This window comes from Parambassis ranga, unplaced genomic scaffold, assembly GCF_900634625.1.
Source record: "Parambassis ranga unplaced genomic scaffold, fParRan2.1 scaffold_27_arrow_ctg1, whole genome shotgun sequence".
Taxonomy (NCBI): Eukaryota; Metazoa; Chordata; class Actinopteri; family Ambassidae; genus Parambassis; species Parambassis ranga.
Window position 1 is genome coordinate 1974543 of NW_021144800.1, and position 144179 is coordinate 2118721.

Below are 144179 nucleotides of genomic sequence, written 5' to 3' on the forward strand. Positions count from 1 at the left end.
TTTTTGTTTTTTTCTTGTAGGTGAATTGCTGGGGGTGGAGTATCTGTACAGCCAGACAGGCAAAACATTGACTCCAGTGCTCCAGAACCCTGAAGAGGAGGACAGGTTGGTGGAGCAAATAAATGACGAGGACCTGCAAGATGAGGGATTTCAGGAGGAGATCATGGAGGACATCACAGTATCAGTGCTCTGTGAGGATGACCCCTGCCATGATCTTCAAAAGAGCCCCCCATCTTTGACAACCAGTCCTCAGGCCTCTGCTCCACCCCACCCATCCACGTCCAGTGATGGAGAAGGACAGCATCCTGCCTCTGCCTCCTTAGTGCTGTCACAGCCGTCTGACATCTCTCAGGCTGCACTGGATCCTGGAAGCAGTCCATCCAACGAGCCTCAGGTAAGACATTTTAATGGCCTTTTAACTTTTGGTCAGCTTTTATTGCACATATATTAACATTAATCTGCATTTACTAGGGAGCAGTTATTGGCCCTGATGGTGTCACTGGGTGGGACAAGGTCCAGGAACTGGCTGGTTACCTTGTGGGTCTTCGTGAGGCTTCTTACCTCACTGAGCTGCAGGTGACAGAGGCCTTCCGGCTGTGGGCAGCGCTCCCTGATGGTGACAAACAACGGGTTAACTACCAGCCTCGACTGACACACGGCCGCTTTAAGGCACCAAAGCGATCTGGAGTCACCCCGGGTGTGGAGAGTGTAAAACGGTGTTTGATTGGCCATCCTGGGGGGCCAGCTCAGTGGCCTAGTACCAGCCGCTTAGTTGAGGCCATATGTGTAAAGCTGTGCGCTTTACACAGGTCAACAACCAAAAAGGCTGGAGTGAGCAACCCCAGGTGGTCTAAAATCCTCACCGATTACCACCACATCCGAGATTTGGTGCTTAACAGCACCAGGCTGATGGAGGAAACCACGATCCAGCTCTTTGAGCTAAACCAGCGGACACTCATTCAGTGGTAGGCAGGGTACACTATTTGCCTCAAATGAAGTAAATACTTCTAAACACATAAAATACAAATGATGTATTTTCAGGTTTCAACGGCGGCAGAAGAATCAGGAATTGAGTGTCCTTAATCAGGGACCGGCTCCATCTGCCTCAATTCCTGTGGCTCAAACCCGGCTTACTGCTCCGAGGGAACCACTGGATGAAGCACCAGTCACGTCAGGCCCAAGACACGCATTTGTACTTCCACCAAATCAGGAAGGACAGGCTCCTCCTCTGCGGCCTGGTCGCCGGCGCATCAGGGAGCGCCCCATCACACCTGTGCCCACAATACCTGGTCCCACAGCATCAGAAACTGCACAGCCTGTTTCAGCAGCTGGGTTAGGCACGTTAGTTCTGAACCCAAACATGACTGTGCCAGTGGTGATGGCAGCTTCTGGTACTGCAGCATCCGGTGCAGGCGCAGCTCCTCTTCTTCCTGCGTCTGCTGCTCCTCTTCCTACTGTGTCCCGTTTCACTCAGAGGAACAGGCAGCGGCGGGCTCTGGAGGAGAGTGGAGTCCAAAAAAGGAAGCATGTGAGAAGGGTTACCTTCAACACATGCAGCAAATGTGGGCATCCTAAAACAGCAGAGTTTGGCCACAGTAGATATGGTAATGCCACATTTTGCTCGCGTTCATCCAGTGGAATGTCTCTGGATGAGTGGCTGCGCCAGCAAAAACATCCACAGTAAACACTGTACAATGTTTGGCCTGTATATATTGTATATAAGCAATTTTCTTATGTTTAAATCAACAAGCCTGTCTGTCTTTATGCAGTGCTGTTGAATGTTATTGTATAATTGTACATTGTGTAATATTTGACCTAATATTTGACCTGTATATGTTGTATATATTTTCACATGGGTGAATGGGCTGAATAGTATTTTATAGTCCTGTATGCAGTGTGTGTGTGTGTGTGTGTATTCACTTGTATTTGTTTTATATTGGTTCTGATAAATCATATAAACATTTAAGATTCACTCTGATCTTCATCAAAGAAGCTCCCACACAAAAACACGTTTGAATGCTCATTGTTCATATTATTAAACCATAAACAGGTAAACATCACAAGTCATTGGACGGGGCATATAAACTAAAAAACATCTGTTGATATTGTAATATATTTAAACATATCTAAACTAAGCTAAATCAATCATTAATTATTTTACGCACGTTGTGGGTTTTAAACATTCCAACAACTCTATACATTGTCGCACAGACTACGGGTTCGAGTCCAGCCCATAGCAGATGATTTGTTTCATATTTCACTTAAACTCCTTTATAATGAACAGGATTATTGCCTCAATACCGCTACACGAGACGTTTGTCCGCGCACAGCGGGGCTCCACATTTTTCTCAACTTTTTCCCTTGCGTGCGACAGCGAGAAAATCGGACCCCTTCTTTGGGCAGCAAGCGCTCTACCATTTGAGCTAATCCCCCTTGTACAAAGGGTCAATTGCAAGTCAATCAGATCTCACTACACTACATGAAGTGTACTAGTGAAGTATTGGAAGCATCAGACTTTTGATCTGAGGGTCCAGGGTTCAAGTCCCTGTTTGGGCAGAACACTTTGTACTCCCTCTTGCTTGTACTCCCCTTCCCTCTCTGTTAATGTGCTTGGACAGAGCTCTGTGAACAGCCAGCCTCTTTGTGTCTTGCCCTCCTTGTGCAAGGTGTCAATGGTCGTCTTTTGGGCAACTGTCAAGTCAGCAGTCTTCCTGTGGTTGTGCAGCCTACAGAACTAGACTGAGACCAGATGTAACAAAATAATGTACTTCGCTATTTTTAACATCACAATTTGTTACTGAGTACACTTATTATTTTGAATAATGACCGGCCTTTTCTTAACCAATAAAGATACCAGTTACAAACTGACCAACATGGCTGACATTTGACTGACTGACTGACAGTCCGTCCTATGACAGCCAGGTGCACGGTCACTGAAGGGGACATCTGATTGGACCCTTGGACCTGATATAAAAACCGTGTGGCGCGAACGACGGTCAGACCCTCCTTCATCAGCTTACGAGAGGTAAGACCTGACAATTGATAACGGAGGAGATGAGGCTGGAGAGGGAGGGAGAGAGAGAGAGGGAGAGAGAGAGAGAGAGAGGGAGAGAGAGAGAGGGAGGGAGAGAGAGAGGGAGGGAGGGAGAGGAGAGAGCAAGAGGGAGGGAGAGAGAGGGAGAGAGAGAGAGAGGGAGAAAGAGAGAGGAGAGAGAGAGACGGGGGGGAGAGAGGGAGGGAGAGAGGAGAGAGCAAGAGGGAGAGAGAGAGGGAGAGGGAGAGAGAGGAGAGAGGAGAGAGAGAGAGAGGAGGGGAGAGGGAGAGGGAGAATAGAAAGGGAGGGAGAGAGGGGGGGGAGAGGGAGAGGGAGAGAGGGAGGAGAGGGAGGGGAGAGAGGAGAGAGCAAGAGGGAGAGAGGGAGAGACAGGAGAGAGGGAGAGGAGGAGAGAGGGAGAGAGAGAAAGGGAGGGAGAGAGGGGGGGGAAAGAGGGAGAGGAGGAGAGAGCAAGAGGGAGAGAGGAGAGAGGGTGGGAGAGACAGGAGAGAGAGGAGAGGGAGGGAGAGAGAGAGCGAGAGGTAGAGAGAGGGGGAGAGAGAGAAAGGGAGGGAGAGAGGGGGGGGGGAGAGGGAGAGAGAGAGAGGGAGGGAGAGATAGAGAGGGAGAGGAGAGAGGGAGAGAGAGGGGGGAGAGAGAGAAAGGGAGGGAGGGAGGGAGAGAGGGAGAGAGAGAGAGGGAGGGAGAGAGGAGAGAGAGAGACAGAAAGGGAGGGAGAGAGAGAGAGGGTGGGAGAGACAGGAGAGAGGAGAGAGAGAGAGGGAGAGAGCGAGGGGGAGAGAGAGAGGGAGGGAGAGACAGGAGAGAGGGAGAGGAGAGAGAGAAAGGGAGGGAGAGAGAGATAGAGAGGAGGAGGAGAGAGCAAGAGGGAGAGAGGAGGAGGGAGAACGGGAGAGTAGAGAGCTGAGTGAGAGAGGGGGGAGAGGAGGGGAGGAGAGGGAGGAGAGAGGAGAGAGCAAGAGGGAGAGAGAGAGAGGGAGGGAGAGAGAGAGAGAGAGGGGGAGAGGGAGAGATAGAAAGGGAGGGAGAGAGGGGGGGGAAAGAGAGGGAGAGAGGAGAGAGCAAGAGGGAGAGAGAGAGAGGGTGGGAGAGACAGGAGAGGAGAGAGGGAGGAGAGAGCGCGCGGAGAGGTTAGAGGCGAGGGGGAGAGAGAGAACGGGAGGGAGAGAGAGGGGGGGAGAGAGGGAGAGAGAGAGAGGGAGGGAGAGATAGAGAGGGAGAGGAGAGAGGGAGAGAGAAGGGGGGAGAGAAAGGGAGGGAGGGAGGGAGAGAGAGAGAGAGAGAGAGGGGGGGGGAGAGGGAGAGAGTGGGGGAGGGAGAGGAGAGAGAGAGAAAGGGAGGGAGAGAGGGGGGAGAGAGGGAGGGAGAGAGATAGAGAGAGAGAGAGACAGAAAGGGAGGGAGAGAGAGAGGGGGGGAGAGAGAGAGAAGTCTCTCATGTTACAAGTCATGAGAGAGTTGACATGTTAGAGACATGTTAGTCATGAGTCATGTTACAAGTTGGGAGGAGTTTAACGCTTTAAATGCCAGGTAGATTGCATGATGCAAATATTTCATGTAAACATGCACAAAACAAGTTATTGTACAAGTTGGGAGGCTCAGGCATTATTTTATATCTGTCATGTCAAAGTTTATCCAAAATATTGAGTTGGAGTTATTAGTGTTTGTATTGCAGCAGTTTTAAATGGTGTTTTCCACTTAGGTCCATTAACTCCTATTATAATACTACATTTTAATATCAGAGCCATAACAACATGGAATCATGCATTTCTTAATGTAAGGGTTTCATTTGTGAGGACATGTCAAAGTTCATGATCATAAATTCAGCTTCACATTCTTCATTTCACTGCTTCTAAGACAAAAACATGTTCTGACCTGAAATCACAGTCAGTGATTCAAATGAAAGTGAAACATCATCAACATTTAAAGCACAAAGTTGAAGCTGCTGTCACTTCCACACACTCTGCTTCTACACACAGCACAGACTCACTGAGGAACCAGGATCCAACCCAAACCCAGCATGTAGAGCAGGGGTGGGCAATTATTTTTTTGCGAGGGCCACATAGACTTCCATTAGAAAAGCAAAGGGCCACAAAAACATACAAAAACATCTGAAGCTGAAGGTTTTTTTCACTATATGAAGTCAACACTGACCTCATATATCAGCCTGTTCTTGTTTTGTAAAATGACATTTTCTGGTAAAATAAAGGTTAAAATAAATAATGTGATATAACCACATAAATACATTAATAGCATAAATACTATAATCAGATATATGGAACTACTAAAGGCAACTAACTGATTAATAAAACAGCTTTTGATGTTATTATTCATATGTGACTATGGGCATATGACGTAGTTTATCTCAACCGCAACCGCGTTTCCCCTTAAATCACCTATAATGTTTGCTGCGTTACCAGCTCTGTCTGTGCTGAGTTAGGGTGCGATGTTCCATTATCAAGAACGTTGGCCGTCTTCTCTGTGAACATATCCGCGCTTATGTGTGTACGTGTGTGTGAACGCGGACGGGAGGGAGAGAGAGTTGCGCGGAGTTGAATGAATGGAAAGATAGCGATATTATAAAGTCGCATTGGCGGAAAAAAGGCTCAGAATCAATGTGTGGCGGAGGGTGTTGATGATGTGAACTGGTCTGTGTGTTTACTGCTCTCTCTGTCCTCTGTGTGTGTCCAGGTCCACTGAGTGTTGCTGGTTGTATGTTGAAAAACACTCCCGCACAGTGCAGAGCAGCACAGATGATGTAAAGATATTTTTACAGAAGAAAACCATTAGAGTTAAAACTAATTTTAAAAACTGAAAGTTGGACAAGGTCTGTGCTTTTTAAGAGCAGATGACGATGTCGGCTGCAGCACCGCGGAAACATCTGAATGCGCTGTGGCGTTTCTTCTCGCTTTACCGTACATTTCAGCATAGTCGCGCAGCATTTTTAAAGTGTACACAGCGCGACCGTGTCTCTCCAAAGAGTAGATGGGATGAAGCAGTACAGCAGCGTGGAAGAGACAAGGAGGGTTGGAAAGACGTTACCGGTAATGCCGTGCTGACAGCTGACTTTTGATGCCTTCTTTTTTTTTTTTTATTGTGTGTACGAGTCCGCGGGCCGCATTGAAGACGCAAGCGGGCCGGATGTGGCCCGCGGGCCGTACTTTGCCCAGGTCTGATGTAGAGGCTGAGTGAATGTGGTGCTGAAGGTGTGGAGGTGGATCAGTGTGTCAGAGGAGACTCTGTAGAAGGACAGAGTGCCAGCAGGACAGTCCACATACACTGCTGCTCTGTGAGAGACAGAGGAGGAGGAGATGGATGTTTCTCTGTTATTGTGACAGACAGAGTAACCACGATCAGAGCAGATCAGACTCCAGGACTGATTGTTTTCTCCAAACACGCAGTCAGCACTGTCTCCTTTCCTTCTGATTCTTCTGTAACTCACTGATATATTAACATCTCCTCTCCACTCGACCTCCCAGTAACAGCGACCAGTCAGAACATTTCTACACAGCAGCTGAGGAAACCTGTCAAATCTGTCTGGATGATCAGGATATGGCTGCTCCTCCTCCACATGTGTCACCTTCCTGTTGTTGTCAGACAGTTTGAGGTTTGTGTTCACTGAGTTTGTGTCGACTTCAAGTTGACAGAAATCTGATGGAGAGAAAAAGACACAGCTGCAGTTTATCATCTGACACATCTGATGGCTTCATTCTGTCTTTACTGACTGATGTGTTGTTCATTCATACAAAGTTTATCATCAGACTTTTTGTCACTAATGTTTGAATGAACAAACACACAACTATCAGCTTTGTGTTCAAACACAAACTGGATATTTGCAGCAATGTGAGTAAAGACAGACGACACATTTAGAACATGAGAAGAACAGCAGCATCAACTGTATCATTGGATAAAGAGCATCATCCAAAAGCTCCTTCATCAGAGTCTGGAGGAGGATCTGGACTGAAAGACCAGACTCAGACCTCCTGATCTATCCTGATATTGTTCCACTGTTACTATTGTAAATACTTATTCCGCTTCTGTATTATTCTCCTTCTTCTGGACACATTTTCAGCAGAACTAGTCCCACAGCTTTAATGTGAGCGACCTGAAACTTTTACAGGACGTCCGGCTGTACCGGGACACCTGTGCTATGACTTTTCTTTCCGTTCCGACGTACGGTTTTCACGTAAATCGCCAAAAACCAGTGGGCGAACAACATAGACGGTGAATGGGGAGAGAGAGAGAAAAAGGCAAAAGTCACAAAACCAGGAAGCCGAAAACTGAGGGAGCCGTTTCCATGGTAACCGTAACAACAGCATCAACTATATCATTGGATAAAGAGCATCATCCAAAAACCAGGGAGGAAGCCGAAAACTGAGGGAGCCGTTTCCATGGTAACCTCCACAGGTGCTCTGACTGACTTCTCTGATGACATCATCAAAGATGGCCGCTCCCATTAACAATGCATTGGGTTCATTCAAACCAATGTAACTTCACTGTATTGATCCATACAGAGGCAGACACACACACACAAGTACACACACACACACACACTGATTTTCAAAATAAAAGCCTCCAAATCATTACACACCTTACTAGGCCTGGTAAACTACACACAAGCCACCCAGAAATATGCAGACACACACTATACACACCTGCCAACACACAGACACACAAACATGGATTTTCAAAATAAAAGACCCTGCACAATGACAGGATATTCTGACGTGTAGATTTTCAAAATAAAACACTTAAACATGTTTTAACATGCATTAGGGAGTGTCCCCCCCCCCCCCCCCCACACACACACACACTTACACAGACACACACTGATTTTCAAAATAAAAGCCTCTAATTCATTTCACAGCTAACTAGCGCTAGCCACCCCTACAAATTATACATCAAATCGACCGGCTCGGTCAGGACTACTACCCTCTGAGGTTTGGTAGCGATCGGATAAACGGTGTTTGAAAAAATCCAGAAAAACTGCGATCGACCCTCCCCACAGGCATCAAATCACTGTCAAACTTTGAAGGCATGGCGTTTGGGCATGCTTTCACACAGAACCTTCATTCAAAATGTAAAATGTAGATAAACATTAGACCTCTGACATATTGAGTCCCCATGTCTGTGCCACTTTTTGTTTTGACAGGCAAGCCACTTAAGCTGACCTAACCCCCCTCATAGGAAATAATGGGAAACTGGTGAGATCCCTGACAAAACCCAGCTAACTTTGGAAGCCTATCAGTCTGGCATGCCTCTACACAGAATATTCATTTCAACTGCAAACTGCTCATAAGGAGTTGGACTTTATCATACTGAGTCCTCATGTTCATGTCTTTTACCAAACTTCATAAAATAGCAGCCAAAGTCACATCCACATCTTTAGGATTCCTCCATTCAGAATGAATGGAGAAGCTTGGGGCCTATTAAACCTTATATAAAACCAATCAGAAACACTGTAAAAGCATGAAATGTCATCAGTGGCATCTTTCACATCTGCCGGTGATCAGGAATGAGGTTTGGTGGTATATAATGGGGCGGACCGGCAGCAGAGTGTGGGTGAGCGCGCATTGGCCCACTCAAAATTTCTTGTGAAATTTTCTAGGTTATATAAACAATAGTTATTTCTATTTTCTTTCCTGTTTGGTTCTTCTGTCCTTATGTTCCTTTCTTTGGTTGGGATTGTTGGTGCATTATCATTGAGGGTTTTTCCTGTAGAACAGACCAAAAGTCCAGTTCATATGTTCACTGGGCCGAAGCCTCTGTCATAAAATCAATAATGTCCTAATATGCCACCAGTACTGTTGTCCACAGGATGAAATCACACCTTTAAAAATGATTATTATTTATATATATTTAACATTTCACCACAAGATGGCAGCAAACATGGTCAAACTCTCACCACCCTGTTTGCCAGTGATCTGTGTTTTTTTATTGCCCATTTCTAAAATGGCAAGTGTGAGTAAGAAAAGGAAGGTTGACAGCGAAGGCCGAAGTTTCAGGACAAGTGGAAATGGAAGAAGAATGTGAGGGCAAGACATCTTGCACATTGAAACCTGTGTTGGAGCCAGACCTGCCCCCTTTACTGCAGCTGAGAGCCCAGTCTCTTCCTTCTCATCAGAGGTCCCTCGTTAATCGCAGGGTTACGTTCAAAAAATAACCCGCAAAAGGTGAAATCCGTGAAGTGATGGGCTTTATTTTTTACAGTTATTCTAGATGCTTTAAGGCTGTGAAGCCCTCACTACACACTTTATACTCCTTTCTCTCCTGTTCAAACACTGTCAGAGTTCAAACCTTCATAAAAATAAGTCCAGTGTTACAGAATGAAACCAAAGCACAAAGCAAAATAAAGGGAAATATAATAACTGAAGATTAAACAATGGTTTGTGAAATGGAAGTTGTGGCGGCTGCACTAAAATGAATGATAAGTTAATGTGGTCTGTTCAGAGCTGTCAGTAAAAGCTTGTTTAACTGGTTTCGGCTGTCCCGCCTAACAAATGAAGAGATTGCTTCCAAAACGCTATAAATCCAGAAAAAAGTGTTTTCTTTCCAAAAAGGGTTTATATGAAACTTCTAGTTTATGTTTCAAACTGTAATATATCATCATGAGTTTGTAATAACATCAAAAAATCTGATCTATATTTTGATTTTAAACATTTATTAAACACCCAAAAAGCTATAAATCCATTTCATCATAAAACTCATTTTATGTATTTATATATGTATTTCTAATAATATTATTTCGCCGGCTGTCAGTTGATCCACATTTTTTTTTTAGTTTTTCTCTTTAGTATGTGAACAGGAAGTGGCCGGTATTTTCCCTCCAGCTGAGTTTCGGGATTCTGTATGGAAGGCTTCCACTTTTTTCCCATGGAAGAAAAGAGGACTGCCTCATGGATACTGTCAAAGTTATTCATGTCACATAGCTAAAACACTCATTTAAAAGACGACTGGACATACTTTCTATCTACTGACAGGGCTCCGCCATGACAGTTGGAAAGCTGCCCCGTGATTGGTTGAATGGAAATGCTGCATTGTGCTGAAAATCAGGGCGTTTGTAGCAGATTGGGAAAAAAGGGAAGAAGCGGTGCAGGGAAACATGGCGGATAACGTGTTTTGTTACTAATTGATTACAAACTTTAAACAGACCCCGTGTGAAACTTATTTTGGTGGTAACTCGTTTTCTTAAACAGTGGCGTTTCTCGCCCTAACCCTAACCCTAATAATGCTGCTCACAGCTCAGTGTCTCAGTGTCTTCACTCTTCAGTCCATCAGTCCAGTCTGACCCTTTGGATGAGATTCTTTGTGTCTGAGTCCTGCCTGCTTTTGGACTGTGGAGCTGTTTCTTCCTGTGTTTGGACCTTTTCAACCCTTTGTGGTCTCTTATTGGATTTTGTCTTTTGTCTGCTTTGGTTGTCTCTGTTATGTCCCAGGCTGAGGGGAAACCCACACACAGCATGTCTGCACCTCCCCACTCGTCCCCACTCTCAGATCGGCAGCTACACAGGCTGGTTTCAGTGTTAGGCTGCAGTTCATGAACTCAGAGCTGAGCAGTGCCCAAACAAACACAGAGACACTACAACACACTAAAGCTCCCTAACAAGAGAAAAAAGGAAAACCAATGACAAAGCTGGAACCTAAAACTCCTGCTGGGGAGTAATAAACTCCAGTAAACACCAAAGAAATCCAACCGCCGAGGCTGCGCTACAACAGCTCTGATGGACTGATAGAACACTGACTCATGCACAATAACATGAGGAAAGACTGAGTCAAACTTACACTTCCTCAGCCCAGGTTTTAACCTCTGCTCTCCACCATGCTCCACCCTGCAGGAAGAAACACAGTCAGAATGATTTTCTAACCAACATGAGTCCAAACTGCTGATCAACATGAAGCAGAGTTCCTCAGTTTGTCAGAGACACACAAACAGACTGAAACTCATCTGTGTCGACTCCAGAAGAGTCTCTCCTGATCTGCTCTGTGTTTATTCATGTCCTCCATTCTGTGAAATATTGCTCTCTGTCAGTGCTTTACTGTAAAATCCTCTTCATGCAGCAACAGTGTAGGTTTGATCTCAGCATTGTGCATTTATCCAAAGCAGCAAACAAGCCACACTGTCTCTGACTGTTTGTTCCTTTCACTCTATATGCAAACACAAGCCTGGTTCACATGTGTCATGGATGGAAGAGTTTCTGACACACTTCAAATAAATACATTCACTCATGTCTGTGTGTAGTTTTTACAGTGATAATATTGTAGTGTCTCCCTGCTCTCTGTCTCTGACTGAAGGAACTCCTCCTTCTACCATTGTGTTGTTGTCTCCTCTGAAGCTTCACATATGGATTGTTTCAGGAACATTTGTTTGTGGAAATAATTCAGTGGTTCTTACAGCTGAGGACATTAATAAGTAGGGCATCATTTAGTATTTGATCTGCACTAAGTGTGACTGAAAATCAGTCTGTTTGTATTTTGACATGAAGAACGTGTATAAAGAAAAGTGAAGTTAACATGATGGACACTTAATGATGGAGGAAGATGAACATCAGGGATCAGTGATTATTTCTTCTCTGCAGTTTCAGTCCATCCATCAACAGCTGTGGATATATGAGCTAAACTGACAGACTGAGGAGGACTCATGCTCTGTGGTCTCTGTGTACCTGAGAGTCTTCAGACTACAATCTGGACTGTTGAGTAAAGCAGACAGCAGCTCCACTCCTGAGTCTCCTGGATGATTGTAGCTCAGGTCCAGCTCTCTCAGATAGGAGGGGTTGGAGGTCAGAGCCGAGGCCAGAGAAGCACAGCCCTCCTGTGTGATCAGACAACCTGACAGACTGGAGGTACAAAACATGTCATGAACTCAAGAAGAAAGAAGGAAAATCCAACAGATCTTCAACATGAACATGAAGCAGAATTTAACTGATGATCAAAAAGCTGGATCCTGACCTGAGAGTCTCCAGTCTGCAGTCTGGACCCCCTAATCCGTGAGACAGCTGCTTCACTCCTGAATCCTGCAGGTCGTTATTATCCAGGTCCAGCTCTCTCAGACTAGAGGACTGGGAGCTGAGGACTGAGGACAGAGCTTCACAGCTTCTCTCTGAGAGGTTACAGCTGCTCAGCCTGAAAGAAATGAAATGTGTACATTTAACAATACTGAATAATTGTAAGAAGTAGAGCAGTGCAATGAAAAAAACAATTCTACAACATGAAAGGACACTATTGTCTAAGCTTAGTAATGTCAGTGGTTATAATTTGTGAATTATGTTTGTACATTTTTTATTATTAATCATCTGTCATTTCTATGGCAGAGAACAGGAATCAGCCAATCAGAAAAAAATGTATTGTTGCCAGGTGAGGTCTGAGATTCAGCTGCAAGCACACCGTGCAGCAGACGTTATGGCATATAGGGCAGGCCAGGAGTGAGAGACAGGGAGCGGGTTTCCTTCTATATTGATCCTCCCTCTGTGTTTCAGTCACTTCATGTGAACTGATTGTGTGCTGATCAACACAAGCAGACACATCAGCACAGATTCATGTGAACTAAGTTACCTGTTGTGCAGCTTTTTTTGGAGGCTTTGGGTAATCTGTTTCTAATCTGTTTAATCTGATCTGTTCTGTGAAGTCTCTAAAACCTGACAGTGCAGCTGATGGCCTCATTGGGAATACAGTGAAACAGAAATGTGGTTTTTGTGGTTAAAGACATGGTGGCACAGAGGTAGACAGTAACAGATGTAAACATTTTGTTCTAATAACCTGTTAGTGTAGTGCCACCATGAGGCTGACAGAACTGTTTCATTTTCAGTTGGTTTTATATTTGTCATCATGGCTTAAAATAAATAAGGAGTTATTGAATCTCTCAGTAATAGTTGTTGAGTTAACCCTTTACTTCTGTCAGTATAATAGCTGTTGAAATCCACCAGAATGCAGGAAATGGCTTCTACTTCATCCAAAATGTTCTGGGGGAGGTAACTCTGATACTTTTCCACATTAAAACCATACAGCCTGTCCTTATTAGCTTTAGATATGATTCCAGCCTCAGACCTTTATGGTGCATTTCCAGGCTATTCTTTAAGGTCAGTGACTTCATATTGTTCATCTTCAGCAGTTTCTGTTTCATAACTTCCTAATGTTCAAAGGTTTTCTACTTTTCACAATAAAACAGCTTCATCTATTCAAAGTGTTTCAGCAACTTAAATTCAGACTGCAGATTCTCATTCTCAGATTCTCAGAGCTCATCTGCTGTTTTCCACCTGAGGACAGAGAAGAGACACGGACGGAGGTTGGAGCCACTAGGACTTGGGAGTTTCTTCCGGCAAGAAGAGAGGATAGAGACAGTAGACGGAGTCTGTGGTGAGATGCTGATGCTGAGCCTGCTCCTGTGACTGTTGGAGGACGGGACTGGAACACCTCAGGTGCTTGTTTTATTTTGCTCACAGAGTGAAGCGGCCATTAAGTTTTGGGCGTCCACGAACACAAGCACCGCATCAGGCCTGCTGCGGTATATGTCAGTCTGTAATCATTTAAGTTGCTGCTTTATAGAGTGTATTAAGGTGTGGGGGCCACAACTTTTGTTTAAGTGACCTTGAGGTTGGTAAACTGAGTTTCTGAATTCATTAGAGGGTTAAGAAAAAAGGTTATATTGTGTTTTTGCCTCCAAACAGCTGGAGTGTTTTTCTTTAAAAAAGTGACATTTGATGTTTAAGGCTCCAAAACAATATTCTAATTTTATTTTCATGTTCTTAGTTCACCAGCATTAACCTTTTCTTAAATAACTGAGAATTATTTTTCTAAAACCTTGTGTTGTGTTACTTATTACTCACCTGAGAAAGGGCAGGGATTCAATTGCAGAGACATATGCAGACGTAGTTAAGATCTTCATTAAAAATATAATTTAAAGATGGCCATTTGATTGATGGGTCAAACACTGCACTTGTGTGTATTAAAGGGACATCCAAGATAATAATTAAAACTGAGTTAATCAGGGTTAAGAAACATTGGATAAATACTTTAAAAGAACCTAAAAGCCTGCCCTCATCTGTAATGTGGTGAGAGTTGCTCCTCTGGCACTTCCTGTGTTTTTCATTTCTTGCTCGTTTCCTTGTTTTTGTTCTTTCCAGGCGCGATGGTCCAGCTGGGTGGAGTCGTGGCTTCTTCTCACCTGGGTTCCGTTTCCCGTCATTCCGCCGGCTACTTAAGCGCCGCCTCCCTTCTCCTCGGCGCCAGTTCTTCACTGCTATTTTCGTACTAAGCAACCAGCCACCTTTCTGTCCGTTCCAAGTGACCAGTGACTTACCTTGTTTCTTGCCTAGGCCTCCAGCCACGCCACCCGGTTGTTTCTCGCCCTGGACCTGAGTTGTGCTTCGCCCTCGTGGTTGTTTTTCGTTCCTCCTTCAAGTTACCTCGTAGTTCGCCCTTGTGGTTGTTTTTCGTTCCTCCTTCAAGTTACCTCGTAGTTCGCCCTTGTGGTTGTTTTTGGTTATATTTTGGACTCAGCTCAGTTTTCTCCTCAGTGGTAGTTTTTTGTTTTCGCTGTTAAAGTGAGTAAATGTACCTGCTTCTGGATCTCCGTCTGTGATCGCACATAACACTGAGGTCCAGATATCTCAGCTGGGAGGGGTTAGCCTTCAGAGCTGATCCCAGAGAGCTGATCTCTGACAAACCACAGCCACACAACCTAATAAAACAATACAAGACATTGATAGAGCCATTGATACCACTGATCATCTAATAATATGGGATAACATTAAAACATACAGATGACTGTTACTGGGAGGGAAGAAAATAATAATTATTCACTGAATTACTGAGCAACATTTGAACATATGAGTAGATCTGATTTGTCATCAGAGCAACAGTGACTGAAGATACACATGTCTGTGGTCCTTTTCTGTCTGTCAGTCCTGACAGATGATTTAAACACTGGACCTCAGCCTAATAATAACATTAACTGACCTAAGAACCTGCAGTATGCAGTGAGGACTGTCCAGTCCAGCACATAGCTGCTTCAGTCCTGAATCCTCCAGCCTGTTCCGGTTCATGTCGAGCTCTGTCAGATGGGAGGGGTCGGACTTCAGAGCTGAGGCCACAACTTCACAGTGAGTCTCTGAGAGTTTACAGTCAGGAAGTCTGTGATGACAGAAATATCAGAACATTATGAAAGGGACACGTTAAGTAGTAGCAGTGATCTCATTTGATCTGACTGTTTGACATGTAACAATAGTTCTGATCATTCTCATCGTCTCATTTTGACAGTGTATTTCACTTTATTCCTCTGTTGTAGGTTCTTCCAGCTGATATTGCTGAAAGATAAATTCTTCTCTTTCATGCAGAGACTTTAAAGAGTTATTCAGTTGTGTGACATCCTGATTGAACTGTTTGTGTAATGGTATGTGTCTGCATGTTTGCATACCATGATGTTGTGCTGCAGTTTTTGCAGTCTTTGTATCTATGTAGTTTGTGCAGCTCTTTGGCCACATGCAGCTGTTTTAACTACAAATAAAGACACATTTATTGTCCATTCATTTAACAGCTTCAAACAGAAACATACAAAACAATGTTTTCACAGTAGAAGAACATCTGAGACAAAAACACAGCTGATGTGATGTGTCAATGAACACAAGGAGCTCTGTTAGAGAGAAACATACAGTGTGAATGTGTCTAAGAACTAAACCAGTAATCTGCACTGATTGGTCACATCTGGACTCACCTGAACTTTCTGCAGTTCCTCACAGCTGGAAGCAGTCTCAATCGTCCTTCTGTTGTTGTGTTGTACTTCATCAGGTCTAGCTCATCAAGAACCTCCTCTGACATCTGCAGCATGTAGGCCAGAGCTGAGCAGTGGATCTCAGAGAGTTCCTTCTCTGATCTGTTCTCTGACTGCAGGAACTCTTGGATCTCCTGATGCACTGAGAGGTCGTTCATCTCCATCAGACAGTGGAAGATGTTGATGCTTCTGTCAGGGGACACTGTATCAGTGCTTCTCTGTTTCAGGTTGTTGATGGCTCTCTGGATGGCCTCTGAACTGATCTCTGTCTGACCCAGCAGGTCTCCTAAGAGTCTCTGGTTTGACTGCAGGGAGAGACCATGAAGGAAGCGAACCATCAGGTCCAGGTGGCCAGTTTTACTGTTCAGAGATTTCTCCATGACTCTGTCCAGGATGTCATCCAGAGATAACTGGTTCACGTCATTGTTGCCATCGTCATCATCATCGCTGTCGTCCTCGTCGCTGTCGTCCTCGTCACCCCTCAGGAAGTCCAGCAGTTCTTCAGTGTCCCCATCAATGAAACAGCGTATGAGGTGGAAAGCAGCCAGAAACTCCTGAACGCTCAGATGGATGAAGCAGAACACCTTGTCCTGGTACAGGCCTCTCTCCTCTTTAAAGACCTGTGTGAACACTCCTGAGTACACTGAGGCTGCTCTGATATCGATGCCACACTCTGTCAGGTCTGACTCATAGAAGATCAGGTTTCCTTTCTGCAGCTGATCAAAAGCCAGTTTTCCCAGAGACTGGATCATCTCCCTGTTGTTTTTGTTCCACTGTGGATCTGTTTCAGCTCCTCCATCATATTTGACCCCCTTCAATTTGGTCTGAACTACCAGGAAGTGGATGTACATCTCAGTCAGGGTCTTGGGCAGCTCTCCTCCCTCTCTGGTTTCCAACATGTCCTCCAGAACTGTAGCAGTGATCCAGCAGAAGACTGGGATGTGGCACATGATGTGGAGGCTTCGTGATGTCTTGATGTGGGAGATGATCCTGCTGGCCTGCTCCTCCTCTCTGAACCTCTTCCTGAAGTACTCCTCCTTCTGTGGGTCAGTGAACCCTCTGACCTCTGTCACCACGTCCACACAGTCAGGAGGGATCTGATTGGCTGCTGCAGGTCGTGTGGTGATCCAGAGGCGAGCAGAGGGAAGCAGCTTCCCCCTGATGAGGTTTGTCAGCAGCACATCCACTGAGGTGGACTCTGTGACATCAGTCAGGATCTCATTGTTGTGGAAGTCCAGAGGAAGTCGACACTCATCCAGACCGTCAAAGATGAAGACCACCTGGAGGCGCTGAAAGCTGCAGATTCCTGCTTCTTTGCTTTCAGTGAAGAAGTGATGAACAAGTTCCACCAAGCTGAACTTTCTCTCTCTCAGCACATTCAGCTCTCTGAAAGTGAATGGAAATGTGAACTGGATGTCCTGGTTGGCTTTGTCTTCAGCCCAGTCCAGAGTGAACTTCTGTGTTAGGACTGTTTTCCCGATGCCAGCCACTCCCTGTGTCATCACTGTTCTGATTGGTTCCTGTCTTCCAGGTGAGCCTTTAAAGATGCCTTCTGGTCTGATGCTTGTTTCTGGTCTGTGTGCTTTCCTGGATGCTGCTTCAATCTGTCTGACCTCATGTTCCTCATTGACCCCTGCAGTCCCTCCCTCTGTGATGTAGAGCTCTGTGTAGATCTGGTTCAGAAGGGTCGGCTCTCCTGCTTTAGCGATCCCCTCAAACACACACTGGAACTTCTTCCTCAGGTTAGACTTGAGTTTACGTCCACACTCTGCAGCAGGAGTTCCTAAACAAACAATAAATGTCATTAATAAGTGAACGCTACAATAAATGTGTCAAATAAATATTTTCTGTCTCCATGAAATCTGTTCATCAGTTGTAGACAAACAGTTTCTGTTTTCAGTCAGAAGAATTCACAGATGTCTGCATCACATTAACAGCAGAGTGTGTAAATGTAAACTTCATTTCCTCTTTCCATCATGTTAAAGCTCTTAAATCCTCTTACTGCTCTGCAGACGCTCAGCCAGCTCCTCCTGCTTCATCCTCCTCAGGAAGTGCACTGTGATCTGCACTAATGACTCTCTGCTGCTCCTCTGCTCTTCATCCTCCTCATCCTCCCTCTGACTCTCTGAGCATTCTGGGTAATCTGGACTCAGGAGCTTCTGGATCTTCTTCAGCTCGTCCTTCACAAACCTGACAATGTTCTCCTCCAGCAGCTGGAACAGAACAACAGAGTATAAACTCTCAGACTTTGAGGAGCAGAATAACAGTTTAGTGTTTCATGATATTACAGCTTATGTTCATACATGTATTACTTGAATCTACAACATTAGATATGAAGTGTTGTGTATGCACAGCTGCTGTAGTTATAAGTATTACTACCACAGTTCTGTCTCTGTGAATGCTTGCTCAGGGGTCAGGCTCTGGGTCTCTGTAGAGCACCAGGACTGTTGTGTTGTAGTTAGAAGCTGTTTGTACTCACCATAAATATGGCGTCCTGAGCAGGAGTCTGAACACTGGGTTGCTGCAGTCTGTGACAGAAACATCAGCATTTAACAACACAATCACTTCACTAAGTGTTTTGATGTGTTTTCACTTTAAACAGATACACAACAGTCAACAGACTGGTGACAAACAAGCATTGTTGTATTAAAAATGAAAACTATCCCAACTCCACACATCCAGCTCATGTTGAACCTGTTGCTGCTGCTTTAATGACTGAAGCACAGCTTTAAGAGTTCCATTCCACTTCCACTGTCATCATATGTTCACATTGATTTAGACCAGGGGGGTTCAATTAAAGTCCCTGAGGTCCAGCTGTTCACATTTCCTCCAAGTCAAAGGTCTGAGCTGATGTCTAGCTTGTGTCTTATTAGCTTCCCCTATGTCCACAATATGTTTCAGTAATATCTATTGTCAGTTTTCAATGCAGGAAATGTTTACCTGGGGCACAGCTAGCTCTGTTACCATGAATAAAAGTAGTCCCAGGCAAATACATTGAAGGCCTTTATTTCAGATTAAAGAAAACTGAAACCTCAGACTGAAATAAATACAAAGTGCAACAGTCAACAGACTGGTGAAGAAAATTAATTAATACACAAAATGTGTGTATTAAAAATGAAAACTATCCTGACTCCACACTGTTCAGCTGCATCCAGCAGGTTTGTATTTTGTTCTTCTTCACATATTCTGCTTTAATGGCTGCCAGCACAGCTGCAAGAGTTCAGTTAAATCTTCCACTCATCATGTTTCTCTTTCTTTAACATTAAACGATGTGCAGCAGGATGGGTTTGTAATGAATCGCAGTCAGACAATGTTGCAGTGTGATGATATAGAGTCTATATCATCACACTGCAGACCTTTGTTATTTCCTTTACTTAAAGCCTTCAGAAACCACCATGAGATGATAACATGACAACATAAATACATACTGATACTTTCTATTATACATCTACAAACACAGACCTGCTTATGGGTCTTTTACAGAGCCAAGCAGACCCACATGATCATTGAAGAACTCTGCTAAGTTACAGAAACAGGACTTAAAGTGGTATCAACATTTTTGAAATGTTCACTTTTCATGGACACAGAGCTGGATCAGTGTCCATGATGGCCACTACAAGAGACTGAAAAACTGTTATCACACAATTTATTTGATCACAATTTGACCAAATTCAACCAAAAACACCGAAGAACAGAAGCCACCTTAAAGTTCTGCACAGGCTGTGTTCAAGTCAGAATAATCAGCAGTGTGAGGTACGTGCAAAAATCCAAACCAGGACCCTGGGAATCTGAGGAGGAGGAGACTAGCTCCTAGCTACATATAGGCTGACAGCTACAGTCGTTTTGGGAAGTTGGTCAAACTTTCTATATTTCTGCATAAATATGACCCGAAACACGATCAATGCTGAATTCTGCAGGCCGACAAAACATAGCTGAGCTAGACAACAGAAAAATGCATAAACCGCTAGCGATTAGCACAATGCTAATTTGCATTGAAAAACACATAAGGTCGCTAGCGCCATTAGCGTCACACTTTTAACCCGTTTTCTTAAACTTAAATAACTTAAAGTGCCTCCTATGAGCGCATGACGTAAGGTAAGGGCTTATGAAACATAATACTTACAGACAGATATTCTCAGACGACTAAAAAACATGTAGCAGGATGAAAAAACACAACAGAAACTTTCCACTTGGCTCTGGAACCATTATGCTACTACGGAAGCCTCGTAGGACAATCTCAACTCAAACATAGGATTTTGGCTGACTATAGGGGGCAGCACAATAATATTTACATACAGTGTATGAATCTATCATTTATTTAAATGTTTTATTACTGAAATGTCTTTCCATACTTTGTTTCAGTGGGCTGCCTTTCTAGTACAGTGAGGCAGATGTTTAAGTCATGTTTATGCAGACATATAGAAGATTTTAAATGATTCATACACTTTGAAGCAGCACTGTAAATATGCATTACTCTGTGCTACAGATGCTCCAAACCATCAACCACCTGCAGAGCAAACAGACACATACAACCCCAAGAGTCCAGCAGAGCTCATCACAGCATGGAGACACTTCCAGAGTGATTCTTACCTTTGATCATCAGATGGCTGATCAGCTTTGAATTCAATGGGCTCATACATCGACCGATCACTTTTCATGGACACACAGCTGGGTCCAGGTCCAGCAGAGTCTGCTCTCACATCCTGGATCCTGATAGAATCACAAACACTGACTCTGAGCTTCTTCTGGAAAAATGATGCTGAACATCATGTTACACTTTAAATGTTTAATAATGATGGAAACAAACTGCAGCTGTGACATTAACTCTGACCTTTGACCCTCAGATGGATCAACATCTTTGAAATCAATGGGCTGATCCTTTGACCGATCACTCTTCATGGACACACAGCTCGCAGGTCCAGGTCCAGCAGAGTGTGCAGTGTGCTGCTGCTTTGGTCTTGAACACACAGATGTGTGAATAATGTGAGTGTGAGCTCTGACATGGAGAAGAGTCATGGACAGTCAGAGACGGTCCTCTTACCTCTGAGCTTTGGTCCGGCTCTCATGGTCCCCACACAGAGGGCTTTTAGAGGGAGGGACTCCCTCCTCTCTGTCCTCACACTGACTCATAGCAGAGCTCACACCTTCACACAAACACAGCAACATGACACAGAAACACACAGTCAGCATGTTGTTATTGATCCTTCATGTAGATGCTAACAGGCTAATCATGCTGTTAGCTTAGCATCAGAGCCTCAGACCAGGTTTGGTTCTCAGGCTTTTATTTTGGTGAGTCTGTAAACACACCAACATCTCTGATGCTGTTATTATTGATGTCACATGCTGTAAGTGGAACAGTGCACACACACATTCAGTGTTTGCTTCAGAATTCTGTCACTTCTCTCCATGTGTGAACATGTGAATAAATGAACATGTGTTCATGTGTGTTTCTGTCACAGTGTGAACAGACTGAGTGAAGCACTGAGACCTTCCTCTGTAACAGTCTGTGGACTGTTTTCTATAGAAAGGACAAACACATGAGCAGCTACTGTCTGAGCTCTGAGGACTGACACACTTCTCCTCATGGCAAATATTAGATTCACATATTTATGAACCCTTGAAGAGAAAATGTTTCTTCTGATGAGTTTCAATCATCGATATGAATTCATGAAAAATAAAACGCAGCACAGGCGTGTTAAACCTGAAACAGACTAATCTGATAAAGTCAGAATAAAGCGACCTTTTCTCCGCTTGAAGCTTTGAACGAGTCGATCTGAGTTTCAGAGCAAATGAAGCTGCTGAACTTTACAGAGAGAACGATCAACAGAGACGCTTGTTGTTTGTCTGTCTGACATGAATTGAATTACAGTAACTCCACACAGCTCAGTGAACACAAAAACTCAGAAAGCTGTCAGACCGGTTCTGACACTCCCTGCATTTCTCACTGATCATGTGACCTGAGAGCTGTGTTCTACAGTCTGCTGTGACTCGAACAGAAAAACACTACAAGTAACAACTTGTTCTGAAACAGCTGTTCATCTGCTATAAAAGTCATCAAAGAGCAAAGAGAAAGCAGCCAATCAGCAGCAGAAACATCTGTACTGTACCATCAGTCAGTGATGCAGCACAGTGTGATCAGACATGGAGAGATTTCTCTGGAAGGACTCTCACCTGCTGGATCAGTTCAGATGGACTTACTTTCCAGCTTCCTGTGTGGAGAAGAAGCTGCTCCTGGTCCTCCTCAGTCCTGCTGTCTGACACAATCTGATCTGAGGACGCCGTCACTTCCTCACAGCCTCACAGTCTGAACACGTCAGTGACGGTGAAACCGGTCCAACAAGTGTCTGAAAGACATTTCCTGATTCACTTCTACTGTCTGTCCACTAGATGGAGCTCAGCAATCAATGAACTGCAGATCAGCACAGGATGGAGCAGAGCAGAAGCAGCATGGATCACACACCTTACAGTCAGTAAGCCTCAGCACCATGGAACTCTCAGCTTAAGGCAAGACACAAAGACAACTGGTAAAGACTGGACTTTGTAAATAGACAAATGTACTACTTGTGTTCATGAACAATTTAAGTTGAAGTTAGCAAAACTAGCTACAATGTTATGCTTTAGTTAAGTTTATTGTGTTATCTTGAAAAGTGTTTAACACCAGGTTTAATTTGTCTTTAAGGTTATCAACCTAGGCGATTCTAGGCGGTTAAGTGATTCTAATCGAACCAAACCAAGCAATCACCATTGCCACTGCAACTTAATGTCATCATACCAACATGCAATAAAAGGAAAAGAAGAGCTTTGAGTTGTCAGTTGAAAAGTGCCTTCACCAAACAAGCAAACTACCTGAGCTGGGCTGCTGGGAACATGACAAAGACTGAGCTACAAGAGGAGTTCAAAACACTTACCCTTCATGCCAGGAAAGTCAGTGAGTAATGATGACTACTGGACCGGACTGTTGGCGGACATCACAGAGGCTGAAGGGGTGGATAAAGAAGCTAAGCTGAGCGCGCAGTTGCAGGCAGACCTGGGAAAGACAATGAAAGATTGTGAAACCAGACTGGAGGAAGTCAAAAGGACAGTCCAGCACAATCTCTGGTCCAAGTGTGGAGAGGATGAGATTGAGTCTGCTCTCTCTAACTAGGGATGTGCGATTTGACAATAAATGATCGTGAAGGATTTGAATGTGTCAACGATGTGCCAGAACAGAAACATGAACCTGACTGGAGCGGACAGTTTGTTTGATCTGTACCTATTCATGATCAATGTTTATAGATCAGAACAATTTAAGTGTGATGTAACTGTTTTGTACATTTGTTTCATTTATTGTGTTCATCACGTGTAAAGAACTGTGACATAAAAACAGCTTTTATGTCACTAACTGTGTCCCTGCTGTGAAGGCACTCTGCCAGCAGGTGGCGCTGCAGTACAGCCTCAGATGGCTCAGTCTTCTTTTATTTCACTGTATATATTACTTCTATATTGTGGATTTATGGTCTGTATTCTCCAATATTCTTTGCATGTTATTCTTAAGATAACACACATCTGTTCAGGAGGACTGTGGAGTTCATGGAGTTTATTCATGTCTGTGTGAGCTCATAAAATATAAGAAATAAAATAAACTGTATTTATATACCCTGAATCTCACTGCCTGCATTCCATCAATAAAATGTAATTAAAAACTGCTGAAGATGGTTGAAATGTTGGAGTTGATCAGAACATGTGACTCATACAACATGTGCGCACAGCTCTCTGTCACTGTGCAGACTTTGTTGAGTCCCCCGTTGTGTGACGCCGCAGGAAGGAACAACGATCACATGACGTCAGCAAGCGGCCGCAGGTTATCATGACTGCAAACAGTCACATGATGAAACAACAGAGTGCTGAGGCTGCAGCTCTGAAGTGTGGAGCTGAACTAGAGCTTCTGTTATTCAGCAGTGATCTGCACATTAACGGTCTGCTGCTCCATGTACAGCAGCCTCCCTGTTGTTGCTCTGTCTGTGTCTGTTTACATGATAACAGCTGTGACACAAACAGAACAGTGATGGACTTTATTCAACCTGCTCAGCGAGAGAAGCAGCGAGCAGCTCTGATAGAAGTCTGTCTGCACCATCATCAGGGTCTGATGCTGCTGCAACAGCCGGACTCTGGGACAAAGTGACGTCAGCAGATGTCGGGTTGTCCTCTGAGTCTCTGAAGCAACATGCGGCTCAGCTGGAAAACAGCTTCTGATGGAGCTCTGATAGTCTGACTTCATCTCTGAGAGGAAGAAGAGGGAGAAGCCGCTGCGCAGCGCGCGGACTCTCTCCAGCAGCAAAGTGCAGAGATCATCAGAGCTCCACATGAGCTGAACATGAAGAGACACAGTCCGCTAGCAGCTCCTTCACTGTCGGCCTGCAGCGCTGCTCCCACACTCATCTGGACTCTTTCATCCACACACAGAAAACACGAGCGGAACATTCAGCCTGCAGAGGAGCTGCCTTGGATTGAGTCTCCGCGGTTCTCATGGTGTGTTCAAGGACCGCCTCCCGCTCTCAGCTGATCATAACTACACTCTGACTGTGCTTGTGTTGCAGCTACGAACTGAACATGGCAGAAGAAGCTCCAGCTCCAGCCGCCGCTCCGGCCGAAGCGCAGAAGAAGAAGGTCTCCAAGCCGAACAAGTCCGGCCCCAGCGTCAGCGAGCTCATCGTGAAAGCTGCGGCCGCTTCCAAGGAGCGGAGCGGCGTGTCTGCAGCCGCCCTCCAGAAGGCTCTGGCTGCCGGAGGATACGATGTGGAGGCCATCGAGAGCCTGGTGGCTAAAGGGACCCTGGTCCAGACCATGTTCACTGTTGTTGGCAGAAAAGTCAGAGAGCAACAAACTGCTGTCTTACATTCATCCTTCTGTCTGTGTTCTAAGAGTCTTAAAATATGTGGTTTCCTTTTTATTTACAGTGTGCATGTCATGTGACTTATGAACGTACAGTTTGTGCATATATATAAACAGTTTGATTTCCAGGTTGATGCAGCAACAGCTGCTGCTCTGACACCATTGTTCATGTCTTCCTCTCTCTGCACTGTGTTAACACACCTGAATGCTGCAGAGCATCTTCTTCTTTCCTGCTAAATAAATTATGGCCCTGTGGTCTGGTGGTGTCGGTTCACCTTGGACAGCGATGGACAGGAGGACAGGAAGGTCCGGCTGCTCTCAGCTGGGACCTGTGTGTGTCTGGGTGCACACACACCTGCAGTCTGCCCACAGTTACTGACGTAGCCACTCCGTCACACCCCAGCTGACACATGACCGCACCAGGTGGCTGCTGCTATGACAGATGGTGGTTGTCAGCATTCCTCGTTAGTATAGTGGATAGTATCTCCGCCTGTCACGCGGAAGACCGGGGTTCGATTCCCCGACGGGGAGAAAGACTTTTACCAGCAGATAGGATGATACTGACCCTGTACATTGCTGCTGCAATAGAAAACATTTCCCAGTTTGGGATAAATAAAGTATTTGTTCTGTTCTGTTCTCTTCGTCTTGTGTCTTGTGAGCTTTAGATTATATTATTTCTTGGGCTCTGTGCTCTAAGAGTCTTAAAAATATGTGGTTTCCTTTATTTACAGTGGTGCATGTCATGTGACTTTACTTATGCAACATGTATGATAATGTTCTGTCTCCTCTCATTTCCAGACGTGCAGCCAAAAACATGTGCAGTGATGATATGTGACGGTATCATCATGGTCTCAGAGAGAAGAGCTGAGTGTGTCTGTTCTGATCTGTGGATGCTTGTGTCTCTTCTCCCCTGTAGTTTCTGCTTGTTGCTCCGTCACACGCCCTCTGCTGGTGAGCCGCGTCATTACACACAACCGCTCATGTAATGAAGTGAATTTATAACTTTTGACAACCAACATAGGTCATAGCAGCAGTCACCTGGTGCGGTCATGTATCAGCTGGGGTGTGACGCAGTGGCTCCGTCAGTAACTATGGGCAGTGTGTACGCACCCAGACACACATCATTGGAAACCAGCTTTAATGAGAGGTGAGGGTTGCAAAAGTCAGAACAAGAGCCTGTTGACAGAAAACTCTAAAGGAGAAGGTTGCCATGTTAGAAAACGAACGAGACTTTCTGCAGAAAACCATGACCATGACATCCACTGGTAGGTCATCTGTTCTTTGAACTCAAACGTTTGAACTAGTGCCGTCACATGATTACAAATTTAATCACATTAATCACTGCAATGCTGTATATTTATTGTGATTAAATATCACTCATTTGTTTAACCTATACTCATTGGATGAACTCAATTAAATTGAATTTTCCATCCAATAAATGCAGCAGAAATAGAAACAGTAAGGTGCATAACATTCCTCCAGGACATAAACCTTTGCATTTCAATATACCAAATTAAGTTGGATGAAACCCCCACATCGCTGGGCTCCTGTCTTCAGAACGTGTAAGCTGCCCTCCTATAGGGTTAAAAAACACAAACACATAACACTCATGTTGATCCTGAGCATCACATAAACATGTGAATCTTTCATTAATATTGAAGTTCCTCCTTTGTTCTGGGAAACTTACAGAAGCTTCTTTGAGAAGTGGTTCAGCTGGGCCATGAACTTCAATGCAGCGGCTTTATATTCCTAACCAGAAATCTTTGTTCATATCTTTACCAATGTCAAACTAAGAAGAACATTGTGTTGTTCTTCCACTGACTGAAACATGAAAAAAGAGATGTCACACATGGCTCGTTGGTCTAGGGCAGACCTGGGCAAAGTACGGCCCGCGGGCCACATCCGGCCCGCTTGCGTCTTCAATGCGGCCCGCGGACTCGTACACACAATAAAAAAAAAAAAAGAAGGCATCAAAAGTCAGCTGTCAGCACGGCATTACCGGTAACGTCTTTCCAACCCTCCTTGTCTCTTCCACGCTGCTGTACTGCTTCATCCCATCTACTCTTTGGAGAGACACGGTCGCGCTGTGTACACTTTAAAAATGCTGCGCGACTATGCTGAAATGTACGGTAAAGCGAGAAGAAACGCCACAGCGCATTCAGATGTTTCCGCGGTGCTGCAGCCGACATCGTCATCTGCTCTTAAAAAGCACAGACCTTGTCCAACTTTCAGTTTTTAAAATTAGTTTTAACTCTAATGGTTTTCTTCTGTAAAAATATCTTTACATCATCTGTGCTGCTCTGCACTGTGCGGGAGTGTTTTTCAACATACAACCAGCACACACTCAGTGGACCTGGACACACACAGAGGACAGAGAGAGCAGTAAACACACAGACCAGTTCACATCATCAACACCCTCCGCCACACATTGATTCTGAGCCTTTTTTCCGCCAATGCGACTTTATAATATCGCTATCTTTCCATTCATTCAACTCCGCGCAACTCTCTCTCTCCCTCCCGTCCGCGTTCACACACACGTACACACATAAGCGCGGATATGTTCACAGAGAAGACGGCCAACGTTCTTGATAATGGAACATCGCACCCTAACTCAGCACAGACAGAGCTGGTAACGCAGCAAACATTATAGGTGATTTAAGGGGAAACGCGGTTGCGGTTGAGATAAACTACGTCATATGCCCATAGTCACATATGAATAATAACATCAAAAGCTGTTTTATTAATCAGTTAGTTGCCTTTAGTAGTTCCATATATCTGATTATAGTATTTATGCTATTAATGTATTTATGTGGTTATATCACATTATTTATTTTAACCTTTATTTTACCAGAAAATGTCATTTTACAAAACAAGAACAGGCTGATATATGAGGTCAGTGTTGACTTCATATAGTGAAAAAAACCTTCAGCTTCAGATGTTTTTGTATGTTTTTGTGGCCCTTTGCTTTTCTAATGGAAGTCTATGTGGCCCTCGCAAAAAAATAATTGCCCACCCCTGGTCTAGGGGTATGATTCTCGCTTTGGGTGCGAGAGGTCCTGGGTTCAAATCCCGGACGAGCCCTCATCTTTGAACTTCAGTAGATAGGATGGCTGCTTCATGTTTACATTTACATAAGTTCATATTCCAACTTAGTCCCTGTAAACAGCTGTCTGCTCAAACTCTTAGCAATCATTCTAGAACTGAGGACCAATGTCCAGGGAGAGCTGAGGAAGAAGAACAGGGGCTGTAAGGCAGGAGTGAAAGTAGAGGCTGCACGTAGACATTTTAAGCCAGTGATCCCCTCGGCAATAATAAGGAATGTCAACTCAGCTGGGCCATGAACTTCAATGCAGCGGCTTTGTGGTGATCTGCAAGAAGTCATCATTCACCTTGAAAACAGTAGTAGTACAAAACAGTATTGTTAGTTGTAGTTACTCTCACACAGACTTGAATAGCTATAAAGAAATGTGAGTTTTCATTTTACATTCATTAATTAATTACCAATTAATTAATTACTGTTGACAAGTAAAAATGTGATTTAGTCAGTGGCGTAGGAAGCATTAAAAATGTGGCGGGGACACCTTCTGTGGGTGGGTGGTGAAAAAAAGTACATCAGTATATTATGAAATATAATAATATGAAGTAGTTGCGATTTCCTGCGGATTTTAACAGGTTGTTAAACTATTTTACCTACAGAAGTAAACACTTAATGACTATTTCAGAGACAGATTCAACAAAAACTCGGTGACAAACTAATTCCAAGTGAAACAACAGTTTTGTCAAACATACTGGTGCTACTACACTAACAGCCTCCATATCTGAGGCCTTCTCTCATTTACAGAGACAAAAAACTGGCAAATCCCATAGAAAAATGAACCAAACTGCTTAATGCAGATAATACTGAAAGACTAAAAATACTAACTTACAAAAAGATGCATGTCTTTATTTTTGTTTGCTTATAAAACTGCTGAATTCACAACAAACCTTGTGGATGTGTTTATAATGACGCCCTGCCTCATCTGCTACATCAGTGTGTCCCTGTTCATATAATGCTCCACTGTGTCCTGACGGTCCATCACATGTGTTTTATTCTTGCTGATAAGAGTAGGAGCAGGTGGCTATGTGCACTGGCTCGGCGAGGCTGAAGCTAGCAGGCTAACAGGAGCTAACCTGGCCTTATTACAATATGGGTTAATGCTGAAAACAACTCTAACTCTCCGTGTCTTTGTTAGAATCTCCTCATGTCCATTGTGTGTGGGGAGGGAGCAGAAAAGGCAACAACATGTCATCAGACAAATAATACCGTCTAACTGACAGTAAACAGCAGCTTCCTCCCAACTTTTCTAAGTTGATTTAACATCAACCTAACGTCACCTGGGGCCATGTGACAAACAGTCAGGCTTCAGCATGAGCTGGACTTTGTGGGATGACACTGACGTTACCTCCTCCAGCGTCGACCAGCACTGACGGTTCTCTTTACGGTGTTTTACGCTCGCTCGAAGAAACCACTGGCTTTGTTAGGTCCGTTACTATAGTAACGGTATTGCAGCGCTGTGGTAACCAGGAAAACATGGAGGATGGATTTCAGCGGTGAGGTTATTCTCTTACGAACTTTTTCACGAGCAATCGAAACAGCATTAGGTGGAGTTTCCTACTCACTAAATGTGGGGGGGGGGGGGGGGGGGGGGCTGTACCCCTGCATACAAGTGCTGCTTAGGCTAACACAGAGTGTTAGCTCTGGGCTAACGTTAGCCTGTCAGCTACACTACAAAAGTAAAGCAAAGCACTTTTGGATTGCGTTAGCTGGCGGCGAGCTGTGCTCTCAGTGTATTAAGGATGAATTCAACGTGCCTGTGTAGAAACCTCCAAGTACTAACCGTGTTTACCACTTACCTCTGACAGCTATATGACGTGACCATAGACGTTAGCTACAACGAATGCTAACTAATCTTAGCTGTTTGTAGCCTGTCTACCCCAATGTGAACAATGACTGACATTTCTTCTTAAGCTCAAGGTCCATTTATCTTAAGGCATGCACATTGTTTCACATAAAGATAATAAACTTATTGAATAGAAGACAGAAAACTTTCAAGCAGAGGCAGATGGCGGGTAGGACAGAGGCTGATCTCCTACGCATGCTCTTGCTCTGCTAGTTGAACTCATTCGGTTTGAGAGGGCCACGGGAGTCAAAGCAAATATATATTTATGTTACATCTGCTAAACATATTTGGGTATTGTTGGAATTAATAACATTTTCATAAGACAAACAAAATAATAATGTTTCACCTCTAAGAGGGGCTTGAATCAGTTTTTTGAGTGCAGTGAGTCTGCTCCCCTATGTCCTCAACATGTGTTTTTAGCATTACATCCCAGTCAGTGGTGTCAAAGCAGTCCCTCAGACCATCCTCTGCCTCAGGTGACCACTTCCTGATTGAACGTGTGGTTTTAGACATCCTTTTGACCAGTGGGGTGTACTGTGGCTGCAGGTGAACCAGAACCATAAACGGGGTGCTTTGTCTGCAGTCTTGCTGTTACTGTGTGTATCTTCTCATAGGCAGCTGATGCGTCCACGCTCGGTGGGGCGTAAACACAGAGCACGATCACATGACTTAGCTCCCTCGGCAAGTAATATGGCCGCAGGCTAACAGTTCCAAGTCCTGACAACACAGTACCTTTTTCACTGAGACATGTCCTGGGCGTTGATTCACATAAATGATGAACCTCTGCTCTTCCCACAAGCGTTCGTGTCTCTGTCGGCTCTCACAGCAGTAAAGCCTGGTAGATCCACGTTAGCATCCGGTCTCATATCAGTGAGCCACGTCTCTGTGAAGATGTATAAGCTGCACTCACGGTAACTCTGTTGATTGTTAAGCGCAAACAGCTCATCCATCTTATTCAGTAGTGAGTTGACATTCCTTATTATTGCCGAGGGGATCATTGGCTTAAAATGTCTACGTGCAGTCTTTACTTCCGACGTTAGTCCTCAGTGCAAAGACTTCTTCTCTTGAAGAAACAATATCAGTTCTAGAATGATTGCTTCTAGGAGTTTGAGCAGACTGCTGTTTACAGGGTCTAAATTGGAATATGAACCTATTTGGGTTGAAGATTATTCCTGTAAATGTAAACATGAGACAGACTATCTAATCTACTGAATTTCAAAGATAAGGGCTCGTCCAGGATTTGAACCCGGGGCCTCTCGCACCCAAAGCGAGAATCAAACCCCTAGACCAACGAGCCACATGTGACATCTTGCCTTTCATGTTTCAGTTGGTGGAAGAACAACACAAAGCACATGTTTTCCTTAGTTTGACATTGGTAAAGATATGTACAAAGATTTCTGGTTAGGAATATATAGTGTTGCTCCTGAAGAGGGACTTGAACCCTGGGCCCTCAGATTAAAAGTCTGATTTCCTGCAAGATCCACCCACAGAGATCCTGAACACATAAAACTCAGATTCCCAACCAGAATAGTAGCAGAACTGAAGACACCACTTGGAGGAGTGTCTTCAAAAACCAATCCAATCCAATTGAGTCCAATGTACCAACCAGCACACAGTAAGTGAAACAGGCATGTCCACGCTTCAACAATGAAAACACAGATTGGCCGTATGGGGATCGAGCTAATCGGTCGAGCCCTATTGATTAAATGATGTTATGATGTTATTCGGGAATTCTGCCTATCATTCCGGAATACTGATGTCTATACTGGAATGCTACTGTTTATTCTGGATTTCTGCATTTCATTCCAAAATTTTGTCTTTCATTATGGACTGCTTTTCATTCTGGAATGGTGTCTTTCATTCTGCAAATCTGCTTTTCATTCTGTTATGCTGACTTTTGTCCTGGAATGTTGCCTTCCATTTTGGAACGCACGCTTCCATGACATCACAGGCCGCTGTTGGGTTAGGGGTTTAATCCCAGAATTTTGTCTACCATTCCAGAATCCTGCCTATCATTCTGGAGTGGGTGGATGGATGTCTATTCCAGGATGCTCTCATTCTAGATTTCTGCCTTTCATTTGGGAATGCTTTCTTCCATTCTGGGATGCTTTTCATTCCAGAATGATGTCTTGCTGACTTCTGTTCCACTATACAGAGTGTTAATCGGGAATTCTGCCTATCATTCCAGAATACTGATGTCTATTCTGGAATGCTGCCACTTATTCTGGATTACTGCCTTTCATTCCGGAAATTTGAATTTCATTCTGGAATGCTTTTCATTCCGAAATGCTGCCTTTCATTCTGCAAGTCTGCTTTTCGTCCAAGGCGCTGTGTTAAGGTTGCAGTCTCCACTGGAGGACAATCCTGAGACAGAAACTGGTACACCCAAAGGATAAAACTCCCAGGGAGAAACACAGCAATATCATATATGCAGTCCAGTGCAGTGAGGAATGCTCTGATCTGTACATTGGAGAAACTAAACAACCACTCCACAGGAGAATGGCTCAGCACAGGAGAGCCACCTCCTCAGGACAAGACTCAGCTGTTCACCTCCACCTCAAAGACAAAGGACACTCCTTTTGACCTGGCAGATGTGGGGGCTGAAACACCACAGGCATATACAGCAGAGATGTGTTGGTGGCAGGATGCTGCAGCGAAGTGGATGCCACACTGGCCTCTGGACGCTGCAGCGAAGTGGATGCCACACTGGCCTCTGGACGCTGCAGCGAAGTGGATGCCACGCTGGCCTCTGGACGCTGCAGTGAAGTGGATGCCTGGTTGGCCACAGGATGCAGATAGGAGGATGGGGGGCCTGACTCACCAAAACACAGCCGCCTTTTAAGTTTGGCCATGCCTGCTGTATTGGCTGGCAAGGTAAAGATATGTGGGTTATCCCCCACAGCCATGGTTAGGAGAGCTTCTTTTTGAGGTGTGGATGGCTGCTGCACCGCTCCTGCAATTGGAGCTTTTGGAGACTGAATGCCTTGCTGAAGCACCTCGGTCTCCTGAGATCGGCTCCGCTTGTTGTACCTGGAACAACAAAACAACAACAAAAGGGCAGAGTTTTAAAGAAGGGTGTAGGCCAAACAAAACTGACATAGTACACATATTTCATGATTTACTCACCACTGTGCCAGTGTTGCTGTGTTCACCTCAGGCAGCTGGATGGTGGTCTCAGACATCACACAGGCGTTGATAACACACTGGCGTATGTTGCTGTATGCATGAATAATCTGAGTCCATCGGCTCTGGCTGCCTGTGGGACTCTTTTTTCGGCCAGTGATAGTCATGCAGAGGTGGATAAAGATGGCTTCCACCAGCCGGTTGCAGTTTGGCCACTGGGCCGGAGCATGTGACCCAACAAAAGACCTGGAAATTTAAGGCAGTGTAAAACTTAGCAATAATGGGTCACACCTACTTTAAACAAAACAAGTCAATAAAGAAACAAACACAAAAATTAATTGAACATACCGTTTGGTGGACTCCACCCCTGGTGCCACCAACTTTTTTGTGGCCCTAAACCGACCCTTGGTTAGGCTATCCTGATGCAGAGTAGGGTATTTAGTTCTAGCCTTGTCAAAGTCTGACAGCACATGCCAGAGGTCTATGATGTGTCGTGCCTCCTCCTGTGTTAGGGCAAGGCTGTGGTCCTTCAGAGACACAAGGCAGCGTGCCAACTCCTGGACTGCTGCATAGCCGGGGATGTTGTCTGGCCCAACAGAGTCCTAAATGAATGAAATGCATTGACAAACTTGAACAAAATATCTGATTGATTCTTGTAACAGCTTTCTAATATTTCATGTATTTTTTCCACTGATTGTGAATGTATATTGTTAAAATTAATCAAATTCTAAATTTAACTACATTTTTACATGTTATTTTGAAAAAGTAATGACCAAATGTTGCAGTACACAGATGTCTAATGTGCAATTATAAAGCCTGCAGTGGTGTGAGGTCTTACGTTAGTTGTAGGAGGTTCTGCTCTAGCCAAAATCATTTGCAAAAAGGTGAAAACTTACTGTAGATGCAGACAGCAGCAGATGCGTCTGTGGCAAGTGGAGAGGCCCCAGTAAGCAAATCTCCTGAGCTAGCAGGAGCAGGAGGAGCAGGAACAGGAGCTGGAGACACGTCTGTGGTGAGTGGAGAAGCTGTGGCAGTGGGACCTGTGAGTAGAGGATCTTCCGGCAAGGGTACAGTGAAGTCCTCAAACTCCTCTGGCGCCTGCTCAACATAGCCCTCATCATCAGCCACAGTCACAGTGTCTGTCTCCATGGCAGCCAATGTGTGCTTGTAGTCCTCTAGTGCAGTGCCTGTCTGGTCATACAAATATTCCACCCCAATAAGCTCTCCTGAAAATCACACAAACATACACAAACACATCAAATTATATGTCATGTACAAACAGATGCAATAAACTTAATAATACAGATGAGCTTTATCAGACATTAAGAAACTGTACCAGTATATTTTCTTGGTGGTGTGTAGTTCACCAGCTTCAGTCCCATGACGTTCTCTGCAAGCTGGTTGACTGCATGCCGGAGAAGGCCACTGTAAGAATGGGGCTCCACTCTTCCTTCAGCTGCCCTGCCTCTGTCCTCATTCCACCTGGCAAGTCCATCCACCAGATAGGCCTGGAAAAAGTTGGCACCGGCCAGAGTTCCTAAAGAGAAAATATATCTCTGTTATTAAATTGTGCTTAATTCTCTACACCAAACTACATTTTAGCTGTGCAAAAGTTGGGAAGAAGTTTCACCTGGGATGAATCTATTCATGTGGAGATGAAAGCTCTCCAGAGATGTTGATCCCCTGGCGCATCTGTATGTTGGCAGTGTGTGCCCCCCCTTCTGCAGGGTCCCCGTCTGCATGTACAGCTGCACGCCAGGGGGGTCCTGGAGGCAACGGAGGTGTTTTTTCTGCACCTTCCAGATCTCTACCATCCGCTCGCTGTTGATGAGGGGCACACCAAGGGTGTTGCACCCCCTGTCCCCATCATAGGCCACCAAGAGCTGGGTGATGAGTGCCTCTATCTCAGTGCTACTCCTGGTGGTCCGTCTGCAGTGCAGCGCCATCTCTGCTCTGGAGATGTGCCGCATGACAGCAGCAGTGGTGGAGGGGTGTAGGTGTCTTGCTGCCAGCTCAGCGCACTTGGCCTCCCTCAGGGCACGCACATCATCCTCATCCCAGATGAAAATACACTGGCTCAGCTGGTTCATGAAGCCAGCATAAAGGGAGTCTGTGGTGCATCCCACGGCAATCCTCCGCATGAAGTGCCACACATCGAGTCGTATCTGCATGCAGCCCCATGGTCTAAACATGCTGTGAAGATGTGTGGACCCACAGCAGTCCCGGTCCACATACAGCACCTCAGGAGGTGGTACTCCTGCATCCTGGAAGCGGCAGATTAGGCCACCAATCATTTTGCCGAGGCCATAGCCCTCACTGGCTGTCAGCACAGACATGATGACCTGGCCATGCTCATTGCCAATGTTGGTGGCCCATGATGCTGTGGAGCGACTTTCACCTGCCAGCTTCTTGACAATTTTCTTAGTGGAGTCCATCTTTAAGACTCTGCCAAAAAGCGAGGTGATGGATGCCTTGATCTCCTCTAACCTGCCAAGCACATCCTGACAGTATACCTGCATTAGCCATCGATGTTTTGGCACAGGTATCATTGCTGGCATGTTCCCAATGGCCACTGGAGCAACAAGCCCTGCAGATACGGCTCTAGCAACTCCACTGCAGTCTGTCAGTAACTGGAGCTGCTTCTGCAGCCAGACCTCAACATGCTGCTCTTCCAGCTGTCTCTGGACCTGGCTGCTGCTGTTCCCCAGGCCTCTCTGCCGCATAACGTGCATATCACATCCCAGCTTGGCTGTGAGCAAACAGGGGAACTGCATGCGATGGCCGATGTCCAACTGGTGGATGATGTTGCTCGCCCAGCTTATGACTTTCCGCTTGCACCCCTTACATGAAAGATACTCCGCCACCATGAAATATGTGCCACTGACACCAACAACCTGGCGTACCCTTTGATGCAGTCCAGCTGATGTTAGTTCCTCCTTCCCACAGTCTTTATGAGGGCAGAGTATCTTCATGCGCCACAGCTTCTTTGGCATCCACAAGAACAGTGGGTGGCCAAAGTACTGCTCCATTGGTGGAATGCCAGTGGGAGCAAGTGATGGCTGTGGTGGGTACCACCACATTCTGTCCACCCTGGTGAAGTCCAGCTCGGGTTGTCCAGTTCTGGACCACTTAAACAAAGTTTTTGAAATCCACTGCTGGTCTAGCACTGGCAAGGCTGGTATCCAGCCAGCAGGGAGACAAAGTCTGCTCTCTGTTAAACAGAATACAAGATGTGCAGTGTAAGAATTTTGCTTTGTTTATTTATTTGCTGAATGATTTCTATTTATTGTTGAATTGGAACTCACGTGTTGCTACTGACTCCACCACTTGCTCTGCTGCCATGACCAGGTCCCTGTCGTCCACGTCACATGGTGGCTCCGTGGCACATGGCACTGCTGGTGCAGGGACTGGGAGGATGAGCTCTGATGAGCCTCGCGTTGGAATGGCTGGAGAAAACATTAATGAATAAGTAAAAAAAATATATATATACTGTGTACTCTCTGTGTACTGATATTATTGAGATCACACAACTATAATTACATCATACTTACTAGGCTGAAACCTGGAGGTAGAAGAAGAGACTAGTCTTTTGACAGACATGTCAAGGCTCCTTTGGGTGAGGTTCTTTCCCGCCAGCAAAGCATGCAGTGATGTGACTGGCACACGCACTGTTGAAGGGGCTCGGCTGGTGGGTGGTGTAGCAGAGGCACTGCTGGTGGAGAGTGGGGACTGGCTTACAGTTGTTGCAGTAGAAGCAGGGGGCTGGCTGGTGGACGGCGTGGCAGAAGCACCACCAGGGGTTGGCACTGCAGAGGCTGAGGCAACACTGATGGTAGGTGTAGCCTTGGCAATGGTGGAGGAAGATGTGTGGGTGCTCGCCCGTTGGAGCTTAATGGAGATAGCCTCCCGGCCCTCAGGAAACAGCTCCATGTAGCGGCGGAAGGCTTCCTTATTGGCCCTGTTGTTAATGGAGTCCTTCACCTCACCCTTCTCACTCTCCCTGATCATTGAGGCCACCAGGTAACCACCATACCCCAGAGCATTTTCCAGCACCCTTTTGAATGTCTGCCCCCTAAACATTCCGACCTGCAGCTTATGTAGACCCAGCACACACACCTTGTTGTCTGGGTCGAGGCCTTGTGCAACTGCAGCCTGTCTGGCCGACTCCAGCACCTCCTCTGGTGAAAGAGGACGAGACCATGGCTGGGCCCTGCTCTTCACCCGGCCAGCATCATGGGAGTCATTTAGGATTATGGTCCCATCGGGTCTCTTCTTGAAGTCATAAAAGAACAACAATTAGAGAAGAACAAGAACAAGGAGGCCAAGCATAATGTTTAACTAAGCACCTATCAGACCATTAGCCTAATGTAACATAATAGCTTATTGTTTGTTGTTTAAACAACTGTAAATTATAAGTGTTTATAACAAATATATTATCATAGGCTATTGAAAACAGCGTGATGCTATGACATAGTAATACTATGCCATAGTAATAAAAGCCCATTAAATGTAACGGTTACTAAAGTTAAAAATAGCACTAGGCTTGAACCACGTGACACGACGTGAAGTTATTAGCCGAGCAACTTAGCCGGAGTTGGCTAAGTTGCTCGGCACCCTCGGCTAATAACTTTTAGATACAACTCAGGGATGTAAATGCTATCCAGGTATTTAGATATTTATTATATATTTGAATTTCATACTTTCACTTACTCAATTTATCTTTAATTTCTATTGTCTGTAACAAAAAAGAATTTCCCCTCTGGGATAAACAAAGGAATTCTGATTCTGAATCTGAACTTAACTGGCCGGTAAAGAGCAGCCGCTATGTAGGCTAGGTTATTTATGTTACTACACAAACATAACACTTTACAATCAAATACCAACATTAAAATACAATACAAACACTCAAACAATACAAACAGTCGTACTCGCCGGCAGAAATTAAAATTGCAGACAGTTAGCGGAGTAAATTATCCTGCGGATAGCCGTCCAACAGCGATGTAGCTCGGAAAATGGAATGACGTTGACCATAGCAACAGCGCAGTGACCGGGTCATTCTCCGCCTCCAGCAGCGGTCCGAGCTGAGATTGGCCAGCTCGTTGCCACGGATGTAGGCGGGAGCTGGCAAATTGTGGTAGAGGACAGCTCTGTCATTGGTCGATTCATGGTCAATTCGTGGTAGCACTCGGCCTCGTGATTGGCTGTCGGCGGAGGTGGGGCTAGCAAATCGTGGTAGAGGGCGGCTCTGTCATTGGTCAATTCGTGGTAAATTTGTGGTAAATTTGTGGTAGCACTCGGCCTCGCGATTGGCTGTAGGAGGAGGCGGCTTGCTCGACACACGGGCGGCCGGAGGCGCCATACGGGCTCTACATGTTGTTTCAGAGACTAATTCAGACAGGTTAACTGAAACAGAGAGCATTGATTAAGGGTGAACTTCCTGTGTGTGCAGACAGTGGAGGGGGGTTCAGGTGTTATAAATTGGCATCCCCATGGTCCAGATGAAGAAGCGGTTCCAGTTCCTCATATGCTCACTTCTGCTAGTCCATAGGGGACAGTGGTCCTATACACATAAAGCATACATACTTAATGAATTTATGTGTTTTTATAGAGGACTTCTTCATATTGTCTGATTCTGGTGTGAGCACATGTTGCTTTAATCTACAAAGTGAAATTGTTATTTGTTGCCAGTCATACACTCTCAGACTCTGGATTCCATTACAGGACAATGTGGACCTCATGACAGTGTTGTATGGAAAGCCAGTTCAGTTCATTTCTAGTTGGAAAGCTGCCCTGTGATGACACAAACAGAGCGATGACACCAACGCTAGCTAACGTGGGTGGGCGTCGACTTTTGTGGAGGTAGTAGTTGGTTGATGAAACTTGGTGAGTTTCAGTGATATTTAGCGAGTTCCTGTGAGTGCCTGTGAGTGTCAGTGAGTACCTTTGCGTGACAGTAAGTGGCACTGAGTGTCAGAGCAGAGTTTCCAGCTTGTTAGTTAGTTAGCTCTTCATAATGCTGAGGCCATTTTTGGTCTCTTCATCTTTCTGATGTCACAGAAGATGAAGAGAATGAAAGAGAGGAACACCCCAGTTTGACTGAGCTGTCCCTCAGTCTGCTGGTCCTGGCCTGGAGGCTGCGCAGTCTCTTTCATGATGGCAGCAGACTAAAGAAGCGGTGTGAAGGGTTGGTGGGGTCTCCTGTGATGCGGAGGGCCTTTCGGGTGAGACGGCTGTCGTAGAGGTCTTGGAGGGAGGGGAGAGGGACGCTGATGATCCTCTCAGCTGCTCTCACTATGCGATGAAGCGTCTTCCTGCAGGTGGCGGTGCAGGCTCCGTACCACACAGTGATCCAGCTGGACAGGATGCTCTCAACAGGCCCTCTGTAGAAGGTGCACAGGATGGAGGGAGGGGCTCTGGCTCTTTTAAGCTTGCGGAGGAAGTAGAGGCGCTGCTGTGCCTTCTTGGTCAGTGATGCACTGTTGTTAGTCCAGGAGAGGTCCTCAGTGATGTGCACACCCAGGAACTTGGTACTGCTCACCTGCTCCACAGCAGCACCGTCGATGGTCAGAGGGGTGTGCTGACTGTGTGCTCTCCTGTAGTCCACAACCTTTGTCTTCTCCACATTCAGGGAGAGGTTGTGGTCTCTGCACTACTCGACCAGAAGGTGCATCTCATTCCTGTAGTTTGTTTCATCTCCACTGGAGATGAGACCCACCACAGTTGTGTCGTCCACAAACTTCACAAAGATGTTGGAGTTGTGTGTTGGCGTGCAGTCATGGGTCAGCAGAGTGAAGAGGAGGGGGCTCAGCACACATCCTTGGGGAGCCCCGGTGTTCATTGTGATGGTGCTGGATGTGTTTCTGCCGACCCGCACTGTCTGAGGTCTCCCGGTGAGGAAGTCCAGCAGCCAGTTGCACAGCAAGTAGTTAGCCCCAGCTGGTTCAGTTTGTTGATGAGCTGCTGTGGGATTGTATTCAGACTTAAAATTACGCATAATTATGAGCGTTGGCACTTGAGCGACAGACGGTTGCCATATCACAGCACGAGTTTCTCCCCTAAACTCAGCTAGTGCTACCCCTCTTTGTCCGTATTTTGAGTTTTGGCGGACACAACATGGCAGCGATCAGAGTGTCACCGAACAAACGGGTGATGTCACGGAAGCTCTGTCCATAGTTTTTACTGTTGAACTTAAAACACAACACGACGAGGATGGGATTCGAACCCACGCGTGCAGAGCACAATGGATTAGCAGTCCATCGCCTTAACCACTCGGCCACCTCGTCTGTTAGATCACTATGTCTTCACAGCTTCGAGCGAAAACACGCTGCAAAACTTGAACAAGGTCATAGAAGCGCGATGAACTTTCCTCCTCAGTCTTTGAAGGAGAACTTGTTTCTGTCGCAACTTTTGCCTTAAACATAAGCATCTTGTTTGAAGACAAACTTTGACAAACATTGAATGTCTCTCAGAAAGGGCAGGCTGACATGCTCAAACTGGTTGAACACAGCCGAGCATTTGACAGAGATGGAAGGATCATAAGAAGGGAGAGTAATTAGGGCCCTAGTGTATGGAGCCAAATTGGGGTCATAAGTTTTGTTCACCTGAAAAAATAAATTTCATTCAAACACTAAAACTTGAAACTGAAAATTTATGTTTTGATGCTGATTTTTTTCTGTTCAAAATTTTTTTTTGAATCAACTTTGAAATTCTTTTGAATAAATAGTTTATTTTCAGGTTTCATTTCAATAATTATTTTCATATTTACCATTTTATTTTTTCCACTTTCGCCTCTCCTTTTTTCACCTTTGAGGTTTTGACCCCGATTTTGCTTGGGGTGGGGACATGGGTGTGGACTGCTGAGTGACAGCATGACAATGAAGGCTAAGGGCTTTGCTCAGCCACGGTGCATTCAGGGAACATTGGACATGTCTAAGAGTTACCTCAACACGCGCTATCTTTCATATTGATGTGACCTGCTGCAAAACAATGACACCAGTCAAAGTATAAGATGCTTCAAAGCAGACATGGTAACAATCACTATATTGAGTCAACACATTATGGAATAATCTACAGTTTACAGTTGACAAATCTGTCAGTGATCGCGTGCCCGCAGTACTCATGGCGCATCATGGCCTCCGCTCCACCAGGGCCACAGACATCAATGCAGGTAAGAATTGGTAACTATTTCTTTTCTATCTAATGAGTCTTTCTGAGTTCGACCTCAGCAATAAACAGACCTGTCATTTATGTAACATGAACAAAGGAAAGACGCTTTTATTCTGCACAGGATGATAATGACGCATGTTGCTAGCTTAAACTGTCTTGCGCTAACAGCTAATAACCTATTTTTTTGCCCGTTTTATCCATGTATTTAAGCTTCCCCTTCGATAACTGGTGATACAGCTAATTTTAGTTTTCTGAAATGTCTTTGTTAACATCTGTGTTTCAGTCATCGGTGATTGCAGCTGCACAGACCCTTATCAATGTACTGACACAGAATGTGTCTCAGGGGCAGCAAGAGCATGGAAGACGACTGGATCAAGCTTCTCCTTCTGTAGAACAAGAGATGGCCAGGTTTTAGATTTTAATGCAGTCTCATTTTCTATGTTAATTAAAAGTATTTTGAATGGTACATGTGATGCTGTGTAAGTATATGCAATATTCATATTTTATTTTTATTTTAAAATTATTCAGATCTTTCCCTGGATTTTTCATACAAAAAAGTTCATTCGGAAGAGGAAAGATTCCAAAGAGCTGTGGTACATCATCTACCAAAGCTTGGAAGCCATTTACTTTCTACACATACCTGCTAAACCAAAATGCAGAGACTACCCCAAACCCATCAGAAGAGTTTGAACTTACCCTGGCAGGACTTGGAAAAAGGCATCTCACCATGTCAAAGGATTTAAGCCATGAGGAGGTATTGCAGTAATCAAATATAATTGATTAATAATAATTTTAAATTATAATTGACAGATGATACCTTATGTAATTGTAATTGTCTTAGTTTGACAGACTACTCCAACATGAGTACCCAAAGATGCATGGGCTTAATGGAGGAGGATGGCTGCTCTATAAGGCTTCAGGTGGAGCAAACCAATAATATAACAACTATAATACACAGCAATGTGTGTGATAATGCCTTTCAAGTGCAAAGACACACAAATACAATAATTTTTGTGTTTACAGGTGGCCAGGGGAGGCGGCGACTCTTCATGATTCCACCTGATTCTCATGGATACACTGGCTCTCACATTCGCACTGTCACAGGGCCAGGGAAAAACAACTTTGACAGTTACCTTTTTTGGGGAGGCAGGAGTGGACACAGGTGCTCTCAGAAAAGAGTTTCTCACAGGTAAAAAACAATAGCTCTTACATTTGTTGACAGACCAACAAATAGACATTGATTGGGTTGTGGGTGTGTACTCTCTTCTGCTTATGTGTTTATGCTGACACAGACACTGAAACTGCTAGGACTATGACCATAAGTGTTTGTAATTGTGTATAGAAATGGTGGCAGGGATCGAGAGCCATTTCTTTGATGGACCGCCACATCAGAGGAGCCCCCGGTACTCTCTCAATGACTATGACAGTGGCCTCTACAGGTGTGCTTATGTTCTTAGCAGATAAAGAGAAACAAATCAACGTTTTTAGCATGACATTCACTTATGTTTGGTTTGTGTTAATAGGACTGTAGGCGAGATTATTGCTGTCAGCCTTGCACAAGGTGGACCAGCCCCTGCCTTTTTCAGCCCGTGGACCTACCAATACCTGTGTAGTGGGCGGATAAACCCAACTCTTCTCACCAGTGATGCTGTTGCAGATGTCCAATTGAAAAGTTTAATTGACCAGGTATAGGATCTATGTGATGGAAGTATTGGATTGATCCTTTCTTCACTTTTAGGTTGCGATGTCAACTGAAGATTCAATCAGGGACTTAACTGCTGAAATCTTAAACTGTGGATACACTGGTGTGATCTCCATTCAAAATAAGGATTCCATTGTTCGGTATGTTCTAATGTGCGTTTGTTTATGAACGCACTGGTGTAGTTAATAGGTACATGAGTAAGATTGTGTACTCTCTACTGTTTTAGTGCCATCGTACTTCACGCGGTGCTGAGGTTGCAGCCTATGATGGAACAACTACAAGAAGGCTTGAAGCTGTACAACCTTCTTTCACTGATGAGACAGTACCCAGATATCTGCCAGCCCCTGTTTGTTCCCATGGAAGACAGAAAAGTAAAGACAAACATGAGTTACTATAATTATGAACAAGAAAAACTTTCTAGAAATGTATAAAACTTAAAAGCTGATACCTGTATTTTCTCCCGTCCTAGGTCAGTGCTGAGTTTGTCTTGGCTTCCATTCAGCCACAACTGAGTGAGAAAGATTCTACTAAGCATCAGATGGAGCTGGAGATTATTAACTTTTTGCAAGACTTCCTGTATGAGGCTGAAGGTATTTCTTATAGTTCAATTTTGTTTATATAGCATCTTTTACAATCAAAATGCTTTACAGGAAGTAAGGACAGTGGTAAGGAAAAACTCCCTTTTAACAGGAAGAAACCTTGAGCACAACCTGGCTCACAAGGGAGATCTGCCCTCCTTTGTTTATATTAAACAACCACTTAGATGTAAATAAAAAACACATTGTAATGTAACACTTATTTTCATATTTACTCCATAGATGGAGGACTGGCTCATCAAGATGACATTGATGGCCAACCTGTCTTCACACCTGCTAAGTTTTTACAGTGGATCACAGGGCAAGGTCATGTTCCGCTTCCATCAGAGAAGAAGGATTTCGCACTTATTGTAAAGTTTAATCATGACTGTGAGGCAGATTATGGAAGGCACAACGTCTGCTACCCGGTTGTGTCTGCATGTTTGAAAAGTGTAGTGTTTCCTGTGAAACACATGAAGTGTTATTCCGACTTCAAAAAGCTTCTCATTGAGGCTTTTTATTTGGGCCAGGAATTTGCCAATGTATAATGTAAACTGAATTTGTCTTTCAAAGGATAAACTACAACCTTATGTTAATTTTTCCTCAGATGTTCATTTTCAATGTTGTGCAACAGTTCTGATTAAAATAGGCATGCATGTCTAATCCCGTTGCAATATGTCCAAATAGGGACACTAACACAAATTACAGGTTTGTTGAGTTTTATTCAGTAACAGAGTATCTTACATATAAATGATACATCATGGTGTAGTTTTAGTATCAACTGTAACATTACAAGTAATGTAATTGTAATTGTCACAACAAGTACAATAAAGTGGTTGTGATAACAAAAAGATTGATTGAGACATGGTGCATTCAGGGACACATCTCACTGACCACAGATCAGATGTTACTGTTGCTCATGAGAAGTTTAATTATGACTGCAGTGCAGCTTTTTAGCATTACAATGTCTGCTAACCTATTGTGTCAGTTTTATTGCATTCAGGAAGTGTTCTATTATTGTGAACACTTGAAATACACTATCATATATCTATATCACAATATCACATTTACTTGCCTAAGACACATGGTTAAGCACATAGTTCAGGACATCAAAATAAACGTCTCGGCTGTTAGAGTGTGATGGTCTTGTAACATCAATACTTGCCCTAAGGCCTGCCATATCCTGCTCACTGAGTGGACATTCAACAGGTGGAAGAATCACTCCAGTACTTTCAGCTTCCAGATCACGGCCAACATTGAAGTCGACAAATGCATCCTCCATTTCCTAGATGAAGTTACGTAAACAGATTTCAAAAATTGAAAACAAATATTATAATTGTTTAAAAAGAAAACTACCTCTGACAGGTCTGGAGAGTCGACAGGATTCTGGAGGAGTCCTAGAGTCCAGAGTTGTTGTGGGGATAGATTTTGTTCTGTTCTGAGAGGGTGATTGTCCCAACCCACCCTGAAGACATCAAGATCCCTCTGCAGACGTGGGAGAAATGTATGCTGGGCACAGAACAGGTGGATGCTGTCTGAAGGAGCTAGAATGCCTTCGTACTCGAGACTGTGAAGAATCTCATAGTACACATTTGTAACAGCCATCCAAACGTCTCTCCACAAACGCTCTATTCTGTCAAATGAAAACAACAAATTACCCTGAAATATTTTTTTTTTTAGATACTAATAAATATTTTGTATACTTCCACAAAGTATGACTGTGGTGAAAAGCAACTTCTGATGTTATCAATTACAATAAATTACATTTAAAAATATACAAATTTACAAAATATACCTTTGATTGTGAACACTCTTTCCTGACAGGAAGCTTCCTCTTCCGCAGCCCCTGACAGTGAACATGCATTGTGCAATGCCTACATTCTCTACTCCTTGGTCACCTCTTACTCTAAACAAAATGTATGCCACACAAATACATTAAGACACATTTTACATGAGTTGCTCATTTACATTATTAAATGTAAGAAACTAAAATTGAAGTGATTGAATATTTCTAAACATCAAACTGGCTTTAGAAAGAAAATGAAGTATAGGATTTGTTTTAGTTGGTGCTAGCTGTAAAAAGGTCAAGAACCATTTAAAAAGCTTTACTATATACCCGTACTAGAATTACAGAGTTAATGCAGTAGTTCTCCAGTCACTTGCAATTGTGGTCTTACCTTAATGGAAAGCCATACTTTTGCACTGCCTCCAAGAAGAAATCAAGGGCACTTGATGCTTTATTGTTGGTTGCTGCACCCAGGTACATAATCTGGAGACAGCATCAAATTCATAAAACAATTCACTGTCCTAATAATATGCAGAGGGCTAATAAATACACTTCCCTGGATATTAATCCTGGGTCCATACATTTTACATACAAGGGGGGGGGGGATTTCATTTTTTTTTTTTTACTTCCCACTCCTTTTTGAGCAGACGATATATATATATATATATATGTGTGTGTGTGTGTGTGTGTGTGAATTCTACAGTACAGTATATGTGTTTCTGTTTATATTTATGCACATATTAAATATTGTAAAAAAAAAAAATTATGTGCTTGTGTACAGTAGTGGTTAAAAAATACCTTTCGCGAGAAGCCATCAACTCCTCCAAAGATAACCAGACCATATCTAATGGGAAATTTAAAAAATCAAAACATGCATGTAAAAATCAGTTTTGAAGTATCTGGCTCCATTCATTTGGTGTTATCAAACAAAGGTATTACAAATATGAGGTAGAACTAATCATCCTTGCAAATGTACTGCATACATCTAAACATCATATAAACATAAACGTATTATAATAAATGTATTGCCCACCTGATGAGTTTATGGTTTGTGTCGACATGTATCAAGTGCAGAGGACCTTGAACAGAATATGCCCTTCTTGCAACACATCCCATCCCTGTCATTCTTGAAAAAACACCAACACTGTCCACACGATGCATGGATGATGACACTCTGTTCCACTGGACACGGTGGCCCATGCCATGCAGGATTCCTTTCATCAGTCTGTATCCTACGTGTGGTGTCCTGGCTTTCACTGATCTCAGCAAATTATCTAGTTGATCATCGGTTACATTACTGTACATCTGCATTATGGAAAGGCCATTCTCTTGTATCCGCCGTTTCACAGTACTCGCAGATATTCCCAGATGCGCAATGCGTGACACTGGTAGTGACATTTCTATCAAAGTTTCAAGTTGATGGGGGGACACATCATATTTTGGCCGGCCACTTTCTCCATGACACATTTCAACCTGACAAGAGGTCAGAATACAGTTGTGCTCCACATTGACATGTGTTGACAGCTCAGTCAAAGCTTGGATGACATCCTGTGGAATCTCAACCTGTTGAGATAATGCCCTTAAAAAGGCATCTCCTGGTTGATGATAAACTGCAAATAACCTACATCCAGGGGCAGTCTTTGCATGGCCTGGGTCACTCTGGTGAGTAATCTCTGAAGAAAGTCAATTTTTAGTTGCTCCTAAAGAAACACAACATCACTTTTATGGTAAGGCTAACATGAATTACACACAATTGTTTTTATTCCTCCATCCATTATCTAATAACCTGCTTCGTCCTGCAGTTATACGGGTGAGAGGCGGGGTACAACCTGGACAGGTCACCCGTCCATTGCAGGGCAACACACAGACAAACCAGTTATCGAAGGGGAAGCTTCAAAAATTAGCTATTAGCGCAAGACAGTTTAAGCTAGCAACATGCGTCATTATCATCCTGTGCAGAATAAAAGCGTCTTTCCTTTGTTCATGTTACATAAATGACAGGTCTGTTTATTGCTGAGGTCGAACTCAGAAAGACTCATTAGATAGAAAAGAAATAGTAACAATTCTTACCTGCATTGATGTCTGTGGCCCTGGTGGAGCGGAGGCCATGATTGCCGAGTCCCGCTTGCTGTCGCTGTGTTCACTGCGCCATGAGTACTTCGGGCACGCGATCACTGACAGATTTGTCAACTGTAAACTGTAGATTATTCCATAATGTGTTGACTCAATATAGTGATTGTTACCATGTCTGCTTTGAAGCATCTTATACTTTGACTGGTGTCAATGTTTTGCAGCAGGTCACATCAATATGAAAGATAGCGCGTGTTGAGGTAACTCTTTGAAATGTCCAATGTCCCCTGAAGGCACCGTGGCTGAGCAAAGCCCTTAAAGCCCTTCATTGTCCTGCTGTCACTCAGCAGGCCACACCCATGTCCCACCCCAAGCAAAATCGGGGTCAAAACCTCAAAGGTGAAAAAAGCAGAGGCGAAAGTGGAAAAAAGATTTGAACCTGAAGAAACAAGATGTGAAACTGTAAAAAATTAAGATTTGAATCTGAAAACAAAAAATCTGAAACTGAAAAAAATAAAATGGTAAATATGAAAATAATTATTGACATGAAACCTGAAAATAAACTATTTATTCAAAAGAATTTCAAAGTTGATTCAAAAAAAAATTTTGAACAGAAAAAAATCAACATCAAAACATAAATTTTCAGTTTCAAGTTTTAGTGTTTGAATGAAATTTATTTTTTCAGGTGAACAAAACTTATGACCCCAATTTGGCTCCATACACTAGGGCCCTAATTACTCTCCCTTCTTATGATCCTTCCATCTCTGTCAAATGCTCGGCTGTGTTCAACCAGTTTGAGAATGTCAGCCTGCCCTTTCTGAGAGACATTCAATGTTTGTCAAAGTTTGTCTTCAAACAAGATGCTTATGTTTAAGGCAAAAGTTGCGACAGAAACAAGTTCTCCTTCAAAGACTGAGGAGGAAAGTTCATGACAGTCAGCGCTTCTATGACCTTGTTCAAGTTTTGCAGCGTGTTTTCGCTCGAAGCTGTGAAGACATAGTGATCTAACAGACGAGGTGGCCGAGTGGTTAAGGCGATGGACTGCTAATCTATTGTGCTCTGCACGCGTGGGTTCGAATCCCATCCTCGTCGTGTTGTGTTTTAAGTTCAACAGTAAAAACTATGGACAGAGTCCGCCAAAACTCAAAATACGGACAAAGAGGGGTAGCACTAGCTGAGTTTAGGGGAGAAACTCGTGCTGTGATATGGCAACCGTCTGTCGCTCAAGTGCCAACTCTCATAATTATGCGTAATTTTAAGTCTGAATACAATCCCACAGCAGCTCATCAACAAACTGAACCAGCTGGGGCTAACTACTTGCTGTGCAACTGGCTGCTGGACTTCCTCACCGGGAGACCTCAGACAGTGCGGGTCGGCAGAAACACATCCAGCACCATCACAATGAACACCGGGGCTCCCCAAGGATGTGTGCTGAGCCCCCTCCTCTTCACTCTGCTGGCCCATGACTGCACGCCAACACACAACTCCAACATCTTTGTGAAGTTTGTGGACGACACAACTGTGGTGGGTCTCATCTCCAGTGGAGATGAAACAAACTACAGGAATGAGATGCACCTTCTGGTCGAGTGGTGCAGAGACCACAACCTCTCCCTGAATGTGGAGAAGACAAAGGTTGTGGACTACAGGAGAGCACACAGTCAGCACACCCCTCTGACCATCGACGGTGCTGCTGTGGAGCAGGTGAGCAGCACCAAGTTCCTGGGTGTGCACATCACTGAGGACCTCTCCTGGACTAACAACACTGCATCCCTGACCAAGAAGGAACAGCAGCGCCTCTACTTCCTCCGCAAGCTTAAAAGAGCCAGAGCCCCTCCCTCCATCCTGTGCACCTTCTACAGAGGGCCTGGTGAGAGCATCCTGTCCAGCTGCATCACTGTGTGGTACGGAGCCTGCACCGCCACCTGCAGGAAGACGCTTCATCGCATAGTGAGAGCAGCTGAGAGGATCATCAGCGTCCCTCTCCCCTCCCTCCAAGACCTCTACAACAGCCGTCTCACCCGAAAGGCCCTCCGCATCACAGGAGACCCCACCCACCCTTCACACCGCTTCTTTAGTCTGCTGCCATCAGGAAAGAGACTGCGCAGCCTCCGGCCAGGACCAGCAGACTGAGGGACAGCTCAGTCAAACTGGGGTGTTCCTCTCTTTCATTCTCTTCATCTTCTGTGACATCAGAAAGATGAAGAGACCAAAAATGGCCTCAGCATTATGAAGAGCTAACTAACTAACAAGCTGGAAACTCTGCTCTGACACTCAGTGCCACTTACTGTCACGCAAAGGTACTCACTGACACTCACAGGCACTCACAGGAACTCGCTAAATATCACTGAAACTCACCAAGTTTCATCAACCAACTACTACCTCCACAAAAGTCGACGCCCACCCACGTTAGCTAGCGTTGGCGTCATCGCTCTGTTTGTGTCATCACAGGGCAGCTTTCCAACTAGAAATGAACTGAACTGGCTTTCCATACAACACTGTCATGAGGTCCACATTGTCCTGTAATGGAATCCAGAGTCTGAGAGTGTATGACTGGCAACAAATAACAATTTCACTTTGTAGATTAAAGCAACATGTGCTGACACCAGAATCAGTCCTGTCAGCTGATATGAACAGGACTTCCTCCTCCTCCTCCTCAGGTTCAGACAATATGAAGAAGTCCTCTATAAAAACACATAAATTCATTAAGTATGTATTCTTTATGTGTATAGGACCACTGTCCCCTATGGACTAGCAGAAGTGAGCATATGAGGAACTGGAACCGCTTCTTCATCTGAACCATGGGGATGCCAATTTATAACACCTGAACCCCCCTCCACTGTCTGCACACACAGGAAGTTCACCCTTAATCAATGCTCTCTGTTTCAGTTAACCTGTCTGAATTAGTCTCTGAAACAACATGTAGAGCCCGTATGGCGCCTCCGGCCGCCCGTGTGTCGAGCAAGCCTCCTCCTCCTACAGCCAATCGCGAGGCCGAGTGCTACCACGAATTTACCACGAATTGACCAATGACAGAGTCGCCCTCTACCACGATTTGCTAGCCCCACCTCCGCCGACAGCCAATCACGAGGCCGAGTGCTACCACGAATTGACCATGAATCGACCAATGACAGAGCTGTCCTCTTTTTTTTTGCCAGCTCCCGCCTACATCCGTGGCAACGAGGTGGCCAATCTCAGCTCGGACCGCTGCTGGAGGCGGAGAATGACCCGGTCACTGCGCTGTTGCTATGGTCAACGTCATTCCATTTTCCGAGCTACATCGCTGTTGGACGGCTATCCACAGGATAATTTACTCCGCTAACTGTCTGCAATTTTAATTTCTGCCGGCGAGTACGACTGTTTGTATTGTTTGAGTGTTTGTATTGTATTTTAATGTTGGTATTTGATTGTAAAGTGTTATGTTTGTGTAGTAACATAAATAACCTAGCCTACATAGCGGCTGCTCTTTACCGGCCGGTTAAGTTCAGATTCAGAATCAGAATTCCTTTGTTTATCCCCGAGGGGAAATTCTTTTTTGTTACAGACAATAGAAATTAAAGATAAATTGAGTAAGTGAAAGTATGAAATTCAAATATATAATAAATATCTAAATACCTGGATAGCATTTACATCCCTGAGTTGTATCTAAAAGTTATTAGCCGAGGGTGCCGAGCAACTTAGCCAACTCCGGCTAAGTTGCTCGGCTAATAACTTCACGTCGTGTCACGTGGTTCAAGCCTAGTGCTATTTTTAACTTTAGTAACCGTTACATTTAATGGGCTTTTATTACTATGGCATAGTATTACTATGTCATAGCATCACGCTGTTTTCAATAGCCTATGATAATATATTTGTTATAAACACTTATAATTTACAGTTGTTTAAACAACAAACAATAAGCTATTATGTTACATTAGGCTAATGGTCTGATAGTTGCTTAGTTAAACATTATGCTTGGCCTCCTTGTTCTTGTTCTTCTCTAATTGTTGTTCTTTTATGACTTTTTACTGGCAGACATGGACCCTGTCTTCAGGAAGAGACCCGATGGGACCATAATCCTAAATGACTCCCATGATGCTGGCCGGGTGAAGAGCAGGGCCCAGCCATGGTCTCATCCTCTTTCACCAGAGGAGGTGCTGGAGTCGGCCAGACAGGCTGCAGTTGCACAAGGCCTCAACCCAGACAACAAGGTGTGTGTGCTGGGTCTACATAAGCTGCAGGTCGGAATGTTTAGGGGGCAGACATTCAAGTGGGTGCTGGAAAATGCTCTGGGGTATGGTGGTTACCTGGTGGCCTCAATGATCAGGGAGAGTGAGAAGGGTGAGGTGAAGGACTCCATTAACAACAGGGCCAATAAGGAAGCCTTCCGCCGCTACATGGAGCTGTTTCCTGAGCGCCGGGAGGCTATCTCCATTAAGCTCCAACGGGCGAGCACCCACACATCTTCCTCCACCATTGCCAAGGCTACACCTACCATCAGTGTTGCCTCAGCCTCTGCAGTGCCAACCCCTGGTGGTGCTTCTGCCACGCCGTCCACCAGCCAGCCCCCTGCTTCTACTGCAACAACTGTAAGCCAGTCCCCACTCTCCACCAGCAGTGCCTCTGCTACACCACCCACCAGCCGAGCCCCTTCAACAGTGCGTGTGCCAGTCACATCACTGCATGCTTTGCTGGCGGGAAAGAACCTCACCCAAAGGAGCCTTGACATGTCTGTCAAAAGACTAGTCTCTTCTTCTACCTCCAGGTTTTAGCCTAGTAAGTATGATGTAATTATAGTTGTGTGATCTCAATAATATCTGAGTACACAGTATATATATATTTTTTTTACTTATTCATTAATGTTTTCTCCAGCCATTCCAACGCGAGGCTCATCAGAGCTCATCCTCCCAGTCCCTGCACCAGCAGTGCCATGTGCCACGGAGCCACCATGTGACGTGGACGACAGGGACCTGGTCATGGCAGCAGAGCAAGTGGAGGAGTCAGTAGCAACACGTGAGTTCCAATTCAACAATAAATAGAAAGCATTCAGCAAATAAATAAACAAAGCAAAATTCTTACACTGCACATCTTGTATTCTGTTTAACAGAGAGCAGACTTTGTCTCCCTGCTGGCTGGATACCAGCCTTGCCAGTGCTAGGTTGTCCAGAACTGGACAACCCGAGCTGGACTTCACCAGGGTGGACAGAATGTGGTGGTACCCACCACAGCCATCACTTGCTCCCACTGGCATTCCACCAATGGAGCAGTACTTTGGCCACCCACTGTTCTTGTGGATGCCAAGGAAGCTGTGGCGCATGAAGATACTCTGCCCTCATAAAGACTGTGGGAAGGAGGAACTAACATCAGCTGGACTGCATCAAAGGGTACGCCAGGTTGTTGGTGTCAGTGGCACATATTTCATGGTGGCGGAGTATCTTTCATGTAAGGGGTGCAAGCGGAAAGTCATAAGCTGGGCGAGCAACATCATCCACCAGTTAGACATCGGCCATCGCATGCAGTTCCCCTGTTTGCTCACAGCCAAGCTGGGATGTGATATGCACGTTATGCGGCAGAGAGGCCTGGGGAACAGCAGCAGCCAGGTCCAGAGACAGCTGGAAGAGCAGCATGTTGAGGTCTGGCTGCAGAAGCAGCTCCAGTTACTGACAGACTGCAGTGGAGTTGCTAGAGCCGTATCTGCAGGGCTTGTTGCTCCAGTGGCCATTGGGAACATGCCAGCAATGATACCTGTGCCAAAACATCGATGGCTAATGCAGGTATAGTGTCAGGATGTGCTTGGCAGGTTAGAGGAGATCAAGGCATCCATCACCTCGCTTTTTGGCAGAGTCTTAAAGATGGACTCCACTAAGAAAATTGTCAAGAAGCTGGCAGGTGAAAGTCGCTCCACAGCATCATGGGCCACCAACATTGGCAATGAGCATGGCCAGGTCATCATGTCTGTGCTGACAGCCAGAGAGGGCTATGGCCTCGGCAAAATGATTGGTGGCCTAATCTGCCGCTTCCAGGATGCAGGAGTACCACCTCCTGAGGTGCTGTATGTGGACCGGGACTGCTGTGGGTCCACACATCTTCACAGCATGTTTAGACCATGGGGCTGCATGCAGATACGACTCGATGTGTGGCACTTCATGCGGAGGATTGCCGTGGGATGCACCACAGACTCACACTCCCTTTATGCTGGCTTCATGAACCAGCTGAGCCAGTGTATTTTCATCTGGGATGAGGATGATGTGCGTGCCCTGAGGGAGGCCAAGTGCGCTGAGCTGGCAGCAAGACACCTACACCCCTCCACCACTGCTGCTGTCATGCGGCACATCTCCAGAGCAGAGATGGCGCTGCACTGCAGACGGACCACCAGGAGTAGCACTGAGATAGAGGCACTCATCACCCAGCTCTTGGTGGCCTATGATGGGGACAGGGGGTGCAACACCCTTGATGTGCCCCTCCTCTACAGCGAGCGGATGGTGGAGATCTGGAAGGTGCAGAAAAAACACCTCCGTTGCCTCCAGGACCCCCCTGGCGTGCAGCTGTACATGCAGACAGGGACCCTGCAGAAGGGGGGGCACACACTGCCAACATACAGATGCACCAGGGGATCAACATCTCTGGAGAGCTTTCATCTCCACATGAATAGATTCATCCCAGGTGAAACTTCTTCCCAACTTTTGCACAGCTAAAATGTAGTTTGGTGTAGAGAATTAAGCACAATTTAATAACAGAGATATATTTTCTCTTTAGGAACTCTGGCCGGTGCCAACTTTTTCCAGGCCTATCTGGTGGATGGACTTGCCAGGTGGAATGAGGACAGAGGCAGGGCAGCTGAAGGAAGAGTGGAGCCCCATTCTTACAGTGGCCTTCTCCGGCATGCAGTCAACCAGCTTGCAGAGAACGTCATGGGACTGAAGCTGGTGAACTACACACCACCAAGAAAATATACTGGTACAGTTTCTTAATGTCTGAAAAAGCTCGTCTGTATTATTAAGTTTATTGCATCTGTTTATGACATATAATTTGATGTGTTTGTGTATGTTTGTGTGTTTCAGGAGAGCTTATTGGGGTGGAATATTTGTATGACCAGACAGGCACTGCACTAGAGGACTGCAAGCACACATTGGCTGCCATGGAGACAGACACTGTGACTGTGGCTGATGATGAGGGCTATGTTGAGCAGGCGCCAGAGGAGTTTGAGGACTTCACTGTACCCTTGCCGGAAGATCCTCTACTCACAGGTCCCACTGCCACAGCTTCTCCACTCACCACAGACGTGTCTCCAGCTCCTGTTCCTGCTCCTCCTGCTCCTGCTAGCTCGGGAGATTTGCTTACTGGGGCCTCTCCACTTGCCACAGACGTGTCTCCAGCTCCTGTTCCTGCTCCTCCTGCTCCTGCTAGCTCAGGAGATTCGCTTACTGGGGCCTCTCCACTTGCCACAGACGTGTCTCCAGCTCCTGTTCCTGCTGCTCCTGCTAGCTCAGGAGATTTGCTTACTGGGGCCTCTCCACTCACCACAGACGTGTCTCCAGCTCCTGTTCCTGCTCCTCCTGCTCCTGCTAGCTCAGGAGATTTGCTTACTGGGGCCTCTCCACTTGCCACAGACGCATCTGCTGCTGTGTCTGCATCTACAGTAAGTTTTCACCTTTTTGCAAACGATTTTGGCTAGAGCAGAACCTCCTACAACTAACGTAAGACCTCACACCACTGCAGGCTTTATAATTGCACATTAGACATCTGTGTACTGCAACATTTGGTCATTACTTTTTCAAAATAACATGTAAAAATGTAGTTAAATAACATAGGAATGTTATTAAGTTTAGAATTTGATTAATTTTAACAATATACATTCACAATCAGTGGAAAAAATACATGAAATATTAGAAAGCTGTTACAAGAATCAATCAGATATTTTGTTGAAGTTTGTCAATGCATTTCATTCATTTAGGACACTGTTGCGCCAGACAACATCCCCGGCTATGCAGCAGTCCAGGAGTTGGCACGCTGCCTTGTGTCTCTGAAGGACCACAGCCTTGCCCTAACACAGGAGGAGGCACGACACATCATAGACCTCTGGCATGTGCTGTCAGACTTTGACAAGGCTAGAACTAAATACCCTCCTCGGCATCAGGATAGCCTTACCAAGGGTCGGTTTAGGGCCACAAAAAATTTGGTGGCACCAGGGGTGGAGTCCACCAAATGGTATGTTCAATTAATTTTTGTGTTTGTTTCTTTATTGACTTGTTTTGTTTAAAGCAGGTGTGACCCATTATTGCTAAGTTTTACACTGCCTTAAATTTCCAGGTCTTTTGTCGGGTCACATGCTCCGGCCCAGTGGCCAAACTGCAACCGGCTGGTGGAAGCCATCTTTATCCACCTCTGCATGACTATCACTGGCCGAAAAAAGAGTCCCACAGGCAGCCAGAGCCGATGGACTCAGATTATTCATGCATACAGCAACATACGCCAGTGTGTTATCAACGCCTGTGTGATGTCTGAGACCACCATCCAGCTGCCTGAGGTGAACACAGCAACACTGGCACAGTGGTGAGTAAATATGTGAAAATATGTGTACCATGTCAGTTTTGTTTGGCCTACACCCTTCTTTAAAACTCTGCCCTTTTGTTGTTGTTTTGTTGTTCCAGGTACAACAAGCGGAGCCGATCTCAGGAGACCGAGGTGCTTCAGCAAGGCATTCAGTCTCCAAAATCTCCAATTGCAGGAGCGGTGCGGCAGCCATCCACACCTCAAAAAGAAGCTCTCCTAACCATGGCTGTGGGGGATAACCCACATATCTTTACCTTGCCAGCCAATACAGCAGGCATGGCCAAACTTAAAAGGCGGCTGTGTTTTGGTGAGTCAGGCCCCCCATCCTCCTATCTGCATCCTGTGGCCAACCAGGCATCCACTTCACTGCAGCGTCCAGAGGCCAGCGTGGCATCCACTTCGCTGCAGCGTCCAGAGGCCAGTGTGGCATCCACTTCGCTGCAGCGTCCAGAGGCCAGTGTGGCATCCACTTCGCTGCAGCATCCTGCCACCAACACATCTCTGCTGTATATGCCTGTGGTGTTTCAGCCCCCACATCTGCCAGGTCCCAGGTCCCATCAACAGCTGATCCTGCCAGCTGGCACATCTCAACCACTGGTGGAAGATGTGCCATATACAACACAGAGGAACAGGAAAAGGAGGCAGGAGAGGGAACAGGCAGGTGTACAACACAGGAAATACACAAAAAAAACTGATGTGGTGGTATGCAAAAGTTGCCAGAAAGACCGCCGGCTTCCAGGGCACCACCAATACTTTGGAAACTGGTACTGTGCAGAGACAGCAACAGAGCCATTGGCTGAATGGAGGGAGCACCTAGCAGCCAAAGGCTATGGAAAGAGAAACAAAGAGCAGGGTCTGCTCCTTGTTCCTCAGTGGAGAGCGAGGGAGGCGTCAGGGATGAGGAGCAGAGAGAAAGTGAGAAATAAAGAGAGAGAAAGTGCACTTTCATGTATGTGTATATTGTTATTTTGTAAATAAACATTTTTGGTATAAATTTCTCCCTCTGTGTAATTAATTTCTATCTTTTTGAGGATAAATAATGTGTTTTTTTTAGATTTCTGTAGCACAGTTTGAAAAATCTTAAATTGCTGCTCCTGTTTTCAGGGTTTTGCTTGCTTGCCTAAATGTCTGTCGAATGGGAGATGATAACGAGCCGATAATGTTGGGAGGTAGCCATGTAAGGGCTCATAGCATGACAATGGATTGAACAATAGGTCTCCCAGACAGTATTGTTAGACCTCTAGAATGTGTGGATTCTTGAAAATGTGTGACTGCCTTTAAGAGTATCACAATTGAATGAGGCAAGCTTTCATTCAGAATTCAAGATTTACCATTTAATTCCATGAAATACTTTTTGTAGAAAGGTTCAAATGAAATGATAAAAACAACACAAACCTAATTTGCATTTTGGGGGTTAATCAAGAGTCTAGCCATTGATGAGCCTTTTATTGTAGACAAGGTAGGTATACAAAAAAGGATGTTAAGAAAAATGCAGATTAACATATTACACCTTGTTATTAAGGATAAAATTATTTTATACAATCCATATTAGCTAAATAGCGAGCAGATTGCATTTATTCCACTCAATGCATGCATGTGCAATTGGACTATTACAGCAAATGACACGTGAAATTTGTCACATACAAACGGTGTGCATCACTCTCCTTTCGCTTTGTTTTTAATTATAACGTCACCTCGGTAAAATGTCATACAACGACCGATATGTTTCGCGTAATTTCAGTGCAAAATATTAACGCGCCTTGCGGGATTCGAACCAGGGCTCTCGGCACGATTTGTGGCATCAACGTCAACACATGGGCGCAAGCCTTGGCGCAGTAGGCAGCGCGTCAGTCTCATAATCTGAAGGTTGTGAGTTCAACCCTCACACGGGGCACAACTTTTAGAGACAGCATTGAATAAAGAGTACACACACTCACCATTTACAGGTACATAATATTAACCCTTTTGCACCACCCTCAATAGTTGACAAACGCCTGTCAAAGGCATACCCAAATTAAACTACAAGCTGTTTGTGAGCCCTTAGGAGTATGTGCAAAAGCTTGGTCTCATTGTGAAGGTAATACTCTGAAATTTTTATTTTAGCTGTGTGATTTACTGCAATTGCAAATGGTTAACAGTGAGAGAAGTCTAAACACAGAGAAATAAAAAGATTTTGTAGCTCGCCTAAATTTTTTTTGTAAAAAAAGGCTGCTTGACAACTGGAGCATGGTGATGTTGATTAGATGACAATATAGTGACACAGGCTGAAGTCTTACCTATTCCCAGTTAAAAGTAGATAGTAATTGGACAAGAAATGACCATTTGGGACAGGTTTTTCTGTAGGTATTCCCAGGCGCTCTCCAAAAAGTGCCATTTGGAGTCTCCAAATGGACACTTTGGCACCAAAGTGCATAACTCTGGAATGCTTCAACATACAGACATCAATGAGAGCTCTAATGAAAGGTGCCACTTAGAGGAACCTCATTCCATATTCAGATTCACTATTAGCATGATTGAAATAATGTTAGTGAAGCAAAAACCCATTGAATGCTCATTATTCTACTGAAACTGAAATTGTGCATCAAAAGAAAAGACTCAGAACAAGAGATATGGTCAAAAACAACACCTTTATCTAAACAAATACCCAAACTACTTACAGCAAACTGTTTACATGTTTACAATTCCACAGGTTTCACAGCCACATGTTGTTCTCAGTATGCCACTGTTACAGTCACGGGCTGCTACAAAGCACAGCTAGAAAGCTTGATGGGTGTCTTACTGTCACCAGAGATGTAGACTGGCTTGTGATGTTGTACACTGGGAGTAGGAGGCTGCTCTGGCTCTGGTGCTTGGCTCCCACTCTGTATCTGAATCAGTTTGCCTAAAATGCAAAAAATAAGGTTTTCATTCACAGAACAACTGTATCTGCATTCATTGTTCACCTCACAAATCAATAGTAAAAGTGCACACCACACAGGTAAACAAAATAGAACAGTGTTTGCCTAAAATGCAAAAAATATATATAAAACAAAATAACTATAGACATATGTATGTCTGTATGTATATATCAGATATTCATTCACAGAACAACTGTATCTGTATTCATTGTTCACCTCACAAATCAGTCCTCCACAACTACTTGTAGAGGAATATTAAAAGCGCACACCTCCCCCATACACGTGTAAACAAAACAAAGGACACAACACTGTATTCACTAATTCTTCGAAATGTCTACATTCTGTTTATAAAACTGCAACATGTATAAAAGTTACACTTACTTGTCAAGGACTATATCTCCTCCTTCAATGAACATATCTTCTTCCACCGAGTCAACACATAACACATAACTTTCTGCGTCCGACACGTCCTCGTCAGAAAAGTTGCTTTTCCTTATTGTAAACTCATCGATAACTTCTTCAATGGTGTAATTCTTCTTTTCTGTGTGTTTCGTCATCTCTCTGGTCGCTAGAAACACCAAAATATGCAGCTATACGCTCACTCTCACTGTTACGCACGTACGCACGGACAGCCGGCATCCATTGTTCATGTTTACGCTTAGGTGTGTAGCCCACCCTCCTTCCACAACCCCTTCATGTGGGACATCCCCGTGACGGAAATCTTATTGGCTATATGTCCATTGCATCAGATTCAGCGTCAAATATAATGGGCTGAAAATACAAGCGTACGGGTGGGGGGAGGTGCTTTACTCGATATAGTCGCTCATTGGATTCTTTTGGCTAGGGACAGGCCCTCGATCCTTTTGTATGGTCAAACGAGCTGTCAATCAATAGAGTAGGGAAGTGGCTTTCCAACGAGGTGTAGGTTGTCAACAAAGAGCACAAAATGGCTGCGCGCAGAGGGAGATATTGCAGTGAAACATGAACAGTCCCGTCCTCGGGCCACGTGTATACAAAAGGTTAAATAGTAGCATCGACAAGTTAATGTACAGAGGAAATGACCAAAAAAGCAGGTGTCTGTCAGTGCTTACTATACAATCCGGTGGTTGCCTACCCATTGTGCATGTGTAGAACACAGACCTTAAGGGGCCCCACACTGAACAGACTGTGTGACAGAGGCTGGGGATCAATGCCACCATTGTGAACACAATACCAGGAAGTTTAAGGCCTTTTTTCATATACAGTGCCCATGTTAGTGCCAATATGTCTCGTATACGTGCTGGCTACTACTCTTTTCAGACTATGAGACTGACGCGCTGCCTACTGCGGCTGTGGTTGCTCACAAACAAGTGAAATATGGTCCTTTTTTTAACAAAGACATCTACATTGCAGTATGTTAGTGAGAATATCTCTCATATGCGCACTGACTACTGCACCAACAAAAATTCTTAATTTAACCTTTAGGAGTATGTACACACCTTAAAACTGCTGTGAAAATATGATATGTTAATACGTAGAGAAGATTGAAGCAAGGCGTCTGGACTTGTAGAGTTTTCTTGAAGACGTTTCGCTGCTCATCCAAGCAGCTTCATCAGTTCTAACTGTTTGGTGGGGAAACATGGTTTATATGTGGTTGCAGACCTCAGTGGGTGGGTCTGGGTAAAACTCACAAACAATAGCACTAAAGGTTTCCATGGCTGACTGGGCCAGGTGTGTCTAACGACTGGCTAATGACTGTGAGACTGCCGGAGGGGGGCTGGTTGACAGCCCTTTGTTCTTGCTGTGAGTATGTGCAAACTTCCTGGGAATGGATGGCATCCCTGCATTGTATGTGGTAGAAAGATGATGTCTGAGGCCACCACCTCTGTTAAGGGAAGGTTTTTCCAGCTTAACATAGATGCTTCCTTGACTCCTCTTTCAAACCACCTTTCCTCTCTGTCTAAAATGTGAACATTGTTGTCCTCAAAGGAGTGTCCTTTCTCTTTGAGGTGGAGGTGAACAGCTGAGTCTTGTCCTGAGGAGGTGGCTCTCCTGTGCTGAGCCATACTTCTGTGGAGTGGTTGTTTAGTTTCTCCAATGTATAGATCAGAGCATTCCTCACTGCACTGGACTGCATATATCACATTGCTGAGTTTCTCCCTGGGAATCTTATCCATCGGGTGAACCAGTCTCTGTCTCAGTGTTGTCATCGGTCTGAAATGGACCGAAATGTCATGGTTGTTGAAGATCCTGCAGAGTTTCTCTGATACTCCTGACACCTATGGAATGGAGATGTTCTTTCTCCGCCGGTTGTTGTCCTCCGTCTTCTTGTTGTTGGGGGGGTCTTGTTTTTGTGGCTTTGATGAGTGCCCACTTGGGGTAGCCACAGGTTTGCAGGGCCTTCCTGATGTGGTGTTGCTCCTTCTTCTTCCCCTCTGAGCTGGTTGGTACAGTTTGTGCTCTGTGCTGCAGGGTCCTGATGACTCCCAGTTTGTGTTCCAATGGGTGGTGTGAATCAAACAACAGGTACTGGTCCGTGTGTGTGGGTTTCTTGTATACTTCCACATTGAGGCTCCTGTCCTCCTCAATATGTACTGTGCAGTCCAAGAAGGCCAGATTGTTCTCCCTGATGTCCTCCCGAGTGAACTTGATGTTGTTGTCCACTGCGTTGATGTGTTCTGTGAACCGTTCCACTTCATTGGTCACCCAGATGTCATCCACATATCTAAACCAGTGGGTGGGGGTGGTTTCAGAAAAGGAACTCAAGGCTCTTCTCTCCACTTCTTCCATGTAGAGGTTGGCCACAATAGGAGACACAGGTGATCCCATCGCACAGCCGTGCTTCTGTCTGTAAAAGTTCCCATTGTACTGGAAATAAGTGGTGGTCAGGCAGAGGTCCAGCAGGTCACAGATGTGGTCTGGCATGAGGTTGGTTCTTTCCTTGAGTGTGCTGTCTTGTGTGAGGCACGTCCTTACCGTCTCTGTGGCTTCTGATGTAGGGATGCAGGTGAACAGGGAGGTGACATCAAATGAGGCCATAGTGTCGTCTGGGTCCATTCGGATCTTCTCTACCTTGTTCACAAAGTCCTACCAGTGGTGTCAGGAGTTCAGCCAAGTGCTTAGCCATGTTGTATGTGACTGAGTTTGTGCTGCTGACGATGGGTCTGAGGGGGACTCCTTGTGAGTCTTGGGGAGTCCATACAGGCATGGATTGGCTTCCCCAGGAAGCATACAATGCAGTGATTCCATCCATTCCCAGGAAGTTTGCACATACTCACAGCAAGAACAAAGGGCTGTCAACCAGTCCCCCTCCGACAGTTTCATAGTCGTTAGCCAGTCGTTAGACACACCTGCCAGATCATCACAGGTAGTTATGGAAACATTTAGTGCTATTGTTTTTAAGTTTGACCCAGACCCACCCACTGAGGTCTGTAGCCACATATAAACCATGTTTCCCACCAAACAGTTAGAACTGATGAAGCTGCTTGGATGAGCAGCGAAACGTCTTCAAGAAAACTCTACAAGTCCAGACGCCTTTCCTCAAAGTATATATTCTATTCTATTCTATTCTATTCTATTCTATTCTATTCTATTCTATTCTAGTATGGTCAAGATGTAAAGTGGTCATACTACCACAAAGTCTTGAGCTGCATTCCAGGATGAGGAAAATCTGGTCTGATTTTTTTCACGTCTTTATGAACACACAAATCCAATCCACAATCCTGACTTTCAAATCAAGCACAGATGACCTGTGTTTGAGTCAACTATGAACACTCGGCTGTGCTCAGGCATTTCTTTCTCATCCCACCCTTCGATAGCTCAGTTGGTAGAGCGGAGGACTGTAGTGAGACAATAAAACTGAAATCCTTAGGTCGCTGGTTCAAATCCGGCTCGAAGGAGAGACTTTTAACCCTCGAGAGTTTCATCATAATGTCACATCATTTTTTCACCGATTTTTTTGGCTAAAGGGCCGGTGTGACATATATGTCACAATGATTTTTATCTGATTTGATTTTTTATCTGAAGTGCATTTGTTCAATACATGTGTTTTCAACACGTTTATGTAATAAAGGATGTGTTATGTAGTCATTCCAAGCCTTGACTGGTCAAATCTTACCTTTAGCAAGTCGATAGAGCCTTTTTAAAATTTGCTAGCTCTGCGTCTGTAAACACAAAATCACCTACAAACAAACCAGCCTGTTTCCTTAAAGAGCTTTTAATCTTAGTGAAACTGAGGGAAAATCGCTGCATATCAATTTACGATGAATGAATTCCTCGATAATTTGCATCCCTATTCTGACCTGGAAGATTGAGAAGATCGGACCAGTTGTATTTTGTTTTTTGGAATATTTGAATGCTTTTTTTGTGGAATACTTGATGTGGCCCAGCCTCACCCAGCCTCGACCCCCATCGCCCCCCCCAGGTAAGTTGAGTTTGAGACCCCTGCTGTAGATCTTTGTTTAAAAAATGTAGTAGTGCATGCTGTTGTTTACTGAAACTTGGCTAACGGTGCTAACACTGGACTCTAACGTTGCTCTAAATGGATTTCAGTTGGCGAGGACAGACAGGACAGTGGAGTGCGGTCAGAGGAAACAAGGGGGGCTGGTATTGTTTGTTAATGATAGATGGTGTAATCCTGGACACATCACTGTCAAAGAACAGATCTGCAGTAAGGACATTGAGCTGTTAGCCGTTAGCATGAGCGCTGATTGATTAATGATCTACTGTAGTGCTGTGTGAGTCATCAGAGGACACTTCTGTCTTCATTTGAAGCTGGTAGGTACAAACTGCACCACTGCTAGCAGGAGCTCCTTTGTTCTACACCTGGACATCAGCTCACTCATTTTAACAACTGACAGACTCCATTTCTGGAAAGACAGACCATCTGGACAAGACAGGTCTCTGGTTCTCTTCCAGTCAGGTTTACTCACAGAGGAGGTTCCATGGTGTAATGGTTAGCACTCTGGACTCTGAATCCAGTGATCTGAGTTCAAATCTCAGTGGAACCTTTTGTTTGAAGAGTTATCCTGGTGTCCTTTCTACACAGTTAAGCCTATGGAGAAGTCCACAGTCGGTTCATTGGTCCAGCTGTAGTCATTAATGGACTGAAGGCCATGAAGGAGGCTGTGGTGCTGAATCCTGCTGCTTGTGCTGGATGATCCAGTTATAACATGGAATCCTCTGCTGTCCATGCTGCTATGTCCTGCTAGTACTCATTATTCAGGAAACAAGAACAAGTATTAGGGAGTGCTCTCAAGTGCTCTCTAAGCAAAATAAAATAGCTTTGTTTCTATGGTGACCCCACAGGCTGCAACAAAACACCACTACAGGTGCTGGTCATATAATTAGAATATCATCAGAAGGTTGATTTATTTCAGTAATTCCATTCAAAAAGTGAAAGCTGTATAATGCAAACATTCATTCCACACAGACTGAAATATTTCAAGTGTTTATTTCTTTTAATTTTGATGGTTATAACGGACAACCAATGAAAACCCACATTCAGTATCTCAGCTGGATGGATGAGGATGGATGGATAATGTAGTGGACTCCCACCCAGCAGATCAAGTCCCAGAGGTTACAGCATCATTTATTAGCTGAGTTTCCCCTCAGGGAAGCTGCTGTTTACAAGCTGTTTACAGAGAGAAGCAAGAAAACAACAGTCAGCATCATTGTCCATAAAAACACATGACAATAACATGTGAGACAGAGAAGCTGTGTCTCATTTCAGGGTCTGCATCCTTCGGAGGACGCAGCCTACGCGGTCTCAGGAGGCCGCGTCCTCCTGAGGATCCTTCGGAGGATCCTCCACCGTTGGTAAATGGGACGGTCTGGCCTTCAAAGCACTTCCTGATTGTGGCGCGACGTCATAAATTTTGCCCCGGGAAAAACAAAAGCAGCGACAGCGACACAACACGGACACACAACAAGCGGGACAACAGTGTGGATTTAGACATTTGGAATTTTTTAATATATTTATTTGTTGTTGGAGGAAGAGGAGAGGCGGCTCCAGCGGCAGCAAAACCGGTGACGGCTCATTTTCTTCAGGCTGGGAGAGCGCAGTGGGGAGGTGACGGTAAGCTGCTGTTTAACCATATTATTGATCATAATTAATATACCGGTTACTGAGCAAACGCTAGATATATAACCAGTAGATAGACAAATATGATTAAATGGAATTTATATTTTATTCAATTGTAAGACTTGATACAGGGTCTGTTTGTAATTTTAATACTTTAAATAAATAGCTAAATGTGTAAGAACCCTGCAAATAACCCTGAAAGCACTGCTTTAATGTGTCATTAAGCATCAGGTCTGTCACTGCACCAGAGAATTACTGCTGGGTGGAGGAGAGTGGGGCTCCCTGCAGGACCAGCTGTCTGTCCTGGAGGAGGTGTACTGACCATCATCACCTCTGGAGGGTGAGGATACATATTTTATAGCTTTTCATGTTTTAAGCTGCTTTGGAAGCCGCTCTGTGGAAGTTATTATTTTTATTTTTGCCCTTTTTAAAAACATCTTTAGTAACATGGCAGCCGCCGATCGTCAGCTCTGCAAACCCTGATGGACGATGTGGTGGACAGAGGAGACAGACACCCCCCTCCCCCAGATGATGTCCCACTCACAGCCAGAGGACTCCAAGGTCTTCACCGTGGCATCATCCAGTCCAGCAGCACCAAGGACTCCTGCTCAGCCAAACATTTATATATATGTTCTTTGTGAATAGTATTTTCTGCTGATTTTTATAAATAATAAACTGTACATTTTCATAATGCCCACTGGTAAATAGTTAGAAATGTTCAAACTGTGTCTTTGTAAATATTGTACATAACACAACACACACACAATAAATGATTTACTGTGGTCACTGAGAAGTTGTTCAAAAGTTTACTTCAATTATAAATAGGTGAAAACACATATGTAACAAGGTTAGAAGAGTTTAAGAACACAGAGACAAGAACGATTTAATACACAATTTAATAAGTAACATTTAAATAACACAGAACATAAAATCACTGCTGTCCACCATCCTCTGTATGAGCTGAGGTCTGTCCGTTCTTTCTCTGCTCTCCCTCCCTCTCTCCCTCCCTCTCTCTCCCTCTCTCTCTCCCTCTCCCTCCCTCTCCAGCCTCATCTCCTCCGTTATCAATTGTCAGGTTTCTTCTGTTTCCCTCTCCTCCTCCTACAACAAAATGACAACAGGCAGAATGACCGTTTGATATAATAACGATAATATTGCTCCTCACGTGAACTATACTTTATACTATACTACAGTAAACAACAAGAAACAACATTCAATCAAAGCGTTTAGTTTACAGCGCCTCGTATCAACAGGACGTCATGTTTGTAAATATGAAACTCATTTTTTTAATGCCGCTGTCACTGCTAGCATTTTAAAACTCTCGAACTACTGCTCTTTACTTACATTTAAATGTGAATTCGGCACTCCTGCCGGTGCCGCTCGCTTGGTCCGTCATTGTACTATTGGACAAAAAGTAGGCCCGCAAAGCATTGTGGGATATTTAAGGCCACGAAGGATGGTAGCGATGCGTCCTCCAAATTCAGGCAAAAGGAGGACGCATTTGGAGGACGCATTTGAAGGACCCTTCGACTTTTGGCGAATTGGGACAGCCTTCGCGCAGCTTTGTGACGTAAGCGGCCTTAAAATGCGCACTCCGAAGGATGCAGACCCTGAAATGAGACACAGCTAGAGTTTATGATCAGTGCTCCCCCTGCTGGTTAGGACATATGATGACATTTTTAAATGTACCAGTCAAAAGTCACTCAGTGGTTTGTCTTTGTTTTTATGACTTTCTACATTGTAGGTTCATCCTGAAGACATCAGAGCTATGAAGGAACACATGTGGAATGATGTAGTGAACACAAAGTGTTAAACCAAGCAGAATATGTTTGATGTTTGACATTCTTCCAAGCAGCCAGCTTTTGCTTTGATAACAGCTTTGTACACTCTTTGCATTCTCTCAATCTGAACTGAACCACCAATGCTGTGCAATGCTGACATCTAGTGGTGGAATCTCAGGTTACAGAATCAGAAATTCCTTTTTTTATCCCCGAGGGGAAATTCTTGTTTGTTACAGACACATAGAAGAAAAGATAATTGAAATATGAAATAGAAATATATAATAAATATTGAAATACCTAGACAGCATTTAAATCCCTGAGTTGTATCTAAAGAACATATTTACTATTGTGTAAAACCTTTACACAGTAAAGAGCCTGACATGAATGTACCAGTATGAATGTACAGTGTCTGAGTGACTGTTACAGTTCAGAGTTCAGTAGTTTGATAGTAGTTTGACTTCCTGTCTTCTCACCTGCTCTGTGGTGAAGGTGATCGGTGGAGGTGGGGAACCAGTAATTCCCAGGTGATGACTGTCAGCCGAGGGGTCAGAGGACGAGGTGCGAGCAGGGCCATCTGGATGAGCTGTGGGGGAAGAGAGGGCGGGTGACGTGGCTGGTCGTTGTCGCTCAGCTGCTGTAGAGTCATTAGCAGGGTTTCCCCGCGCAGGTTCGAATCCTGCCAACAACGGTTCTTTTCATCTCCAAGATCACTTCATCAGAACACAAGTCTGATGTGTTAACAACGAGCTCTATGAAAAAATTCATCTTGACCAGTCAGAGTGCTGCCATTTATATTGACTGTCTGAGGACCAAACCCTGGCACAGTCCATCTGACACTTCCAAAAACTATCATTTTAAAAACGCTGGACCGAGAGCAACTGGTGTGCAATGAGGAGGCAAAGGATAAAACGTCCCAGCACATTTCAAACCCAGTTTCACCCTGAGGCAGAGACTGCTTCACCTTAAGGACAAAACACCTGGGAAAGGCAGATCTCAAGGTACTACAATAGTCAGAACGATTCATCATGTGGTGACCAGATGAAAAATCTCATCTCTGGCTGTCCACATCAGTGTCAGTGAAGATGTCAGATTGTTTATTAAGTGTTCATCCTTGAGCTTTTCCAAACTTGTTGTGGACAGCACACTTTTCATGTCAGGATGGCCGAGCGGTCCAAGGCGCTGCCTTCAGGTCACAGTCTCCACTGGAGGTGTGGGTTCAAATCCCACTCCTGACAGTTCTGTTTATTTCCTCTGGAGGGGAAATAAATAATCATTTAAATAATTTATCCTCTGGAGGGGAAATAAGTAATCATTTAAGACATTGACTGACTTAGATTCTAACCCAGACCACAGAAGCCAATTGGATGATTTCATCTGATATGATGAAACATTATACCAAACCTACAGGGGTTCTTACTGTTTTTTCTTGCCACTGTTGCCCTTAAGGAGGTTCAGTCTCTGGCTCTGATTGGATGACGTCACAGGCTGCTGTCAGGTTAGGGATTTAAGTCCGGAATTTTGTCTACCATTCTGGAATCCTGTCTACCATTCTGGCATGGATGGATGTCTATTCTGGTATGCTGCCGCTCGTTCCAGATTTCTGCCTTTCAATCTGGAATGCTTTTCATTCCAGAATGCTGTCTTGCTGACTTTTGTCCCGGAATGTTGCCTTCCATGTCGGAATGCTGACTTCCATGAAGTCACAGGCCGCTGTCGGGTTAGGGGTTTAATTCCGGAATTTTGTCTACCATTCCGGAATCCTGCCTATTATTCTGGAGTGGGTGGATGTCTATTATGGTATGCTGCCACTCATTCTAGATTTCTGCCTTTCATTTGGGAATACTTTCTTTTATTCTGGAATGCTTTTCATTCCAGAATGCTGTCTTGCTGACTTCTGTTACGGAATACTGACCTCTGTTCCAGAATACTGACTGTTATTCGGGAATTCTGCCTATCCTTCCGAAATACTGATGTCTATTCTGGTATGCTGCCACTTATTCTAGATTTCTGCCTTTCATTGCGGAATTTTGACTTTCATTCCGGAATGCTGTCTTTCATTCTGCAAATGTGCTCTTCATTCTGTTATGCCGATGTTTGTCCCGGAATGTTGCCTTCCATTCTGGAATGGTAACTTCCATTCCAGAATACTGGACCTCATCTCAAGGCATCACAATAGAATGATTCATGTGGTGCTTGTAGCCTGTCTACCCCAATGTGAACAATGACTGACACTTCTTCTTAAACTCAAGGTCCATTTATCTTAAGGCATGCACATTGTTTCACATAAAGATAATAAACTTTAAATAGAAGACAGAAAACTTACCAATAGTAGTTTCAAGCAGAGGCGGATGGCAGGTAGGACAGAGGCTGATCTCCTGCGCATGCTCTTGCTCTGCTAGTTGAACTCATTCGGTTTGAGAGGGCCACGGGAGTCAAAGCAAATATATATTTATGTTACATCTGCTAAACATATTTGGGTATTGTTGGAATGAATAACATTTTCATAAGACAAACAAAATAATAATGTTTCACCTCTAAGAGGGGCTTGAATCAGTTTTTAAACACAGAGCACGATCACGTGCCCTGGAGCCCCCTGCCATCCAGAAGTCGGCGAACAGTGTTGGGCTGGATGCCCGTTGATGAGGCATGGAGGTGGTGGAGTGGGTGTACAAGCAATAGGGCGTACAAAGTGGACAACAGGGACTTGAACCTGGACCCTCAGATTAAAAGTCTGATGCTTCTAATACTTCACTAGTACACTTCATGTAGTGCAGTGAGTCCTGATTGACTTGCGATTGACCCTTTATACACTGAAAAAACGAACTCTAAAATTTACTAAATTACCTGTAACATTTTCTACTTAATAATATTAAAATCAAGAGAATACTAGAATTTCCTAAGTAAAAACATAAATATTGACTCATTTTTATCATGTAACAATCGAACTGTATGAAAAGAGTACGTTTTATTGTGTATTTGTGCATAGAATGACTGCACATATACCATAAATATTGAGTAATCTTTAATCCAGAAGTGTAGTTTGAATCCGAGCATGCTCAGTTGAACGACATTGTAACGGACACGCACACTTGTTTGGTTGTGGTGGAGGAGCTGCGCGGCTGGATATACTCACGTGTAATGTAAGTATTTCTGTTTTACAGTTGTGACTGTAGAATACGTTAGTATGTACTGTGCTTATTGTGGAAAATAATCTTCTGGTCAGATCAACCAGAGGCATTTTGGCAGCGACAGTTCTCATGAGTTTAAAACATATGCAGCCTAGGTTGACAACTAGCTAGGTGCACACGGTGAGCTTGAAACACACTGAGTCCTTAATATTTCTTTTTAATATTGCGCAGCGAGCAATATGTTAAAGCTAGTTTGCACATAATCAAGTATCATTATGTAGTGTGGCAACCGAGCCACGTCGCACCGCTGCGACAGCGAGTGTGGTACAGCCCGTGTTGTGGACGTTATGTGCGGTCACCGGAAGGCGCCCAAGGTATGACTAGCCCCGTCCACACTGAGACTGCACAGTAAAACATGTCAGTGAGAAGCATAAAGATTAGTACTGCAGATTAAAACGAAGGAGCCAACGTGTTAAAAAACTACTACGTTACGTTATTGCCTCTGACAATAACGTGCCACCCCATCCCATGCGCACCAGCTCTGTTGACGTGATTAAGTATCACTTGAATGTTAGCACAAGCTAGCTGCTAGCCAAAAGAATTTGGTCTTATGAATAGTATTAAAAAAAATATTAATTAATTTTTAAACTTGTAATTAATTTGATTTTTTTTCAAATCTATTGACAGCACTAATTTAATCTGTAATCTGTGTTTGTGTCAACAGAGAGCTGAATAGCACCCTTTTGTAAAACATTGTCATTCAGGTAGGTGGAAATCGGCTTGTGTTTGTAATATTGTTAAAACACACATGTGGTGTTTGTTCATTTACAGGATGATGTCTTTTCTAACACAAGCCCAGGCAGTGGACAGCTGAGGTCTTGGGAGGACAGGCTGACTGGTTTCTGGTGTCTGCAGTGGTCTTACTGATCTTTGCAAATGTATGCTCTTCTCTTCACATTTGACAGTTCATGGCATATAAATAATGGTTTAGTATTGACACAAACGTCTGTTCACAGCCCCAGAGGATCGAGATGAGACATGACTCTGCTCTCTGGGACCTCAGACTGTACCCTGGTGTAAAAGAAGAGGAACTTTTTAAAGATTGCCTGGTAAGTAAAGTGTTTAATGTTCCCAAACTGTCAGACATGATTTTCAAAAGCTGTTTTATTTTGGGTGCAAGTACAATCTTAGTTACATAGAAATCTTCTAATCTCATCACTGTCCAGCTGTTTGCAATTTTTCCCCAACTCTTTGTAATAGCTGTATTAACATTTTTCCACACGTATCTTTTGTAATGTGCAAGAGATCTGCATCCTTGATCCACACACCCTCCAATGGTGTTGTGTATCAAGATGTTCTGTTTTTATAGGGCCAGCTCATTGGAAAATAATTTTGTTTTGTTTAGTGTGATCTAATCTTTATTCAATGATGCATGGATGGTTCCTGTCTGAAGAACAATAAGTTCTATTTTTAAATGTATGCATTTTAATTTGTGTTGTACATTGTATGCAGGTGGGCTGCTGGGTGGAAGACATGGAACACATCCTGAAGATCTTCATGTACCATGAAGCGGAAGGAGAGGATCCAGTGGAGGCCTCCATCCTTCTTGAAGGCAGGGGTGTAGTGGCGTGCATGTGTGCTCCTCATTGGGACTTATTTAAGCACTTAAGGTTGCCTACGCTCAACCACTCCCCTACACATTTGAAGTCTTGCAGAACTGTCTTTAAGCAAGGTACTAATAGACTTATGTATTGTTACTGTTTTCAATCAGATATGTCTCATGTCATACACACCATTTCATACTTTATGCTGAGGTCAAAACCAGTGATATCTAATTATTTTTGGTAACTTTATGTTATTACAAGGAAACTGAAACATCAGCAGCCTTCAGTACCATTGTCCTTTTTCTATGACCGGTCTAAATCAGTGGGTAAATGTTTTATAAATTGATATAAGTCATGCCACTGTGGCCACTGTTACAATTATGGATGCTTAGATCTAATTGTTCAACACAAAAGTTTGGCCGTGTTTGTGTGTTGTGATTTGTCATTTACATTTATCAAATTCCTGCATCATTTTTTAATTACAGTGAGTAGAATTTGTAATTAATAAAATAAGAGAGAAAGAAATAAATTCTACTTAGTTCTTTCATAACTAGAAGGTAAAATTTACTTACGGTTTTGATTAGATTAATCAAATAAATAATACTCAATTTTTTGAATAAAAATAACATATCAACTTAAATGCAATTACGTAACATTTACTTAATATCTTCACAAAAGTAGGTTCTAAACTTACCAGTATTGAGTAAACTGTCCTTAAATCTACAAAGTAAGTCTTACTTATTATTGCAGCATTAAAATGTACTTGCAGATTTTTTTTAGTAAATCTTACAAGTCATTTCTTTCAGTGTAAAGACCATTTTTTGCTATTAAGATTAAACAAAGTAAATGGGGCATTGTTTTGTCATTGCAGAAAATGTACCACATTGTCGTTTTGACAACACGGCAGAGGTAGAGGTGGTGCCCAGTTCATGGATTAAGGATGGGGTCTGTTGGCAGGCCTCCATACAGGGCAGACGGTATCAACAAAGCTGTCAAAAACATGGAGGAGCCCCATAACACCTGGGATACATATAATGCCGGAGTGTTTTACACAGCAAGTATGTATAACTCGTAATAATAAACCAACGGTTATAAATCAGCAACATAATACTGAAGTTGAATTCTAAACAGATGATTACCATGAATCTGATCTGCAGTCAGAGGCAGAAGACGTCTCTGGCAGGCCAGTGAAAAGAAAGATCCGGTAGGAATTTTGAGAATTTGTTTTGTTTAAATTTGTTGTGCATATTTTATGAGCAACAGTTTCCTTTGGTTAAATTAATAACTTATTCATTTCTTTAAATACATCTACATTTTTTGGATTCCTCAAAATGTATGAATTGAAGCCTTCCAAACCTGAGGGACACATACAATCAATTACTCTGCTAAATCAATGTCACAGCTGCTTTTCATTAAACATGATTATGTAAACTTTGTCTTTGTTTCATTTTTTGTATCCAAAGACCAAGCAGACAAATAATTGAAGAAGATAGTGAAGAGGAAATGGTTACTCCTAAAAGGAGACCTCTTCCCAAACCTCCCACTCATTCAGAAGCCCCTTCAGCGGTACCGGGTGAGTGGAGGGTGTACGATCCTACCAAATGGTGGATCCTCCACTGACATCCCTGAATACCAGGTAAAGTTTAAATTCCACAATTCTTAGACTCATGTCATTCTTAAACTTTTATCCATATTTATTACTTTGTAACAAATAATTGATACTTACGCTAAATGTTTTTATTATTCCAGTTTTAGTTGTAATAATAACATAATAAAGCAACTTAGTGTTTATGGTCACTTGTAAGCAGCCAAAACATGATTTTATATGAAAAGGAATATCAGTTGTCAGAGTTTAAAACCAATCAGATAAAAGGATTTATATCATGACTTGTATATTTGACTCTTAGCATGGCAGTTCTCTGGGATCTTCAATACGCCACATTTCCCAGAATCACACATTGACAGGGAGCTGATGGCAGGGCGATTGAGGCAGATAGGCCAGGGAAATGTGAGAGAGCTGTCAGGGCCACTACAGCAGCAGGGCCAGTCTGTCACAGAGGTAGATGCACCATCCATCTCATGTGCGGAGCACCTCAAAACTTCCACCGTGTGTAGTGGAATGTGTGGATGTAAGAATTATTGAAATACATAGGAGGTTTCACTCAATGGATCAGTCAATAAATATATAAATAAATACACATACATACATGAACAAACCTATGACTCGTGGCTTATGTGTTTTGTTTGTTTCTGTCTGGTATGTTTCAGCTGTTCTGCATGACATACTAGTGAAGCAGGAGATCATAATGGAGCAGCAGAAAAACATAGTGCCCATTTCCCTCTGCAGAATGTGGAGGCCTTAATGGCCCTGGAGAGGGAAATGGACACCTGTCCACAAATACAGACCGAATTGGTGAGTTACGTTTGAGCTCTTTAAGGTGAAGTAATGCAATAATGTGTGATTTCAAAATAATTCTAGTAATTTTCCATTGCTCTCCTTAGGCTATACCCTTGGATTGGTTGGGGGTGCCAGCCTCAAAGACACAGTTTTTCAAATTTTAAAGAGGGCCATGAAAAATGACCTTGCCAAAATGGTCAGCTGGAGGGGGGTTAATGGCAAGACTGCATTTGAGAAACTTCAGCTGAAAGCTGTTATCATTGGTGAGTTTCATCACTGTAATAGTTTCACTGCTGCCCGGCACTCTGCTCTTCCTGATGCTCTTTCTTTTTTGAAGCCCCCCTATACCAAATTCTCTTTCTGACTGAAATCTGATTCTAGGTATTCCTAGTCCTAGTTGTTGTGGTCAAGTCATTTTCCAGAATACACTTGTCTCGTCTTTCAAACGCTGAAAAATGACATACCGTTACTGTCACATACTGTTTATTGTCAGGGTTTTGTGAGGAGAGGACACAGTTGCAGAGAGCAGAGCAGTTTCAAAATTAAAAGCAGTCTTTTATTTAACGCCAGGAGGGCAAACTAAAACTCACACTTGACGTGGAAAAGCCACTACAGGGCAAAAACAAACCTAAATCAAAACATGGCAAACAAAAGGCATGGCATGGCATGGCATAACCTGGTCACATGGCTGTAGCATGGCAAGGCAGAGACGAAGACAAGGCTAAAACACAATCCCCTTGGGTGACGACAAGACAAACTGGCAGAGAGTGCAGGGAAGACAAAGACTAAATACACAGGGACCAGGGAAGACAACGAGACACAGGTGACACACATGAGGGCAGGGCAGGTAATCAACGAGGAGGGAAAACACAGGAAGCAAAACTCAAGACAATACACAGGGAGGACAGGACTACCAAAGTAAAACAGGAAACACAAGACAAGACTAGACACTGACACAAACCCAGGGAAACAAAACACCAGGACTACAGGAAAATAACAATAACTAAACGCAGATCAAGCTAAAAACCCAAAACAAGGAAAACCAAAACCATAAATAAACACCAGGTCGTGACATTTATAGCTCAAAGAAGCATGGAGTTGTAAAATACATCTTCAAAGATTATAGTCACTGTTGCATAAAGAATATGAATTTAAAAAAGATTTGATTACCTTTTATTCCTAATATTTTTAGGGGTCCCAATAGTTGTGGCATGTTTTGTTAAAATATTTTTTCCCTTACAGTGCATTTTTCTCCCCAAATTAATTTGCTTACCTTGAATGATATAATTATATTTAAATTGTGGGACTAAGATAAACTCAGAAGATATTTTGCTAGTATCTGGGAGAATATTTAACACTGTAGGTTCATTACTGTATTATTACTGAACCCTAGGTCCATTGTCCTAGTTGGTCTGTGAACATTTCTAGGACACTTTATCAGTAGTGCACCTCAAGATCACCAGTGTTTCAGGCGTTTAGTACACACTTACACCCTTATGTTTACTTCCACTTTTCATCTTTTTTAAAAAAGTGTGCCGCTAATTCAGGATGGTGTTGTAGCTACTTATATAACAAATTGAGTCATTCAGTTTGTTTTGTCTTTGTCTGTGTGTTGTCACTTTCAGATGTTGTGAGAAGAAACCCCACCTGCGCTGCTGCCACGGATGCAGACATCACAGCAGCAGTTAGGCGCTGGTTTTACTGGGCTAGGGATAGGGAGGGAGGGAGGGAAGAAAGGATGCAGTCTACTCAGAGTGAGGTTTAAAAAAGTGCTGAAGCGTAAACAAACAAATCTTCCAGCTGATAGAGAACTATAATGTTCCTATGGAGATGCTGGGGATTGAACCCAGGACCTCATACATGCAAAGCATGCGCTCTGCCACTGAGCTACATCCCCCATGTTTGATGCACCAACAGCAACTTGTCTTAAGATATCTCCACTCAGAATATGATGTGTATTTCTTAGATCAGCACGGCTCCAGTGACAGTGAGAGTTGTGTTTTCATTCATCAGCCCTGAGCCCTGAGCTCTGTAGGCCAGAGAAGTCCTCCTGCAGCCTGGACATAAACGGGGTCTGCTCGTACAGTTGATGGCTGTATGCACAGATTTTGAACCAGGTTTACTTGAAGCATAACAACATATTCCCTGTCACTGACATCTGTCGTGTTGGATTGTAAACATGTGTACAAAAATAAAAACACATTCATTTCAGTTTTTATTGGACCAGTGTAATGAATTGGCTCTTTAAGCATCTAGTCTCAAAAAGGTAGTCCCACTCGACCCTATCGAATGCCTTCTCTCCATCCATGGAGAAATCATTACAGAAATCACGAATCACGAGGGATGGTGTAGTCGGCCATGTTGGGAAGACCAGAAAGCACACAGCAGCTCAGCTCGCTGCGGCCGACGTTCATGTCACAGGCCTGAGACCACTCATTCGTCTCACTGTCATAGTACTCAACATTAGAGGTTCTGCCCCCGACAACAAAGAGCCGGTCCTCAACTACTTCAATGCCAAAGTTGCAGCGGGGGGTCATCATGGAGGACACGTTGTGCCAGGTGTTGGTTTGAGGGTTGTAGACCTCAGCGGTCTGCAGACAGCCTGTTCCATCGAAGCCACCAACCTTTGGAGTCAAAGATGAGAAGAAGATGCATCACTTATCAATTCAATAGTCACATAAAAAACTAGCTGCTTTAAAGCGCTGATGAAAGCTGGTCACACATTTCTTTCATGCACTTACTGCATAAACATGGTTGTCGTATGCAATGACTCCTAGTCCTCTACACCGGCTGGTCATGGGAGAGATCAGGGTCCACTGGTTGGTCTCTGGGTTGTAGCACTCTGCTGTTTGCAGGTACTCATTCCCGTCAAATCCACCACATATGTAGATCTGAATACAAAAAGGGGGGGTGGGGGTGGACAATAAGAAATTGTCATTTTTGTTGGATCAAACTGGCAGCAGTGTTTTGTAAACAGATCTTTCTGTTCTCTGGTATGTTCCACTGTGTTCCACCCACCTTGCTGTTGAGTGCTGTGCAGCTGGCGTCGCTCCTCTGCTCATGCATGGGTGCAGTTTGAAGCCACTGGTTGGTTTCTGGCTGGTAGAACTCAGCACTGCTGAGATGTGTGTGCTCACCATAGCCTCCCATGGCGTAGATGCACCCGTTCAACACAGTCACACTCACATAACTGCGGCGATAGTGCATCGGTGCCACCTCTTGCCATGTTCGTGTGCTCAGGTCAAACCTGCACACACTATTCATGGCTTTGGACACCTGGTCAAAGCCACCAACACAGTAGACATACCCACCGAGGTAGGCTGCACCATGACAGGCACGAAGAGGCTCAGAAAGGTTTGTAATGTTCATCCAGTGATTTGCACGTACGTCAAATGCCTCGATTACATTAGTTATACGTCTGCTGCTGCTGCTCCAGCCTCCAATGGCCAATAGGATGGCAGAAGGCAGACGAGGCTGACCGAGGATTCTGTCTTTGCATTCGATGACCTCAGAGACCATGGCCTGGCACCTCAAGTTGTCCATCACCAGCTTATTGGACAGCACATGACTCTGTATGTACTCTGTAGGCATCATGCTCAGCCTGACCTACAACAATACAGAGAAGAAAGAGGATATAACTTAAAAGTCTGTGTCAGAATAAATAAAAACACATAAAAAATCATGGTTCCTAATAAAGAACATCACAATTAATACAACAAGTAAAACAATAAAATAATGGTCAGTTATTTGAAATGCTATTAGCAACCGGAACAAAGGAGGTCTTCATTCTCTTTGTTCTACATCGTGGCAGTCAGTCAGATAGACTGAGCCCTCTTTGAAGTCTTATCTTTAATATATTTTTTCATTCCTCTCATTACTCTCCTCCTTTCATCTGTCATAGTATCATTATCAGCTTATTGATTGTCTGAGTTGCATTAACCTGCACACAAAGCTTATGCAAATAGCCAGCATTACATGTATATGCTCCTTATTAGTTTATGTACTTGTACTAATAATAATAAATGATTATAAATGCTTGTGCCAGCGCCCAGCTTTAACAGGAGGTTTAGTAACTTTTGGTTGGTTGTCTTATATTTTATGTTTTGCTCTTTTATAGGTAGGTTGTCACACCACAAATGCTTGGTAAGGTTTTGGAAAAGATGATGATTTGCATAAATTCTCCTCCATTTTCAGAGTCACCCAGAAGACCAGCATGCACATGAGCACAATGCGTCACTCAGGTAATCTGTGTTGCTTTCTATTATCACTCATCAGAATAGATGATATTGCACCTTCTGGCCTATAAAAGGGTAAAGGATGGCTGATAACCCTCTATTGGGCTGAGGTTGGCTTCAGTCACTGTCTTGAAATAGATTAACCTATAAAGTACCTTTGGCAAGAGAAGATCTGTGTTTCCTTCTCGTTCCTGAGGTTCATGTGTGATCCACCGAATGATGGCCTCAAACACAGCTGCCTCCTGTCTCACATTGAGGTTGTCACGGCTGATGATGTCACTGACATCCTGGGCCGAGAGCTGCAGGAACTCTTCACCGAAAGCCACTTCCTCAAAGTGACTGAGGACATAGTGGAAAGCCTTGAGGTGCAGTTCAGGGGCGTGGTAGGTTTTTGTGAACTGCCAGATGCCGATGCAGTTGTCTGGGCAGAGCGTCTTTTCAAAAAAGTTGCAGCATATTTGCACCAGCTTCACTATATTGAGATAATCAGCTGCCATGAAAAGCCTCCGTGCATTGGACTCTGTCATGTTAACAGAGCCGGTGTATGCAAACTCAATGATGAGCTCCATCATGTCTGAGGATAGGTCAGGGATACTGTAGACTTTCTTGTCAGGTTCAGACCAGCGTGTGAAGAGAGCTCTGAAAGACACAGAAAAAGTTCCACAACATTATACACCACTTTGATGCATTTCAGTTTTTAAAATAGATACTAAAATGAGTCACTAAGTCACTGGTGGATTTATGGGTAACTTTATTCAACAGTCTAGTTAAAGGTCTAAATCTGCTTGCTGTAACATTATCTAATTCACTTATGACTTCTAAACTATACATCAAGTTTAAGTTTAAGATAAAATAAGTTTGAGCCTATAGAGGGAGAAATCACTATTACAGTAGATGCTTTAATGTCAACATGTCAAACATGTCCTATCATCCAAGTCCCACCTGGGGCCAGCAGATTAACACACACTTGTTCACCGGTTGTTTTTGTCATGTTCAAACATTAAGGACTGCTGCTGCTTTCTTTATGAGGTCAGGCTGACAACATTTTCCCAGCAGTTGACTAGTCATCACAACAATATCAGCAAACACACTGAAACACTGTGAGCTATAAAAACAAGATTGAATAATCTCCAACACTCACATCATTTTGTCTCCCTATGTAAAGGTTACAAACACATTCATTTAAAATTGAGATAATCACTTCACCTGAAGTAAGGGCTGCAGTTCGCCAAGATGACTTTGTGGATATTAAAGTCAACCTCCTCCACTCTGATGACAGCATCACAGAAAAGCTCCTGGTCAAGGAGATCCTTGTAAACTAATTCCCCGTCTTTTTGAGTCATGTTGACTTTGCAGACTTTATATTTTCTCTGTGTTTGTTGCCTGGCTCCTCTCAGTACGTAACAGAAGTTCAAAGACACACTGTGAATGGAACTCTTGTCATCAAAGCATTTCACATCACCATGGAGACATGTAAACATGTTGACATTTAAAAACTACCCATCATGCATTGCACATGTGTTTTTAGCTGATTAGTTTGATTGCCGTTGCTAGGCAACAATCAAACTATTGTTCTTCACCCTCTTTCTTCTTTCTTATTCTTCCATACGTTTTTTGGCGCAGCGTATCTTCAGCATACATTCACTGATTTCAGCCACATGTCAAAATGTTTATCTCACAACTATATGAATAAAAGACTGGCAGTCTTGTTTCTCCCATCCCAACTCCCTCTCTCTTCTTTCTTGTCCTGCTAATTCTGTTCTTCTCTGCTAAACTTTCTCTTCTTTTTTTCCACGCTATCTGAAACAAAACAAATCCAGATCCAGCTTGTGTATTAGGCCACACCGTCCTTTTCAATCTGTTCTTCTTTTTTTCTTCAAGTGATATAAACCCTTTCAAGTTACATACTTTTCAACAGACCTATAACTATTCAAGTGATATAAAACAAAAAGTCTGTCTACACGATTGTATAACATTAATCCTCAGGAGACCCTCGGGACATTTTGTGCCATTTCATTTTTCATTTTCAAGACATTTTAGGTGTGTTGAAGGTACATAGCTCAAAATTGCCAAAGGATATTCATTTTTAACAAATTTTTGAATTTTAGCCTCGGTTCCTTAAATTAGCCTATAATGGCTGTGCTATGCAAAAACTCACACATTTGTCCCTCGGGACAAAACGTGCCCCATTGAAAACCAGTGAAACTGCCATTTTTGACCCTCCATTTATCTTACAACATAAAACAACATAAAATATGCAGTTCTTTATGTCGAGATATCATTTTAAACTACAGGCTTCCAAATTTTAATTTTTATATTTGTCCACTAGTTGGCGCTATTTTTTCCCATTCAAACCATGTGGCAAAAATTCACAATTTTTATTATTTTCTGCCAGGTGTCTTGCTCCTGAATTTGTAAACTCACTTGATAATGATGTGCGTGTGTGAATGTGAAAGCGCTTTTGTGTGCTGGTTGTAAGCACCTCTGTGTGTGTGTGTGTGTGTGTGCACGTGTGTGTCCAGCTTCAAAGGTCTTTCCTCTTTCAACAGGTATCAAAAAAACTGGACTTTGTTTTGGTTGTTGCTCAGGTTGTTCATGCAGGTGCACTGCATCTAAGCAGCAGTAGAGCAGCAGGAGTCATTTTGCAGGGGTCATTGGACATGGAAAGACACTACAGCACACAGGAGGCTCTGGAGATAACTATGGACTGTGAGGGTACAAGTCAACAATTTCAACTGGTAAATCTTATATTTAAAAAAGAATACACACTCAACAAATACTGTCCGAACACAAGCCTGTGGCAAAAAACAGCCAATTACATGTCCCCACCACTGATTGACAGAAGAACTGGAAGATCATTTCTTTCGTTAATTGTGTGTGTGTCACAGATCCAGCTTTGTGTTGTGTATTTTTTATCTGATCACAGAGCAGAAGATCAACAGTCACACAATCGATGAAAAGTGTCAGAAGGTTCACATCTTCAATTTTGGTCTTTGATGGACATAAGTACAAAAAGTATGACATGCATGAAATACATCATAGCTGACATTTAGGCAGCTCACGGCTACATCACTCTGAACACGTCCAATCGCAAGTCAGGTGCTGTGGAAGAGACAGAGACACTTTTAGTGTTTTGGCTTCATTTAAATTGAAATGTCGATGGATGGAAACCACCCTCTGCTAGAGAACACTCCTTTATGTTCCTGTCAGGGTCTATGCAGTCCTCTTCTAAGAAGCTGGATAACTCTTTGTGAGAAGCTGCAGGAGGATCCTGGTGATGTTGCTGTGTACAATGTGCATAAGCAGCGTGCTGGCTGGAACAAATGATTAGACTGCAGCTTCTGAGCTCTGTGACAGCTCACCTGTCTGAACAGAGATCCTGATCACTGCTGTCTCCATGCTGGGATGATGAAGGACACCTGTACAGCAGAGTGATGAGTCAATGAGCAGCAGCTGATCAATGAACACAGCTGCACTGCTGCCTGCACTGGTGGGCCAGCTCTCCTCCTGCAGCGTCCTTTCTGTCTGAATGCACTTCTTTCTTCATCAGTCTTACTATATCCCTACAGAAAGAAAAAACAATAGCAGGGTGACCTTGGTGTCAGTGATTTCACGTCTGAAATATTTCAGTGCTCCTGTTAAAGTCTTCTTCATGTCTCAGTCAGTTATAGCTCAGTCCAGGCTTTTATGTGCAGGTGTGGTTGTTAGAAGACACAGAGTGTGTCTGACACTGACACCCTCACTGACAAACTGTCCGAAGCAGCACTTGTGTGAAATCAGCCTGTCCAGTTAGGATCAACACTGATAGTGAATCAGTTTCAGCTGCTGTTGTGCAAATGGAACAGACAACAGGTGGAAATGAGAGGCAGTGATCAAGACAGCCCCTATAAAGGAGAGGTTCTGCAGGTGCTGACCACAGACCAGTTCTCTGCTCTCATCCTTTCTGCCTGATGTTTGATCACTTTGGCATTTTGTCAGTGCTCTAGCACTGACAGAGACACTCTCAGTCTGTCCACATCAGTGTCAGTGAAGATTGTTTATAAAGTGTTCATTCTGGAGCTGTTCCACATTTGTTGTGGAAAATTACAGTAAACAATGAAATACTGTGAGAAAGTTATGTACTGTGTGATGAATAAGGTCCTTGTATTCTATTACAGTGGATTAAGATTATTGAGGACATCTACTGTGAATCTGTCGCTGTAAGTTACATTCTGTTATTTTTCTGACCAACTAAATGAGGTCAACACTCGTCAGTATCGTACCTAGCTAGCCTCAGTTGTGGAGTAGGCTGTAGAACAGAAGCTCTCCCTCTCAGAATGTCTCACACATGAAAGGTATGTCCGTTTAGTACAGCAAGGATTTCAGCATTCATCCTGTAACAATTTGATAAGGTTATTATCATTAGGTACTACCAAGGGGTCGTGCTATTGCAATGTTTTAAGGAAAAACACAAAACCACCAAACACAAGAACACTTTTCAAATATGTATTAACATATGGTCATACACCACACCAATGCAACCCCACCAAATCCCCACACTCAGTCAGTGTTCATTGTCTTTTGCACAGATGCAGTCCGTTTCTGCTCTGTTTATATAAAGAAATCAAAAATGGGTATTCCACCAACTCCAAACGAGAATTCCAAACAATAGCGATCTCCAGCGTCTCTGGGAGAGTAAAAAATGAGAAAAGAAAAACAAGTTCGATCTCACCACGTGGCAGTCCAGGAAGTTATCAACTGAGCTATCCAGCCGACCCGTTTTGAGGTCCAGAGTCGCTCGCCAAACTTCTGCAGAGCATACCAATATCCTAACCGAATGAATGGATAAACTCCTAGGTTACGGCAGGATTAATCCGATGGATAATCGGTCCAGTCCGTAGATACGTGGAGCTTCCCCTCAGGTAGGCCACAGCCGTTCTCTTGCTGGCGCCTCCAATAATCACTGCTTCCATCGTCGATCGCTATTTTCTCCTCCTGTCGCTTCCGCCTCTCCTCTCTCCTCTCTTTCTGGCCTCTCGCGCCCGCTTTCCCATGAGTCTTTTAAACCCATGGAGGTCGTGTCTAGGCGGCACCTTATCCTTAAAAAACTCAATTAAACAGACCCAGGTATCTTTTACACATACAATGGACAATCTACATAGCATAACTTACAAACGCTAATGTCACCTCGACTATGCATTTGCTGGTATGCTTGACACATTTACAGTGTCACAGATCCCCCCCCCCCCCCCAGCCTGAGATACAGGAGGCTGAACCCCATAATAGGGCTTCAGATTAACTACATTCACTGAGTCAATCTTTTTAACTTGGTCATTCCATTGTACTTGATAATTCACAGGCCCTAATTTCTTCATCACAGTTGCTGGTCCTGACCATTTGGGCGCTAGCTTAGATGAGAAATGTTCTGATGCACTGGAGAGAGGATGGGTGCGCACCCAGACCAAGTCTCCCGTCAGGAAATGTGCACCTCTTCTGCGGGCATTATAAAACTTAGCTTGTCTGGTCTGACACCGTCCAACTCTCTGTTTTACTTCTTCATTCATTTTCTGTTGTCTTTCCAAAATGTAGTAGGTTGGCTGCTGAGGTGAAGGTGGTGGGTTGATGAGCCGCTCCAGGGGTCCCTTCTCTTAATTTTCTCCCCAGAGTCAACTCAGCAGGTGACCTTCCAGTTGTTTCATGGTAAGCTGCGTTACTGGCAAACCGGAATTCTTTGATCCACTGATCCCAGTTTTTGTGTTGGTTTCCCACGTAGGAGGCGATCATCGTTTTGATATTTCTATTGGCCCTCTCAGTGAGGTTGGCTTGCTGGTGGTGAGTTTATGGGTCACTCCCCAGCTCTTACAGAGGTTAGCCATTTCATGACCAGTGAACTGTGGCCCTCTGTCCGAAACCAGCTCCCGGGGAACTCCAAAACGAGTGAAGATTTCCTCCTTTAAGACGATGCGCCTTGCCATCCTTCAAAGGAAATAATTCCACCCACTTGGTGAAATAGTCTACAATGACCAACAGAAAAACGTTTCCTTTTTTACTTCGAGGAAATGGGCCCATGAGATCCAAACCCAACTTTTCCCATGGCTCTTCCACCGGAGTAGGCTGCATGAACCCAGCAGGTTTTTTATTTTCGGCTTTATAGGCCTGACAGGTACAGCAATGTCTGACGTAATCCCAGATGTCCTTCCTCATTGTGGGCCACCAGGAGACCTCGATCACTCTTACTATGGTTTTCAGCCTCCCTAGGTGCCCACTGAGTGGATGATCATGGAAATATCCCAGAAATGACTTAATCAGCGTCTTTGGTACCACCAACTGGTACTTATCTCCTCCATCCTTCGTAGGGGACCTCCGATGTACCAGTCCTTGTATATTAATGAAACTCACTCTATCCGGTCTACTGAGGGATGTATCTCCTCTAACCTGTGCCTCTCTTATTTCAGAGAGGGAGGTAGGTAGGTCTGTGGAGCTGCAGCTGGTTTTCACTGCCACACAGGCCAGACAGGAGGGAGGTGCAGCTGATCTGGACAGAGCGTCAGGCACAATGTTGTGTAGTCCTTTCCGGTACTGTACTTTGAAGTGGAATTGTTGTAACCGTAAAATGCACACTAGCATCAGTGTGTACCTCGGTATAATCAGGTTGTGTTAGGATAGGAGCCTTCATCAGGGCTTCCTTCAGATGCTCGAAACTCTCTTGGCATTCTTTTGACCACACCCACTCTACTCCTTTTCGAGTCAGACGGTTCAGTGGAGCTGCCAGGTCTGCAAAATGGTCAATAAACTTGTGGTACCACCCAACCATCCCCAGAAAGCATTGCAGGGACTTGACATTGGTGGGTGGTGGATAGGCAGTAACTGCCAGTGTCTTTTCAGGATCAACCTGTACTCCTTTTCCTGACACAACATGTCCGACGAATTTCAGTTCTTTTTGGAAAAAGTGACATTTCTTTAGGTTGAGGGACAGGTTGGCCAGGTGGATCTTTTTGAATACATCATTTAAATCCTTTTGGTGCTGCTCCGGAGTCGGGGAGAACACGATGACGTCATCGATGTAAACGCAGCATATTTTCCCTCTCAGCTCTCCCAGAACTTTTTCCATAAGCCTCTGAAACGTGGCTCCTGCGTTCTTTAGTCCAAACGGCATGGCGGTGAACTGAAATAGGCCATCAGGAGTGATGACGGCTGTTTTGACCTTACTATCTTCCTCCATGGCCACCTGCCAGTATCCAGACTTCAAGTCCAGGGTGCTAAAGACAGTAGCCCCGTGCATAGATTCCAAAAGGTCATGGATGAGAGGCATGGGGTAAGCATCAAGGGGTGTCTTAGCGTTGAGCCGACGCTAGTCCACACAAAACCTTAGAGATCCGTCAGGTTTGGGGACCAGGACTACTGGTGCTCCCCAGGCAGACTGAGAGGGTTCAAGTACCCCTTCCGCCAACATTTTTTCCACGTGTTCAGCAATAATTTTCCTTTTATGCGGTGACACTCTATATGCCTTACACCTCACCGGGACCTCATCTGAGGTGAAGATTTTATGTTTCTCCACTGTGGTCCGACCCAGTTTCCCAGTACACACACTAGGCCATGCTCGGAGCAGCTCCACCACCTCCGGTGGGAGCGTTGAGGAGGGCATTATTGCCTCACAGGAGAGAGTTTGGGTCTCAGATCTAGGGGAGGGTACAGCCACATAGAGTCCGGCCTGAAAATATTGTTCACTGGATTTTAAATTACATTCCCCAGGTTGAGACAGGAAAGGATGGAATGTATAACCCCCTGGTCCCTTTACCCCATATGTATGGTCCCCGAGATTGAGAATAGTGGATGTCTTACTCATGAAATCTAAACCCAGAATGAAAGAAAAGGCTAGGTGGTCGTCAGCCATAACATATGTCTCCATAGGATACATTATTCCATGCCAGTCATATATTAGTTGGACCTGTCCTACAGCACCATGTGTTTTCCCATCAGCCAATGCGAAGTTCTGGTTCTGGCATGCCTTAATATATTCTCCCTCCCGGGTCATTTCCAACCACTGACTTTGACGCACTAAAGAATAGGTACTTGGTGTCAATGATGGCACAATGCTGCCTTCCCCTCACTTTTATGGGCACTTGCAGCAAGGACAGTGGCACTTTATTCCCTTGTTTGACAATGGTCACCACGTCAGCTGGTTTTCGAGCGGAAACCTTCTCCTGGGGCATGTTGATGAAGATTCTCAGTCATCCAGGTCATCATACGTAGAGAAGATTGAAGCAAGGCGTCTGGACTTGTAGAGTTTTCTAGAAGACGTTTCGCTGCTCATCCAAGCAGCTTCATCAGTTCTAACTGTTTGGTGGGGAAACATGGTTTATATGTGGTTACAGACCTATGTGGGTGGGTCTGGGTAAAACTTAAAAAAAAACTTACAAACAATAGCACTAAATGTTTCCATACTTACCTGTGATGTTCTGGCTGACTGGGCCAGGTGTGTCTAACGACTGGCTAACGACTATGAAACTGCCGGAGGGGGACTGGTTGACAGCCCTTTGTTCTTACTGTGAGTATGTGCAAACTTCCTGGGAATGGATGGAATCACTGCATTGTATGTGGTAGAAAGATGGTGTCTGAGGCCACCACCTCTGTTAAGGGAAGGTTTTTCCAGCTTAACATAGATGGCTTCCTTGACTCCTCTTTCATACCACCTTTCCTCCCTGTCTAAAATGTGAACGTTGTTGTCCTCAAAGGAGTGTCCTTTGTCTTTGAGGTGGAGGTGAACAGCTGAGTCTTGTCCTGAGGAGGTGGCTCTCCTGTGCTGAGCCATTCTTCTGTGGAGTGGTTGTTTAGTTTCTCCAATGTACAGATCAGAGCATTCCTCACTGCACTGGACTGCATATATCACGTTGCTGTGTTTCTCCCTGGGAATCTTATCCTTCGGGTGAACCAGTCTCTGTCTCAGTGTTGTCATAGGTTTGAAATGGACCGGGATGTCATGGTTGTTGAAGATCCTGCGGAGTTTCTCTGATACTCAATGCAGCTCAATGAGCTGTAAGAGAAAAACAAGGTGAGAGGTGAACTGGTTATAGGAGGGACCACTGTAATGCAAACATGTGATTTGCTGATTCTGGTGTTTTTAGGTTTTGATTTAAATTCCACAAAATCATTTATTTGCATTCAATTATTTTTGATTGTAACCATATATAATTCATACTTCTGTCTGTGTTCTAAGAGTCTTAAAAATATGTGGTTTCCTTTTTATTTACAGTGTGCATGTCATGTGACTTATGAACGTACAGTTTGTGCATATATATAAACAGTTTGATTTCCAGGTTGATGCAGCAACAGCTGCTGCTCTGACATCATTGTTCATGTCTTTCTCTCTCTGCACTGTGTTAACACACCTGAATGCTGCAGAGCATCTTCTTCTTTCCTGCTAAATAAATAATGGCCCTGTGGTCTGGTGGTGTCGGTTCACCTTGGACAGCGATGGACAGGAGGACAGGAAGGTCCGGCTGCTCTCAGCTGGGACCTGTGTGTGTCTGGGTCCACACACACCTGCAGTCTGCCCACAGTTACTGACGTAGCCACTCCGTCACACCCCAGCTGACACATGACCGCACCAGGTGGCTGCTATGACAGATGATGGTTGTCAACGTTCCTCGTTAGTATAGTGGATAGTATCTCTGCCTGTCATGCGGAAGACCGGGGTTCGATTCCCCGACGGGGAGAAAGACTTTTACCAGCAGATAGGATGATACTGACCCTGTACATTGCTGCTGCAATAGAAAACATTTCCCAGCTTGGGATAAATAAAGTATTTGTTCTGTTCTGTTCTGTTCGACTTGTGTCTTGTGAGCTTTAGATTATATTATTTCTTGGGCTCTATGCTCTAAGTGTCTTAAAAATATGTGGTTTCCTTTATTTACAGTGGTGCATGTCATGTGACTTTACTTATGCAACATGTATGATAATGTTCTGTCTCCTCTCATTTCCAGACATGCAGCCAAAAACATGTGCAGTGATGATATGTGACGGTATCATCATGGTCTCAGAGAGAAGAGCTGAGTGTCTGTTCTGATCTGTGGATGCTTGTGTCTCTTCTCCCCTGTAGTTTCCTGCTTGTTGCTCCGTCACACGCCCTCTGCTGGTGAGCCGCGTCATTACACACAACCGCTCATGTAATGAGGTGAATTTATAACTTTTGACTTTATGTGGAGGAGGGATTGATTTTGGAATGAGGAGGCTGCAGCCTGCGATGGCACCACTAGACCGGCCAATGCAATGACCCTTTTAACTGAGGAACATGTGAGGGGACATGTATTCACCTTCACATCTATGCTGTTGTTCAGTAAGTTGTTTTTATATGTGTTAACAGACCTATCTGACTTCTGTTAACATCACTGTGACATACACACAGAGGCACTACACTTCACAGACGAGCTTCAGTGGTACAGTGCACATCACATTTGAAACAAGAGCACTTACCACTTTCTAGTTTTCTTTCAGTTTTTGTCATGTCAACAGGCATAGTTGACAATAACATCCTCACCTACAGTGTAATACTCAGAGTTTTTCATGATATCATAACAGGACATAATACATCTCTGTACATTTCTCATCTGTATATCTGCATATCTTATGGTTGCTCTGTACATAGTCTTTATTTCTACTTTATCTATTGTTATGCTGCTCAGGACCTTGTTTTCATGCTGCTGTAATGGAATGGAAGGAATGCTGACAACCAACAAAGGACATCAAGGCATCACTCAACAGAAAGAAGACAGCCTTCTTGAGTGGAGACAGAGAGGAGATGAGGAGGGCCCAGGCAGAGGTGAGGGAGAAGATTGGAGAGCTACAGGAGGAAGCTGGAGAGCCAACTTGCCCGGAACAACTTGAGGGAGGTATGGAGTGGCATGCGAACCATCACCGGCCACAATAGGATCTCTGACCAGCTGATGGATGGAGATCTGCAGGAGGCCAACCAGCTGAACCTGTTTTTCAACAGGTTTGATAGTCCACTCCCTGACCACCCTCCCCCTCCCTGTGATGCACCATTAACACCTGTCTATAACAACAATGTACCTCCTCCTCCTCCCCCTCCCCCTAACCATACTAACCAGTTTCACCTCCCCATCAATAACATCACCCTGCCCCCCTTACCCCACCTTCCATTAACAACCCCCCACCCTCCCCCATCAGATCTCTCTCTCTGCTCTTCTGTGTCCACAGTTACCATCACCACAGAAGATGTGAGGAGGGAGTTCAGTCGCCTACGACCGGGAAAAGCTGCAGGACCGGATGGACTCAGCCCCAGAGTACTCAGGGACTGCGCCACACAGCTGTGTGGGGTCTTCCAGCACATCTTCTCCCTGAGTCTGGGCCTGATGACTGTCCCTGCCCTGTGGAAGACAACATGCCTTGTTCCTGTGCCCAAGACCAAACATCCAAGCACACACAGCGACTACAGACCAGTTGCTCTGACTTCACATGTGATGAAGTCTCTGGAGAGGCTGGTCCTGAAACACCTGCGTGCTGTTGTGGAACCATCGCTGGACCCCCTGCAGTTTGCTTACCAGCCCCGTATTGGAGTGGAGGACGCCATCATCTACCTGCTGCACAGAGCACACACCTACTTGGAGGAGGCAGGTAACACTGTTAGAATCATGTTCTTTGATTTTTCCAGTGCGTTTAACACCGTGCAGCCTGCCCTTTTGAAGAGGAAGCTCCTGGACATGCAGGTAGAGACCCCACTGGTCACCTGGATCACTAACTATCTTACAGGTCGACCACAATTTGTGAGGCTGAGGAACACCGTCTCGGACACGATAGTGAGCAGCACGGGGGCACCCCAGGGCACGGTACTGTCTCCATTCCTGTTCACACTCTATACATCGGACTTCAGACACTGCTCACAGTCCTGCCACCTGCAGAAGTTCTCGGATGATTCTGCCATTGTGGGCTGTACCAGCAGAGGTCGGGAGGCGGAGTATATGAGTGTGGTGGACAGCTTCGTGGAGTGGTGCGGACAGAACCACCTGCAACTGAATGTCACAAAGACAAGAGAGCTGGTGGTGGACTTCAGGAAGCACCAGACACTCCCAAACCCGGTCAGCATCAAGGTTACCAACGTGGACATTGTGGACAGCTACAAATACCTGGGTGTCCACATTGACCACAAACTGGACTGGTCCACAAACGCAGAGGCAATATACAGGAAGGGACAGAGTCGCCTGTATCTACTGAGGAGACTCAGGTCCTTTAACGTCTGCCAGACCATGCTGCAGATGTTTTACCACTCGGTGGTCTCCAGCGTCATCTTCTACGCTGTAGTGTGCTGGGGCAGCAGGATGAAGACGGCCGACACCAACAGACTCAACAAGCTCATTAGGAAGGCTGGCTCGGTGCTGGGAGTGGAGCTGGAGTCTGTGGTGGAGGTGACAGAGAGGAGGATACTGAGGAAACTCCTCAGTATTCGTAACAACACGTCTCACCCCCTGCACGACACACTGCTGTCCTACAGGAGCACATTCAGCGGTAGACTGAGACTACCGAGGAGCAGCACAGAACGCCACAGGAGGTCCTTCCTGCCAGTGGCCATCAGACTGTATAACTCCTCCCCTTTCTGTAGGGAGAAGCGCTAGATAATCATGTCAGGCATCACTGTCATTCCCTCCACTGGTCTATATTTATGTTTACTTAGCACCTTACATCTCCATATTTGTATCCATGTATCATATATTGTGCTCATACTGCGTACTGTACTCTTATTTTGGATTATAGTGACACTTATACTCTTATACTCTGTACTTAACTGCATTTAATGTAACTTGATACCTCTGGCACAAGAATTTCCTTCGGGATTAATAAAGTTTTATCTTATCTTATCTCTTATCTTATCTTAGGTCATAGCAGCAGTCACCTGATGAGGTCATGTATCAGCTGAACTCAATTAAATTGAATTTTCCATCCAATAAATGCAGCAGAAATAGAAACAGTAAGGTGCATAACATTCCTCCAGGACATAAACCTTTGCATTTCAATATACCAAATTAAGTTGGATGAAACCCCCACATCGCTGGGCTCCTGTCTTCAGAACGTGTAAGCTGTCCTCCTATAGGGTTAAAAAACACAAACACACAACACTCATGTTGATCCTGAGCATCACATAAACATGTGAATCTTTCATTAATATTGAAGTTCCTCCTTTGTTCTGGGAAACTTACAGAAGCTTCTTTGAGAAGTGGTTCAGCTGGGCCATGAACTTCAATGCAGCGGCTTTATATTCCAGAAATCTTTGTTCATATCTTTACCAATGTCAAACTAAGAAGAACATGTGCTTTGTGTTGTTCTTCCACTGACTGAAACATGAAAAAAGAGCTGTCACACATGGCTCGTTGGTCTAGGGGTATGATTCTTGCTTTGGGTGCGAGAGGTCCCGGGTTCAAATCCCGGACGAGCCCTCATCTTTGAACTTCAGTAGATAGGATGGCTGCTTCATGTTTACATTTACAGCACATAAGTTCATATTCCAACTTAGTCCCTGTAAACAGCTGTCTGCTCAAACTCTTAGAAGCAATCATTCTAGAACTGCACTGCACTGAGGACCAATGTCCAGGGAGAGCTGAGGAAGAAGTACAGGGGCTGTAAGGCAGGAGTGAAAGTAGAGGCTGCATGTAGACATTTTAAGCCAGTGATCCCCTCGGCAATAATAAGGAATGTCAACTCAGCTGGGCCATGAACTTCAATGCAGCGACTTTGTGGTGATCTGCAAGAAGTCATCATTCACCTTGAAAACAGTAGTAGTACAAAACAGTATTGTTAGTTGTAGTTACTCTCACACAGAATTGAATGGCTATAAAGAAATGTGAGTTTTCATTTTACATTAATTAATTACCAATTAATTAATTACTGTTGACAAGTAAAAATATGATTTAGTCAGTGGCGTAGGAAGCATTAAAAATGTGGGGGGGGGGGACCTTCTGTGGGTGGGTGGTGAAAAAAAGTACATCAGTATTAGGCTTGTGCAAAATCGTATCGTGTGCAATTAATCGTCAGAAAAACTGTAATCGATTAATATTTGCCACTTATCGATTACGGCGATTAGTGCCTCGTCATGATGACGCATTTTTGTGTGCGGCGTAGTCTCACCATCACCCGCGCACATGTGAGCCCACAATAACAATAATGGTGGAAGGCAGTGGTGTTCAGTTAAATAATGCGGAGCAGCACGTTTCTAACATAAGTTCAACGTCTGTCACCATAAGCCCGAGCACGAAGAAAGCGCAACGAGGACACAACACTACACTACAGCTATATATAGTGCCGCGACATGCATTAGGTGAAGCGTGGAGCGTTGGTTGTTGCTATAGTAACTGAATTTTTGCTCGTATCAAATGAATGAACTCCGATCTTTATTTACGGACTCCACAGCAAGATAGGAAACATTACAACAGCGAAGTCTCCTCCAGCAGATATTGGAAAGACTTCCACTCAGCCGAGAATCCGCGGTACGTTTAGTCATTGTGCTCCTTACGACCAAACGAAGCGCTGGAAGAACGCAACGTAGGTTGATTTGCACAGACACACATTTAAATGTGAAATTGTCCGGTTTGTTTGTTTGTTTGTTTTTTCTGCTGCTGTTCTACAGTCTGAGTGAAAACATGCACTAGTGTGGGACATATTCCAGTCACAGGTTCATTTGCGCAGACACATGTTTTAACTTGAAATAATCACTGATGTGACTTTTCTGAACTTTGTTTGTCTATTTGTCTGTTTAATTTTAATGTTGACATGCTTTGTGACCTTAAGATAAAAACATTTGAAGGACAAAGTTACTTTAAATGTTTGCTTCATTATTATTTTGAAGCAGTTTGTGCCTCAATATTATCAATACATATTTCCATGGCTGGTTGGTGCCTAATCACCAGCTTAGCCTGTTGTGAATGAAGTAGTTAACTTGACTGATGATTTGTCGGTATCATGCTAGAACACTGTGCCAATTTAGAGTCAAAAACATGTAAGTGCAACTGTCATCAATTAATCGTCAAATTAATCGTTATCGGCTAAATGCCACAATTAATCGTGATTAATTTTTTTGCCAATATCGCCCAACCCTAATCAGTATATATAGTAATAATATGAAGTAGTTGAGATTTCCTGTGGATTTTAACAGGTTGTTAAACTATTTTACCTACAGAAGTAAACACTTCATGACTATTTCAGAGACAGATTCAACAAAAACTCGGTGACAAACTAATTCCAAGTGAAACAACAGTTTTGTCAAACATACTGGTGCTACTACACTAACAGCCTCCATATCTGAGGCCTTCTCTCATTTACAGAGACAAAAAACTGGCAAATCCCATAGAAAAATGAACCAAACTGCTTAATGCAGATAATACTGAAACACTAAAAATACTAACTTACAAAAAGATGCATGTCTTTATCTTTATTTGCTTATAAAACTGCTGAATTCACAACAAACCTTGTGGATGTGTTTATAATGATGCGCTGCCTCATCTGCTGCATCAGTGTGTCCCTGTTCATATAATGCCCCACTGTGTCCTGACGGTCCATCACATGTGTTTTATTCTTGCTGATAAGAATAGGAGCAGGTGGCTATGTGCACTGGCACAGCGAGGCTGAAGCTAGCAGGCTAACAGGGGCTAACCTGGCCTTATTACAATATGGGTTAATGCTGAAAACAACTCTAACTCTCCGTATCTTTGTTGGGAATCTCCTCATGTCCATTGTGTGTGGGGAGGGAGCAGAAAAGGCAACAACATGTCGTCAGACAAATAAAACCGTCTACTGTAACTGAAAGTAAACAGCAGCTTCCTCCCAACTTTTCTAAGTTGATTTAACATCAACCTAACGTCACCTGGGGCCATGTGACAAACAGTCAGGCTTCAGCATGAGCTGGACTTTGTGGGATGACACTGACGTTACCTCCTCCAGCGTCGACCAGCACTGACGGTTCTCTTTACGGTGTTTTACGCTCGCTCGAAGAAACCACTGGCTTTGTTAGGTCCGTTACTATAGTAACGGTATTGCAGCGCTGTGGTAACCAGGAAAACATGGAGTGGATTTCAGCGGTGAGGTTATTCTCTTACGAACTTTTTCACGAGCAATCGAGACAGCATTAGGTGGAGTTTCCTACTCACTAAATGTGGGGGGGGGTCCAAACGGGCCGTTTTAAAATGTGGGGGGGACACGTCCCCCTCTGATATAATGGTAGCGACGCCTATGGATTTAGTAGTAGCCTAATCCATGTATTAAAGTACATCTGCATGCAGGTGGTCCCCTTACAATAGAACACGTTTATACCTTTTCCTTTTACTAAACAAAGTCATTTCAGCACGTTTACAGGTCTCCCCTGCTCTCTGTGTCGTACGGCGCAGTTCCAGCCCGATGCACACCCAGCAGCACAGACACACACGCAGGGGAGCAGGCACCCACCAGCAGACAAAAAATATATAAAAATAAAATATATTGCGAAAATATGCCGACTGCTTCACTTCAATAAATCCCTGCACAACTGTATTGTTTCACATTAACTACACTTAAGCACTGGCTGTACCCCTGCATACAAGTGCTGCTTAGGCTAACACAGAGCGTTAGCTCTGGGCTAACGTTAGCCTGCCAGCTACACTACAAAAGTAAAGCAAAGCACTTTTGGATTGCGTTAGCTGGCGGCAAGCTGCGCTCTCAGTGTGTTAAGGATGAATTCAACGTGCCTGTGTAGAAACCTCCAAGTACTAACCGTGTTCACCACTTACCTCTGACAGCTATATGACGCGACCATAGACGTTAGCTACAACGAATGCTAACTAATCTTAGCTGCTTGTAGCCTGTCTACCCTACGACGGCGTATTAGGGCCAATGTAAGAAAAAAAAATACTGACCCGGAAGAGGAGGGGGGGGCAATATTCTGAGATTTAAAGTCGTAAATTTACGAGATTTAAAGTCGTAGATTTACGAGAAAAAAAGTCGTAGATTTACGAGATTTAAAGTCGTAAATTTACGAGATTTAAAGTCGTAGATTTACGAGAAACAAAGTCGTAAATTTACGAGAAAAAAAGTCGTAAATTTGCATCGGTTGTTCTTGGTCAACGGCTCACGGCGCGTTTCGATGACGTCATCTTGGTCACACGAATACATTTTATGACTATGAACGTAGAGAGAAGGTGCAGAGGACCCATGGACCATGGCGCCAGGTGAGTTTGGCTACAGGCTGACCTACTAATTTCATTTACAGCCAAATGAAATTACTAAGTCTTAGATAACCTGCTGTCATATCTTGCTCGCTAGATATTCAACTTTGCACAGTCAAAATAACTACTCGGAAAAGCGTAGCCTAAAGTTGCTAGCCTCCTGTCATTTCTTTAGGTTAGTTTGTTTTTAGCAAAGTCTGTAGTAAATGCTAACATTTCTGTTGACTCTCGGCCAAACGAACGCTACATTATGCACAATTGGCCATTGAATCAGGTTTTAATACTATAGTTTGTGCAGCCGAGTTAGCGATTTACATAGCTGTGAGTCACGAGTGAACTTTGCTAGCCTCTGCAGATGTTAAAGAAATGTAAAGGTGCTGGGCCAAAGTAGGCTATTAAAGCAAACCAGAAATGAAAACGCATAAAATCATTGCCAATGCAGATAATAAGAATATTGTGTAGTATTCCTTTAGTCTATTCTCCCAAATCAGCTGGATCCAGCTGGGCCTCTCAACATCATACCAGACAAAGTTTATATGAAATGTAAACTGGATAAAATGCAACTGTTTCAGGGCTTATGTTTTTATCACGGTGTTATCTTCTTCACAGCATTGCCACAAGTCATCACAGTGTCAGATTTCTTACGACAACGCAGAGTTGCTGAAGACGTAATAAGCCGCCTGGAGGAGGATAAGGTACTACTATGGCTAAGATAAAAGCTGCATTCACTTGTGACTTCTACAACCTAAGGTCATTAACAGTAAAAATGCAACATCAGAAAATTGGTGTGTATATTATAACCTAACAATGAAAAGCCATTAAGGGCTGTCATCATTTTATGTCAACATATTTGATTAATATTTGTCTTCATAATAAGTAACTAACATTTGTTTATTTAACAGATTGACAAAGATGTCATCACTCTTATGGAGGATGGGGATCTGGCCAAATACATTTCCTCATATGGGGATCGGCTGGCATTGATGAATTTCTGCAAAAACCAAACACCACTCCATAAACAGAAGATGGGCCTTTTTGAAAAGCTCCGGGCAAAGCTCCAGTTGAGAAAAGAAGCAGAAAAGCGTAAACCTGAAGATGAGACAGACATTACATCCCTACTTACGTCAAAAAAGAGAGCGAGAGCTACTCATCGCAAAATTGAAATAGGGTGGTTGCATGGTGAGAATGAACAAGTAAAGCAAGTGAGAGCAAAACAAGGAGGGGGCACAAGGACAGTACTTCTTGATGTGGAATGTAGTATGGATACTGTCCTAGAAAAAGGAAAGAATTTCTTCTTTCCAAAAGGAACATCAACAAAAGGCCATGCAACACATTTCAACTTTGAATTGTGGGATTACAAACACAATCCAATCCGTGAGAATGTGACCATCGGCTTTATCTACGATGCTCTCTGCATGCCCAGGTTACGCTTCTATGTTGCTACTTTCCCCAAGGAGGAATTCCAGAATAAGAGTGCCACAAGTGTCACAGAATCAACAGAAGGTGATGAGGTAGTAGTGATAAATGATAATGATGATGATGAATATCCAGACAGTCTACTGCTGGATGCTGATGTCACAGAGCAAGAGAGAGAGGATGATTTATGTAATGAAGATGACACTTTTAATAGTGCCATAGAAGAGGGCAAACTGTATGTGTCATTGCCTGTCATTGACACCTATAATACTCTAGGTTCTCAACTCATCACTGATCACTATACTGTGGCAAATTTAATACTGCAAAATAATTCAGAAAATAACCTCATACTCAATGTTCTTGATGATGAAGTTACATTTGGTCCAGGTGGCAGTGAGCATCCAAGTTACCATGATGACACTGAACCATTTAACTTTGAGGTCATGCTTCAACAGCCACCCAGCACATCAGATGTTTCCAGTGATAGTCTCCTGCAACAGCCACCATCACTGGCACATGATGCTCCTCCAGAACAGCCCTCAGTATCACTTGAATCCAGTGATGCGCCGCTACAACTACCACATACCACATCAAGAACCACAGCTCCAAAGGTAATAAACATACACCATGGCAAATGCCTTGATGAAATGATCTGTGGATTCATGGATCCAGCAGTGCTGGGACAACCTTTGATTATAAAACGGCTACTCCCTGATAATACAGAGGAACGTGGTGTTGGCTCAGGGGTTGTTAGAGATGTGTATTGTTCTTTCTGGCAGGAATTTTATGAGCGTTGTACAGTAGGAACATCTGTAAAAGTCCCTTTCATCAGGCATGACTTCAACTGTGAAACTTGGAAGGCCATTGGAAGAGTTCTGGTTGTAGGTTATCAAACATGCCAGTACCTGCCAGTTAAGCTGGCTCTTCCTCTTTTGGAGGAGATTTTGTATGGAGCTGTGTGCAGTAACCTACTTGAAACTTTCTTGCATTTTGTGAGTTGCCAAGATCATGACATCCTCAAGAAAGCTCTTGATGATTTTTCTTCTGTGGATATGGATGAGCTGCTGGATGTCCTTGAGAATTATGAATGTCGAACAAGAGTCACACCTGACAGACTAAAAGACATCCTTATGGAGATTGCACACAAAGAGCTTGTGCAAAAGCCAATGTATGTTATTGATTGCTGGAGGGAGGTGATACAGCCAAATATCACCCTTAACCATCATGAGCTTGCCGAGATGTGTAGCAGCCTTAAACCAACTCCAAAGAAAGTCCAGGGACTCCTGCAGTTCCCTGCGATGATGACGCCACGGCAAAGGGAGGTACAGAACCACCTTAAAAGGTATCTCAGAGAGTTGGATGAAGACAAACTTGGCAAGTTTCTACGCTTTGCCACAGGAAGTGATGTGATGACATGTGACAGAATTGAGATTATGTTTTCAGCAATGTCAAAATTCACAAGAAGGCCTGTTGCACACACATGTGGATGCGTCCTAGAGCTGGCTGACTCTTATGACAACTTCCCAGACTTCCGTTCTGAGTTCAATGCAGTGTTTGACAGCAACATCTGGATTATGGACATAGTGTAGCCCTTGCTTAACTATGTTGTCTTCTGTCATGTACCACAGTGCTACAAGGCTGTGGAAGAGTTGACAATTTTTCTTTCAGCCAAACAAAAAGTTAAATGTTTCACAAAATGAAGTTGGTTTTACTATGGAAACATTTGGCAGAGCTGTTATTTCCAAGGAGTTACCCTCTGAAATATTGTATGCTATACAGTTATGTGCTGTAACATAACATGTAACAAAAACATTTTACCAGAGTTCCATCCCCATCAAGTTAGAGATATTTTAGTCAACTAAAAAAAGCAGTTGGAGCTTTTGAGGTCCAGTGTTTTGGATGTATTGATGGCAAATGCAAGTGTTTTGTGAGTTATGTTCTTTAATGTTTAAAGATGTAAAATTTGCATTGCAAATACTGTATTCAGAAATTAAGAATGTTTTTATTAACAGTTCTGACATTGGTACATACATAAGCTGGCCCTGATGTAATGCTGTGGGCACACGCTTTTTCAAGCTGTGCTATTTATATTTTATATATTTTTTTCATGAGGGCCAAGGGTGATGGTAGAATGCACAGTTAGACGTGTAGCTATATTACCATGTTTTCTATCCATGTTCAAAAATATTTACTCTTATTCCATTATTATAAAATGAATGTGCAACACACAAGTTTTGTTTACACGTTATGTTTAATAAATCTTTGCAGAGACTGTGTTGAAAATTGTATTCTATCAACCAAAAATTTTGAAAAAGTAGTTTATCCACATCTTAATGACATTGTGTAAAATTAGTAAGCGATATCTAACTTTTCAAGAAAAAAATAGGTTGTAGTGGTGGAGGTGGAGTCAGGAGGGGGAAAGGGAAACAAGTATTAGCTATTGATAACTAACCTACATAGTTTATATAGTATTGTATAAGCTACTCACAGCTTGGTGTGACCTTGTTACATACATAACCACAGCACACACTTTCATTAATTATCAGTTATGTACTCCAAAACTAATGTCCCAATGTCTCTGCTATATACAACTATAACATTTTGAGGAGTTAATGTCCATTGTTATTGAATTGCCCCTTTGAATATATTTAGACTTAGAACAAATAATACAATAATAATACAGTAATAATACAATAGTAAATCAGCAACATGACAAGACATGTACAAAGTAGCTTAAAACTGAGGGAGTAATAAGCTATTTTAGATATTTTGAAGTATCTCTGTTCTGAGTGAAGTGTATAGTTCTGCAGCTTCAAAAGCATCGGTAGGAGCATCCCATCCGTTCTCCTGCATAAGTAGTACACAGAGCTCAAACACAGTCTCATCACATGGGAAGGGACCCTTGGGTGTGCACTCATCCTTGCATACGGCCACTTCCTCAGAGTCCACAGTTTTTAGTTTGTCATCGGCACCATACAGCTGTGGGACTGTGTACATGAGAGCTGGACGACCTCCATGCACATCTTGGCCTGGCCTGGGTCGGATCTTGTGAATATTCCATGTTTGCACCACTTCATCCAGTTCTTTCTGCAACAGAAAATACAAATCAGAACCATTATTATATGTGAGATGGTATGAAGTATTGGGTGTTGTATTACAGTGACTCAAGTATGGATGCTGAAGGTGCTGTAGCACCACCTAGCGGTAAAGGGTTATATGCAGGTTACACAATGTGAATTAATAATAATTATTATGTTCTTTCTCACGATGGACGTGTTGTGTTGGATAGTTGTTGTTTATATTGTTTTTGTTGTTTAATAGGTACACTGTTCCTGTAACCTCGAGGTAATGCAGGTGGAGATAAATTGCTATGATTAAATGTGGCATATAGAACTAAAAAAAAACAAATTACAATGCATAAATTCTACCTATTTTATTGCTAGGTATTGAGTAGGTTTTAAACTATTATTATTAAAGGCTTGATATGATAGCGCTGTGTTACCTGAACGAGATCAAGGAAGCAGAACTGCATTAAGGTCTTGTCCAAAAAGTCTCCAGAGAAGTGACCATTGTCTTGGAGGGTTTTGAACAGGTTCATCCAGAATTGAATGCTTTGTTTTCTTAGTATTCCCCACCAGGATTCAATGTGTTGATTCCCCGTACTGCGTCCATAAATAAAACTGTTCTCTCTGGCAAAAGTGTCGGTGTCGTTTCTCCTTAAAAACACCTGCATGTTGGCAACATGTCCATTTTCAGTGCCTTTGTCCGCACGCATCCTTTCCGGACACCCTCCCAAACGCATTACGCATCGGATGTAGTAGTCTGCCACAACCTTGGGGTCGCTATTTGTAGTGTAAGCTTCCATCCATAAAACGAAACGGCTGAAGCCATCAATGCATCCATTAATCCCTATACCGTAGGGTTTTAATTTGTCGTATGAGTCCATGTGCCAAAGAGCATTTGGTCCTTTGGTGTTGTACTGCCGGCGCCTGAGCCGCTGTGCTTTCCGAAGGTTCACCCCTTGCGGATCAATTAATTTTATAATTTGTCGTATGGTGTCTTGCTGCACCACGTAGCCCATCTGTATTGCCCGCTGATGTAGCCATCGATAGCCCTGCATCTGTCCAGTCTGTTGCAGCTCCTGGTGAACAAATGCTATGACTTCATCCAAACTGGTATGATTTTTTCTCCTGAACAATCCCAGTTTCTTGCAGTGTCTTTTTAAAGTCCGGATGCTGAGGATGACATGATGAATCTGGGCTAAGCTTATAAGTATCTCCTCATTGCTGAACCCAGCTTTAAAATAAAACTTGATGAGGTTTTCCACATCGACCATGACTGCAATAACGTCTAGCCTATATGAGGATTTCTCGTACATTCCTAAATTGTTTTCTAGCAAATCTGCGACTTTTTTTCTCGTAAATTTACGACTTTGTTTCTCGTAAATCTACGACTTTAAATCTCGTAAATTTACGACTTTTTTTCTCGTAAATCTACGACTTTAAATCTCGTAAATTTACGACTTTGTTTCTCGTAAATCTACGACTTTAAATCTCGTAAATTTACGACTTTAAATCTCAGAATATTGCCCCCCCCTCCTCTTCCGGGTCAGTATTTTTTTTTCTTACATTGGCCCTAATACGCCGTCGTACTACCCCAACATGAACAATGACTGACATTTCTTCTTAAGCTCAAGGTCCATTTATCTTAAGGCATGCACATTGTTTCACATAAAGATAATAAACTTATTGAATAGAAGACAGAAAACTTACCAACAGTAGTTTCAAGCAGAGGCAGATGACGGGTAGGACAGAGGCTGATCTCCTGATCTCCTTATTCAGTAGTGAGTTGACATTCCTAATTATTGCAGAGGGGATCGCTGGCTTAAAATGTCTACGTGCAGCCTCTACTTTCACTCCTGCCTTACAGCCCCTGTACTTCTTCCTCAGCTCTCCCTGGACGTTGTGCTGCATTCTGACTTTAGTCCTCAGTGCAAAGACTTCTTCTCTTGAATAAACAATATCAGTTGTAGATTGCTTCTAGGAGTTTGAGCAGACTGCTGTTTACAGGGTCTAAGTTGGAATATGAACTTGTTTGGGTTAAAGATTATTGCTGTAAGACTCTACTGAAGTTGAAAGAAGAGGGCTCATCCGGGAATTGAACCCGGGACTGCTCGCACCCGAAGCGAGAATCATATCCCTAGACCAACGAGCCACGTGTGACCTCTTTTTTTTCATGTTTCAGTCAGTGCAAGAACAACACAAAGCACATGTTTTTCTTAGTTTGACATTGGTAAAGATATGTACAAAGATTTCTGGTTAGGAATATATAGTGTTGCTCCTGAACAGGGACTTGAATCCTGGGCCCTCAGATTAAAAGTCTGAGTTCCTGCAAGATCCACCCACAGAGATCCTGAACACATAAAACTCAGATTCCCAACCAGAATAGTAGCAGAACTGAAGACACCACTTGGAGGAGTGTCTTCAAAAACCAATCCTTGAGTCCAATGTACCAACCAGCACACAGTAAGTGAAACAGGCATGTCCACGCTTCAACAATGAAAACACAGCTGTATGGGGATCGAGCTAATCGGTCGAGCCCTATTGATTAAATGACGTTATGATGTTATTCGGGAATTCTGCCTATCATTCCGGAATACTGATGTCTATACTGGAATGCTACCGCTTATTCTGGACTTCTGCATTTCATTCCAAAATTTTGACTTTCATTATGGACTGCTTTTCATTCTGGGATGGTGTCTTTCATCCTGCAAATCTGCTTTTCATTCTGTTATGCTGTCTTTTGTCCTGGAATGTTGCCTTCCATTTTGGAACACACGCTTCCATGACATCACAGGCCACTGTCAGGTTAGGGGTTTAATCCCAGAATTTTGTCTACCATTCCAGGATCCTGCCTATCATTCTGGAGTGGGTGGATGGATGTCTATTCCAGGATGCTCTCATTCTAGATTTCTGCCTTTCATTTGGGAATGCTTTCTTCCATTCTGGGATGCTTTTCATTCCAGAATGATGTCCTGCTGACTTCTGTTCCACTATACAGAGTGTTATTCGGGAATTCTGCCTATCATTCCGGAATACTGATGTCTATTCTGGAATGCTGCCACTTATTCTGGATTTCTGCCTTTCATTCTGGAATTTTGAATTTCATTCTGAAATGCTTTTCATTCTGCAAGTCTGCTTGCCAGATCATCACAGGTAACTACGGAAACATTTAGTGCTATTGTTTGTGAGTTTTACCCAGACCACCCACTGAGGTCCTCCACCACATATAAACCATGTTTCCCACCAACAGTTAGAACTGATGAAGCTGCTTGGAGGAGCAGAGAAACGTCTTCAAGAAAACTCTACAAGTCCAGACGCCTTGCTTCAGTGGTCTCTATGAATATGACCTGGATGACATGTAAACATACAGTGTGCTCTTTGTAATCTGTATTCTGGCTCTAAAACAAGTGCCCCTTGTGAACTGATATGGGACCAGGTCTGAGAGTGACCAATCTAAAGAAGGATAAGCACCCTCTCCCCGTCCCCCACACCCCTTGGTCCCGCCCCCAAACAGTCAAAAGTGTTTTTCTCTGCGCGAGCATAGCTTCACCTCACGAGCAGAGTGAGAGAGAGCAAGAGCGCAGGTGGAGTCCTGCTCTCTGTTGATCATATTGCGTGCGAAAGAGTGTGATTGCACACGCGAAGTTAATATCTACGCTTGCGAGTGTGCAACAGCGCCCCCTGGAGTTATGACTTAAATGTAATGCCATACTGACTCGCCTTTTGTCATCGGCCATGACCGGTAAGGCAAACTTTCCATGAATGTATTTATAGCCTTTGCTCTGTTGTAAACACTGTAAAAGGTTTATGTGTACAGAGCAGAGGTGAAATAATAAATAGGCCTACACAGATAAATTGGTAAGTGTTTAGCTGTTTGTTACCTTTTTATCTGAATTTAGATGAGTATAATAATATCATGCTCATTTGGGCTGCTTTTATACACATCACTGGTGTCACTGCCAAATATCCAAGATTACTGGAGGGAGAATACAGTCACGTCAGTGCCGATACCAGCTACTGTGATGCCTAGGGACAGATTCAGGGCTCTGGTTTTAATTAAAAAATGAATTAAGAAACCTTACTAGTCCCACAATGGGGAAATTGCTCAAGGTAGCCTGGCAAAGAGTGCCATACGCCAGTGAGTACACTGGAGGCTATGCAGGTAAAGTGTCTTGCCCAAGGACACACAACAGTGACCAGGGAGGAGTTGGGATCAAACCACCAACCTTACGGTTATTGGACAACCCTGCTATACCACTGAGCCACTGCTGCCCACGTTTGGAACATCCACCCCAGTGACCCAGAGGAGGACCAAAAAAAAATGACAAGAAGAAGGAAACACCAGCATATGACAAGTTGCTCAGAATCAAGCCTCTCATGGATCATTATCACCCAAGGAAAGAACTGGCTGTTGATGAGAGAATGGTGGCCACCAAGGCAAAAACTGGCATGACCCAGTATATGATGTTTCTTCCAGAGGTACAAGTTTTAATCACGGTGTTCCACAGGGTTCTGTGCTCGGACCGCTCTTGTTCACCCTCTACATGCTCCCTCTAGGAAACATAGTCCAGAAGCACGGCATAAACTTTTATTGTTATGCTGATGATACCCAGCTGTATTTATCCATGAAGCCTGAAGAAACGGAGCCGCTTGTCAGACTACAGGTGTGTCTAAAGGACATAAAGGACCGGATGTTAGTCAATTCGTAGTAGCACTCGGCCTCGTGATTGGCTGTAGGAGGAGGTGGCTTGCTCGACACACGGGCGGCCGGAGGCGCCAACCGGACTTAAAAAACTGGGAAATATGGTCTTCTTTTTTTTTTTTTTTAAACAAAGATCTACAGCTGGGGTCTCAAACTCAACTTACCCGGGGGGGGGGGGGCGCTGGGGGTCGAGGCTGGGTGAGGCTCAAGTATTCCACAAAAAAAGCATTCAAATATTCCAAAAAACAAAATACAACTGGTCCGATCTTCTCAATCTTCCAGGTCAGAATAGGGATGCAAATTATCGAGGAATTCATTCATCGTAAATTGATATGCAGCGATTTTCCCTCAGTTTCATTAAGATTAAAATCTAAACATTGTTTACTAAATAAAAACTGCTGTCATATTCCTTAATGAGTGGTTTGCTGTACCATTGGGGTCCTAAAGGACCGGTGACACCTATGTCACCGTGGGTCCTTAAGGAAACAGGCTGGTTTGTTTGTATGTGATTTTGTGTTTAAAGACGCAGAGCTAGCTAATTTTAAAAATCTACTTGCTAAATGTAAGATTTGACCAGTCAAGGATTCTAATGACTACATAACACATCCTTTATTACATAAACGTGTTGTAAACACATGTATTGAACAAATGCACTTCAGATAAAAAATCAAATCAGATAAAAATCATTGTGACATATATGTCACATCGGCCCTTTAGCCAAAAAAATCGGTGAAAAAATGATGTGACATTATGATGAAACTCTCGAGGGTTAAAAGTCACTCCTTCTACTTCTCTACGTAAGATTAAAAGCTAAACATTGTTACTAAATAAAAACTGCATGTCATATTCCTTAATGAGTGATTTGCTGTACCATTGGGGATACAGTACAGACAATGACATTTATGTATGCTAGATAAGTATGCCTTTGTTTTCCGATGAAATGACAGGTGTGTTAAACTTTGCCAGGGCTGGTTAGCTCAGTTAGTTAGAATGTGGTGCTAATAACACCAAGGTTCAATCCCCGTACGGGCCATACAGAGAGTTATGCTGAGAAACAGTGTGACTTTAGTACAAACACACCCTACTCACACTGGAAGGGTGTGGCAGAGACAGTGCAGGACAGTGAGAAGCATTCCATTACCATTAGCTTTTGGAAGAGACCAAAGGGAAAGGGGATCATCAGCAACATGTTGAATTTGTGGATCGGCGTTCTCAACAATGAACAATGACAGCACACAGCACAGGGCAGATCCAGCTTTGTGTTGTGTATCCTCCTCCTCACCATGTCATTTGAAAAAGGTACAACTTTCAGTTTATTAGCTGCCTCTGTGCCAAGCAAAAGCTCACACCAGTCACATCTCTGTCCACCTGTACAGTCACAAAACCGGCGGCAGCGACGCTGTTTTCCGAGATGTCTGAGTGCAGTCCTTTTTTCTAGCTCTCAGGACGGGAGCTGCTGCAACAGGTATCCTCCCTGAAGGACGGTGCCACAGGAAGTTAAAAGGCACTTTGACTCTGGTGGGACCCAAACCCACAACCTTTGAATCACTTCTCCTGTGTTTAACTAGAAGTCCAATGCACTATCCATTGTGCCACAGAGCCACAAAGCTGTGAATTTTTTGTCCTACAGTGGAGATGAAACAAAACTACAGGAATGAGGTGCACCTTCTGGCCGAGTGGTGCAGAGACCACAACCTCTCCCTGAATGTGGAGAACACAAAGGAGATGGTTGTGGACTACAGGAGAGCACACAGTTGGCACACCCCTCTGACCATCGACGGTGCTGCTGTGGAGCAGGTGAGCAGCACCAAGTTCCTGGGTGTGCACATCACTGAGGACCTCTCCTGGACTAACAACACTGCATCACTGACCAAGAAGGCACAGCAGCGCCTCTACTTCCTCCGCAAGCTCAAAAGAGCCAGAGCCCCTCCCTCCATCCTGTGCACCTTCTACAGAGGGGCTGTTGAGAGCATCCTGTCCAGCTGCATCACTGTGGTACGGAGCCTGCACCGCCACCTGCAGGAAGACGCTTCATCGCATAGTGAGAGCAGCTGAGAGGATCATCGGCGTCCCTCTGCCCTCCCTCCAAGACCTCTACGACAGCTGTCTCACCCGAAAGGCCCTCCGCATCACAGGAGACCCCACCCACCCTTTACACCGCTTCTTCAGTCTGCTGCCATCAGGAAAGAGACTGCGCAGCCTCCGGGCCAGGACCAGCAGACTGAGGGACAGCTTCATCCACCAGGCTGTCAGGAAGCTGAACTCTCTCCCTGCTGTGCCCCACTCTCTCCCCCTTTCCTCTACAAAAAAACCCTGACCCTGACACCCAAGCCCTCCCCAAGATAGGAACTCTTTGTACCGGCCACTTTACCAAAAAGGAACTCTGTGCACCAGCCACTTTACCCTGTGTATTCTCTTGCACCCTAGTCATATCATACCAGTCTCATATAAGCTGCTATAACTTAAACCATTCCTGGACTGTTTACATTCTGCCAACTGTACTGTCTTGCACTATACATCTTTTGCACTCTTACTGCATTGTGCCTTCATTTTGTGCCTTGTATTTTGTGTGTGCCTTTTTACACTTTATATTTATCTTGAGTTTTTAGTTATATGTTATATGTTGCGGAGTGAAGAGTAACGCAATTTTCGATTCTCTGTATGTCCAGCACATATAGAAATTTGACAATAAAGCTGACTTTGACTTTTGACTTTGATTGCGTGGAATGATCAAAGGCAGAGTGGGTGATGTCATCACTCAGAGTGGAGGGAGGCTAAGAAGATGCCTAAAAAATCTCTCTAACCTGTACTCAGGCCTACACCGTCCATCTAACTGGGATAATTTGTATATCGGCTCGAAGGAACACTCGTTAGCTTTCTGATGGTGTCACTCTTAAAACTGAACACCAAACCGTTTTACAAGGGGGATTAGCTCAAATGGTAGAGCGCTCGCTTAGCATGCGAGAGGTAGCGGGATCGATGCCCGCATCCTCCAGCCTGCATTTTAAGAGGGAGGGTGTAGCTGGATGGATGAGGATGGATGGATAATGTAGTGGACTCCCACCCAGCAGATCAAGTCCCAGAGGTTACAGCATCATTTATTAGCTGAGTTTCCCCTCAGGGAAGCTGCTGTTTACAAGCCGTTTACAGAGAGAAGCAAGAAAACAACAGTCAGCATCATCTTCCATAAAAACACATGACAATAACGTGTGAGACAGAGAGTTTATGATCAGTGCTCCCTCTGCTGGTTAGGACATATGATGACATTTTTAAATGGACATTCTTCCAAGCAGCCAGCTTTTGCTTTGATGACAGCTTTGCACACTCTTTGCATTCTCTCAATCTGAACTGAGCCACCAATGCTGTGCAATGCTGACATCTAGTGGTGGAATCCCAGGCTGCAGCTTCCTCATTCCAAAATCAATCCCTCCTCCACATAAAGTCAGAAGTTCTAAATGTGAGTCATTAAATGAGAGGTTCCAGCAGAAACGTCCAAACATCTGAAGAGAAGCTGAGAAGCCTGAGATACAGGGGCTGCAAGCTGAGCTTCAACTGTTCCTGTTTAGACAATAAGAACAGATCATCACTGTCTTTTAAAATGTTCTGATCAAATCACATTAGTTTGTATATTTATATTACACACAGAGCTGTTGTTTCAGTCACATTCATTTGTTATGTGTACAGTGGGTGCAGAAAGTATTCAGACCCCCTTAAATGTTTCACTTTGTTATATTGCAGCCATTTGCTAAAAAAAAATAAAGTTCATTTTTCCTCATTAATGTCCACACAGCTCCCCATACTGACAGAAACACACAGAGCTGTTGACATGTTTGCAGATGTATTAAAAAGACAAAGTGAAATATGACATGGTCCTAAGTATCAGAGCCTTTGCTGTGACTCATATATTGAACTCAGGTGCGTCCATTTCTTCTGATCGTCCTTCAGATGGTTCTACACCTTCATCTGAGTCCAGCTGTCTTTGATGATACTGATTGGACTTGATGAGGACAGACACACACCTGTCTGTATAAGACCTTACAGCTCACAGTGCAGGTCACATACTGGGTGATGACATCCTCCTGCAGGTGTTACTGTGGAACAACTGCTCTGGATTGGGATGAGTCTGAATAGAACTTTGTTAGCTTTGTAAAGCTGTGTGGTAGTTAGAGAGGAACTGAAAAGTGTCAACAACAAGGAATACAGTTAAACATCAGGGCTCGTCCGGGATTTGAACCCGGGACCTCTCGCACCCTAAGCGAGAATCATAGCCCTAAACCAACGAGCCATGTGTGCCCACTTATTTTTCATGTGTCAGTCGGTGGAAGAACAACACAAAGCACATGTTCTTCTTAGTTTGACATTGGTAAAGATATGAACAAAGATTTCTTCTAATTGTGTCAACAAAGACTGGACACTTTGCATATCACTGTCCTCCATGAGGAGACTGTCCTCCATGAGGAGACTGTCCTCCATGTCTAGGTAAGGCTTGCTGTCTAGCAGCTGGAGAAATGTCTTTTTGTGGCTGTGGCATTAGCTCAACATTGAATCATAAAGTTTATTTGTTGCATAACAGGAAGTGGTCTTGTATTAGGGTGTGACCCTCCTGAGAAGCAGAACCTCTCCTTTATAGGGGCTGTCTTGATAACACCTGAATGCTGCAGAGCATCTTCTTCTTTCCTGCTAAATAAATAATGGCCCTGTGGTCTGGTGGTGTCGGTTCACCTTGGACAGCGATGGACAGGAGGACAGGAAGGTCCTCTGCTCTCAGCTGGGACCTGTGTGTGTCTGGGTGCACACACACCTGCAGTCTGCCCACAGTTACTGACGTAGCCACTCCGTCACACCCCAGCTGACACATGACCGCACCAGGTGGCTGCTGCTATGACAGATGGTGGTTGTCAGCATTCCTCGTTAGTATAGTGGATAGTATCTCCGCCTGTCACGCGGAAGACCGGGGTTCAATTCCCCGACGGCGAGAAAGACTTTTACCACCAAATAGGATGATACTGACCCTGTACATTGCTGCTGCAATAGAAAACATTTCCCAGTTTGGGATAAATAAAATATTTGTTCTGTTCTGTTCTGTTCGTCTTGTGTCTTGTGAGCTTTAGATTATATTATTTCTTGGGCTCTGTGTTCTAAGTGTCTTAAAAATATGTGATTTCCTTTATTTACAGTGGTGCATGTCATGTGACTTTACTTATGCAACATGTATGATAATGTTCTGTCTCCTCTCATTTCCAGACGTGCAGCCAAAAACATGTGCAGTGATGATATGTGATGGTATCATCATGGTCTCAGAGAGAAGAGCTGAGTGTGTCTGTTCTGATCTTTGTTGTGTCTCTTCTCCTCTGTAGTTTCTGCTTGTTGCTCCTTCACACGCCCTCTGCTGGTGAGCCGCGTCATTACACACAACCTCTGCTGCTGTCAGACTGTATAATAACCACTTCTGATAGGAGCAATATTCACACACCACAGTGTACAACACATTATTTATTTATATTTGGATGGGACAATAACTGTTCTGAACTTGTAATCAGAGGTATGTAATGAAAACATTCAGGAACTGTGGCAAGAACCCTTTTTGTCCCTTTTTCCTGCAGCAGGCGGTATAGCCAACAGAAAGCTCCTCTGACTCCACACACTTGACATTGTTCTTAATCACATTGTCCTGCCTGTATGCTGTCCAAACAGATGTGAATGGATCCTCAATCCGGTCCAATACTGCCAACGCTTCCTTTTCAAGTTCCCTGATGTTGAAATACAGTTTGTAGCTGACTCCTCAGACTAGTCACCAACAGAGCTTGATATTGCTGCATTGCTGCCAAGACATCATTCACACCTCTGCAGAACAGACAAGAAATAAGAGCAAATTAAATACAAGCAGTCCATGTTTTTAATTTATTAGCATGCAATCTCTATTACAAAGTGTATTATATTAACATCCACACAATGATGCTATTTAACTCATTATTAAGGCATTCAAAGTACATTCAAATCCTAATTAGATAGCAGAGAGCAAATACAAGGAATTATTAAACATCACATCTCATAGAGAAATATGCTGCAGCTCATTGACTAATAGGGTCACTGTAAATGTATTTTTTATTTTCAATATATATACACAATATTTGAAACACAATGTTTTCAATTGCAGGCATCAGCCCAGATGTGCACCATTCAGTGAGAGTCAGGCTTGTCCTTGACATGCAGATAATCAACAGAGCCACAAATCAAAACAGATGTAATAATGTTGTATGTAGACAGACCTGTGAAAGATGGTGCTTTCTCTTGCAGTCAACATAACAGCAGTAGCTTGTCTGGTCAGACGGTTACACCTGATGTCCTCCTTAAAAAGAAAATCACTGTTCCGCCACACAAAACATGATGCTGTTATTAAACTGGACAGGACTCACCTCTGACTGACTTGATGCAGAGAGTCTACAGGAAGACATGACCCCCTGTTTCCAGCACTGCTTCATCCGTTCGCTCACTGGTTTCCCCCGTCGCTCAGCTGGACTGTATGCCCACACGGTTCTGTTCACCTGATGAAGCTGCTGTTGTCTTCTCTCCCTGTGAATGGTTGCTGCCATGTTCAAGGTGTTCGCGGTGGTTTCTTCCAATGTGACCATAGGCTGTGTCCCATTTCAGGGTCTGCATCCTTCGGAGTGCGCATTTTAAGGCCGCTTACGTCACAAAGCTGCGCGAAGGCTGTCCCAATTCGCCAAAAGTCGAAGGGTCCTTCAAATGCGTCCTCCAAATGCGTCCTCCTTTTGCCTGAATTTGGAGGACGCATCGCTACCATCCTTCGTGGCCTTAAATATCCCACAATGCTTTGCGGGCCTACTTTTTGTCCAATAGTACAATGACGGACCAAGCGAGCGGCAGCGGCAGGAGTGCCGAATTCACATTTAAATGTAAGTAAAGAGCAGTAGTTCGAGAGTTTTAAAATGCTAGTAGTGACAGCGGCATTAAAAAAATGAGTTTTGTATTTACAAACATGACGTCCTGTTGATACGAGGTGCTGTAAACTAAACGCTTTGATTGAATGTTGTTTCTTGCTGTTTACTGTAGTACAGTATAAAGTATAGTTCACGTGAGGAGCAATATTATCGTTATTATATCAAACGGTCATTCTGCCTGTTGGCATTTTGTTGTAGGAGGAGCAGAGGGAAACAGAAGAAACCTGACAATTGATAACGGAGGAGATGAGACTGGAGAGGGAGGGAGAGGGAGAGAGAGAGAGAGAGAGAGAGAGGGAGAGCAGAGAAAGAGCGGACAGACCTCAGCTCATACAGAGGATGTTGGACAGCAGTGATTTTTATGTTCTGTTATTTAAATGTTACTTATTAAATTGTGTATTAAATCGTTCTTGTCTCTGTGTTCTTAAACTCTTCTAACCTTGTTACATCATGTGTTTCATCACCTATTTATAATTGAAGTAAACTTTTGAACAACTTCTCAGTGGCCACAGTAAATCATTTATTGTTCTGTTATGTACAATATTTACAAAGACACAGAACATTTCTAACTATTTACCAGTGGGCATTATGAAAATGTGCAGTTTATTATTTATAAAGATCAGCAGAAAATACTATTCACAAAGAACATATATATAAATGTTTGGCTGAGCAGGAGTCCTTGGTGCTGCTGGACTGGACGATGCCACGATGAAGACCTTGGAGTCCTCTGGCTGTGAGTGGGACATCATCTGGGGGAGGGGGGTGTCTGTCTCCTCTGTCCACCACATCGTCCATCAGGGTTTGCAGAGCGGACGATCGGCGGCTGCCATGTTACTAAAGATGTTTTTAAAAAGGGCAAAAATAAAAATAATAACTTCAACAGAGCGGCTTCCAAAGCAGCTTAAAACATGAAAAGCTATAAAATATGTATCCTCACCCTCCAGAGGTGATGATGGTCAGTACACCTCCTCCAGGACAGACAGCTGGTCCTGCAGGGAGCCCCACTCTCCTCCACCCAGCAGTAATTCTCTGGTGCAGTGACAGACCTGATGCTTAATGACACATTAAAGCAGTGGTTTAATACAGACCCTGTATCAAGTCTTACGATTGAATCAAATATAAATTACATTTAATCATATTTGTCTATCTACTGGTTATATATCTAGCGTTTGCTCAGTAGCTGGTATATTAATTATGATCAATAATATGGTTAAACAGCAGCTTACCGTCACCTCCCCACTGCGCTCTCCCAGCCTGAAGAAAATGAGCCGTCACCGGTTTTGCTGCCGCTGGAGCCGCCTCTCCTCTTCCTCCAACAACAAATAAATATATTAAAAAATTCCAAATGTCTAAATCCACACTGTTGTCCCGTTTGTTGTCTAGTCCGTGTTGTGTCGCTGTCGCTGCTTTTGTTTTTCCCGGGGCCAAATTTATGACGTCGCGCCACAATCAGGAAGTGATTTGAAGGCCAGACTGTCCCATTTACCAACGGTGGAGGATCCTCCGGAGGATCCTCAGGAGGACGCGGCCTCCTGAGACCGCGTAGGCTGCGTCCTCCGAAGGATGCAGACCCTGAATTGGGACACAGCCATAGTGAGTTGTAGACTCCATATTCTTTGGTGCATCCATCAATTCCACAAACAAAGTCCGGACTACGACTATGAGCAGTATTTATATGACTCAGTAAAGACTTGAGAGTGAGAGCTACAAACACAAAGCAGATAACACAGCGCCAAATCATTCCCTGTTTTTAGCCTTAGCTAGCAGCTAGCTGCCTGCTCTGCATGAAGCCGACCTGCTGACACGTCATGATGAAGGTACGTACCACAATTCCATGTCTTATAACAACAGAAACCACTTACTATTTATCAATTATCCAGATATGCCGATATATTATGAAGCAATATGACCTTATTTATGTAAATGTAGTTTGTACAAATGCAAATTAATCGTATTTAGGCTTAGTGCCCCTCCCCGCTCCCTCTTGGAATATGGTACATTCCACCTGTCGCGTTTTTTTCCACTTGGAGTCCGTGAAGCTAAACTTTAAGCTAGAGGTTACCTGCTGCTGCTGTGAAATCATAATTCTCAACAAACTGTGGATGTCAGACTCATAAAATGGACAAACTGGACGAGGTTACACCTGCCACAGTCAGAGGTATGCTACAAGGGTTACTTTGATGTTGTGCTGGTGTTAAAGGTGAGTTAATGTAGTTAGCCTAGCTTAACAAGTTGTGGATTCGCGGCTAAAGTTTAGCAGCTAAAACACATAAAACGCGCTAATCTAGTAATAGCTTATGTCTCATTGAGCTGTGGGGCCATTCTCTCAATGTCAAGGACTGTAAACACTGAAAATACAGCAACAACTGGTCATTTGTAAGACATGAATACATGATGTTAAGTTCACATACTACTTTTGAAGTAGAAGTAGCAAGAAATAAAAAATGTGGAAACAGGTGCTGACAAAATATCCTCACCTACTATGTAAAAATCTGAAGGTATTTAATGATAACCTCTGTTTCTTGGCCCTGACTAACTTTTCTGTTTTACAGCTGCTAATATTGGAGAAGACTTGATCCCATCGCTTTCCCGAGATGACGTTAAAGACCTCTTTCCTGGTCCTGAACATTTCTGGAGGCGCCGGGCTATATGGCTTGTAGTGAATCAAAATGAAAAGGTCAGATCTGTCTGTCACAGTATAACAGGACTGATAAACAGCACATGGTTCAATATCACTATCTGTTTCAAATACATTTTTTAAAAGTTATAAGTGTTTTTTTTCATTCCCCAAAATGATAATGTGACTATGACAAAAATGCTCAATAAATGTTTGTGTTAATGTGTTTTAGGTGGATACTGCTCTGGAAATTCATCAATCTCCCCCACTGGAGGCAGTGACCTTCCAAAAGAGGAGGCAAATACTTCTAAATTTGTGACTATGTCCAACCCAGAATACATGGTGTTCACGGACAGTGAGCTTGAACAGGTGCGACGCTCCTACTTCGAGCAGAAAGAACTGGGAACTGAGCACAATGTGACCTTATCCAAGGAGCTCTTTTGCCGACTCATAAGAAACACTATGACTGATATGATCTCCATCGCAAGAGCCACAGAGGACTCCAGATACCCTGCCAAACATGAGGTGCAACCAAAGTTCCACCTTCCAAGAAACCACAGCAAGAAGTCAGTTCTGGAGATTCCAGTGCATCCACCATTATTCTGGAACATTCTCCTGTTAGTTCCATGGGCATCCCAGTGTCACCTAGAGCCAGCACCCCAGTGCAAAACGGGACAGCAGTGATGAAGAATGTATGTATTGTATTAAATATAATTTTGGCTGAGTTCATTCATATGGCACATTCTGGACATTCAGCAGCTTTGGAATGTTTCACTATGTGTCCAAGAGTGTCTGTACTCTGGTCCAATATTTTACTTTTATATCAAGCAACACAAACATTAATGAATTAATGCTACCACTTACTCAGTTTATTATACTGACAACTTGCTTGTTTGGATATCTCATGTCCTCTTTCCATCATAATGTCCCTGTAATGTCTTCAGCTTGTTCAGTTGATGTCTGGACAGCCAGAAAATCCAAGCAAGACACTACAAGACCCTCCAAGAAATGTACAAGTCCAAAAAGCCAAACAAAGCTGCAGTAACTCAATTGCTGAACCTTGAATCCGAGTCTCGAAGACGCTTCATCACCTCTGACGTCTTAAAGGATTCTAGAGGCTTACCCTTGTTTCAGGGAACTGGATCACGTAAGTAATGTTGGTCCCACTTAGTTCACATGGCTCAGTTTGTAGCCTGACATAAATAGCATAATGTTCATATGTCTCACACATTATAGATTTGTTTGGCCTGATGGTGAATCATTTTAGATAGAATGTTAGACTTTTTTTTAATTCTTCACTGAATCTGTTTTTCAGGTGCTTGACGAGCTGCAGCCAATTCTCCAACCAACCAACTTCCAGCACATATCAGAGATGCAGAACAGATGGAAAAGCTTCTACTCAAAGGTCCAGTTTTATGGTGTGATGAAGAAGGCCATGAAGCCTCCAAAAACTTTGAATGGAGGTGAAGTCATGATACATTTAGTTCTTTTTACATAATAATGTCTCAGTTATTTATGTTACAGTTACTTATAGTACCACGTTGTATTGTGCCTTTTCCATTCAACCAGTGGAGCATATCACAGCTGTCTCCAGAGCCCTGCCACTGCTCTGTCCGTCCAGCACTATGCCACCAAAGAAACTGGGCTCAAGCAGCCAGGCTCTTTTCCATGTCCTTTCGGTAAGATTGTTCATAATATATTCCTGTTTTTCATACATTTTATATTTAGTTTAGTTACTTTGAGATAGACTTTGATCATTTCCAAAGTTCCAGGGGAAGGGGAAGTGTTTTCTACAGTGTGCTTAATGTAGTACTGACTTCATTGGCTCTAGCTGTGCTGCATTTAGCATTTGCAGGGCTGAATGCTAAGGGGATTTATTGTGACCATAGAATTTCTCTAATGTCCTCATCCAGGTCAAAGTTCTGTTTTTCTAATCTTCTTCATTTATTTGTGTCATCCAGACTTCTGAGGATCCTGATGGGTTCATGCGGCAGCGGGGCCTGTCTTCTCCTGTTCTGCTCGTTTCTGAGGACAACTGCATGATCGCCGTTGGAAACACTCCAGTGAGCAGCTTCACCATGGACAGACTTAATGAGGGACTTCTCTACCTCATGGCATATTACTATGCCCTGCACATACCCAAAGTGCATTTCTACACTCCTGTCAGTACTGCAAACAGAGGTACACAACCATTCAGTCCACGAGCAGGATTTGACCCCCCACTACAAAGAAGCGATTGGTGAGTGGAAGTCCTTCCCTGAGTGAGTGAGCCCCTTTGTTTGTAGAAGCTTGTGTTTGATTTTCAAAGAAAAGTTCATCACATTCGTCACATTTGTTGTTGATGTTTTTTGGAATGTGGAAGTGGTCCGGTTTTGAATTAAATACAATATATTGAATTAAAAACTTTTGGTGTCTTGATTTAAGACCACTTCACTTATATTTGTTATACTGTTTTAAGAAATGATGTCTTATTTTAACTACATTTGTGCAGATTAAGGTGTCATTTCCTAAAGGTAATTTAGTAGATAGACTTAAATTCTAATTTTAAGTTACTTAATCTTAAATTAGTGGTTTTTCATTTCTGGTTTTAGAACAAAATGGATTAATTGAAGGTTTTCTGTCATGTTTTAAGTTGCATTTTCGTCTTACAGAGCCAAGACTTTTGTGCCTATTTTAAGAATTCTTGTCAATGTCTGGAGTACATCTTCCAAATCACAACGGTGTTACAGCACCTCTGATTGACCCCACACCCCTGTGAATCACCCAGGAAGGGGAAGACCTTAACACACATGGAGGAGGCACATGTTAGCCCCAGTGGCCTAATGGATAAGGCACTGGCCTCCTAAGTGCAGAGGTCAGTGGACCAAACCAACCTGTGTGAAAATGCATCTCAATGTTTTCCCTAAAGAAGCAAAGTCCACATGTCGGTGTGTCTCAGCAGCTCACTGTTCATGAGCACTATGCTGCACGGTGAACTGATATACACTCTAAAAACTGTAAGCAGGCTCTACTCAATGTGGTGAAACATTTTTACACTTAAAATATTAAGTAAACATGAAACTAATTATTTAAATATACTAACGAAACTGAGTAAATGTAAGTAGAAAAGTATATCTGTGGATGCTCTCATTCATCAGGTCAGAGTCATTTCCAAGAGTTTAAATCGAGGCAGCTGGACTCCAGGACTGTTTTTGAAGATGTTTCCCACTCCCCCGAGTGGCTTCTTCAGTTCTGCTACTGCTCTGGTTGGAATCTGAGTTTTATGTGTTCAGGACCTCTGTGGGTGGATCTTGCAGGAGCTACCATGACTAAGATCCCTATAGTTGGTTAATGGTGAGTTAACAACCAGAAACTGTGTCTGGGCCATGTGCAGGACTAGTTGACGGCCCATCGTTAGAGATTGAATGTGAGTGAAGTCTGCTAGGAAGGGATGAAGGGACAGAGCTGTAAACAGGTGAGAGCTGATGCAGCATCACTTATTACCTGAGTTTCCCCTCAGGGAAGCTGCTGTTTACAAGCTGTTTAAAGAGAGAAGCAAGAAACCAACAGCCAACAGAGTGAAGGAGCTCCATCCATCTGATGCATGTGCAAGGTAACCTCACCTTCTTGTTCTGGTGTCTCAAGGTGTTGGTTCAGGTATGTCAGCGCTGAAGTTACAACATAATAACTAAAGTCAATGCAATTATCTTTAAATCTTTAAATTGTGATTATGTGACTTAAAAGCGGACTATTATACAACAAACCAAATGTGTTTTATTTACTTCATTTTGAAATAAAAAATATAAATAATTAATAATGGGTAGCAGGGTAGTAGGCTGCGTCATCCAGAGGATTCCAATTCCCTGAATGGGAAACAGCTGGTTTGGGACTTCCACATGCTTTCCTAATGGAACACATGATGTGTTTGTGTAACACTGGAGATGTTAGCTGTACATGTGCAGAACAAAGACATGACCCACAGCAGACCATCATGTTTAAGGAGCAGCAGGAAGTCCTCTTCTTAGTAACATTTAGGTGAATGGGACGGCACATTTGATGTTTGACTTCATCTATGAACACATGTCTGCAGCATGTTTACTGCATTTGAACTGTTACTAATGTCATGATGCCAGCTGTGTCAGCTTTGTTTCCCTTTACGTCCTCCATCTTCCTGCTGCATGTACTTTGTTTTGTTCTTTGTTGCTGCCTCAGCAGTCTGAATGTGGCTCCTTCCTTCCTGAACTCTAACTTAACCACTAATAGAATTCCACCTGCTGTTTCTGTCACTTCTTTCATTATGAGTTAAGACTCCAATAAGTTCCATTAAACTCACAGTGATGTATCCAGACTTCATAGTAAAGCCTTTCTTCTTCATGCCTCCTCCCACCTTACCCATTAAGCACATGTGTTTGTTACCAGCAGCAACATGATTGTAGTAAAAAGCTCTTTGAACACTGTGCTCAGGGCTCTTGGTAGTTTCTGCTTCTTCTCCTGTGCTCCTCCAGACACTCCCAGTCCTCCTCTCTGACTGAGCTCAACTGCTTCCACTCCATGTTGATCGGCTGCCCTGATGGTTCTCACCTGTGTCCTTGTGTATATAATCCCCGAGTTTCTCCTGGTCCTTGGTCAGTGTGTGTTCCACTCTGTGTGTCCTCTTTGTTCCGGTCTCACTCTGTGTGTCTGCAGTTGTTCTCCTGGACTCACAGTTTTTTCCATGTTGTTTGGATTTGCAGTTTTTTTGTCAGCATAATTAAAGACTGTTGTTATTTTTTAAGCGCTCTGTGCCTGAGCATTTGTGTCGCATCCACGACAACCCCCTGACAGAAACTGATTCTCAATCAGTGTGGCTGACTTTTTGGGGCAATATTATAACAAATACTTATGAGACATTATATAAGAAAGACCCGTGCATCATGACTTCAGCTCCATTCAAAGCTTTAGGAGGCTTCATGGCCTCCATCACTCCATAAGACTGTTCCATCTGTTCTGCATCTCTGATATGTGCTGGGACATGGTGGCTTGGATGTTTCACTGCAGCTCATCTAGTAATAATGTGTAACACATATATGAACATCAAGCTGATCATGTCATGCTAAACTGAGTCCTTGGAAGAGAAAACTGACATCCATGCTGGACAATGAGTCCCACCCCCCGCAGGACACCCTGTCAGCACTGCAGAGCATCTCCCAGCTGTAGACTGTGTCCTCCTCGTCTTTACGCTGGTTGGATGGACTGTAGTTGTACTTGATTATGTCTCAGAATGCTGCCTTTGAAGTAGGTGCATGCATGTTGGTGAAGACGGGCATCCAGTTCATCTTCACCACATGCCACAGCCTTCCAAAGGCATTCAGTCCATCAGTAAACTGGCTAATAGGCTTGGAGGTCCTATTATAAAAACAGATTTATATTACTGTTAAGTAGTGTGGCACCATTGATATCTTTGAAACAGGGATGCAGTAGCTGACTCCATGAGAACATACAAGAACTAATTAGCTAACCAGCTCTAAATGCATTCACTAGTTAACTAGTGCAACGTTTTGCCTTACTAGTGCAAGAAATAACATTTAATATCAAGAAATGAACTGAACTGATCCAGAGTCTGAGAGTGTATGACTGGCAACAAATAACAATTTCACTTTGTAGATTAAAGCAACATGTGCTTACACCAGAATCAGTCCTGTCAGCTGATATGAACAGGACCCCCCCCCCCCCTCCTCCTCCTCAGGTTCGGACAATATGTAGAAGTCCTCTATAAAAACACATAAATTCATTAAGTATGTGTTCTTTATGTGTATAGGACCACTGTCCTCTGTGGACTCACTCACAACAAGGTCAGTGTGCAAATGGCTCTCTTCCTCTCTAACATACACACACAGTGTGTAGACACACAGTTATGTGCTAAAATACTCCCTAGAACTCCATATACAAGCCAGAAACTACACGAGCCACTAGTCCAACTCAGTACTTCCAGATTTGTAGAGATCATATACATGCTACACAACTCAATGTGTGAGTAATCCAAGTATTCAGCATTACATTTTAGGGCCTGTAATCTGTATTCAGTAACTGAATACTTTTTTAAAAGTATTCTTCCCAACACTGTTAGTAACATACGACACCAAGAGATGGACAAAACAGGCATTCACCTGGAAATGAAATATGAAGGAGACAGACAAAATAATACACTGAGAGGAGGAACTACAGCTGAGTGAGCATACGATATAGAAGCTAGGGTACCGTTTCATCACAAACCAATGTATATGTTCTGGGCAACAGCATTTATAAAATATGCCTATTGTATTATAATATACAGACGGATTCTTGGAAATGTGTGTGTGAAAGATGATGTCACATTTTTGCGTCATTCCTTTTATTACAGCAGTAGCCCTTACAGGTGCATTATGAGGCACTTGTCTGTTGATGTTGGGAGGACTGTGAACATGAGAAATCCATCCATCTCTCATACTATCCAGGATAATTTATGATGTTGAGTGACTGAACAAAGCAGCATCTGCAGGGATTAATGAGGTTTTTCTGATTCTGCACAATATGCACTTTAGGACAGATTTAAAATGGTGGTCAGCCTCCACTCTATGAACCAGCTATTCACATTTCTTATATACATTTCTTGTTTACAATCTTCCAGTTTTTTCATTTGACTCCCACAGGCTGCATGCACTCCCACCAGTCTCCTGGGCTTGAAATCTGCCATTTACAAACAGTAAGCGCCAGAGAGGAGGAAGGAGACGGCAATACCTCAGAAACAGCTCAGTCATTTCAGGGTAGGAGACTTTTCACAATTCCAACTAAGTCATTCAAATGGAAATATAATGAAATATAAAGAAAACAGAAACCTAGTTTGAAGGAAATATTGGCATTTGTAAGTCATACAAAATGTATGGTTTGTAAAAGAACTATAAAGCAAGGAGCAAAAACAAGTAAACACAGCGCTCAGAACCTGTGGCTGCGCCTGGCGTGTGGAAACGATTCGGAATTAGAAAATTCTGAATACAAGTTTGATAGAGCAGCATCTAATGAGCGTTTTAAGACTAAAATGGAGTCTGCAGCTTGAAATTTCTAGGAGGAGATACATTTGGCAGATGACACCGAAATTGCTTAATATTTGAAAAACTATAATTTTTGGAAAAAAACGTGAAGTTGACCCGGAATGTCCTCTGGGAGATGAACAACAGATGAGCAACGGCAATCAAACAAAGAAGAAGAAGAAGAAAGAGGGTGAATAACAAGAGTTGATTGCCTAGCAACGGCAAGTTGCCTAGCAACGGAAATCAAACAAAAAAGATGAAAGAGGGTGAATAACAAGTGTTTGATTGCCTAGCAACGGCAATCAAACAAATGAACTGAACAAGGAGAAGGAGGGGGAAGAGGAACTAGAAAGACGAGCACAGCGACAGCAGAAGTTCAACAGAAGTTTTCCGCTGTAAGTGTTTTATCACATCTGAATGGCTGCTGCGGAGTCTCTGAGAGCTTTTATCAGCGAGCGGCTAACTGCTGCTGCTGCTGAAATATTGGGAGTGTTTGAACAAACTATCGTCCAGTACGAGGGAGAGCTGGACCGTCAGCGCAAACTGCTGGATCTGCTCCTGAAGCCTGAGATCAAGCTACACAGAACAGGTATGTAAACATGACAATGTCACGGAACAACAACGGCTCTGTGTGAAAAGAGTGACATTCAGCACATAGTGTTTCTGACAGGAGGACACTGACTTCATGACTTGGAGCTACAGATGTGTCCCTCCAGCTGTTCTCTCTCTGCTTTAGCTCCTCAGAGCTCTGTGCTTTGTTTATTTACCGTTGAAGTTACCGTCAGTTAGCATCAGAGATGCAGCGATTGATCGGCCATGACCGGCATCCGCAGATCACACTGAGATATGCCGATTTTATGCCGGTCAAGCGCGCCACATGATCGGTCGCGTCACAACCGTTAGCTTACCTTAGCTTAGTTTAGCTTAGCTTAGCTTAGTTTAGCCTAATCCACCAGCTCAATCCACTTGTGGAAGTGTGCTCACCTGTATGTGCGCATGTGTCTGCGTCCTATGTGCAGACTGTATGAAGTTACATTTAATCAGTGAATTAATTAATGATTTGCTGCCTGTCAAATAAGATAAATAGCATAAGGCTGTTTAGATTGTTTCATTAGTTAGCAGCACAAACATGTTCATCTCTCCAGTTTCAGACTGCATGGTCTCCTAAATATACACATTGTGCTTCTGATCAACAGTAATCTGTTAATCTCTGTATTATTTGTCTGTGCTTAATGCTAACTAGGAATCCCGATTCTGATTTCCAGTTTTTGATTGAGTTTGACCTGCTGTTGATTTTAGCCGATTACGATTTCATTTTTTCAAACCACTTTACAGTAGAGCTGCCGGACCCGAGCCTGTGTGCCCCAGTGTGGGCTTCACACACTAATAACTCTACTGTAATTGTTATAACACAGACCATACACATCATGAAAGTGCAGTTATGGAACAACAACATATTGCAAACTTACCAGTGTTTCCCCTGCCATTATATATGGGAGCAGCTATTTTCTATATAGCAGCATTAAATTAAAATGGGCTCCAGCCTGAATAAATTACATTTGCATGCTTGTTTGTTTTCCTCTCTCTTTCTCCATGTCAGAGAGACTGGATGACAAAAGGCGTCACTCCGGTGCATCGTAGTATATAAGGTGTGCAATGTCTGGCCGTCGGATTTTATATGGGCAGTTCTTATTTTTTTAAACTCATTGTGTAACGTTTAGGTGAAGTTCTGAGCAGACTATTGTCAGCTCACTGTCTGCGTCGCCATGATGCGTCACATGGTGCTGTAGAGCTTGGACGCTGGGTACAACAACTGTTGGGTGAAAGAATTTATTCTGCATGGTGTTAACATGCAGTGTGTTCAGATATATAAGTATTCATGTTTATATGTGTTTATCACTTAATAATGTGATTTTCATACGTGTTTATGTGTTAGGAAATTTTATAGAAAATCAAAGTAATTTGAGGATACTGAATGTATTAAGAAGTCATTTCATAGTGTGTCATATAACTTTGTTTTCTGCAGTTCAGGCTGTGGCAGATGAGATCAGTTGTTTTTCTGCTCTCTGGAGCTCCGGTTGGTACGAGATGGTCATAAATTCAGACTAAGGACAGCAGCACCTCTGACCTGATAAAAGCCAGATTCTAAAGGAATGTGTTTTTCTCCTGAGTACCCCATGTTATGGTCATCCCTAGATCAGCCTCACAACCTATGAGATTTAAGGAATTGAAGTTTTACCTTATTTGGCAGTAAACACTAATGTTCTATTCGTTGTATGACCCAGGGTCTGCAGGGGGGCAGTAGATGCCCCTGTGGGCCGGCAGGCACGAACGCCCATGTGGTATATCAATGTGTGAATTCCATGTCCAGTTGTTGTTGCGTTGTTCGTTGTTGCTGTGTGGTTGTTTGTTCTTGTTGGTTGTCCTGTTCTTGTGTTGTTCTTGTTTGGTTCTTTGTGGTCAACAACCCAGAGCTCTGTGACTCAGAATTTGCCTCATTGTTTAATAAATTATAATTTTGAGACCAGAATTTATCCGCTCCTTCCTTACAAACTAATTCAGGGGGTGATCAGAAGGAAACAAGGGGATTTTTCACCCCGACATGACACAGTTCAGAGAGGCTTTCTGAGAAAGTACTCCATGTAAAGTCTGCTCAGATGCTGCTAAACCAAAGCTGTGCGTTTGTTTGCATGTCGAGCTGAACTGTTCTCTCTCAAAAGGAGTTTTAGGTGGATGGCTTTGTTGAAGTTTCACCTAAGATCTGATGCTGCTGATCAATATGAAGCAGCTGCGCCAAATTAACGACGTCACGGTCACCTCGCAACCAGTTAGAGACGTCTGAGGAGAGCCATCCCACAGCGCCCCTCTTCCTTACAGCTAATTCGGACCATAGCATGCTAGCATCCTGCTAATGGCTGCTGATTGGTTAGTTCAGATTAGGACTGATGGTGACTGATGCTGTACGGTGGCTTGTGGTGATGTCACCTTGTGTCACATTTTCCTTTGAACAGGAAAAGCAGCAGTTTTTTTTCTGTAATTAAAGAAGAGAAAATAGAGAAGAGTTAAGTGATTGATTATTGGCACAGTGACTGTGAATTACCTCCATACCGCTGGCTTCCTATGTTGCTGCTCTGTGCTTGTTGTCATTGAGCTCTACCAACGTGCTGCTGATGCATGGGGCCGAAATCAAGTTTTAACACCAGACTGGTCATCGGTATTGATCGAGTTTTATATGAATCTGAACCAGAAATTTTTATCCTAACACGTGGTTTAATGTCTGACCCCGTGTGCTGATTGGCTGATTGGCTGTAAGCAGCTGGTTGCTCAGCTCCTCCTCTGCGCCTCCTGCAGTCTCAGCTCCTCTTACCGTGTCCGGTGCGTGTTGTTAGCACAGCGAGAACACGGTGAGCCAAAGCTGTGAATGAATCAATAGCTCTCAGCTGAAAGGCACCAAAGTTCCTCAGTGTCGTTCCTCGCGCTGCATTTTTATCTGCTCCTGTGTGAGAGCGCTGAGAGCGGTGCGTCTTGGGAGGACAACATTAAGTCAACGGGGCTTGTTGTAGCTTGTGAGGGGAGGTTTGGGACCAAAGATAAGGGTCCTCTGAACAGGCTGTGTTCTTCAGGAAAAGGCTCAGGTGTCAGCGAGGTTTGAAGCACAGAGCACTTAGCAGTTAACAGAGCAGAGGGAGCAGGATGCTGTTATATGACCTGGATCCCACCAAACATCTGGCTGCATCCTGATACGTCTGCACGTCCTGTGCTGTGGAGCTCACACCTCCTGACGGTCTTTGTCCTCCTGCAGCACGTCTCTCACATTCAGTGAGCCGCCTTCAGCTCTGTAGAAGAAAGAACATCGATTGAGAGCATCGTATGAATATCGACGTGCCGCTCCTGCTTCTGCCTGTCCTTGGCTCATAAAATATTCCCACGCTTATTTAAATCATGACCAGTCACCTGAGGACTCTGATAGAACCTGTGGAGGTTTATATAGACATGTATATATTTTACCAGCTCATGATTCTTCTTGGCAGAGAGTGATTTATGCTGTGGATAATGAGAACGCAGCCCTAAATGTGTGGAAATAGGCTTTCATGTGCTCCAGTCTAATGATTCTTTATAATGCTGGTTTCCTGGTGCTCCTGTCGTTCTCAGATATAACAAGCTGGGCCATCATCATCATCATTTATGAATAACAACATTAGCGGCCAGATGTAGCAAGTAAACAGTGACAGTGCAAGCTGTGCAGGCCTGCTGCTGGAGGTGCTGTTCAGTCTGGATGTGCTGCTGCAGACATGCTGCACATGCTGCTGTGTCCCTGAGCACAGCCAGGCTGGTCCAGACCAGCTCCGGGTGAGGACCACACAGCTGTGTCCCACTGCAGGTCCTTTAAAGGACAGCTGCTCCTGTCACACGTGTTCCATTTGTTTATCATCTTTTGGTCATTAAGTTCACTTTGTGCTGTATAAAGGTCTTTGGTTCTGGTTCAGATGATGGGTGGGTGGATGTTCTCTTGTGTTAAGTTGGTTCTGTTTCAGTGTTTTTCTACTTCCTGTTTTGTTTTGGTAGGCAGTTTGTTTTACTTCCTGTTGTCTTTCCTCCTCTGTGATTGGCTGCCCGCCCTCGTTGTTCCTGCCTGTGTCTTGGTTCTGTGTATCCTCCATCCTTTTTATTCGCAGCATCACCATCTGTGTGTGTTCTATGAAACCATAACAACCGCCGTCTCTGAGGAGACTGCAGCTCTGCAGCCCACATCTGCACAGGAGAATGAAGAAGTGAGCCGACTGTCTTCAGCCCACAGTGCAGGTATGAACACAGACAGACACACTGACGCCTCTTCTTCATTCAGAATATCTTTGAAAGTCTTCATCACAGTAGGGCTGCAACGATTACTTTACAAGTACTCGAGTAATATTCGAGGGCAAAATGCATCGACAACTAATTTAGTACTCGATGACTCGTTAGAGACGTCATTGGGGGGTTCAAAATGTGTAAACTGTACACACACACACACACATACGCGTTTTGGCGCCCGGCATGGAGGCGGTCACGGCCTGAAGCAATGACACTGCAGCGGTCCAAAGCAGGTATCCATTAGCTGTTAGCTGCAGCCGTATCTATGGGAAAACTATGACATTTACGTGTGATCTGAGTACTCGAGTATTCGCAAAAATAATCGCCGAGTATCAAAATACTCGTTTGTTGCAGCCCTACATCACAGTGAGGTGGTTCAAAATGACAAAAACTGCAGAACCTGACCTTTCTGAGGACACACACTGCCGGCCTGTGTGACGGAGCGCAGGCAGGAGATAAACTGATGAGAGAGTGTCACACAGCAGAGCCTTAGTGTTACAGCGCTGTGCTTTCAGGCTTCTCTTCAGCACTGTGATCTACAGTGTGCTTCTTTTGTCCAAATGTCTCAAAATGTCCACCATCCTGGGCTGATGTGTCCAGGTTCCATCAGTCCCCTGAAGTGTACTCAAAGCTGTCACTGCAGGTTAGCTAATACTGACATCAGTGATGTCATTGTTTCAGCTGTACATGCTGGACGATGTGTAACTCAGTCTGACTGAGACCTTGTTACACAGGTATGTGTAAAAACTGAGACTTTTCCTTCCTTTGTGCCTTTTATTTAGACATAAACGGAGTTTTCACCTATGAAAACAATTCTTTCTAAAAACTCTGTGTATTCGCGTTTGAACTGACAAAAACGGAGTTTGCAGCAGTGCGTCAGTTGGTACGACCTTTTTTTGTGTAGTACGGCTGCAAGAGCAGCTGTAGTCTAGTAATGGAAGTAATGGTAGCGTTTGCATTTGCAAATACAGCTCCTCGTGCTGTGTAGAGGAGCAGAGACATGTTAGGTCTCGAGTTTCAGCAATTTTGGAACAACGTCTGACACAAAGAGGCAGACTGCTTCGATGAGGCTTCTGATTGGCTTGCACGGCTTTCTCCTTCTGCCAACACTGCCCCCCACAGGCCTGGCGTAGTCATGACGGCTCTCTGAGCGTATTTATGCGGGTTAATGTAAACAGAAACGTTTATGAAAACGATGATGTGTGCACAATGTTATTTTGGAAAACGGAGGGAAGGAAATGTTCGTTTTCACAGATACCCGTGTTTGTGGAAACGGGGTCTGACAGGTTAAACAGTGTTTCCATGATTCAACTGTCAGTGTTTCCTTTGACTGCTGCAGCAGTTGTTGTGCTGTCTGTTGTTATTTGGCTTCAGTGTGAAGGAACCTGCTGGCTGACATGCAGCAGGTCTGCTGCCTGTTGTCTCCACAGAGATCCACAGTTAACGTTCAGGAAGCAAACCCATCTAGGGAGGAATTACTGTAACCCTCACAGCTAAGAGCCAGGAGGAAAAATCATTTGGAAAATCACATTAATCAGCTGCGTGCTGCTAAATGTTTAATTTTTATTGATGCCTGACTTACTCACACTATCGACAGATGCGGGCCTGAGAGCCAGAAACTGAGCCAGGACTCAGGTCATCGTCCAGGAAGTGATGAGGAGCTGCCTGAGGCCACCGACTGATCAGGACCAGCAGACATGAGCTGTGAGGTTGAAAGTTAACCCTTTATTTTACCAGAATTCTCCTTAAGAGGATAAAGGTTAAATAATGGTATAAAGGTGAGATAAACTAACACACACACACAGAATCATGATGGACTATTAGCTTTAAACATCCATATGTATAGCATGAAAGTGCATTTAACCCTTTGAGCTCCTCTTCTGCTGCCTCTGATCATCAAAGAGTTCTTTCAACTCATTAAGTTTCAATGCTGCTTTTGTTTTACCTACAGAAGCAAACACTTTATTTTGTCATTGTTTCAGAGACAGATGAGCTGAGCAGTTCTATTTTCTGATTGGCTGATAGGTCGCTAATTCCAGACAGCAGCAGTCTGCCTTTGACTGGATTGTATGACAGTGAATCACTCCTCTGTGTGAGAAGTGCCCTGTGTGGCTGCTGTGTGAACGGCTTGAATATAAACTAGAAAAGGCATTTTCTGAAGAAAATGCAAGTTTGATTTCAGAAGCTGCAGCATTGCTTTGAAAGCTTATCTGATCGATTGCTTTGAACTCTAAAAATATGAAAAACCACATCAGAATGCATATGAATAGAAGCTGAATGGCAGAACAAGAGCTGAATTACTCTGAACACAAGCTGAATCAGTCATAAGAGCAGCTGAATTCATCTGAACAGCAGCTGGATAATTGCTTTGAATAGGAGGTGAATTGTCTGATCTTGGAATAATAGCTGATTTTGATGTGGACATGTAGCAAACAGCTCCATAGCGATAAATATGGCAGATATCATGTGTAATGATTGACAAAGAAGTAGCCGAATACTATACAGCTGAAGGATGATCAATATGACAGATATAATGCCTAAAGTCTGATAAAGACTACAAATATGGCTGTTTTGTATGCAGTTCTTGTGTGACAGCCTGTCACCACGGTAACAGCTCTGCCTGCCTAATTAAGCTTAAGTTTCCTGACATATATATCCAGTGCGAATGAAGCCGTTTCTCTGCCGTGCTGTAACACTTGGAACCGTGTCTGTGACTCTCTGTACATGTCTCTTATTCTGCGTCTGCAAAGCTCCGTGTTTCCTTATGTGGAAGTAAATGAGGATTTCACTGAACATAAGATAAGATAAGATAAGATAAGATAAGATAAGATAAGATAAGATAAGATAAGATAAGATAAGATAAGATAAGATAAGATAAGATAAGATAAGATAAGATAAGATAAGATAAGATAAGATAAGATAAGATAAGATAAAACTTTTATTAATTAATCCCGAAGGAAATTCTTGTGCCAGAGGTATCAAGTTACATTAAATGCAGTTAAGTACAGAGTATAAGAGTATAAGTGTCACTATGCGTGCGCACCCTCTCATGGAACAAGTCACCTTCCACAATATGTTCTTTCAAGTGCACTATTACATCTGACGGACTCCAGCGATCACACAACTGTATCACGCATTTATAAGAACTTCCAGCCAACTCGATAGCAGCTGGGGCACGTACAGCATTTCAGCTAACTAAGCTAAAAACAAAATGCCTCACGTCAGTCAGTCAGTTCTTCTAACTTTCGTCTTCTGCGGAAATGTAGTGTAGTAACGTATAAGCGCCCCCTTTTGGTGTGGAATTTGAGTTGCAGTATTTGATCTAGGATTAGAGCTTCAGTATATTTAAATAAGCATATTCAACAATTAATAAATGGCAATATATATTGGAAGTATATAATAAATAAATAATACAGTCAAATAAACATTTGTGTTTAAGATGATAACTTCACTAAGAAATCATCTAGTTTATAGATGATTGCTTTGTGAATAACAATAACTTTGCAGCTGTTTGTGCACCTTTGTAAGCGCCTCCCATTAACACACTCATTGACACTGCAACTATTAAAAGCCTTACACAAGCATGATGCAACCTGCAAATTCAAATGGTTGTTACAGTGTTTCCAGAAAAAAAATCTGACACTATACTGTAAGTATAACACTACAAACATCTCATTTTGTACAAATGAAGATGTGTTTTTGAATGGTTTTGTTCTGTAAATTTAAAAGTAACAAAAAAAATCCGTCATTTCTTCTGAATATCACTGCAAATTTTACAGCAATGACCTCTTTGTGACAGCATAGTGTTTCCCACTTATATATACGGCTGGCCTGGGAACGCCTCGGGATTCCCCCAGAGGAGCTGGAGGAAGTGTCTGGTGAGAGGGAAGTCTGGGTGTCCCTGCTTAGACTGCTTCCCCCGCGACCCGGCCCCGGATAAGCGGTTTGAAGATGGATGGAGTCAAGTTTATTTATAAAGCACATTTAAAATAACAACTTTCATTGACCAAAGTGCTGCAGACAGTCAGTCATGTATTAATAACATCAAAGTAAAATAATTAAAGTACAGGAAACAAGATAAAACATGCATAAAAGTGGTAAAAGCCAAGGTGAACAATGTAAACTAACAGTAAGGCTATAAACTGACATGACAGACACACAATGACCAGAACAGGACATGAGTGGGGGCTGTAATTGCAAACATAGGCCCTGATATGAAAGAGTGGAACTGAATGAATGAAGCAAACTTATGTGGAGAGTGGAATGGCTAACAGTGAATGAAGAATTTTTATTTATTCCGGAGCAGGAGAACAGTGCTGGGAGATCACAGCCACATCAGTACAACTAAAGCACAAATTCTGGTCGTGTAGGTTGTCCTGGTCTAGGTAGCCTTGATCGTGTATGTGGAACAGCCTGTCCCATTTGTGTTCTGGTGTCTCTGCGACACATTCTTTCTTTGGTGGGTTCTGTAATTTTTTCCATCTTGGAGCAAGGAGGATTTCCTGCTCTCTGTCCTCCAACTGTGTGACCTTGGCCTTGATCTGTTCTGGTGTCTATGTGACACATTCTCTCTTTGGATGTTACAGTGATTTTAATCGTGTTGGCAGTCTTTCTACCAGCTCTTTGGTCCCACGGTCTATACTTGGCCCTGCTCTTGGACAGTTGGTTGCAGGGATCCTTGCTCTCAGCAATCTGGTCACTGTCACGTTGCTTGAGCTCCTCTGGTTCGTTTGCTTCCTGCTCCTGTTTCAGCTGATCTTCTAAGGAGGACCTGTCCTCTGACAGTTGGTTTATTATACTGTCTTTTTCCTGGATGGTCTTGTTGGCCTTCTGTAGGTCACACCTCAGGATGCAGACCTCGTTGGCCAGCTCCTCACACTTAGAAAACCACTGGCTATATTTTTCGGTAGCCTTTCTGTGGTTTTCACTGAGCTGTTCCCACTTTACCCTTGACTCTAGAGTCACCTTTTGCTGCAGAGTCAGAGACTGGTCTACACACTCCTTCAACTGTCTGAACCTGGCCTTGCTCTTGGCCAGTTCGTTGCAGACATGAGTGTTTTCAGCAGACAGGTCAGTAATGACATTAGCGTGATAAACCACCTCTGAATGAAGTTTGCTGTTATGTTTCTTGAGCTCATCAAGGTATATCTCAATGCTTCCTCTTGATTCCTGCTCACGTTTCAGCTGATCTTCGAAGGAGGACCTGTCCTCTGACAGTTGGTTTATCACACTGTCTTTTTCCTGGACGGTCTTGTTGGCCTTCTGTAGGTCACTCCTCAGGGTGCAGACCTCGTTGACCAGCTCCTCACACTTGGAAAAACACTGGGTATATTTTTCGGTAGCCTTTCTGAGGTTTTCACTGAGCTGTTCCAACTTTACCCTTGACTCTAGAGTCACCTGTTGCTGCAGAGTCAGAGACTGGTGTACACACTCCTTCAACTGATCTTCTGAGGAGGACCTGTCCTCTGACAGTTGGTTTATCACACTGTCTTTTTCCTGGACGGTCTTGTTGGCCTTCTGTAGGTCACTCCTCAGAGTGCAGGCTTCGTTGGCCAGCTCCTCATACTTGGAAGAACACTGGGTATGTTCTTCGGCAGCCTTTCTGAGATTTTCATTTTCTTTTGTGAGGACGGTCCCGTTGGCCTTTTGCAGTTCAGTGATCAAGCCGTCTGATTCCACAATAAACTGCTTCACCGTCTGTCCTTTCTTCTCGCGCTTCTCTCGTTCTTTGCACTCTTTCTTCTCTTGCTTCTCTTGTTCTTGGCGCTCTTTCATCGCACGCTTCTCTTGTTTTTGGCGCTCGTTCTTCTCGTGCTTCTCTTGTTCTTGGCGCTCTTTCATCGCACGCTTCTCTTGTTTTTGGCGCTCGTTCTTCTCGTGCTTCTCTTGTTTTTGGCGCTCTTTCTTGTCGTGCTTCTCTTGTTCTTGGCGCTCTTTCATCGCACGCTTCTCTTGTTTTTGGCGCTCGTTCTTCTCGTGCTTCTCTTGTTTTTGGCGCTCTTTCTTCTCGCGCTTCTCTTGTTCTTGGCGCTCTATCATCGCACGCTTCTCTTGTTCTTGGCGCTCTTTCATCGCACGCTTCTCTTGTTTTTGGCGCTCTTTCTTCTCGCGCTTCTCTCTTGATTGCAGAAGCTGAAGCATTGCTTTGAACTCTAAAAATATTAAAAAACACATCAGAATGCATATGAATAGAAGCTGAATGGCAGAACAAGAGCTGAATTACTCTGAACACAAGCTGAATCAGTCATAAGAGCAGCTGAATTAATCTGAACAGCAGCTGGATAATTGCTTTGAATAGGAGGTGAATTGTCTGATCTTGGAATAATAGCTGAGGCTTAGGGAGACTAAATGATTTTTATGTGGACATGTTTTGCGATTCTGGAATCAGATCTACTAATTCCAGCCTGTAACCCTTCTCCTTATGTCCATTGCAGATATGGCAAACAACAGATCATCAGCCAAATAATACCATCTACTGTAACTTTAAGTAGACAACAGCTTCCTCCCAGCTTTTTTTTTGAGTTGAGTCTAACATCAATGTAACTTCACAGAGATTTTCGACTATTTTCGGCTGTATCCGGGGGAAGCCACTCCACGCCTGTATGGACTCCCCAAGATACACAAGGAAGGAGTCCCCCTCAGACCCATCGTCAGCAGCACAAACTCAGTCACATACAACGTGGCTAAGCACTTGGCTGAACTCCTGACACCACTGGTAGGTGACACACCACATCACATTCACAACTCGCAGGACAAACAAGGTGGAGAAGATCCAAATGGACCCAGATGACACCATGGTCTCATTTGATGTCACCTCCTTGTTCACCTGCATCCCTACATCAGAAGCCACAGAGATGGTAAGGACGTGCCTCACACAAGACAGCACACTCAAGGAGAGAACCAACCTAACGCCAGACCACATCTGTGACCTGCTGGACCTCTGCCTGACCACCACTTATTTCCAGTACAATGGGAACTTTTACAGACAGAAGCACGGCTGTGCGATGGGATCACCTGTGTCTCCTATTGTGGCCAACCTCTACATGGAAGAAGTGGAGAGAAGAGCCCTGAGTTCCTATCCTGGAACCACCCCCACCCACTGGTTTAGATATGTGGATGACACCTGGGTCAAAATCAAGACTAACGAAGTGGAACGGTTCACAGAACACATCAACGCAGTGGATAATAACATCAAGTTCACTCGCGAGGACACCAAGGACAACAATCTGGCCTTCTTGGACTGCACAGTACATATTGAGGAGGACAGGAGCCTCAATGTGGAAGTGTACAGGAAACCCACACACACGGACCAGTACCTGTTGTTTGATTCACACCACCCACTGGAACACAAACTGGGAGTCATCAGGACCCTGCAGCACAGAGCACAAACTGTACCCACCAGCTCAGAGGGGAAGAAGAAGGAGCAACACCACATCAGGAAGGCCCTGCAAACATGTGGCTACCCGAAGTGGGCACTCATCAAAGCCACAAAAACAAGACCACCCAACAACAAGAAGAAGGACAACACCAGGCGGAGAAAGAACATCTCCATTCCATATGTGTCAGGAGTGTCAGAGAAACTCCGCAGGATCTTCAACAACCATGACATCCCGGTCCATTTCAAACCTATGACAACACTGAGACAGAGACTGGTTCACCCGAAGGATAAGATTCCCAGGGAGAAACACAGCAATGTGATATATGCAGTCCAGTGCAGTGAGGAATGCTCTGATCTGTACATTGGAGAAACTAAACAACCACTCCACAGAAGAATGGCTCAGCACAGGAGAGCCACCTCTTCAGGACAAGACTCAGCTGTTCACCTCCACCTCAAAGACAAAGGACACTCCTTTGAGGACAACAATGTTCACATTTTAGACAGGGAGGAAAGGTGGTATGAAAGAGGAGTTAAGGAAGCCATCTATGTTAAGCTGGAAAAACCTTCCCTTAACAGAGGTGGTGGCCTCAGACATCATCTTTCTACCACATACAATGCAGTGATTCCATCCATTCCCAGGAAGTTTACACATACTCACAGTAAGAACAAAGGGCTGTCAATCAGTCCCCCTCCGGCAGTTTCATAGTCGTTAGCCAGTCGTTAGACACACCTGGCCCAGTCAGCCAGAACATCACAGGTAAGTATGGAAACATTTAGTGCTATTGTTTGTAAGTTTTTTAAAGTTTTACCCAGACCCACCCACTGAGGTCTGTAACCACATATAAACCATGTTTCCCCACCAAACAGTTAGAACTGATGAAGCTGCTTGGATGAGCAGCGAAACGTCTTCTAGAAAACTCTACAAGTCCAGACGCCTTGCTTCAATCTTCTCTACGTTCATAGAGAGCTCCACCGTCTCTACAGTCCCTGGTGTTGTGACCTGATCTGGTCACCCCGGATTCCCAGACTCCGTCCCCGAAGCACAGAACATTGAATGAAAACCAGTACTGATCAGTTTCAGTTTCGCCTTTATAAAGGGAGAATGCACAGCTCAATACAGACCCCTCGATCTGCTCCTGCAGCTGACCATTTGCATTCTGTCCGTCCCATGCGTTAGGCTCGTTTTATTAATCTTACAACAAGGTGTGGTTACATTTACATAGAAAGGCATAAAAGGTAATGTTTTTCAGTGAAACATGCATATTCAATAATCACAAGGTGGAAGGCGTATACGAAACTAAAAGACATTGAAGTTCTCCCACTCATATTTCTGATGTGAGGGTGTGTGTGTATTTCACAGATCCTCCTGTTACGGCCTTGAGTATATCTTGTCTTTCTGGCAAGCTTGTGTTTACATCTCTGCGTCAACTTAGGGGTTTGCAGTTCGAATTTCTAAACTAACCATTAAACATCAGAATGCTTTATGACCTCAGTCAGAGGTCACGATCTATGAGCAACCATACACTTTTACCATATGTGCAGACAGACATATATTTTGACCAAGTTTGACCATATATTTCCACAATTCCCCCTTTTGGACTCTACTAAGAGTCCAACACAAAATAAGCAAAAAGAAACAACAAACGGTCACATCAGCAAATAGAAAACACTGTGTGTAATCAAACAAAACTATGGGTAAAAGTGACATCTATATATAACAACACTGTGAGTAAATGTCCAAACACCCGGTGTGTGTGTATGCGTGTCAAAACCATAAATGAAGGTGCAAAAAAGAAAAACTCTGTGAGAATGTAGTGTATTAAAAACATATCATGTGAGTGTATAAAACGAAACGTGATGGCAAAGTTTAAATCCCTGCATCGAAAATCAGATCGTCCTCCAAGTTCTCTGCCAACAATGGGATAATATAAGAATAATATAAGTAACAAGTAGAACAGTATAAAGATTAATATAAAAATAAATATGTAGTATTACACCTCTGTCCAGGGAACTCGCAGTGTAACCAATAGATCAAAAAAATTATGAACAACCCTAATATAGTTATCCTAACAAGAAAACAAATACATGTTATACATCATAGTATGTGGGGGTATTTTAATCGGTCGGTCTTTCACCGTTCCCGCCCCCAGATACTCCTAACAGCTCAAATATAATGACAATTGTCAGTTAGAATGTACAAAATTGTGTTTTATCAGTTCATGTGTGTGTTCCTGTCCGTCTGCCTCGTCCATCCAGCCCCCGTCAGGTTCTCTGGTCCTCTCGTCCTCTCGTCCTCAGGATGTGTCTTCTTTCTTCGGATCCCTGGGGTTAGACTACCCGGGATCCTTGATCTCTGTCAGGGGATTATTCTGCCCCTTTTGTGACAGGATCTGTGTCTGAATCAGCCGATTCAGACTTCTGTGCCCTCAGATCAGTTTGGACGTCCTGTAGAGAGCGTTGAGGCTCCTCTGCGCCTGCGCACTGGCTCCAGTGATACCAGGTGTCCCCCTTTCCTCTCAGCCGAACCGCGTGAGAGGTGCGTTCCGTCACTTGGTAGGGACCGGTCCACCTTGGTTCCGACCACTTCCTTTTATCACCTTCAGGAGGACCCACTCGGCTGTGTGTGGCTCCTTCTGGACTCACCATCTCTCCTTTCTCCTGTAATACAAATTCTAACACCAAAGCTTCAAATTCATTATATTATGGTTTATATTAATACCATACTGCATGCTTCTTCAGTCTCAGCCGGCCAGCTGGTCCAGGAAACTGTCGACCTGTAAGAAGCTCATAGGGTGTACATTATATGGCGTTATTAACAGAACATCAATACAATAGATAATACTTGAACCCATATAAATTTGGTCTGTGCACAGATTTTAGCCAATTTTTGTTTTAGGTTTGATTCATTCTCTCAACTTTGCCTTGAGACTGTGAATGATAAACAGTACCAAAAGCATGCTTCTTTTTTTTTTTCTTTCGGTTAACCATGTCTAGGAATGTAAGTGTTAATCAGAAATTTAATGACAGTTTGTCACGACACCCCACATGGCCTACCCCATGCGCTTCCTCCATGGCAGTCTGTCTCAGTCCAGGTGGCAGTATGGGGCGTCCGTCAGGCCCTCTCCATACTCCTCCTGTGTCAGTCGCCCCTCTAGCTTTCCACAGTGTTTTTTCCTGTGGAGAGGCTTTGTTTTGCAATTCCATCAAATCAGTCCAATCAACAGGGGGAGGCAAGTCTGTTTCTGAACACATAAAAATCATTCGCTCCACATAGCCTGCTGCCTGTTTTGCTGCCTGATCTGCTGCATTGTTTCCTCTTGTGACCCTGTCAGTTCCTGCTCCATGACCTTTGCACTTAATCACAGCCACTTTGCTAGGCAACAACAGAGCTTCAGCAAGCTCTCTCATTTCAGCCTCATGCCGTATAGGTTTGTTAGTTGCAGTGAGAAAACCTGCTCTCAGCCATTGCCCTAATTCCACATGCACTGCTCCTGCCGCATATGCTGAGTCAGTAAAAACATTGATGTCCTGTCCTCGACCTATCTTTAGTGCCTCAATCACTGCCCTCACCTCGGCTCTCTGCGCTGACTGCTGTCCCTCTAATCTTTCTGCTTTCAGTGTTCTCATTTCTTCCCCTGTGTCTTCAACAACTGCGTATGCTGCTCTGAGTCCTTCTGTGTCATGTCTAAAACAGCACCCATCTGTGAACAGATTTCTGGCCTCTGTTAGTGGTGTGGCCTGTAAATCCATTCTGACTTTTTCTTCTCTGGTTACCCTCTCTACACATGTGTGTGGCTCTCCAGCTCCTATCTGGTCTGCCATGTTGATGCCCTCATGTGTGAAGGTGATGTTTGGTGCTTCTAAAATCTTGCTCAACCTCCTCTGTCTCAATGAGGTGAGTGTGAATGTCTCTGAGTTTACATATGCGACTACACTATGTGTTGTCAGTACATACAGCTGGTGTCCCATGACCATGTGTGCGGTTTTTTGAATTAGCTTAGCTATTCCTGCTGCGTGTTGTGTGCACTGAGGGTGTCTTTTCTCCATGTTGTCCAGGGGGACGCTGATGTACATCAGTATTAGTCTTTCTCCCCCTTTTCTCTGGAACAGGATGCCATTGATGCAGGCATCCGTTCCAGAGACATCCAAATAGAAAGGTAGAGTGTAGTCAGGTGAGGCTAGTTCTGCTGCAGCGGCCAAAGATTGTTTAAGAGCAATGAATGCTTGTTCCGCGGCCTGCGTCCAATTCAGGCGAGCTGACACATTACGCATGCCATGTTCTTTGACAAGGTCTCTGAGAGGTTGTGTGAGGCCAGTGTAGTTAGCAACAAAGTTTCTACTGTAGCCAGTCAGACCGAGAAATGAGAGCATGTCCTTCACTTTATCAGGACGCGTATGATGCAAAATGGTAGATTTGTGCGAAGGCGATATGCTGACCCCCTTTTGTGAAACAATGCGTCCTAAGAAAGCAACTTGTTTCCTGACTAATTGGAGTTTAGATTTGCTGACCTTAAAACCAGCTTTGGCCAGATGTTGCAAAACAGACTGCGTGGCATCCAGGCAGATTGCTGCCGTTGGAGCTGCGATAAGAAGGTCATCAACGTACTGAATGAGTGTAGTGTTTTCTGGGAGGGTGCAGTGAATGAGTATCTGTTTCAAAACCTGATTAAAAATACCGGGGGAGAGCGCAAAACCTTGAGGTAGCCTGGTGTAGCGATACTGCGTTCCCTGATATGTGAATGAGAAAATGTCTCTGCATTCAGGTGCCAGAGGGAGACAAAAGAAAGCATTAGCTAAATCTATGCAGGTGAACCAGCTCTGTGAAGGATCCAGTTGGGCCAATGCCACGTATGGATTCGGAACTGGTACCGTGGGGGTTGACAGTACAGCGTTAATGTCCCTCAGATCATGTGCCATGCGATATTTACCTGTCCCTTTCTTTTCTACAGGTAGGATGGGAGTATTCCAGTCTGAGTGAGAGAGTTCCAGCACGCCATTTTCAAAAAGTCCATGAATAGTATCTGCAATGCCAGCTCCGGCTGCTGGCTTGTGTGGATACTGTGGTATCCACAAAGGGCCTGGTGTGTTAATCTGAAACGTCACAGGTTCACAGTCCACCAGACCCACATCAGTGGGGCCGTCTGCCCAGAAATGTGGTGGCAAGCTGTCAATCACAGCCTGTGCCAGAGGATGATCAGTTTTCTCTCTACCATGATGTCTAGCAAGCAGTTCATGTGCCAGAGTGACAGTGTTCATAGTTGAAACAGTTATTTTGTAAGCTTTAGCAGATGGAGAATACATGATTTGAGGTAAAGGTGTGGGTTGCCAGTCTGATTGCCCCATGGCACGTTTAACCATGCCACCTAGTTCTTTGGCCTGGTGGTTTGGATGTACAGCTAATGAGACGTGGGGATGCCCTTCGTCACTCATCATGTACCAAGACATTTGTTCTGGAGTGAGGTCCACACCGGCTGCCACGCCCTCAGGTGCCACAAAAATGTCTCGGACTGTAATAGACCAGTCCTGTCCCTCTAGGGAGTGCGCAAACTTCTCATGGTACCAATCAGTTTGCTGCCTGTCATAAAATAGAGTCACATGAGGGGGGTCAGGGGGAGAAACATATGGTTCGACCTGCGCTATCCAGGGCTTCCACTGCAGGTAGGCAGAAAGGATTCCTGGGTTCTGGGGAGTTTCAGGATGTAACATGCCCCAGTAGATGTCAGCACATGGGTCAGTCACAGGTCTCATCAGATATTGTCCGCCTGTGTCTGCAACATTACAGTGGAACTTGGTGCCGTCCGGCAGTGTCACTGTCAGCCCGTCTGGGCCGCACAAAATAGATGCTCCAAACTTAATCAGCAAGTCTCTCCCCAGTATATTCAGAGGCAGAAGAGGTGAGTGTACAAAACAGTGTGAAACAGTCTGATGTCCCAACTGAGCAGTCATGGGAGTGGTTATAGGCAGAGTCTGTTTATCCCCAGAGAAGCCCATCACAGTGATAGAGTTGTTGGACAATTCCATAGAAGATGATTGAAACAGTGTAGAACAGGTGGCGCCAGTATCCACCAGAAAAGGCAGTGTCTCATCCTCTACTTGCATAGATAACATCGGGTCTGCCGTGCCGATGTAATCTGAGCTGCTCTGTGGGGTGTGTCAGTGTTGTGAGGAGTCACAATCCCACTGTTCCCAGCCGGAAACAGGAAACTGTCCAGTGAATGGAGGTCCTGGGGGGCGGGAGGAAGCCCTCCGTGGACCAGACGCTGCACGTCCTCGGGCATACTGTCCCTGTCTGTGTGGACAGTCCTTGGCCCAGTGTCCCAACTCCTCACAGTAATAGCAGCGGTCACGACTTGGGTCTCCCCTCGGCTGTCCCCTAAGTGTTCCACCCCTTCCGCGCCTGTCTCTCCATCTGCCCCTCCCTGATCCGTACCCCCTGTAGGACCCCGTAGGCTGCTGATAATCAGGAGAATAAGGTGATGGAGGCACCCAAGGTGTGACAGGAGGTGCGTCAGAGCTTTCAGTGACAACCATGACTTTATTATTTTTATCTTTCTTTTTGTCATTGGCCTTCTGTCTGGCCTCAGTCAATTGCAGTTTCAATAATTGTGTTTGCAAATCCTGGACATCCTTACTGTCAGCTTGTGCTGCCTCTTGGGCACGTGCCAAGTGATGTACTAGATGTCTCTCCCACACACTGGAATCACACCCTGCCATGTCTGGGTTATTATCCATGGCAGTTTTTACAGTCTCAGGAACCCCGTTTAGGACGGCGGTCCTGTACCACACCCTCTGAATGCCTGGGTTACCAGGGTGGCACCCGGTGTGTTTGATCCATGTGTCTTTGCTTTGATTAAGATATTCTCTTGGACTCTGTTTGGGGTCCCATTTCAAAGTGGGAACGGCGGCTCCAGCAGGCAGAGGATATTTCTGTCTTAGTGCTCTGCCTATTTCAGTGCTGACCTGAGTGAAAGGTGTGTCATCTCTCTGTCTAGTAGTGGCGGCGTCCTCCTCTATGTCCCTCACTTCTGAAGCTGTAAGACACCTAGAAATAACGGCCCGAAAATCACCTAGAGCGAGTCTGTGACCTGCTGTCAGACTGTCAAGTTGACTCAGCCACATTGCTCCACCTTCGGCCACTGGAGGTAATTTATCCACTAGTGCCTGTACATCACCTAGTGGGAATGGACGATATTTAATCTGGTGTTCAGTTTGAATCAGTGGTAACTGATGGTTGAGTGTCTGTGTATTATCATGTCCTTGAGATCTAGTTGTCATGTGGTGTGTTTTATGTCTGTGTGCTAAGTGTTCAGCTTCGTGTGTTTTCAACCACTCCTCAGTAGCCTTGGCCTGTCTCTGCAATAGATCAAACATCTCTCCCTGCTCCGCGGACCAAACACCCTCGACCTGCATCTGAATTCCAGCTGTCCTCCCTTCCTGTGATCCATCTTTCCACACGCCTCCCACGTGAAGTGTAGCGTCTCCAAATTGGGGTTTAGGGAGTACATCTGTGTGTGGTGTTAAATCCTGAGTTATAGCAGCCCGCAACTCCTGTAATTCCTCCTGCAACTGTTGCACCTTGTCTATTTCTCCCTGCTTTGTGTTCACAATGTGTGGTGTCTGTGTTCTGTGTGACAGCGGGGCTTCAGCTGCAGCACATAGTGCTCCGTCGCAGCTCAGTTCTCTGTCCTTTCGCAGCTGGAAAGGTGAAAGGGCAGGGGCCTCTTGAGGCCCTTCACGGGTGCTAACTCCCGAGGGTAAAGCAGACACACTACTCACTTGGGACGTGTGAGAGCTGTCATCAGACCACGTCTCAGAGGAATCAGGCATGTCTGTTATGGCCAGTGTGCCTTGAGTTATTTGTAAGACTGGATATAATCCAGCAGATGAATGAGAGGATGGTGGTGCAGTAGGAGGGGGTGGTGTATACGGTGGGGGATCCTTAAGTTTTTCTGCTTTGGCATCCTGTGTTTTGGGCTTCTCGGTCATGAGGTGAGTTACACCCTGACCTAACAAAGCCCATCGCGCCCACTGAGCTCTCTTCTCCTCTGCTTTTTCCTGCTCCCTCTTAAATCTCCCTTTCTTAGACCAGCCACACTGCTCTGCACTCTTCCTGGCCTTCTCCCTCTCTGCCTTCGCTTCACCCTCCTTTCTCCAAAACTCCTTCTGTAAACAACCTCTATCTTTCATGCCACGGCCTATTTCTCCCAGCAAAATAATGACTGCCTCCCTCATCTGAGTCATCTCTTCAGATGCGGTTTTAGACTCAAAAGCCTGATGCAGCGCTTTCTCCAAAATAATCAGTTGAGCTTCTACTGTTTTTTAGTGGGCTGTTCGGACCCCACCCATCATCAACAGTGTCTCTGTTAAAATCTCCGTCCATGTCGTCAGTCATCAAAGTCTCAGTCATGTGATTACGTGAAAATTAAAACTAAAGCTTAATAATAATGTGTTATTTGCAAAACTGTGCTCAGGAGAGTTAACAAAACTATGATGTTAGAAAAGTTCAGAAACTATGTTCACATCAGAAATATATACAAAAGCATGTGCACAACAAAACACTAATCCAGTTCGTGAGTGAACCTACTTCAACAGGCCACTGCTTTACGTTTACACCGATTAAGGTTTCCAGCAGTGCTGCTGCTTCAGTTCACCTCGTCTCTGGCATTCATACACATTCCACACTCATGCTTTACCCATTTATACTGCGAGCTCGGTGTGTGTGTGTCAGTACTGTATCTTCACTTCTCTTTGTTTCTCTTTAGGGGTGCTTCATGAACTCACAGGACTTATTCTCTGGTCTTGCCGTTCAGTGTAAGAACAGCTCACAGTTATTTATTAATTACACTCTACTCTCTGATCTTGTCGTCTTTATCTCAGACGACTCACAGTTATGAGTCTCAAGAGTGCCTTTCTTTTCTAGATTCTGGCCGACTGAGAAATATGGCACGCTGTGTCCCTGGTACTCAGTCCAACGGATTCGAGACTAGCCTCTGTCCGTGACACCAGAATCTTATATATCTGTAATTTGGAAGCCTGTTGACTTACTTCAACTCCCGCCTAACTAGTGCGGTCATTGTTTCAGTTTCCAGTCTGTCCAACATGCATACCATGTGTTTTCTGCCTGGTCTTGTTCTCTCTCTCTTTTTTGTAGTGATTTAGGGTTCCTCAAGCCCCGGGCCTCAAACCCAGCTTTTCCGGCCCCTCGTCAGAGTACCGGTGGAGTCGCCACACTCAGGAATTGCTACCCCTTTTTCTCTTATTCCTCTGCAGGCATTATCCCTCTGCAGGCATTATTCCTCTGCAGGCATTATTCCTCTGCAGGCATCATTTACTTATCTCTTAAACAGCTGTAATCATTCACTCATTTACCGTAGTCATATACATTCACTTACGGTTATTTCACTGTAGTAAACAGCTGTAATCATTCACTCATTTACCGTAGTCATATACATTCACTTACGGTTATTTCACTGTAGTCATATTCATTCACTTACAGTTAAATTCATTCAGTCAATGTTCTTTTTGCTTTTACAGACAGATTACTACTAAGACTCGGGACACGTTACATTTTAGAGTAGTCAATGCAGATATAAAAGGTCTGCTTACCTTATTGTTGCCATGGCACGTGTCCTCTGTCTGTTCGTAATCGGCCCCTGTGTTCAATTGACGGATCTGAGGATGATTTTTGCCTTTGATCCCGGACGAGCCCCCAATTGTTGTGACCTGATCTGGTCACCCCGGATTCCCAGACTCCGTCCCCGAAGCACAGAACATTGAATGAAAACCAGTACTGATCAGTTTCAGTTTCGCCTTTATAAAGGGAGAATGCACAGCTCAATACAGACCCCTCGATCTGCTCCTGCAGCTGACCATTTGCATTCTGTCCGTCCCATGCGTTAGGCTCGTTTTATTAATCTTACAACAAGGTGTGGTTACATTTACATAGAAAGGCATAAAAGGTAATGTTTTTCAGTGAAACATGCATATTCAATAATCACAAGGTGGAAGGCGTATACGAAACTAAAAGACATTGAAGTTCTCCCACTCATATTTCTGATGTGAGGGTGTGTGTGTATTTCACAGATCCTCCTGTTACGGCCTTGAGTATATCTTGTCTTTCTGGCAAGCTTGTGTTTACATCTCTGCGTCAACTTAGGGGTTTGCAGTTCGAATTTCTAAACTAACCATTAAACATCAGAATGCTTTATGACCTCAGTCAGAGGTCACGATCTATGAGCAACCATACACTTTTACCATATGTGCAGACAGACATATATTTTGACCAAGTTTGACCATATATTTCCACACTGGGTTTACATTTCTCTGGTCTCTCTATCACACAGAATGGAGTTCGCCCCAATACGCACAGACACACACACACAGCATGTGCGTAAATGCACACGACTCTCTCTCCCTCTCTCTCTTTGAATGAACGCGATGAAGTTGCACTTATCACTCACTACTGTTAGTACTCACCACGAATCTGACTGTATGAAGAAACCTGTTGCTAAGATGTTAGCCTCCTCTGCAGCTGTGTTTCTCCTTCTTCTCTGATCCTTCTGTTCTCCGCGTTTAGTCCAGTAATCACGCTTGAAATTATTCTCCTTTAGGACGCCTATTGCTTTGCACTTCAGGCAGGTTCGTCTCCACGGAACTCCCCAAAATATCCTGCTGTGTCTGTCTTTGGAACTGACCAACAATACCTTTATTGCAAAAAGGTGTACCTTTATATACCTTTGGGCTGTTACCGTGGTGACAGGCTGACACAGGATCAAAGGTATGCCTTTGAATCAAAGGCATGCCTGCCTGTATCCATGGCAACCTGAATGTTTATTGCTGCTCTTAATGCCCCTGACTGCAGCTCTCTCTGTCCCCCTCCTAATGTGTTTCCAATGTAAAAACACCCTCTAAACAACTTCTGTTTTTGTCCCAACTGAAGCCTTCAGACAAAAAATATGGACACCGCCAGAATCACAAGATGTTGCTCTACAACACAGTATATGCGATGTGGACATGTAGCAAACAGCTCCATAGCGATGAATATGGCAGATATCATAATGATTGACAAAGAAGTAATACCGAATACTATACAGCTGAAGGATGATCAATATGACAGATATAATGCCTAAAGTCTGATAAAGACTACAAATATGGCTGTTTTGTATGCTTCTTGTGTGACAGCCTGTCACCATGGTAACAGCTCTGCCTGCCTAATTAAGCTTAAGTAATGTTGGAGAGAGAGGTGTGTCAGCCTCCTGTTACTCCTCTCAGGGCAGATCCCATGTATTTTAATGGGGGGTTGC

At 43.9% G+C, this 144179-nt stretch overlaps 9 non-coding genes across 9 annotated transcripts; 6 read left to right on the forward strand and 3 right to left on the reverse strand.

Moving 5' to 3' along the window:
• Nucleotides 1-25147: 25147 nt before the first annotated feature.
• On the forward strand, nt 25148-25219 carry trnad-guc (transfer RNA aspartic acid (anticodon GUC)). Its single transcript has one exon. It is a non-coding gene; the product is annotated as a tRNA-Asp (tRNA).
• Nucleotides 25220-39952: 14733 nt separating this feature from the next.
• On the reverse strand, nt 39953-40034 carry trnas-gcu (transfer RNA serine (anticodon GCU)). The gene has a single exon. It is a non-coding gene; the product is annotated as a tRNA-Ser (tRNA).
• A 22229-nt stretch (nt 40035-62263) lies between these two features.
• On the forward strand, nt 62264-62354 carry trnay-gua (transfer RNA tyrosine (anticodon GUA)). The gene is given in 2 exon segments: nt 62264-62300; nt 62319-62354. It is a non-coding gene; the product is annotated as a tRNA-Tyr (tRNA).
• A 1038-nt stretch (nt 62355-63392) lies between these two features.
• trnaq-cug (transfer RNA glutamine (anticodon CUG)) lies at nt 63393-63464 on the forward strand. Its single transcript has one exon. It is a non-coding gene; the product is annotated as a tRNA-Gln (tRNA).
• Nucleotides 63465-67470: 4006 nt separating this feature from the next.
• On the forward strand, nt 67471-67553 carry trnal-cag (transfer RNA leucine (anticodon CAG)). Its single transcript has one exon. It is a non-coding gene; the product is annotated as a tRNA-Leu (tRNA).
• A 7720-nt stretch (nt 67554-75273) lies between these two features.
• Nucleotides 75274-75345, reverse strand: trnaa-ugc (transfer RNA alanine (anticodon UGC)). The gene has a single exon. It is a non-coding gene; the product is annotated as a tRNA-Ala (tRNA).
• A 15693-nt stretch (nt 75346-91038) lies between these two features.
• trnap-ugg (transfer RNA proline (anticodon UGG)) lies at nt 91039-91110 on the forward strand. Its single transcript has one exon. It is a non-coding gene; the product is annotated as a tRNA-Pro (tRNA).
• Nucleotides 91111-101421: 10311 nt separating this feature from the next.
• trnap-cgg (transfer RNA proline (anticodon CGG)) lies at nt 101422-101493 on the reverse strand. Its single transcript has one exon. It is a non-coding gene; the product is annotated as a tRNA-Pro (tRNA).
• A 5472-nt stretch (nt 101494-106965) lies between these two features.
• trnaa-agc (transfer RNA alanine (anticodon AGC)) lies at nt 106966-107038 on the forward strand. Its single transcript has one exon. It is a non-coding gene; the product is annotated as a tRNA-Ala (tRNA).
• The last annotated feature ends 37141 nt before the right edge of the window (nt 107039-144179 follow it).